The sequence below is a fragment of the Odocoileus virginianus genome, chromosome 9 (genome assembly GCF_023699985.2).
Source record: "Odocoileus virginianus isolate 20LAN1187 ecotype Illinois chromosome 9, Ovbor_1.2, whole genome shotgun sequence".
NCBI lineage: Eukaryota > Metazoa > Chordata > Mammalia > Artiodactyla > Cervidae > Odocoileus > Odocoileus virginianus.
This window is the reverse complement of record NC_069682.1, coordinates 25,306,241-25,412,012: the sequence shown is the minus strand read 5'-3', so window position 1 is coordinate 25,412,012 and position 105,772 is coordinate 25,306,241. Positions and strand designations below refer to the sequence as shown.

The window sequence follows — 105,772 nt, the reverse complement described above, 5'->3', positions numbered from 1 at the left end:
ATTCCATTCTTTTCCTCTATTTCTTTGCAATGATCATGGAGGAAGGCTTTCTTATCTCTCCTTGCTATTCTTTGAAACTCTGCATTCAGAGTTTGGAAGGATCAGCTCTGTAGAATAAAATACGTGGAACGATGCAGTTAAGTATGTGAGTTTTGTTTTGGTTCTATTTCCGCGTGGGAGATCAGCCCCTGTTGGTTAGTCTTCCTCTGGATGTGACAGAGCCCATCTTTGGCCTCTTGCAAAAAACAAAGAACTCTGACAGGAAACCACCTCACCCAGAGGCCAGGCTGGAGAATCTGCGCGCCACGCCCCGGCCAACTCGGGAGGCGGGGCTACCCAGCCCCGCCTCCTCGTCGAGCCACGTCCGCCCCAAGCCCCTCCCTCTAAGCGGAGGCGGGGCCCCCCATCAGAGTTAAGTGCCTCCAGGCCTAGCGCCGGGTATTGCCCTTCTGCCATGGATCGAGACCGAGCTTCCGCTCGCTTGCGCGTCTTGCTGCGACACCTCAGTTGCCGCTCGGCGGGGACCGTTGTATCCTTTGGGATCGCGGGGTTTGAGCCGGAAGTGTGGCGGCTTTCAGGGCGCATTGTACAACCTGCCCGCTGGCTCTTCCTGGCTCCGCAGCACCTGTCCTCGTGATGGTCACATCTCTTTCGGGCGCGGGGGGGCCAGGTCAGGTGCGTCCCGAAGGCCCAAGAGGGGACTTGTCCGCCTGGTGGGTCTGGGGCTGCTGGCTCCAGCTCCTGGAGTGGCGTCGCTGCAGCCTTCCGGGCCCTCTGTTCCCCGGCTTTGGGAGGGGAGGGTGCGAAGTCCAAGCAGGCCTGCTCTCTGCTGCCCTGTCACTTTCTGCACTGGACCGCGCCTGATCACAGGGCTGCCCAGAGACAGAGACGAGACCTGGGGCGTAGAGCCACGTGGAGGAGCAGAGGGGTCCTCTCGGGGTGGAGCTGCCCCCCAGCTCTTCCTTCTCCAGGCGAGTCCGGTGAAGCTTACAGTTTCCTGGAGAAGCGCTGGGCGTCCTGTGTCCGCTCCTGATAGGCCTTCTGAAATTAATCCCAGGGCAATCTGTGCGCCACCGGTGTTGGATCCAGAGAGATGTCACTGTGTGACTCAGAAATCAACTTGCTTTACAGAATTGTTTTTGCGTGTTCAGTGATCTCATTCAGGGCGCACAACACGGGCTGGGATTTCTTTTTTTTTTTACCCGTAAGTGACTGCATTCGACTCTGCTCTGCTATATTTAGATTCTGAAATCTCTCCTAAAACGATTATACTATTTCTTTTACTTCCATTGTTGTTCTCCCAACTGTGTTCCAAGCCTTGACGTATTCGAATCGTTATAAATTTAAAATCTCCCCCCACAAACTGGGAAAGGGAACCCAAGTGACTATGTAATCTCACTTTACAGGTGAGAAAACATTTGAGGTTAGGAGAAACTAACATTCCTGAGCAAGGTCATTTAACGGAATCAGTGGTTGTCAAAGCGCGGTCCCCAGAGCAGCCCCAGCAGGACTACCTAGGTAGTTGCTACAAATCCAGGTAGTCAGGCTCCTCTTAGACCTGTGGTATCAAATGCCTGGGGGCGGGAATAGCAACCTGCTTTCACTTGGTGTGATACTATTAATAGTTCAGTTTTGAAAAGTGCCAACATATGGGCCTAGATATAACTAGAAGTAGATTAAGGTTTCCCGGTTCCAGTCTGTTACTATTTTTAAATTTTAATTGTGGGTTTTTTTTTCTTTTTTGCGGGGGTGGTGGGGGGTGAGGTTGTGGGAGGAGGGCGGGCATGCTCACAGCACCTAGGCTTTTAGTTCCCCGACCAGTGATCGAACCCATCTGTGCCCGCTGCAGTGGAAGCACAGAGTCCTAACCATTGGACCGACAGGAAATTTCCTAAAATTTAATATTCTGATCTCACTGGACTTAGTTATAATAGTGTCAAGGTCAGAGCTTGTTTTTTTCATCTCTATTTCCTAGAACAGCACTGTCCAATACAAGCTCCTGTGATGGAGGAAAAATGTTTTTTGCCGGCACTGTTCAGTATGGTAGCTACATGTGGCTATGAGCACTTGAAATGTGACAGTCAGCTTAAGGAACTGAAGTTTTCATTTTAATTCACTTCAATTTACATAGCCAGAAGTGGTGAGTGTCTCTGCCTAAATTTTCAGTGAATATGTGTGTGGTTTAGGCTTAAAGAAACTACTAGAAATTATGTGGCTATTTCCTCCCAACCTTAATGATTCCTTGAAGAAATAAGGAATAATTTTTGAAGTATCAGTGCAGTGTTTAAATGTACATAAACACAAAGAAGAAAATCTATATGACTCATAATTTGACTTCTCACAGATTATTATTTGTAAACACTTTGGTCTGTTTTTTTTCCTATGTATTTACATAACTGCATAATTACATGTTCAGGACCACGCTGTACTGTACAGATTTTTGAATCCATTTGTTTCCATGTTTACTAGCTTTGTATAGTAAACATAGTAAATGATTATTAGCTTTGTAAACATTTCCACATACTAAGAAAACTCTCCAAGAACAACAATAACTAAAATAAAAACCATAATACAGGAGTGGGAGAGAGGAGAAAAGGACTGGAAAGCTGATGTCTGGACTGTCCTGGCCGCCACATTTTGTTGAGAATAGCTGACAAAGAGGTTAACTCTCTCCCTCGGGTAAACAGACAGAAGCTAGTAATTCTGACTCCTGGGCCCCCTCTCTCCTTGACTTTTTTTCATTTTCCACACTGGAGGCTTGTGGGATCTTAATTTCCTGACCAAGGCCTGAACCCAGGCCCTGGGCAGTGAAAGGCCCAGGTCCTAACCACTGGACTGCCAGGGAAGTCCCATCTTCTTGACTGTTATATTGTCCCCACATATACAGACATCATTCAAAAAGGATCACATGTTTATGTGAAGTGTCATTCAGAAAGTAGCTCTTTCAGCTCAAGAAACAATGAAAAAAATGACCAAAACAGATGAGATCCTAGGTCAGTCATCTGGTGATGACTGGAGAGAAAACTAGAAGGAACTTTTAGATGTTTTAAGATATTTAAGAATGATACTCTACTATGTGGATCATATTTTTCTTGGAGTCATTGTTTATTTCATGAACTTTTTTTTTTCTTTTGAGAAACCACAGGTTGGTCAGAGGCGTGTGAAAGGCTGTATGCTGCGTGCAGATCTTAAATCAAAGGCAACTAATGTTTCTTTAATCCACTCATTTTCCAAGTATTTTCCAGCCTTGATACAACTGGAAGATGCAATTCAGTTCTATCAGAGTGATTTTGAAAACGTTTTATTTTATATTGGAGTCTGTGGATTAACAATTTTGATAGTCTCAGGTAGACCAGCAGAGGGACTCAGCAATACATATACATGTATCCATCCTCCCACAAACTGCCTCCCATCCAGGCTGCCACATAACATTGAATAGAGTTCCCTGTGCTATACAGTAGGACTTTTTTGATTATCCATTTTAAATATAGCAGTATGAACGTGTCAATCCCAAGCCAGAGTGATTTTTTTAACTGAGGGCAGCATCTTGTAGCTTGAACTCTAGTAGGGGTTTGAAAAAGTTCTCTGGGTGAATCTGATACTCATCATACCCACTTCATCTGAGAAATACTGCTTTACAGAGAGGTACTCCATGAAACTAACAAGTTCTTATTCTTGAGCCAGAGTTGGCAAGCATTTTTTATAAAGGTGTTCTTTTTTTTTTTTTTTACTGACCAGCCAAACTGTTTCTAATATTTTGGACTAACTCCCACTAAGAAAAAAACTTTTGAATAGAACATGATTCTCCTCATTTATTGGATAGAATAAAATAAAAAATTTCCATTTTTATTCACTCAGTAGTTTGGTGGAAGGAATATCCAGGGGGAATAAAATAGATAGGAAGTATGAATACAATGTTGGTCAAGTCTCAGCTCAGCTGTTTTCTGTTGGGTGACCTTGGAGCAGTAACTGAACCCTGACCCCAGCCTAGGGTTTCTGCTCTGTGCAGTTGGAATAATAAAGCTCTTGGCTTCCAGGCACCTCTTTAGGCTATTGTGAAATGAGATGATCTAAGCAATAGTGCTTCGGAGCGTTTGTGTGTAGTCAGTGTGCCTGATGACTGTGTAGGGCTGGTCTTCCCTTGTGAAAACCAATCCAGGGTGGGTTGATTCTAGAAGGGTGATGCCCAGACTTCACTTGATTTGCCTTAAGTCACATCCTAGATAGCTCGCCACACTTCGGGGGTTGGTTCTCTTGCCAGTTTCCATCCTCAACAATTCCAGTAAGTAGATATAATTTTAATTCTTAACCATACAATGTATATAAAGGTGTTTTCTTCCTCAGTGATAACTCAGTTATAAAATACATATTGGCTGATAAGATTTATTATACAAATCCTCTGAATCCAGGACTTGTTCTCATTAGAACAATTATGGAAAATTTTGAAGACACTTTTTGTATGTATTTTAAAATTTAGAAAGAAGGGAAAATGTCACAAAGTGCATGTTTATTTTGCAAAATTAAGGCATGGTATATCTCATTTAAATAGCCAGTTTTTTGGTCACTCTGATATCTCAGCTACCATCTTTGGTTTATCTTAAAGTCATCTTTGAAGTGGAAGACATTGATCTCCATGGAATATTCTCATAGAGTCACAGTTCCAAACTAGAGGAATGGACAGGGGGATTTGAGTTTGTGTGTGTGCAGTACACTTATTATGATTTTGTTACTTTGATTTCCTCCGTTAATGCACAAACCAGACAATTAAAAACATAAAATATATTATTTGTTTCCTTTCTGAAATACCATACATATTTGTTACAGATATATTTTAACATCACAGAAATAGGGTAAATTTAAGAAATCATTCATAATGCCATTACATAAAGGCAATAAATGTTTCACTGTGAAACATTTTTGTTTTGGCTTTATTTCTTTATAGTCTTCTTGTTTTAAACAAATAGTGTCTTGGTTTTACATCACTGTCATCACATTTTAATTTAATAAGCACTGTCCTTGCTATTATATGTTCTTCATTTTTAATGTCGAGTCATATTCCATTGAAAGGATATAATGTAGTCAGTTAATTATTCTTTCATTTCTTGGTGACAGTAATTAATATTTTGGATTTAAAACTTAAAATTTGTTCAGATTATTTGTTTAAAGTTCTAGAAATAAACTTGGTGAGTGGAAGAGTACAAACATTTCTGAGGTTCTTGATAAATATTGTTAGGTTATGATTTTTAAACTAGACTTATTTGAGATTTTTTTTTCCCTTCAGGTATACTCGGGAGAATAATGTTCTAAGCCTAGAACAGAGAAAATTCTATGAAGAAAATGGATTTCTTGTCATTAAAAATTTGGTGTCTGATGCTGATATTCAACGCTTTAGGTGCAGTAACACTCTGATATCTAAGAGGAATGTGTATTCTGTGTGTGCAGTGGGACTTTGGGGAGGATTATCTTGTGTGTGTTCAGATATTTTTCAGGGATCAGGTTTGTTAGGAAGCGGCTTGTTAGAACCTGGGTTTGAGCCAGAGTGGCTTTAATCTCAGCCTCTTCAGTTAATGTTGCAGGTGTAGGGCAATTTCCTTAACTTTTCCATGCCTGTTTCTATGTCTGCAGAATGGGGAAAATAACAGTACTTATGTCCTAGAATGGCCTTTAGGACTAAACAGGTAAAGTAGAGACAGAGTTCTTTGAACAGGGCCTGGTGCATGGTGATGCTAGGGAAGTGTTTGCTAGTTTGTTCTGATGAAACCAAATCACAAATATTTCCCCACTGGTCCACTAAGCTACGGACTATTCTAATTCTGGTGGCGAATTTCAACTCCACAGTTAGGAGGCAGGCACTTCTGAGTTGGCCATTTTCTCCTTCCTGTCATCAGAACTATTCGACATAGGATTGAGGGCCACTTAGTGCAGAGAAACCACTCCCAAGTCTTCTAGTCTTTCCACAGAACAAGTGAAAGGCCGGGCAGGTGCTTAGCGCCTTCGGTACTGACATCATTTACCAATGAATTTTCTAGGAATGAGTTTGAAAGAATCTGCAGAGAGGAGGTGAAACCATTTGGATTGTCGGTGATGAGAGATGTCACCATCCCAAAATCAGAATATGTGCCAAGCGAGAAAGTGGTTTCCAAGGTCCAGGATTTCCAAGAAGATGAGGAACTCTTCAGATACTGCACCCTCCCTGAGGTTCAAGATCTTTCTGTGATTTCTTTCTCTTTAAACTAATAGCCCATCTGCATGTCTGCCTCTGAAATCTTTATAGCTTTTTTCCCCCATTTTATGTTGCCGTTTTCTACTGGGCTTCCCAGGTGGCGCTAGTGTTAAAGAACCCCCCTCTACTGCAGGAGTTTTTAGAGACATGGGTTCGATCCCTGGTTTGAGGTAATCCCCTAGAGAAGGAAATAGCAGCCCACTCCAGTATTCTTGCCTGGAGAAGCTCCTGGACAGAGGAGCCTGGAAGCTACAGTTCATGGAGTTGCAAAGAATCAGATCTTGCTGTTTTCTACTGGGGCCCTATAGCAGTGGTTCTTAATCAGAGGCAGACATTTGGCAATGTCTGGAGTCATGTTTGCTTGTCAGGCAGGAGGGTGGTGGGTTTTAATGGGTAGAGATCCGGATGCTGCTACTGGGTCCAGGGATGCTATAATGCACAGAATAGCCTGTTGCAGCAAACAAAGAATGATGAGCCCAAAATGTCAGTAGTGCCAAGACTGAGAAATCCTCCTAATTTTGCTATTTTTGCTGGAGAAGAGCAGGAATTCTGTGTAAGGAGAGAGCATTCTCACACTCCCTACAGGCATGAGCATTCTCACACTCCCTACAGGCATGAGCATTCTCACACTCCCTACAGGCATGTCCACGGGGAATAAAGTGCTGAGGCTTACCTATTGCAGATAGTTTCAATTTGTTTTATGAATCTGGTCAGCAGAGGTGTCTGTTTTTAAATTTAAAGTAGGTTTCTTAAAAATTATTCTTTAAGAGTAGTTCATAGTTACAAAAATATCTAGTGTGGAATGACATGAGTGAAAAGTAAATTCTCGTACCCTCAGCACCATTCACTGTTCAATTTACATATTCATCTAGAATCGTTTCAGGTATAATCAAGCATGTTTGTATAACCCCACGTTTTGTGTAACAGGAAGCATCCTGGTTGTCACCTTGTTTTTCCCACTGGTAGTACATATGAGACATCTTTCCATTGGTGTCTATGGATCTACTTTATACTTTGTAAACTATTGCATAGTATTCCCTTGCATGAATGTGTTGGTTTCTTTTTTTATTATTTCTTTCTCATTTATTTATTTTTGCTCGTGCTGTGTCTTCGTTGTTGTGCGTGGGCTACTCTCTAGTTGAGGTGCATGGGCCTCTCATTTCAGTGGCTTCTCTTGCTGCGGCTCGCAGGCTCCAGAGCTGGCGCTCGGCAGCTGTGCTGCGTGGCCTTAGGTGCTCCTTGCGTGTGGAACCTTCCTGGAGCAGAGATCAAATCCATGTCCCCTGCACTGGCAGCGGGGTTCTTATCCACTGTAGCATAAGGAAGTCCTGTACTATGGTTTCTGACCGTTCATTTAGAATGGTTTAAAAGGACACTTTGCACAAAATACTTATTAGAACTTATACCCCAAGTGCTGTTAGAAAGTCTGATTCATGAAGACTGCACAGCTGAGGCACCTGGGAGGTCTGGCCTCTTGAGCTGGGGACGAGAAGGGATGTGGCCCCTCTGAACCCCGCATTCTTCCCAACCTCTTGTCCTGTTTTGGAAATGAAAATTGTGAGGGTGGATCTTGATAAAAGCTGGAAATTATCGGCAACATGTGGTAGAATGTCTTGTCAGGATGTTCCTTTGTCTGTAACTTGCAAACATGTGTCTGGTGGTTCATGCAATGATTTTTTAGGAGGTAGATATTCTTCTAATAGCTAGGTATTTATTTTAATATGTATTGGAAAAATGAACCAGCACCTCAAACCCGTGATTTCAAGAATAGTATTCATCAGGATAAGACTAAGATAAGACATACGGAGAATATCCGCTAAATATATTGGGAAGTTCTTCAAAGCAGAACAGAAAATCTGAGGATGGCTCTTCAATGATGACCGTTGAGAAAATCACAGCCTAGGAGAGATAAATTGGAAGACTGGGATTGACACGTACACACACTGTATATAAAACAGACAACTAATAATGATTACTGTATAGCAGAGGGAACTCTACTCAAAACTCAGTAATGGCCTGTATGGGAGAAGAATCTTAGTGTATATGTGTAACACTTTCATTTCACTATACACCTGAAACGAATACATTATAATTCAACTATACCCCACTCAAAATTAAAAAAAAAAGTAAAAAACAACACTTTTTCCATGTTTGGAATACCCCCAAAATGACAAAAACAAACTTTTTATTAAAAAAAACAAGCATTAGGCTGGACTTCTGGGATTTTTGTAACATTTCAAGTGTTTTATACTCAAATTGCCTACATTCCTTATGCAGAAGAGATTATATAAGTGAAAGCCATAGAATGTGCTTCATTTTTTGGAGTCAGACAGCAGTAGAGGTTGAATATGGATGTGAATTTGAGCAAACTCTGAGAGACAGTGAAAGACAGGGAAGCCTGGTGTGCTGCAGTCTGTGGGGTCTCAAAGAGTCAGACAGGACTTAGTGACTGAACAACATCATCGTCTTTTTCTTTCAATTGGCCCTGCCAATTTGGGCATCTTTTTCATTGGAGGTTTAATTCCTGCCCTTCGTAGCTGGTGTCTCAGAAAAACTCATGTCTCTCTTGTAGAAGAAGCACTTAGATTTTCAGTTGGTTCCAAAAAGCCTGTTTGAGAGTGTTTCCGATGATTTCCAGTTACTCACTCTTGCGTGGTTTGTTTGCAAGTCTGTGAAGTATTGGTTGACTGATTTAAACGATGCCAACTGGGTTCTAGTATTGATAGATGTACTCTGTGCCGCATGCTTGTGCATCTGATTTCCCTCCTTTTTCCTTAGATTCTGAAGTATGTGGAGTGCTTCACCGGACCCAATATTATGGCCATGCATACGATGCTGATAAACAAACCTCCAGATTCTGGTAAAGAGCTCTTATTGGTAAAGGGAAAGAAAAGCAAACAAAGAAAGAAGAAAAAAAGAAAGAAAGAAAAATAGCAAAGTGCACAACTGCTAAATTTTTACATAAATGAATATATATACTTTCACTTAAGGCTCAAAGTAGCTTACACCATAACAACACTGAAGTATAATAGTGATGTCGATATTAATTATGGGGTTATTGCTGGGACTGTAGACAAGCGGCTTCTGAAAGATGCAGTTTAATAAAACACGACTGTCTCTCTACCCCCCAGACTCCTGATATTCAACACCTCTAAGCTTTGTTACCCACTCTCACCGATGCATGAGAGTGTGGACTTTGCCTTCCTGATCTGAAGACAGTATTATTAGTAACAAATTTAAAACTGATTTATCACATACCATAATGATTCTTAAAAGTCCCTGTACTTGGTAAAATGTAGCTTCTAAGCCCTCCCTGCTAGAGAGACTGATTCAGAAAATAGAACCTAGGAATCTGCATTTTATTAAGCGTACTCAGAGATGCTAATGCAGATGGCTCTTGGGCCACACTGAGAAACTCAGCTGCATCAGTGGTAGGAAATCAGCCATTAGAGACCTTTGATCCGGTTCGACTTTGTCTCTGTCCTGATGGCCAAGGGAGGTTTATGCACTAAGCCTGGAGCCTAACATCAGCAGGCCTTTCCCTCCCTGGGGGTCCTGCCTGGAGAAATCCCCTGGCCTGGGGGAACCACGTTCAGAGGGCAATTCTAGGGGAGACTGTGAACGTGGGCGTAGTATCTCTGGTTCTCCACAGTGATTGTACACCAAATAGCTCTAGTTTGGTGGGGAAACCTCTGAGAGTCCTACTATTTATATCTTTAGTTAACTAATGAACACTTTTTAAATATCAGCCACTTAGTTTATCAGACAGCCTCAGATTTGACCACTCTCTTTAACTAGTCAACCTTTTTGGGGAATACCCTCCAATATGTTGGCCACCTGCTGGGAAGAACTGACTCATTAGAAAAGACCCTGACGCTGGGAAAGATTGAAGGCAGGAAGAGAAGGGGACAACAGAGGACGAGATGGTTGAATGGCATCACCGACTCGATGGCATGAGTTTGACCAAGCTCTGGGAGTTGGTGATGGACAGGGAAGCCTGGCGTGCTGCAGTCCATGGGGTCGCAAAGAGTCAGACTCAACTGAGCGACTGAACTGACTTGGAGCATGCTAAACTCTGTGCCCAAACCAGAGTTAGGGAGGAATAAAGCACAATGGAGATGACGACATATGCACAGATTTCTAGAAAATAGTGTAAGTATTCCTCAGTTACCAGAAACCCAGAAAGAATTACAGACAGGATCCAGAGGCACTGTGCTGATTCAGTCTTCTAATTTGGAGAAAGCAATAGGCCCCCACTCCAGTACTCTCTCCTGGAAAATCCCATGGCCGGAGGAGCCTGGTAGGCTGCAGTCCGTGGGGTTGCTAAGAGTCAGACACGACTGAGCGACTTCACTTTCATGCATTGGAGAACGAAATGCAGCCAACTCCAGTGTTCTTGCCTGGAGAATGCTAGGGACGGGGGAGCCCAGTGGGCTGCCATCTGTGGGGTCGCACAGAGTTGGACACGACTGAAGCGACTTAGCAGCAGCAGCAGCAGTAGTCTTCTAATTTGGTGCTCATCTGTAGAGGCTGATTTTCTTCAGCATTGTCTCTTCTGTTTGGCTTTTGTGAGGATAGTTCATTATTCTGGCTCTTCAGGCATTAGAGAAGAATTCTGGGACTCGAGTTCATTTTAACAACAGATTCTGTTTCAGGCAAGAAGACGTCCCGTCATCCCTTGCACCAGGATCTGCACTATTTCCCGTTCAGGCCCAGCAATAGCATCGTTTGTGCCTGGACAGCCATGGAGGACATTGACCGGAACAACGGCTGTCTGGTTGTGCTGCCGGGGACACACAAAGGCCCCTTGAAACCCCATGATTATCCCCAGTGGGAGGTAAGTCTGCTAGGTGGCTGAGTCTTGATCAGAGCCTTTTGTTGTTTTGATTTCACATCAGTATACATAAAGAGCTTTGCCTATAAGATGACATTTCCTTTCTTAGCAAAACATTGTTCTAGAATTTAGAATGAGGAGCAGGGAAAATTCCAGGATGTCTGATCAAATGATCACCTTTATTCTTTCAACAAGTACTTGAAGGCCAACCAAAGAGGTGGACTTTGGTGGTGCTATAAAAGATCTGAGATTACAAAGCCTAAATGCAGAGGTCAGGCACAAACCCGGTAGCAGCAGATGTGTGAGCCAAGTGAGTCGTACACACTGACTGGCAGCTCTCAGTAAAGAGGAGGATCGTCTGCTTCCACCTGGAGAGTCCAGCAGAGAGAGGCTCTGGGGAGGCCTGAGCAGCATTCCACTATGAGGCTGTTCCATGGTTTATCAATTCAGTTGGTGATGCTGGAGAACTGGGCAATGCTTTGGGGCCCATGAGTGAGGAGATCAAATCATTTCTTCAAGAACCTGGCACAGAATGTATTGCAGGAGTAGGAGTCCAGCGACAGAGAAACCGGAGAGGACACCCATAGCGTTTTAGATGTAAGGCAATAAGCTCTCAGAATCGCGTAATAATGAACAAGGTCGGAAGAGCACCTTTTGTTAAGACAAAAAGAGTACACATGTTTCTGTGAGATGTAAAGAATATGGCTTTCAGGACTTCTGTGTCAAATAGTTGGAATTCTTGAACTGAGGATTAGTGCTAGGTGAAAATACCTTGAGTCTAGATTCTGCTATAAACTCTGAAATCCTTCAGTTAAGTTGTGGTTTAGGAAAGGTTGTTGCAAGCAACAAAAGTGGGATCTCAGTGACTCAAGCTGAAGGGAGGGCCACAGGGACATGCAGCATCCGTGGGCAGGCTGCCAGCGCTGGAGGGTGAGGAGGAAAGAGGAAGCCCTTCTTCAGTGGGAAGAGTTGGGCTGCAGCACCTGGAGTGGTCAGGTGAACCTTGACTATGTCCAGTCGCTTCAGTCATCTGCTCAGATTCAAAGTAGAAGCAATGGGAGGTCAGACAAGCTTATCTTGCTCACACATGCACATTGGGCAGGAGGCAAAGACTCAACACAGTGCAATAGGGAAGTAGTCATTCCCAAAAGAATTTGAAGTTGGACTAGTCTTAGGAAAGGAAATGGGATGCTGTCCTCCAAAGACCCATAAAAGATTGCAAACGTTGTTACTCTTCATTTCAGTTTGTTTCATAAAGATATAACTATTACCTAATGTAATAACTAACTTTGAAAATATTTTTAAAATAGTTAGAAAATAGTTTGAGGGACTTCCGTGGTGGTCCAGTGGTTAAGAATCTGCCTTGCAATGCAGGGGACACACGTTCAGTCACTGGTTGGGGAGCTAAGATCCCACATGCTGCAGAACAACTAAGCCCATGTGCCAAAACTGGAGAAGCATGGGCTGCAACTGAAAGATCCTGAATGGCACAATGAAGATGCCACGTGCCACAACAAAGACCTGATGCAGCCAAATACATTAGTTAAATAAATAAATATATTTTTTTAAAAAAGAAAATAGTTTGAAAACAAAGAATGAGTTTTGTTTTTTTCTTTTTGTGCAGTGACTGACCTGGAAAAACAGGGAGTAGAAAATATTTTAAAAGCTAATGTTTTTTAATTTACTATTCTTTCTTTACTCTGGATGTTACCTACGTGGTTTCTGGGCTGGGAAAGACCGAGCATTTTCTCTCTGCGAGTTGGGAGGTTAGTTAACTTCTTAGAGATATTCCTAAGTAATAGAGGAGTGATTGATGCAAGTTCCAGGTGAGGAGAAGAGCATGCTGGGAAAGAATGAGCATGGGTTCACCAGGAAAGGTGGTTTCCTGCATTTCCACAAAATCAAAGCTGATCTGGGTCTTCAGTTATCATTCAGTAATGAACAGTAGGTAGACATTCCAACTTTTTCATCAGGTCTAAAAAATTCATGATTTTAACATCAACACATGGCTTTCTAAAAGCAGTCAACTGAGAAGGTTTGGTATATGGAAGTGTTTTTTTTAATCTTATTTATTTATCTCTTCCTCTTGAAAGAACTTAGAGAAGCTTTGCTTTCCCTGGTGAATCATTGATAAGAGTTTTAATTCTCGGCTTCGTCACTTTTGGACTTGCCTTCTCTCGTGTTTTTAGGGAGGAGTCAACATCATGTTCCACGGGATCCAGGACTATGACAAAAACAACGGCCGGGTGCACTTGGTGATGGAGAAGGGAGACACCGTTTTCTTTCACCCTTTGCTCATCCATGGATCTGGTCGGAACAAAACTCAAGGATTCCGGAAGGTACACGTTCACATCACAGCACCGTTTGAAGATGAATGCATGAGGAAGAAAATTGTCCCGATACATGAAAAGTTAAAGGATTTGTAACTTTTAACTCAGCTGCCCTTTAGTCCGGTGCATTTTCCAGGATATATTTTTGTTTCCCTCGTCCTTTGTTGCTTATGGCAGTAAGAAGCCAGATGACCTTAGGATGCCATCACTAGTGAACATCATGGAATTGCTCCAGACAGAGAGCTTAGTAACTTGGCAACTGACAGCATGTTTTCAGAGGAAAAGACAAAGGCAGACATACATATCAAATAATAAGATTTGAATGTATACAGGTCATAGAAGGGGAACGTCTGTAATATTATTGCTATTGGTTAAAATATTATTGATTGGAAAGGAAGGTGTGAATTGGCCACCCGGAATTCAGATAGGGCCATATTTTTCACTCCTTAGCCTCAGAGTGTTTTCAGCTTTATGAGATCAGTGCTTACATTAACAACTGACAGAATTTCTCATAAATTCCCAGATTTCTTGCTTCTCTAAAATTCATCAGCTTGATGATACGCTGGGCTCACATTTCCCTAGGATGACATGGCTGTTGATACTAAATATTAGTGTCTTCTTTGCAGCTGAGTGAAGCTTTCCAGTTTATCGCAACAGCCCTCTTGTCTCCCTGTGTTTGAGGGTTAGTTGTCAGATTTCATCCTCCATTCATTCAGATATCCACCAGGCTCAACAGGACTGACATGAGCATGAGGCAAGAAGGCAGTTCCCTCAGAGGCTCAAAAAAACTCAGTATGCAGTTAAATAAAATCTTAATGCCTTGGTTAAAAGAAATGAAAAATTAATGCCCAAAAGTCCATGGGTGAGCACAATGCCAAAATTAAGAGAAAATTCAGACCCTCTAAAACCATGATACCCAGAACTGTGACAAAGGAGGGTACAGGCAGTTCACTGGAAATAGTGTGTTTTAATATACTAACGTGGTGGTTTTTCAATATTTTTGCCTGCTTTAAAGTTTGGGAAAATATAACCATGAAAAATGCATAACAGCGTACATGTAGGAATGTACATTTCTTCTCTTTTGCCTCAGGCTCCAATGTGGTATAGAATAGTACTAGGGTTTCCATGGGAAATAAAGTTTGTGACTCAACTGCCTAGAAATCTGTAAGAAGTAGGAAGATCTTCTGATGGGTGCAGTCATCCTAAGATAAGTTGTGATAAGGAAGGTGAGTTTCAACTATCGCCTTGCAAGTTAGATCTGTTTATAAGTCCTTTGAGACTGGGGAGAATCAAGTAACTTCCATCTTAGCTTCAAAAGGAAACAAGATGAGTATTTTATGTGAATGCAATCAGACTGGAATTGCGCTTTGGATTGGAGAGGGGTGTCTGTGTATTATTTTCCCTTGCAAGGTCTTTTCAGTTTTTCTTCCCCTATCACCTGTGACCATTGAAATACCAACTCATTACAACCTTCAGTAACTTCTGTAACTGAGAAGGTGATGAGAAACCCTGCAATACATTCCTTAGTAGGACTTGGCAATATCCACTCATTCCAAAAATCAAATGCTAAAAAGTTAAAGACTTCTTCCTTACATAATTCTGTTCCCTGCCCCTTATATACTTTTGGATCATAATAATTTCCACAGGCAATTTCCTGCCATTTCGCGGATGCCAACTGTCACTACATAGATGTGGAGGGCACCAGTCAAGAGAACATTGAAAAGGAAGTTGTCAGCGTGGCCAAGAAAAAGTATGGATTTAAAGAAATCACTCTGAAGGTATGTTTGTATGAAATTACAAGGAAAAGATCTGGGTTTTTTCCTTCAGATGTTTAATAGTGTCATACCTGATTCATTTTGAAGGTATAAAGTGCTTAGGTTTACAGCTCCTTTTGGAAACCTTGCTGAGACCGTCTAAGAATGACAGTGGGTTTTGTTTGTACTGCTTGCTTGCCCAGTGTGGTGCACCTGTATTCTGTAAATCTTCGGGCAGGCCATCGTGTTCCAGAATGGACAGGTAGGAGAGGAAATAGCAGATTCAGAGATGAGGAAATGGAAGACAAAGCAACTGTCTGAACTCATAGCTCTAAAAGGTTTTGGCTGTCAATCACAGGCCTCCTTTATTCATAAAGAAAGCAATTCTCAATCAAGAATTTATTAGGGTCAGTTTGCACTGGGTTTTTAAGGAGAGCCGGCATATAGTAGAGATGGTAGACAACTGATGTTTTTCATAGTGGTGTTAAGACAGTATTTCATATGCCCGCCTAATTAATCCACCTCACCATAGATTATTTTTTTTTTAAAGTTTTACTTTGCATTGGGTTATATAACCAATTGACAATGTTGTTATAGTGAGATTGTTTGTTTTTTACTGGTGAACATTCCATGCTGTTGCTGATCAATAACAAATTATCAGTCAAGGCAACTAAATAAACTTAATCTGTATTGTAGATGATTATGTTTGGGGCTCTGAAGCAAGAAGTTGAACTTGTTAGATAATTGTAAATGCATCATCTATTCTCAGGGTGACATGACCCCCAAGTAGACTGAATGTAATGACAGCGCAGGGCCTCCCAGTACTTTGAAGAGCCTCGCATGCCACCAGCAGCCTTCTGAAACAACTTCCCACCTCAGGAGTCTTCCTCCACCCTTGAGCCATTTTCTGTCTAGAATCTCTGAATGAATCCCCATATCTGAAGATGCTCTGGCCTCACATTCACACCTCCTGGATGGTTTGTCCTTCCTTTGTCCAGTAATAAATAGGTTAATTTAATTAGATTTAATTAGATTTAATTTTTCCAGTTGGGTCTTCCATCCAACACCCTGATATTTAAGCCAGGAAAAAAACACATATATTCTGTTTGAGGTCGGTCAGGTTTCTAATAATCAGTTCCTCTATTTCTTTTCATGACTGTCTTAGCTATAGTTTATCGACTTTACTTAGAACAACAACACTAACTTTGCTATGGAGTTCTTTGCGGGCACAAAAGCAAGTCCCTGTCCCTTTTCTTCACCAACACTCAATGGAGCAGTTGAGATAGCTCCACGATGTTAATGAGAACATGAAGAGTTCAAGAGACTGGCCTCAGTTACTTAAGTGACCAAGATTTCAGAGGAGGTCCAATTCCAAAATCATTCTGTAGCATACTTTGCTGTTTGCAGAAAAATAAGCAAAAAAGTTTGAATTGTCTTATTAGGAACTAAGAAGAAAAAACCAATCCAGTAGCCTAGGACATCATTTGCAGGAGCAGATCACTCAGAACGGGGCAGGCAAACATCACCAAAGACAGCGGGACCTTAGGTATTAAACTGCTTTGTGAGCAAACATAACAGCCAGTCCGAACACCTGTAATCAACACAAGTGCCAAGTAAAGCATGATGACAGTGTGAGGACTCACTGTCTTGGCTTATGAAACATGATTTTAGATATTAGCAGGTAAATTAATTGGAGTCTCAGAATGTGGTTTTTATTTACTACCTTATGACTATTGTGGAGGGCTGTCTTTATTCCCCCCTATTTAACGATGACTCGATGCCAGAAATCTTTGTCTTGTGGTGAACAGGTAAATCCAAGTTCCCAGAAACTCATTGTGTTTGGTATTATTTGCAGGATGTTTGGACATTTCGAGGGCGTGTCGTGAAAGGACAAAGAATCAACCTTTGAAATAGCCCTTCGCTCAAACTCTTGTCAAGAAAACCAAGGTGCAACAAGATGTCAGAGGAAAATCTTTTCTCAATGAGATGATCTAATCGCTTCTAATCCATGTTAACAAAATCCAAGTGCACGGATGCAGTTCTTAATTGCATATGGGTAATAATGCAGTATGGTGGGATGCCTTTAATGGATATAAGATAGTAAAAGTGAAATATTACTGTTTTAAGGAAAACTTGGGGTTGCAACTAACAAAGGTGATGCATATAAAGAAGTGTGTTAAATCAGTTTCTTTCATTCAGTTAACTCTTTACCCAAGCAAGGTTTAATGCTCTGAAACAGAGAACCCACCACCTCCCAATTTTGTGTTGTGTGAGATTTCTTTTCAAGTCTGGAACAATGAATATTAGAGGTGCAGTTAGTGAAGGGCCTAAGAAGGGTATCAGGTTGTAAAATAAGGGTGGAAACTCACATTCTAACACAGGATTCCTTCCATGGCCTCTCTAGGCCACCACTCTCCTTAACAAAACAGGCTGGATCTTTCCAAGTCTTTTTCTCTAAAGAAAGCAGACCAGGGTTAACTTTCTCTGTCAATTCATATTCAGCATGGCAGCTGAAAACATTCAGCATTTATGAATGAAACCTAACCTCTTTCAAGGTTCAGGAAAGCGTTTAAAATAGTTTTGGTTTGGATATCAAGTGACATGAGCTACAGAGATTTATTTTAATAGAACATTGCATTTCTCCATCAGCTGAGGGCAGCAAGGAGTCATAATTCTTATTTTTATAAATTCTAGTTGAAGCTTTAATAAGAAAAACATAATAAGGAAGAGTCCCTTTCTTTAAGTAAAGCATGTGTTTTCCTAAGTGTCGATTCACTGTTTCTGTCACTTTCTCTGTAAGGACACCCAGTTTAAGCTCAGGTTCAGGTGGAAACTTGGGAAACATGAGAATCCCTGACATGCTCTCAGTACTATGGAATAACTGGAAATAAATGTGTATGTGGAAAGTCAGCATAAACAGCATGTATGGGGCACTGTTTGCAAGATTCAAACTAAGTTTAAAATACATTTGAAAGCTTCAAGAGGAAAATCAGACAGCAGAATGTGTCATCTTCTTGGTGCAATTTTGAGTGAACTGCAGCTAGTCAGTCAGGAAACATTTCCCGTCTTTTCTGTGTCCCTTGTTTCAACTAGTTCATCTAACAAATACCCAAGCATCTGTTACTGAATGAGGTTCTTTTTGCACTAGTTTCTAGAAATGTTTTTCAAGAGGAAATGCTCTGACCAGAGATTTGCAGCAAAGAGAAGAGACAGAACAGTCTCAGGTGTGCCTCCTCCAAGGAGTGGGGGAGTGCTCCATGTGGAAGCCCGTGGAAGCCCATGGGAAAGGGGACCGGGAGAGTGCAGTCAGGTATCATCTTGATCGTTGTGCGCAGGTGTGAGTAAGCCTTGGGCCTCTGAAAGTTCAGAAGTAGAGATGCGTGGCAGAGACTGGGGCTTCCCAAGGTAGCTCAGCTGGTAAAGAATCCACTGCAATGAAAGAGGCTTTGGTTACTCTGCTGAGTCAGGAAGTTTCCCTGGAGAAGGTGGAAGGTTGTTGCTGAACTGTGAAAGACTCTGGGATTCTTGTCTCCCGAAGAAGAATTCAATCCAGGGCCAGAGATGAGGCTTGATTTCTCATAGTTTTTGTGTAATAAAATTTTATTAAAAAGAGATAGAGATAGATAGAGAAAGAGATAGAGAAAGCTTCTGACATAGATATCAGAAGGGGGCAGAAAGAGTACCCCCTGCTAGTCTTTAGCTGGATGTTGTACAGCTACTAGCAGTCTGCTAATTAAAGAAAGGAAATGTCTCAAAACCCAGAGAATGTGTTGAGTCATCTCAGAGGTGAGTCATCCTGGGTCATAAAATGATTGACATGAATCTTGAAGAAAGACAGATTTCCATACAAATATATAGTTTCATTAACATAAATAGCATATTAAAAAGCAGAGACATTACTCTGCCAACAAAGCTCTGTCTAGTCAAGGCTATGGTTTTTCCAGTAGTCATGTATGGGTGTGAGAGTTGGACTATAAAGAAAGCTGAGAGCCGAAGAATTGATGCTTTTGACCTCTGGTGTTGGAGAAGACTTGAGAGTCCCTTGGACTAGAAGGAGATCAAACCAGTCAATCCTAAAGGAGATCAGTCCTGGGTGTTCATTGGAAGGACTGATGTTGAAGCTGAAACTCCAATACTTTGGCCACCTAATTCGAAGAGCTGATTCATTTGAAAAGACCCTGATGCTGGGAAAGATTGAAGGTGGGAGGAGAAGGGGACGACAGAGGGTGAGATGGTTGGATGGCATCACTCACTCAATGGACATGAGTTTGAGTAAACTCTGAGAGTTTGTGATGGACAAGGAGGCTTGGCCTGCTGCAGTTCATGAGGTTGCAAATAGTTGGACACTACTGAACTGAACTGAACATAGATTAGGAGAACAATATATGAGTGTAACATACTGGCTTGTTAAGTCAGTGCTGAGCCTTAAGTCAAAATGGACTTGAAGACAGAGTCTAGGGTAAATGCATAGTACATTAACATAGCTTAAGACAAATGTTTCCATAAGGAAAATGCATTGGTTAGCTCAAGGTTTGAGAAAGTTCAGGTGGAACTAGGTGTCATTATGGCAACACAGAATTTTAAGAGAAACCTCTTTTTAAATTTGTATAGAGAAGGGGAAAAAATATAACACTAGTTTGTTTCCTCCTGCCGCTTAAGGGAGAGAGGAAAAAAAAGTCTGACACTTGCAGCCTATTTCCTCTGTTTGGAGACCCCTGGCCTTCCCACCTGTTACCCTCTCAAAGGGATAGGCTACCCACTCTGGTATTCTTGGGCTCCCTGATGGCTCAGGTGATAAAGAAATGGCCTGCAATGTGGGAGAGGCCTGGGTTCGATCCTGGGTTGGGAAGATCCCCTGGAGGAGGGCATGGCAACCCATTCCAGTATTAGTCCATGGGGTCGCAAAGAGTCGGACACAACAGAGCAACTAAGCACAGTGGAGACCGAGTGGGGTGGGGTTCAGCCCTGTGGTGTCAGAAGTTCATCCAGCAGACACTGGCACATTCCCAGATGGAAGGTCAATGGTCCTGTTATAGCCACGCATTCTGGGACACAGACTCACTCAGAAGGACAATGCAGATAGTGGAGTTCATGCAGTTTATTACACCTGTGGGCCCAAGGCAGAGTTTCCTCTTAGCCAAGGAGCCCGACCGACTTTTGTGGAAACATCATATACTTTAAGTGTACTGCTCAAGCCCACATCCCCAGAGTCCTTAAACCTAGCCTGGAAAGTGTTAAAGGGAGATACAGCCAGGTTACAGCCATGATTCATCATCAGAAGGTCAGCTGGTTATACACTGTAGCCTACACCCGGGGGGCCGTAAAGATTACAAAGGTGACCAACTACATAGGGGATTATCACCTTCTTTTTGGCAAAGGGAAATCTTGGTATGGAGTCTGGTGTTTATTAGTCTGGGAGGCCAGTTTGACCGTAGATATGTTATCCCCATGACTACCAGGCACATGGTCCAAAGTTCACTGAAAGTGCAAGATGTTGTTTCCTTCTTTTTCAAGATGGAGTCAGCTCAGACTGTTCCTTTCCTCCCTCATTCCCCCTTCTTGATGCTCTCAACTTCCAGTGTGAGCATCACTCATTGGGATGTACTGCATTTTAGGTTTCCTGGTATATATATATATATGGGTAAATGAAGTTAGCCTCTGTGATACAAAGTTGATAACACACCAACACAGTAGAGAATACAAGGTCCACTTAACAGAATCAACAGAACAGCTTTAACAATGGTTAATATAGTTTTTCACCAATCCCCCTTTACCCATGATAGAAGAGAAGTCCAAAAAGGCAGATTATCATCAGACATAGCTTTTACCTGACCTTTCATGTCATCTAGGGTAGCTGATATATTGCCAGATAAATCAGGAATATATACACAACATTCAACTTTAATTATACCGCAGGTCCCTCTTTGTGCTGAAACTATGGTTAGTCTCAAGATGATACCGGCAAGTCTTTGTAGCAGCAGTTGATTGTAGAGGTTCATCTCTTCCTCTTCTTTCAGATGATCTTGGTTTCACAGGGATCAGTGGGGGCCTTTTGTGTAGTCCACTCAGTGTCCTCCAGGTTTGCATGGTATGCTGTCTTCACCCTTGTGTGGTGCATCCAGGGAGTGACACCGGCAACTTGACAGCCATAGGCGTGGTTAGAACAACAGATAAGTGTACGGACCCTTCCAACCTGGGGCCAAGGAGTCGTGTTTCCAGTCCTTGACCCACACCTGATCACCAGGCACAAATTCATGAATCTGTTCCCCAAGGGGGAACGGCACTGTTTTTTGTACAGACTTAGTTACCTGATTTATTACCTTACCCAGTTGTTCCATCTGCTGTGAAATCTCATCCCCCGTTACCTGGGGCAAATTTGTTGACACCTGTTTTATTATGGGTGGGGCCTCCCATACACAATTTCATACGGAGAATAGCCATGGGACCGTGGGGTCATCCTGAGTCTGAGCAGAGCCATCGGAAGCAAGTCCATGCAGGAGCAGTCATTCTCTATGATCCACTTGCAAAGTGTCTCTTAAGTTTCCGGTTGGTTTGTTCCACCATCCCAGAACTCTGGGGCCTACATGCTATATGTAATTTCCACTTGATATTTAGAGCTTTACATACCTGTTGAATTAAATCAGCTACAAAGGCAGTGCTGTTGTCTGATTCTATACTGGTTGTGAACCCAAATCTGGGAATTATTTCTCGAAGCAGACAGTGAGCCCCTTCATTTGCTTTTTCAGTTCGGGTGGGGAAGCCCTCCACCCATCCTGAGAGTGTACATAACCTGACCAGTAAATAATGATAGTGTCAGCAGGGCTTCGTCTCGGTAAAGTCCACTTCTAAATGTTCAAAGGGTATAGTGCCTTTTACCTGTATTCCTGGAGGTTTTGGTTTATATCCAGGGGAAGCATTGACCTGTGAGCAAGCAGAACAGTCCAAGGATTCCATTCTACATAGGGAGGAAAGTCCTGGAATTAACAACTATTTTCGAATTAATTCTTCCATTTTGTCATGTTCCAAGTGAGTTGTCTGGTGAACCTGAGATACCCGAGTGGGAACTAACGCCTCGGGTACCAGTAACCTGCCATCTGGCAGTTCCCACCAACCTTTTTCATTTTTGGTGGCCCTTTCTGCTTCACCCAGCTGGTCTTGGGCTAGATTATACTGTGAGAAGTCAAACATTAACTCAGACATTTTTGAGAGTACAAAGGTTCTGATAGATCCTCCACCAGCAGCCCCAAATTTCTCGGCTGCATGTTTTGCCGCTTTATCTCCTAGTCAGTTTCCTGGTGCTTGTGGGGTATCTTCCTTTTGGTGACTCCGACAGTGCATCACTGCTACCTTTTCAGGTTCCCATACAGCATCTAATCCAGTCAAGATTTCTTCTTTGTTTTTAATGTCCTTTCCGTTGACTGTCGGAAGACCTCTCTCTTTATATAAAGCCCCATGAACATGTCAAGTAGCAAAAGCATACCTGGAGTCTGTAAATGTTTGTCTTCTTACCTTTTGACAGCTAGAGGGTCCGGATTAGAGCATATAGTTCGGCCCATTGAGCAGACCAGTGTGATGGCAGACAGCTAGCCTCAAGGATGGATTCTTCCATAACTACTGCGTATCCCAACAGTCATTGTCCTTCTTTCACCAGGCTGGTGCCTTTGGTGTACAGGACCAAATCTGGGTCCAGGATTGGCTGGTCTCTCAAGTCAGGTCTGCTGCCATAAACTTCTTCTAGGATTTCCTTGCAATCATGTGCAGGCCCACCTTCTCTCACAGAAAGGAGAGTGGCCAGATTCAGGGCCTGACAAGGCTCAATAGTAACATGGGGTTCTCCCATAACAGTCTCTGGTATTGAGTAATCTGGGATGTCGACAGCCATTTATGGGGGTCCGCCTCGCAGGAGAGTGTTAACCTCATGCAGGACTTTCATGATCATATCTTGACCTGAAGTCAGCTTGGTTGTCTCCCAGACCAGTAAGGCAACTGCAGCAACTGCCCATAAGCATCCCGGCCACCCAGTGGCAACACTGTCCAGCCGTTTTGAGAGAGAAGCCACGGGTCTGTCCCATGTCCCCATGGTCTGGGACAACACTCCCATAGCCACCTAGTCCTTTTCAGTCACGTAAAGAGTAAATGCCTTAGCAAGGTCTAGCAGGCCCAAGGCGAGTGCTGATGTAATTGTACCAGGTTTGAGTTCTGTTACCACTGGGACTTGTTCTATAAGCCCAGGAGGTTGTCTTCCACCCAGATCTCAGGGAATTGTTGAGTTAACTCTCTCTCAACTGTTTAGCCCGTCTGGTTTCTCTTCTGGGAGCTCATACGACCTCCATTCATCTTGAGGGGTTACTGAGAGGGAGAGTAAATAGGTGGTTGAGCCCACTCAAAGACTGAATCTTTCATGGGGCGGGGGAGGTCACTTGTGCCCCTAATTTAGAGAGCAAGGCTCTTCCCAACAAAGGTACTGGGCATTCAGGGGTGTATAAAAATTCATGAGTCACTTGGTATCTCCCCACCTGACACTTTGGCTTGAGACACAAAGGCTGCATTTATCACCATCTGAGACCCAGCGGCCTTGGGATCTATTGGCGTATAAAGTCTATAGGCCTCACACAGTCTTTTGTAGAACTCAGAGGGTGATTCAATTTCCCTTTGAATCACCTTGCAGGGTTTTGCCATGTTCATAGGTTTTCGGGGTCCCCTCTTGAAGCCTTGTAAAACAGCTGCCTGCTATCTCTCCAGGTGGCCCCGCCCCTCCTCTCGGTTACAGTCCCGGTCGGGTCTCCCTCTCATCGGGGGCGGCTGGTTCTGCCCGATGTGGGTTTGCAGTGCCCTTAGGTGCCGTTTCTCTGAACCATTTTCTGGCCTCAGTTAGGATCCTCTGTCTATCCTCAGTGCTGAAAAGGGAGACTAATAGTTGGATTATGTCATCCCATGTAGGGCGGTGGGCCCGAAAAATAATCTCCAATAGCCTAATCATAGCTTGTGGCTCTCCCAAGTACAGTGGAGTGTGTCTCTGCCCGTTTAATATATCCCTAGAGGAAAATGGCTGGTAATAATAGGCTACAGGGGGCTGATGGTAGTGCCCACATGTGTCCTGAACCAAAGGCTGTTGTAGCTCTCTGAGGGGCATCTGTAGTGGGGTTCTTTCCCCTTCTTCCTTGGCAGAGCACAGCCTCTGTCTAATTCGTGTGTTTCCTTCCCCCTTCCCATCAGTACTCACCGGGAGAGGTGGATACAATCTAGGAGATCCGGCTGAGGTGGAATCCTGGGGATGTTGACCAGAGGTTTCCATCGCTGGGATCAGAACCTGCCAAAACAGTGCCTCTCTCTACGTTCTCCGGGAGAGCGGGCGGAGGAACAGCGGCTGCTGCAGCAACTGCGCCTGGCCTTGGATCGGGCATTACATTGGCCTCTGGTCCTGGTGGAGCACTGGGCGGTGGGTGCGTCATCATCCAGTATGTGGGAGTGAGCAGGTCATCCCCATCCAAATCCTGTAGAATTTCTTTTTTATCATCAGTCCATTTTTGTGCCATTAATATTTTTCCCTTTCCCTTCTGGATATAGAACCTCGTCCAAGCAGGAGGGTATTGAGCTAATCCTAGCCTTGAATCAATATACGGATATTGATCTGGGTGTCCCGGCTCTCCTGTGACCACTGCATAGACTGCTTCCACTATTTTTAAGTTCATGGTGTCCTCTGGTGGCCGTCTACTCCCAAAGGGGGCCATTCGACCTCACAGAGTATGTGGAGGCAGTTAGGCATCATCTGCACCCCATAGTCTTCTCCAAATCCCTTTTAAAAATTTTCAATCATGCACTCTGATACAGTTGTCTTAGATTCATTTCCTCCCATTTTACTTACTTTCTTGGACCCTCTTCTACTTTTCTACGAAGTTCTTGGTACCCTAGGTACTTCTGATATTTCCACTCAATGAAACACTTAAATTGCCATTCCACCTCCTTCTTAATTGGGGTGAGAAGAGCCTTACCTGCCAGATCCCAGAGGGAGAAGGGAGATCGTCGTGTCTTCATTTGCCCGTTGGCATGGCCAAACCAGAATTCCACATGGACAAAGATTGTTTCTCCCTTAACTTTTAAAGTCCGTTCTGCCTTGGTGGGCTTGATTGGGTGCGGATGAAAACAGAGAAGGGTTAAATATCCCATGTCCCAGGTTGTGTCTGGAAAAGCCAATTCGTACTCAGTTATGTATCTCCCTCCTTATAGACAATTCCGAGGGGGTCAAGAATTTCACAGCAGATGGGACACCTCCTCGGGGAGGGCAGAATACAAGCCCATAAATACCAAGTTTCATCTCCTAACAATCCCTTGCTGATTGCTTGGTAATCATTTTCCCCAAGATGCATGGACATCACCTCCTAAATGACATTCACAAATTTCCTTCCTAAGCCCTAACACGCTCATCAACGTGTGTATCAAGAAATCGATGCCACGTTCCTATTCCAATCTCCTGTGGGTCCGTGTTCCTTCTAGTCCCTCCCAGGGGGGTGATCAGGCCCCCTCTTCCACCCTGCCAGGTGGGTTCCTCCTCACCTGAGCGCTCAGTTCCCCTGCTGCCGTCCACTACCTGTTAACGTGAAAGGTCCGGGCGTTGAGAAGCAAAATCCTTCCAGAAGGTCAAGGCACCTTCCCCCATCTAGAAGATTTGAGCCGCAAGCCTTCGGAGTAGTCCCAAATGGGACTTGTCTCCTAAAAGTGAGGAGTTTCCCAGCCAGTGCCCCAAATGCTATAGCCACGCATTCCAGGAAACAAACTCACTCAGAAGGACAATGCAGATAGGGGAGTGCAGTTTATTTATTTATTTTATTTATTTTTTAAAGATAATATATTTTTATTTGCTCAGAATGCTTGTTTCTAAAGGTCACTGAAATTAAAAATGGTTTGCTTTCTAATGAAGTTGTTACCATCCAGAACTCCATTAAGTTTACAACAAATTAAGAATTTACAATAAATAGGGACCTGTATAGTCTCAGCAGATATTGGAGTAATAAGGTACACACTATACAGTGACACATATTTTTTATCAGAGCATAGTCTCCTGAATAGACACAGAAATGCAGAAGTAACAGTGTTGTTTTCACTTTTATCTATGTTCAAATATAATATTTTAGTTCCTAGAATTCAAAATTCAAAATTCTTCACTCAGATTTAGTTTTTTTTTTCCTTCCAATTAAAGTCTGGAGAGCTTCTCTATAAAATTTTACACTTTATAACTTTTCCTTTGAAATATGAGAAAAGCATGGGATCTCCTGAGTTAAATGCAGCTTATACATCATTTAAAAATTATTTTAAAAAAATATCACAAGTGAACCACCACATATATCCATAATAAACATCCTTGCTATTCATGGTTCTTTAAGCAATAGTCAAGTATATTTGTGCTTGTATGTTTACATTACTTTAGAGTCTATTTTTAGCTTACCATAAAACTGTATCTATAAAGCCTTTTCACATATTTAATAAATGAAGCAAAACAGTCATTATGAAAATATAAACTAGGTTTACAGCCTTTTCATCTTTCATGTTTTCATGCATTTCCTGTCAACCATAAAATTTCCTTTTCTTTAGGGATGCTGTTAAGTTGTTGTCTTTGTAATATCAACACTGCTGCTTTCTTAGCTGGCCATTCAGCTTCTGTGAACACATGGTATTCTCTCTGTGCATCAGTTGTACCAGTGGAATCTGATAATGTTGGTATTCATCATTTCCAGCTATTTCAACTGCAGGACCACCTTATTAGCTGCTTCCAAGGAATTTATTAGATTCTGCAGCTCTTCTTTACTCATTTCAACAGAATATGGCTTGACTTCACCATTTTTTTTTTTTAACATCTATATGAAGGCTTAAAAGTGGCATTTGTAATGAAGCAATCTTGTCACTAGAAAGTGCAAGCTTTAACTGCCAATCAAAATCTCTGTAGTTGTGCAGAGGAAATATCAACTATTTCTTCCAACAGAGTCTGCTTGATTTCATCTTTCCTACTTTTTAAGCATTTCATGATAGCTTCTTGATGAGATGAATTTAACTGATTCAACTGTTGAGCTATCTCTTCATCAGATAAATTTTTACCAACTACAGCTTTGAAAAAGGTGGTAATGTCTTCTAGAACATGCATCCATTCTGTTGAATCCCAAACACTGTGATAATCCTGGTAGAGAGGATAAGTCCGGCCACAAATGCCATCAATTATTTTGTGAAGAAGCTGCAAGCCCCGCTCTGCGGGAAGCTTGGGAGTGCAGTTTATTATACTGGTGGGCCCAAGGCAGAGTCTTCTCTCAGCCAAGGACCCCAACCAGTTTTTGTGAAAAACCTTATATACCCAAGATATATGTGCCCAAACCCACCTCCCCAAATTCCCTGAAATGAGTCTGAACAAAGGACAAGAAAAATGCAATGAAAGGTAACCTGTGATTCATATGCCTTAAGCCTAGGTAGTTAACAGTGGACAATTATCAAAGGCCTGTGATTATACCCCAATAAGCATAATAGAAGGTATGATTCTATTCAGTTACACAGATAATTCAGGTATTCTTTTAGGTGATGGAGAGTCTAGGTACCCGAGCCCTGAGGGTCTTCCTTCCAGGGGCCTGGTTTGCCAGTTTGTAATTTCTATAGCTACTGGGCATATAGCTCAAAGTCCACAGTCTGGCCCCAAGAGGAGTCCCACTTTCAAGATGGAGCCTGTCCTGTCTGTTTCTTCCTTCACCCTTAGAAATGTCTTTATCCTGTTTTCCTTAAATTGTTTCCATAAGAGAAGACCATGCTCTTCATGGGATAGAGGCAGAAAATGTAATTCAGAGCTAAAGGGATGGAAATAAGTAGTGTGTGGTTTCTTTTTTCTTGTTACCTTCCTCCCTACACCAGTACCTTCATCACAAAATGCCAGAGATCAGTAGTTCTCAACAGGATGGGGGGGGGGGGGGTGGTTATATGTCAAAGTTACCTAGAGAGGCTTTTCCTTGGGTTTATGGCTCACCCAGGATGAGCTCATCTCTAGGTCCTTAACAAGATCACATCTATGTGGACAAAGAATGTCACCTGCCATATCAGTAACCAAAGGGTGTTGCGGCCACCTAGTCAGCAGTCGCCCCCTTACCATGCAGGCTGAGGGGACTCAGGGTTGAGAAGAAAACAGGATACTGGCCCTAGGTAGTTTAGGTGCATATCAAAATGTTAGGGGAAGCACACTGACTGAAACCCCCCACCCTGGCCAGTCACCATTGTAACCATTTGCATGAGTTGTTTTACGGCAGGAGGCCTGGTAAGGAACTCGGAACTAATAAGCCACCACCAACGGGAAGAGTTCAGGAAAGGTCAAAAGGAGACACCACAGGTCCAACCACCTCCCAGAATCCTTTTCTCTGGCATCTATCTTGGCTGAATAAAGCATGTACCACCAGGAAGGACTCTGAGTCAGAATGACTGGCTAAAAAGCCCAGAAACTAATCCTATCACCATAAAACCCAAGACTGCGAGCCACATGGCAGAGCTGTTCTCCTGGGTTCCCTTACCCTCCTGCTCTCCACCTGGGTGCCCCTTTCCAATAAAGTCTCTTGCTTTGTCAGCACATGGGTCTCGTCGGACAATTCATTTCCGAGTGTTAGACAAGAGCCTAGCTTCCGGCCCTGGAAAGGCCCCCCCTCCCTGCAACAAAAGGAATGATTTTAATGAGCCCAGACTCTTGGATCTTCCTAAACAAAAGAAAAGCGCTAATTCAGTAACTTGAGATGTCTCACTTTTCCTTAATAAATAGTAATCTTTTAATATTCCACTACCTAGGGGTTTTGTTTTATCTGTTGTCCCCAAAACTATATATTCTGGCTTCTCCTCTATGTCTTCAGAGCTATCTTCAGAGCTAGCTTCAGTTTCTCAGAGCTATCTTAGAACTGCCTCCCTGGGCTCAAGTCCTCAGCAAGTCCACTGTATAAAACTTAATTCTCCACTTTTAGGTTGTGCTTTTTTTTTTTGCATTTTTTTCTTTTTTTTTTTAATCGACATCCTCAAAGGTCCTTTGTCCAAACAAGGTCACATTTACCCTTTCAGGTGCTAGGACATGGACATATCTTTTGGAGGGGTGGCTTTTGTGAGAGAAGATCAGAAATTCTGTCCTGAGGCGTCTGTTAGAAATCCTAGCAAAGATGTGAAGTAGGGTATGTAGGGTCTGGAATTTCTTGGAGAGCCTAGGCCAGAGATAGAAGTGTGGGGATCACCATGTTACAGAGCAAACTTAATGTCATGATGCTCGAGGAGATTACTGGGGGAACTAGAGTTTAAATGATTCTAAGAAATGTCTAAGCCATGATGTAGGTATAATTTTAAATTTGCTGAAGAACTAGATTCTTTTACCTAGTTTTACCATTCTTTTACCATTCTTTTACCATTGATGATGGTGTTGACCCTTTAAATTCTATATACAAGTGGTATCAAGTAGCCTATATCCTCTGTGACTAGCTTATTACACTTAGCATAATGCTCTGAAGATTTATTCCATGTTGTCCCATATGACAGGTTTACTTCTTTACTAAGGCTGAATAATTTTCCATTGTATATACACACTCCATCTTCTCTACCCATTCATTCACTGGTGGACATTTACACTTGATAGGTACGGAAAAGAGAATCTGCATCTCTCTGAAACTTTCTGAGAAAAAGTCCTGCCAGAATGTGTGTGTGTGCTTAGTCATTCAGTCGTGTCCTACTCTTTGTGGTCCAATGGAGTGTAGCCCCCCAGGCTCCTCTGTCCATGGGGATATTCTCATATATATGAGGACATGCACACACACATATATATGTATATACACAAGGGACTGTTACTTAGCCATAAGAAAGAAAGAAATACTGCCATTTGCAGCAACATGGATGGTTCTAGAGAAATCCACTTGGTTTTCACAAATTAGACAAAGAAAGACAAATCTATGATATCATTTACATGTGGAATCTAAAAGACGATACAAGTGAACTTACAAAACAGAAAGACTTGACGATATAGAAAACAAACGTATGGTTACTACAGGGGGAGGGAGGATAAATTAGGAGCATGGGATTAACCGATACACATACTGTATATAAATAGGCAGAAATAAGTACTGTAGAGCACAGAGAATTACTGAAATACTCAGTATCTTCTAATTACCTATAAGGAAAAGAATCTGAGAAAGACTATATACACATAAATGTTCATGCATAACTGAATCACTTTATTGTACACCTGAAACTTACACAATACAACTATACTTCAATAAAAAAAACAACAAGAAAGAAAAGCGTTGGGTAGACACAAACCGAATTGACCCATTTATTTTTCCCTCCTCCCCACAGTCCCCACATTTCACCAGAGAAGGGCAGTATGAGACACCCATTTGACCATTACCATGCCTGCAGGGAAGATCCCCTGGAGGTGGGCATAGCAACCCACTCCAGCGTTCCTGCCTGGAGAATGTCCCCGTGGACAGAGGAGCCTGGCGGGCTACATGGGGTCGCAAAGAGTCAGACACGACCGACCAACTAAGCACACACGCAGAATCCGGCAGGGCTTTTTCTCAGAACGTTTCAGAGATGCAGATTCTCTTTTCTGTACCTATCGAAAGCCAGACACTTCATTTCAAACTACGATAAACATAAGTGTACCCCTTGAAAACGCTGGATGATCCAGTTGACAAATACAGGATCAGGCTCCAGCTGTGTGATGAGAAGTTTGAGGGGAATCAGATTAAGAGCTGATAAGGATAGGCCCACGGTCCTTCTGTTAAGTAAAAGAATCGAGGAGTCTTGGTAAGGAGGAATCATGGGAAAAGAATAAAGAACTCAGGTGGAAGCCCAAGGACAGCCCTTTCTTCTTTCTGCCTCTGAGAAAACAGGCAGCAACTAGTAACTGAGTCCTGCTTCTCTCCTTGACTATGGCAGTTTCACCACATTATATAAAGGCATCATTAAGAAATGAAAACAGGTTTATGATGTGAGGCATTCTGATAGTAACTCTTTCAGATAAAGAAACAAAAAGTGAGAGGGAAAAACCCAATGACATGGTAAGTCAGCTATCTGTAGATATGAGATGGGGAAGAGATCTTATGAAAAGAATTTCTAGTTCTTACAGCCAAATGGTAATCACTATGTAAACAGTACCTCAAACAATTAAAATAGAACTACCATATGATTCAGCAACCCCAGTTCTAGGTATTTATCTAAATGACTTGAAATCCAGGATCTTGAAGAAATACCTACACCCCCATGTTCACTGCCACAGTATTACGATAGCCAAGGTACAGAAACAACCCAAGTGTCCATCAGTGGATGAATGAGTGAAGACAGGTTATGTATACACATGGAATGTTAATCAGCCTTAGTAAAGAAGTAACCCTGGCGTATGGGACAACATGGAATAAATCTTGAGAGCATTATGCTGAGTGAAATAAGCTAATCATAGAAGGACATATGCTACTTGACTACTTGTATGTAGAATTTAAAGGGTCAACACCATGACCCATACTCTTCCCCAAACTGACTGAATTGAAAAAAAAGAATCCAGTTCTTCAGCAAATTTAAAATTACATCATATACCATCGCTTAGACATTTCATAGAAATCATTTATTTCCTAAACAACTTTAAAAACATTAACGAAACTGTTTCTAATATTTCAGACTGGATTCCTGCTAAATTAAAGGGGACTTTTGGAAAGCACATGTTACTTCCAGCGCTGAACATCACGAATTTTCATTCCTGCAGCAGATGAGTGGAAGGATCAGTTCAGTTCAATTCAGTCCCTAGGTCATTTCCTCCACTTTGAAACCCCATGGACTTCAGCACACCAGGCTTCCTTGTCCATCACCAGCTCCCAGAGCTTGCTCAAACTCATATCCATCGAGTCAGTGATGCCATCCAACCATCTAATCCTCTGTCACCTGCTACTCCTCCCATCTTCATTCTTGCCCAATATTAGGGTCTTTTCCAATGAGTCAGCTCTTCCCATCAGGTGGCCAAAGTAGCGCAGTTTCAGCTTCAGCATCAGTCCTTCCAATGAATATTCAGGACTGATTTCCTTTAGGATTGACTGGTTTGACCTCCTTGCAGTTCAAGGGACTCTCAAGAGTCTTCTCCAACACCACAGTTCAAAAGCATCAATTCTAAAAACAAACAAACAAACAAACAAACACAAGAGCATCAATTCTTCAGCACTGAGTTTCTTTATGGTCCAACTCTCACATTCGTACATGACTACTGGAAAAACCATAGCTTTGACTAGACGGACCTTTCTCAACAAAGTAATGTCTCTGCTTTTTAATATGTTGTCTAGGTTGGTCACAGCTTTTCTGGCAAGCAGCAAGCGTCTTTTAATTTCATGGCTGCAGTCACCATCTGCAGTGATTTTGGAGCCCCCTCCAAAAAAGTCTCCCACTGTTTCTATTGTTTCCCCATCTATTTGCCATGACGTGATGGGACTGGATGCCATAATCCGAGGTTCCTGAATGTTGAGCTTTAACCGACTTTTACACCCTCTTCTTTCATTTTCATCCAGAGACTCTTTAGTTCTTCACTCTCCCCCATAAGGGTCGTGTCATCTGCATATCTGCCGTTATTGATATTTCTCCCAGAAATCTTGATTTCAGCATGTGCTTCATCAAGCTGGATATTTTGCATGATGTACTCTGCTTATACATTAAATAAGCAGGGTGACAATATACAGCCTTGATGCATTCCATTCCTGATTTGGAACCAGTCTGTTGTTCCATGTCCAGTTCTGTTTCTTCCTGACCTGAATACAGATTTCTCAGGAGGCAGATAAGGTGGTCTGGTATTCGCATCTCTTTTAGAATTTTCCACAGTTTGCTGTGATCCACACAGTCAAAGGCTTTGGCATAGTCAATAAAGCAGAAGTTGATGTTTTTCTGGAAGTCTCTTGCTTTTCTGATGATCCAACAGATGTTGGCAATTTGATATTTGGTTTCTCTGCCTTTTCTAAATCCAGTGTGAACATATGGATATTCACCATTCACGTACTTTTGCAGTCTGGCTTGGGAATTTTGAGCATGACTTTAATAGCATGTGAGATGAGTGTATCTGTGTAGTAATTTGAACATCTTTTGGTAAAGCCTTTCTTTGGCTTGGAATGAAAACTGACCTTCGCCAGCCCTGTGGCCACTGTTGAGTTTTCCAAATTTGCTGGCATACTGAGTGCAGCACTTTCACAGCATCATCTTTTAGGATTTGAAATACCTCAACTAGAATTGCATTCTCCACTAGCTTTGTTTGTAGTGATGCTTCTAAGGCCCACCTGACTTCGCATTCCAGGATGTCTGGCTCTAGGTGAGTGACCACACCATCGTGATTATCTGGGTGGTGAAGATCTTTTTTTGTATAGTTCTTCTGTGTATTCTTGCCACCTCTTCTTAATATCTTCTGCTTCTGTTAGGTCCATACCAGTTCTGTCCTTTATTGTGCACATCTTTGCATGAAATGTTTCCTTGACATCTCGAATTTTTTTGAAGAGCCCTCTAGACTTCCACATTCCATTCTTTTCCTCTATTTCTTTGCAATGATCATGGAGGAAGGCTTTCTTATCTCGTCTTGCTATTCTTTGGAACTCTGCATTCAGAGTTTGGAAGGATCAGCTCTGTAGAATAAAATACGTGGAACGATGCAGTTAAGTATGTGAGTTTTGTTTTGGTTCTATTTCCGCGTGAGAGATTAGTCCCTGTTGGTTAGTCTTCCTCTGGATGTGACAGAGCCCATCTCTGGACTCTTGCAAAAACGAAGAGCTCTGACAGGAAACCACCTCACCCAGAGGACAGGCTGGAGAATCTGCGCGCAACGCCCCGGCCAACTCGGGAGGCGGGGCTACTCAAGCTAATAAAAATAAATGGAAAAAAAAACCTACAGGCTCAGAGAAAATACCAAGCTCAAATGATTCTACTGGTGAATTTATCATCCATTTAAAGAAGAAACAATATGAATCTTATGTACACTCTTTGAGAAAATAGAGGAGCAGAGAGAATATTTCCTAATTCATTTTAGGAGACCAGCATTACCTTGATACTAAAACCAGTAAAAGATATTACAAGCAAAGTACAGACAAATACCTTGAACATAGATGCAAAAATCCTAAACAAAATATGATTTCATATTTTGTATCCAGCAATAAATAATAAGGATAATTCAGTATAACTAACTAGGATTTACCCCCAGGAATACAAGATTGGTTTAACATTTGACAGTCAATATAATTCATCACAATAACAGAATAAAAGAAAAATCATATGATTATCTCAATAGATGTAGTAAAAGCACTTCACAAAATTTAACAAGCTTCTTTCACAAAAGAAAACAAGCTTCTTAACAAGCTTCAAACAAGCTTCTCAAAAGAGAAGCCCATGCACTGCAATGAGAGAAAGCCCATATGCAGTAACAAAGACCCAATGGGGCAAACATAATTTTTTTAAAAAGTTAAAAAAGACATAAAATATTTGGGGATAAATCTACAACATGGCCTCTACACTGAAAACATAAAAAACATTGCTGAGACAAATTAAGGAAGATCAAAATAAATGGAGAGAGAGGTCATGCCCAAAGACCTAATATTGTTAAAATTGCAGTTCTCCCCAAATTAATCTCCTTCAAGTGTTTCTATAATGTATACTGAAATTCAGAAGAACCTAGAACAGCAGATGGAAGACCAAAGTTGGAGAACTTACACTATGTAAATTTAAGACACTGTAAAAGCTACAGAAATCAAGGCACTGTGGTGCCATAACTGACATAAGGGGAAACAAACAGATCAATGGAACAGAATAATCCCACAGGCATAAGGTTACTGAGTTTTGACAAAAGCATCAAAGCAATCCTATGGGGAAAGAAAATATTTTCATCAAATGGTGCTGGAACAACTGGGTGTTTGTAAGGAAAAGAAATGAATGTTGACTTCTATCTCATACTACACACTAAAATAAGTCAGACGAATATAAATATCATGTGATATTACTTGCATGTGAAATTTAAAAAAATTATACAAATAAACTTATTTACAAAACAGAAATAGACTCACAAACTTCAAAAACAAACTTATGGTTACCAGAGAGGAAAGGCTGTTGTTTAGTCATTCCGTCGCATCTGACTCTTTTGCAACCCTATGGACTGTAGCCCGCCAGAAAGGAGGAGGGGATAAATTGGGAATTTGGGGTTATCAGATACACACTACTATATATAAAATAGATAAACAACAAGGACCTACTGTATAGCACAGGCAACTATTTAAATATCTTGTAATATCTTATAATGGAAAAGAATCTGAAAAAAAATATATACATATAACTGAATCGCTATGTTATACATCTGAAACACTATGTTATGAATCTGAAAAAAAAATACATATATACATAGAACTGAATCACTATGTTATACATCTGAAACACTGTAAATCAACTATACATCAATAAAATAAATAAAGCAACTAAAATTTAAAAATTCAAGATGGATCATAGATATAAACATAAACCTTGTATAAGAAAATTGAGAAGACCTCTGAAACCCTGAAGTAGGTAAAGAGCTGCTGGAACACAGAAAGCAGAAACAATGGAAAAAACCACTAGTCATACTTTATTAAAATTAAAAATTACTGCTCACTGAAACACACAATTAGGAAAACGAGCAGGGAAGCCACAGATCTGGAGAAAATATTTAATGACAAAGTATCTTTAAAATTTAATTAAAATTTATATCTGACATAATAGTATGTTGAGAATATAGAAAATCTGTAATAAGAAGAGAAACCAATAAAAAATGGGCAAAAGACTTAAACAAAAACTTTACAAAGGATAGCCATTAAGAACATGAAAAAGTGCTCAATATCATTAGTTATCAGGGAAATGCAAACTAAAACTACAATGTATAGGATTTCATTAAAGCCCATTTGACTGGCTAAATTAAAAACACTACCACCATCAGACGTTGAGAAGGTGTAGAACAACTGGAACTCTATACACTGCTGGTTCCTCACACTCTAGGTTTTGAGTCATAAAGGTGACATTTAAACTTCACCTCCCACTCTGTTCTATTCTTTAACTTGTCCGGGACCCCAGTAAGAAGAAGGGGTCCCCAACAACTCTCTCATCTCTCAACTGGTGACAATTCTCACACGGCTGCCTTGGGTGACACTGAGAATTAAGTGTGGCATTGCAGGTCCTGGGACATAATAGACAATCAATCATACATAATCTCCCTTCTCACTTTCCCGCTGTCTATGCTTAGAAAGTTCTATCCCCACTTCTTTTATGCCACACAACAGCCCATCTCTGCATGTCTCAGGCCCCAGAGATTTCCAGAATTATGAGAGCTTTGAAGATCAGCATCCTTCCGGCCTAGCTCTCTGGGGGTTGCTTTTCTCTTTGCTTTGATAAGACCAATAACCCCAGTTTGGAGTTCCTCCCCTGCCCTCTGTTGAAGGCATCTCTGTGTTCATCCTTCAAAATACCACATCTTTCTTTACACCAGGGCTTTCTTAGAAGCTTCTCAGCCTACACTGACTGCTCTCTTTTCTAGACAATTTGAACTGTACCAATGCCTTTGGTGCTCCCAGCTTATTGTCATTAAAAAAAAAACACAAAAAACCAAAACCTGCTTCTGGGGAATTCCCTGGTGGTATAGGAGTTAGGACTCTGTGCTTCCACTGCAGGAGGCATGGGTTTGATCCCTGGTTGGGAAACTAAGATCCCGAAAGCTGATTTACAATATTGTGTCAGTTTTAGGTGGGCAGCAAAGTGGTTCAGTTATACACATATCCATTCTTTTTCAGATTCTTTTCCCATTGAGGTTATCATAAAATATTGAGTAGAGTTACCTATGTCATACAGTAGGTCCTTGTTGATTATTTTATATGCAGTAGTGTATATATGTTAATCCCAAATTATGCCTAATTTATTCTTAATCCTAATTTACCCCTCCCCCTGACCTTTCCCCTTTGGTAACCATAAATTTGTTTTAGAAGTCTGTGAGTCCATTTTGTAAATAAATTATTTTTATTCATTTGTATCACCTTTTTTGGACTGTATATTATTTGAGTGCAGTACCTTGTAATTATTATGTAATACTTATTATATTACCTTGGAATTAGATTCTTGACAAATGAAATTCTACCTATAGACTCTCTTGTTATTAAATAACCATGTCAGGTCCTCCCGAAATAGGCCATGGGATGTTAAAGGGTGCTCCGTGAATAAAGATGGCATGGTCAATTAAATCTGGGGAATGCTAAACAAAAACAGACTTTCCAGCTGCAGGACTCATCAGAATCTTTAATATACTCCTGTGTTTTGTGAATATGGTGTGAAAAATGAGGATAGAATCTACATGCATGTGTGCATGCTAAGTCGCTTCAGTTATATCTTGACTCTTTGTGACCCTGTGATCTATAGACCATCAGGCTCCTCTGTCCATGGGCTTCTCTAGGCAAGAATACTGGCACAGGTAGTCATTCCCTTTTTCAGGGGATCTTGTTGACCCAGGGATTGGACCTGCATCCCTATGTCTCCTGCATCGGCAGGTGGGTTCTTTACCACTAGTGCCACCAGAGTCTACACAGTACTTTCCAAATTCAATCCTGGAAGACTTTCATCTTGGAGCATTGTGTAGTACAGGGTGTCCAAACTCTGGGCCTTCTCTGGTGGCTCAGACAATAAAGAATCTGCCTGCAATGTGGAAGACCCAGTTTCAATCCCTGGGGGGGAGAGATCCTCTGGAGAAGGGAATGGTTGGAATGGTTACCCACTCCAGTATTCTTGCCTGGAGAATTCCATGAACAGAGGAATCTGGCGAGCTACACTCTGTGGGGTCGCAAAGAGTCGGACACGACTGAAGCACTAAAGCCCTGACTTTGGGAAACCTACACCCTACTTTATCCTCAGTGCTGGGCTGTCCCTGGAAGTGAACAGGATTATGCTCTCTCCCTCCAATGAGACGCATTTTGGCATCTTGTAAGAGGAAGAGGGTTAGGGATCGTGCCTGCCATTTTCCAGTCCTTTTGGTCCCCCAGGCCTACTATGTAGGACTTTGCCTAGCAGAGTCCCCACTACTACCCCAACAGGCTTGCCTGCAAAGTTGTCCCCACATGCTGGGCAAGATGGGACCTGTGTGCCTGTTTTCCTTTAACAAGGCTCAGCCCTGGCCCAGGTTTCCTGAGGTGACTTAGTTTCTCTGCCTTGCTGCACTGTCCATACTGTGGAGAAGTCAGAATATAAGTCATATATTCACAGGATTCCTGGACGGCTAGGGACCCCAGCCAGCTTGGCCCACACTTCTTATCCCACAGACCTCATTTATAGACTCTTCCGTGGGCCTTGCCAATGCATCGTTTCCTTTCCATTGCCCCAGAGAGCCAATCCTGAAACCAGAAAGCAGCTTCGTATTTCATCTCCAGAGAGAGCACCTTTGTTCAGAGAAATGGACAAGTTTCCAGGCATCAGGACAGGCCCAGGTTATCAACGATACCTCTGCCCTGGCAAAGGTATGTTAGACCCCGCCTTCCAGGCACTCCTTAGCTACCCAAGAGGCCTGATAAGCATGGCACAAAGAGTAAGCATCTGCTAATCTCCACAAAGTGCTCAGTCAGTTCAGTTGCTCAGTCATGTCTGACTCGTTGAGACCCCATGGACTGCAGCATGCCAGGCTTCCCTGTCCATCACCATTTCCTGGAGCTTGCTCAAACTCATGTCCATCGAGTCGGTGATGCCTTCCAACCATCTCATCTTCTGTCATCCCCTTTTCTTCTTGCCTTCAATCTTTCCCAGCATCAGGGTCTTTTCCAGTGAGTCAGTTCTTCACATCAGGTAGCCAAAGTATTGGAGCTTCAGCTCCAGCATCAGTCCTTCCAATGAATAGTCAGGACTGGTCTCCTTTAGGATTGACTGGTTTGATCTCCTTGCAGTCCAAGGGACTCTCAAGAGCCTTCTCCAGCACCACAGGTCAAAAGCATCAATTCTTCGGTGCTTGACACACTGGAATAATCACAGGCTGGGAAGGTTTTGGAGGACAGCCAGCCAGGGGTTGGGGTGGCTGAAGAGCGGCTCATAGACAGAGCGGAGCTGGATGTAGAAGCACTGCTAGTTTTTTACTTTTTTGCCTGTGAAGGAGTCCAGAAATTCCGAGGGGACTCCAGAAGTTCAGTTTCTCTCCCTCTCTACATCACAGGTCCTGTGGTCAGTAGTACAACCTGCCCTGGTTCCATGGTGGAGGTTAGTCTTGGGACTATGACCTGGTAAGATTAGGGTCTGTGCTGGAACCTGGCCCTGGGGAGTTGGGTGCAAGTCAAGAGGTGGAGGTAAGTCTTCAGGCCCTAAAGTAGTAGTAATCGCTAAGCTGTTGTCATCATGTAGAGCCAAAAACCCTTGGAGGTGAGCTTCTCACCTTCTGGGGTCATCTTCAGGACAGGGTCGTCAAGTCACCCTGACTGGGAGGATTTTAAAATCCCTGATGGGTCAACTTCTGAGCAGTGAAGGTTAGGGGTGTGGTGTGCCACTAACCCAGGCAGGAAGATGCCACTCTCAAAGCCTGAAAGTGGGCTTTCAATCTCATGGGTCAAAAGGCAAGCGGCCGCAGAGGAAGGTGGGAGCCAGTGAGTCTGGGTCGGAAGGTTCAGGCTCACGGGGTTAGGGCTGAGGTGATCAGTGACACAGCGCCCTCTGGAGGTGAAGCTCCATGCTCTGCTCTAGTTGCTTCCATGGGTGGTAGAGCAAAGGTCCTTCACTCTGTGAAGGGGACAGATGAGCCCTGGGTGACTCTGTCTGGGGTCTAAGCTATGACAAATCTTAGCGATCAGATGTTGCTGGTTCCATGGACAAGAAGCCCAAGGGATGCTGGGTCGGGATCTGCCCAAGACCCCCCCTCACTGACCTGAAATACGCCTCCCTCCACCACCTCCTCTCTCCCCCTCTCCCCTGCCCCCTCCCACAAGACCTGCCAAAGTGACTAATTTTCATAACAGTGAAGATCTACCCATTCAAGGTGACTGATCTTCTTGTAGAAAAAGGGGGCTGACTCACCCTTCCTTTATATCACTAACTTATTTTAAGTTAGTGATGAAGAGTAGCAAACTAGGAGAATCTGTTATGTTGAAACAACTTAACGGTAGAGCATCTGGCTTCCTACAATGTGTGGCTTCTTGTCAACAACTCAGCTATCACCATGTTCTCCCATCTTTCATAACATTTCCAATAGGTATATACGCTTCTCTCATACATACACCACGATATATGCCCTGTTGTTTTTATTTAGACTGTTTCCAGATTTGCAATACGTGAACCGTGAACTTCCAGATGTTCAAGCTGGTTTTAGAAAAGGCAGAGGAACCAGAGATCAAACTGTCAACATCCGATGGATCATCGAAAAAGCAAGAGAGTTCCAGAAAAACATCTATTTCTGCTTTATTGACTATGCCAAAGCCTTTGACCGTGTGTATCACAGTAAACTGTGGGAAATTCTGAAAGAGATGGGACTACCCGACCACCTGACCTGCCTCTTGAGAAACCTATGTGCAGGTCAGGAAGCAACAGTTAGAACTGGACATGGAATAACAGATTGGTTCCAAATAGGGAAAGGAGTATGTCAAGGCCGCATATTGTCACCCTGCTCATTTAACTTATTTGCAGAGTACATCATGAGAAACACTGGGCTGGATGAAGCACAAAGCTGGAATCAAGATTGCTGGCAGAAGTATCAGTAACCTCAGATATGCAGATGACACCATCCTTATGGCACAAAGTGAAGAGGAACTAAACAGCCTCTTGATGAAAGTGAAAGAGGAGAGTGAAAAAGTTGGCTTAAAGCTCAACATTCAGAAAACTAAGATCATGGCATCTGGTCCCATCACTTCATGGGAAATAGATGGTGAAGCAGCAGAAACAGTGTCAGACTTTATTTTTTGGGGCTCCAAAATCACTGTAGATGGTGACTGCAGCCATGAAATTAAAAGACGCTTACTCTTTGGAAGGAAAGTTATGACCAACCTAGATAGCATGTTGAAAATCAGAGACAATGCTTTGTCAACTGAGGTCCGTCTAGTCAAGGCTATGGTTTTTCCAGTGGTCATGTATGGATGTGAGAGCTGGACTGTGAAGAAAGCTGAGCACCGAAAAATTGGTGCTTCTGAACTGTGGTGTTGGAGAAGACTCTTGAGAGTCCCTTGGACTGCAAGGAGATCCAACCAGTCCATCCTAAAGGAGGTCAGTCCTGGGTGTTCATTGGAAGGACTGAAGCTGAAGCTGAAACTCCAATACTTTGGCCACCTCCTGCGAAGAGCTGACTCATTGGAAAAGACCCTGATGCTGGGAGGGATTGCGGGCAGGAGGAGAAGGGGACGACAGAGGATGAGATGGCTGGATGGCATCACCGACTCGATGGGCATGAGTTTGAGTAAACTCCGGGAGTTGGTGATGGACAGGGAGGCCTGGCATGCTGCGATTCATGGGGTCACAAAGAGTCGGATACAACTGAGCGACTGAACTGAACTGAACTGAAACAGAGATGCTTTAAATCTCCGTGCACATGAGTCTTTGTAATAAGTATGAGATTTTTGGTGGGAAGCAGTGACAGATTTTATTTTCTTGGGCTCCAAAATCATTGCAGATGGTGACTACAGCCATGAAATTAAAAGATGCTTGCTCCTTGGAAAGAAAGCTATGACAAACCTAGACAGCATATTGAAAAGCAAAGACATCACTTTATTGACTAAGGTCCATATAGTCAAAGCTATGGTTTTTCCAGGAGTCATATATGGATGTGAGAGTTGGATCATAAAGAAGGCCGAGTGCCAAAGGATTGATGTCTTTGAATTGTGGTTCTGGAGAAGACTCGAGAGTCCCCTGGACTGCAAGGAGATCAAACCAGTCAATCCTAAAGGAAATCAGTCCTGAACATTCATTGGAAGGACTGATGTTGAAGTTGAAGCTCCCATACTTTGGCCACCTGATATGAAGAGCTGACTCACTGGAAAAGACTCTGATGTTGGGAAAGACTGAAGACAAAAGGAGAAGAGGGCAACAGAGGATGAGATGGCTAGAAAGCATCACCGATTCAATGGACATGAATCTGAGCAAACTCCGGGAGATAGTAAAGGACAGGGAATCCTGGTGTGCTACAGTCCATGGGGTTGCAAAGAGTTGGACATGACTTAGCAACTGAACGACAAGGATAGATAGTACTCTGGTATGTGAAACATAAGAGAGGTGGCAGGAGGAAAGGTGGAAAAAAGTATAAGGTAATTTTGGAGGATTCCTGAGTAACAAGAAATACCTGAATTTGGAGGGATATTAAATATGTTTAGCTGGCACAGGAGAGACACTGACCAATCAGAATCAAGGCCAGCAGTGAGAACAGAGCAGGATTCCCTCTGGGGCCAAGCATCAGCCTTTTGAATAATGGATTATAGAAAGTGGGGTTCCTGGGAGAAAGCCTGGGGTACCTGAGGCAACAGAGGGTGGTAGATGGCTGAGGAAAGTGGCTACTGAAGAACTGATAAGGAAGTATTTGGATATTTTAGTAACTTGGTTTAGCCATAACAGTGTGTGCTGCTGAATATCAACTCAGATATTCATGGCAGTACTTCATGTAGCTGTAGAATACCTTATGCCCTTTCAAAACTTTTCTCAGCTCATGTATCATGTGTGCTGGTGGTGACGGTGGAAGATAAATGTTTCTCAGCTTCCTTGTATTGTGTGTGGGGAAAGTAAGACACAGAGATGGATTTATAACTTCCTCTACAGCCTCAGAGTAGTTGCTCCTCACACTGGGAATATGCCATGAGCCTAGTGATGCTGACTGCTGTGAATAGAGACATATCCTGAAGACTTAATTTCACCAACAGACTTCTAGACACCGTTTTCAGAGTGACTGATAATATTTCTATGGCATCTGAGGGAAAGCACTATAAGGAAACTCTGTGACACTCCAGCCAGGGGCTTAGAGAACTGAATGTCTTTCACAGGAAAATAAGAAGCCTGAAATGTTATAGAAATGTTGTCCTGACTCACAAAGTCCTCATTTTCCAAACTCACATATGTCAACATAGTCAGATCTAGAGGGACTCCAAATGAGCTGAAATGTCTTTTTTTCCCCCCAAATGGTCAGTCCCATAGCCACCAAGAAGCCTTCACTTTCACATCTATGGTGTTTCCTTCTTACTGAGCGGGTAGCAGGAAAGGTGTCCATTTAAACATTCTGTGGGGCTCCTAAAGGGGCCGAGCTCTGAGATCTCTTGGTCCCAAGGGTCATGAGTCCCCTTTATGGTACAGTCCTTAACCCACCTTTGCCACATGGAGGGGAGGTGCTCAGGGGCCTAATCAGTCCATTGACAATGACGTGCAATGAAAGAACATAATATATTCTTAGTATTTTGTATAGACTTTTATATATTCAGTTCAGGGTAACACTTACAGTTACATGGCATCTAGTGACCTTATCCTCATGGACCCACTCCCTGAGGATCATTTCCACTTATATGAATGATGCCCTCATTCCCGGGTGGATCAAGTGACATGTGGAGTCAGTGCCCTTGTCAAAGTTAAAACTGGTACCTTCTTATGAATAGCCCATTGAAATGAGCTCAGAAATGCTTCCTCTTAAGGCCTTCACTCCAGAGCACTTTACTGATTAACGTTTATCGAGATATTTATGAAGCATCAATTTGGAGCCAGAGACTATCTCAGGTATGAACAAGGTAGAAACTTCTCCAGAAGACCTTATAGCACTGAACAAGATAGACTAGTAAATGAACATTTTAGCTAAAAGTGAGTTTCTCAGAAGTTAAACATGGAGCTACTCCATGATCCCCAAATTCTACACCGAGGTATCCATCCAACAGAAATGAAAACATCCCCACACAAAAATGTGCACAAGAATGTTCACAGCAGCATCACTTATAACAGCCAAAAGGGAGAAATAACTCCCATGTCCATCAACTGATGAGTGGATAAATAAAATGTGGTAAATCTATACAACAGGATTAAGGATTCAGCAATAAGAAGGAATGAAGTACTAACGCATGTTACAACCTAAATGAGCCTTGAACACAGTATTTAAAGTGAAAGAAGTCAGTCAGAAAAGGCCATGTAGGGGATGATTCCTTTTAGATGAAATATCCAGAATAGGCAAATCCAGAGTCAGAAAGCAGATTAGTGGTTGACCTAGAGGGGATGGAGAAAATAAATGGGGATTGACTGCTAATGGGTATAGAATTTCTTTTAGAGGGTGATGAAAGTGTTCTAAAATTGACTTAGAATATACTAAACCTTTATTCATAAAATTATTATTTTAGTTTAGTATATTCACAAAATTAGGATTTTGGGGGAAATGGGAAGAACACTGGATTCAGCATCAGAAGACCTGGTTTGGATCCACAAATCACTGGACTTGATTTGTCCAATGACACATTCTTCAAACTTTTTCTGTTTTCTCCATCTTACCAAATGATCTTAGCATCCTTTCACCCAGTTAGTCAAACTAAAAACTCACAAGCAACCTGAAAAGCACACCTCCCAATCTGTCACTTCCTGAGCTAATCAGTCATCCAGTCTTACTGATTCTATTCCTTTGATCTCTTAAAATATCTGTCCTCTCCATTGCTGAGCCTTCTGCCACTCGCTGACATCATCTCTCACCTGGACTACCGCAACAGCCTTCTCTAAGTCTCTCCACTTTAATCCCTCTCACCCTCCATGTCATGGGTGTGATCTTCCTAAAACAAAATCCTCGTGTCCCTTCCCTGCTCAAAACCATTCAATGGTCCACTATTGAGTCATGAGAACAAACACATATATAATCTGTGTGGGCCAGGCACTGTCCTAAGAACTGTGGATGCGTTATTGCCAACTCTCACATCAATCTATGTGCCAGAGCAGGGAATCAGGCAGAGAGAGGTAAAATCACCTGCCCAAGGCCATGCTGGGAATGAACTGGGGGACTGACCCTGGGACATGCGCTTACAGATGTCATGCTAGTCTCCCAAGGATGGAGGCCAGACCTCTTCCACCATGACCTAGGCCCTGGCTGTCCCTAGCTGTTCATGTGCTCTCCTGCTCTCCTATTACTCGCTGACTGAAGTTTCTCAAAAGGGCTTTACTTCTCTGGGCCCTTTGTCAGTACCTTCCATCTAAGTGGGCTCCGGAAGTCTTTCAAGCCTCATCTTAGTCATCATTGCCTTTCTAGTCTTCCTGACTCTCTCTACCCACCCCTACCCCATGATCCTTAAACATGAGGTCCTGAAGCTGTTTTCATATTGGGTAACATATGTACATATGTACATGTCTTTTTCTGTGCCAGGTCTTCACTGAGGCGTGTGGGGGTTTCTTTAGTTGCAGTGTATAGGTTCAGTAGTTGCAGCATGTAGGCTTAGTTGCCCCACGGCATGTGAGATCTTGGTTCCCCCATCAGGTACTGAACCGGCATCCCCTACACTGAAAGGCAGATTCTCAACCACTGGACCACCAGGGTTCTTATACATAAGTTTTTTCTAACAGCTTTTTTGAGATATTACTCACATACCATGCCATTCATCCATGTAAAGTGTACAACTCAATGGGTTTTCGCATATTCATAAAATTATAGTTGCACTAAGAACCATGCTTCTGCCTTGAGGTGGGTTGCCTGTTATACTCCTGGGGTATGATGTCACAAGGTCACCTCCGCAGCACAGCCAGGCGCGGTGAGCAGCCCCGGAGGCAGGGGAGCTGAAGGCAGAAAATGAAAGGGCACGGCAAGCATAGATGCCAGTGGCTCTAGAGTGAGAGAACGTTCTGGAGCAACTGAGATGTAACACTTGGAGGCCAGTTGTGACTAGATCATTCTGTAGAGCACAGCAGCATAGCCGACAAAAACCTCAGGCCACCAGCCTAGGTATGTAGGAAATGTAATCTTCTTCTTCCAGAATGAGCTTACATCCCACTCCAAGCCTCCATTCTCCATTCTAGACCTCCTGCCCTTTTCTCCCAGGATAGTCTAGAGAGGACTTCCTAGGGCTTGAGATTTCTCCCTAAGCCCTTCTGCGTGGCCAGTGAATGCACAGCATCTGATCTTGGGTGGAAGGTACTTAGGACACGTAGGGCAGATTTACTAAAAGCTGGTGAGTGTGAGACTAGCACAGGTGCCTGGCTTAGAGTAGGTGTTTGGTAAACATTCGTGCTTGACATGAATGGAGCTAAAAAAGCAGCAAGAACAACTAGGGTATCAAGGATGTCGATTGTATTTCACACACCCATTTTCTCATCTACGAGGCCCATCAACATCACTGTCTTGTGGCCCTTCCTTCCTTGAAGTGACAACCATTTAACCTGACAGATAAAACCTTGCAGATATGTTTTCATGGGCATTGCCCCTCTTGGAGTGACCGTGCAGAGCCCACCTGTGCCTGGTTAAGCAGGCCAGCCAGTGTCGAAGGGGAGCCCTCTGTGTGCTCCCAGACACCAAGAAAACAATTCATTCGTTTTGTTTGCTCTGCCTTGGCTATTTTTTGTTGTTGTTGTTGTTGCTATTAACGTTCTTTTCCTGCCAATGGTCCAAGTGGGATGCTACTACATATGTCTAATGAAATGGGAGCTTTGTGTGGGTGGGTCTAGTGATAGTCACCATTAGGACAATTCTAACCAATACCCAAAGGTGACTCTTTGGACAGTTCAGAATAAATGACAGTGTTAAGAATAGTGCTCCTCAGGGACTGGAGGCTGATGGCCTCAGAGGGCTTGGATTCCATCTGCATTCCCAATCCTGGGAATGTACTTTCTCACCTACACAGGGTGTGCCTTTGAGAAGTCCACCCACATTGCACTCCCCAACTCCTCCGCGGAAGGCTGACTGCCTCTTTTCCTTGAAGTCTTGAAAGGGGTCTGTGCTTCTCTTAAAAGTCAGCATCAGCTGGGGACATGTTAAGCTGGGGGCCACCAGGACAGCCCACATGTCCATGTGAGCGTCACCCTGGGGGGGGGGGCGGTCTTCCAGCTTTTACGGTCCCTCCTAGCCTGACAGCTGAATCAAATCCCCCCACTGAGCCTCCTTCCCTCCCTCCTGGATACTTCAGCTCCAGGACTAGAGCCCCCACCTCCTCTGAAGCAGATGCCAGGAGCCTTTGAAACTTGCCCTTGATCTTTGGAATCCTGACTCAGAGGCTGGGTGTTCCAGCAGCAACTGCTAGGGTGCAGATCTTGGAAAGGCCACTTCTGAATTGTCCCGGCTCGGGCCCCAGTGACAAGCTCTGCTTCTGTGAGGTTTGCAAGGTGCCAAAAACATCTCCAGTGCTCTGGTAGGAGCAGCCAATGGAAGCCACGGCTGGGACCCCTCCCACACCCCCTCAGTGGCATCCCTGCCTCCTGCCTCTCTCCCTCCCTCCCTCCTGGCCTGCCTGACACAGAAGTGAGGACCTGGCAACCTCAAGGTCTGCAGAATCCTCTTTGGTCCCCAGACAGCCTCAGCCTTTCCAAAGATGGCCTGGAGACAGCTGTTTCTGATCTGTCTTGCAGCCATTGCACTCCTGTCCAGTAAGTATGGGGAGGTTGCAGGATGGACCTGGTGTTAGGTGAGGCGATTTAGGTGGCCCAGGTAAACAGGGTGCCTCTTGTTAAGATGGCTGTACTTGTGTGTGCATGTGTCACATAATGCAGCACAGGGAAAAAGCTTGTCTGACAGTTTCCTGGGGAGACTGACGGCGGCTGGTACTTGTATTCAGGGCTCCAGGGCAAGTCACAGGGCCTGGGAAGGACCGCCCTGGCCTGTCTGGGGGTGAGGACTTCCCTTGGGGTGCTGCAGCCCTCACGCTGTGCTCTCGTCCCACAGTGCTGCGGGAGGGGGCCGCTGTGTCAGTGGGCATGAGGCAGGTGGCAGGACAAGAGGCACAGGATGGTGAGTACCGGGGCCGCCCGAGGGTGCGGGGTGGATGGGTTGGCTCCTGAGGTAGCCTTGGTGAGCCCGTGTGACCGGCCTCTCTCCTCGGGTTTCAGACGTGGAAGAGATTTTCATGCAGGAATCAGATGCCTTGAATTTCCTCAAGAAGCGCAGCAAGCGATCCCCTAGATCCCAAGACGAGGTCAATGGTAAGATGCTGCGGCCTGCCTTCTGCTCTTGCTCCTTCCTGTTCCTTCTCTCTCCCATAGTCAGCTGGGCTGCGGGGATGGCCAGGGACCGAGGACTCAACTCAGGTCCTCGGGTGTCAAAGTAACTGTAGCTCTGAATCAGAAGTTACACCATGTTTCTTTGACTGTAGGTCAGTCTTGATTGGCTATGCTGTCAGGGTAAGGAACAAAGAGGGACAGGGCCACATGAATGCACTGAAGCTGATGAACTGCACCTCAATTTCTGAAAGTTACAAATGTTAAGAGGGAGAACTTCCCTGGTGGTTCAGTGGTTAAGACTTTGCACTTTCACTGAGAGGACACGGGTCAATCTGCAGTTGGGGAACTAAGATCCCACATGCACGTGGAGCAGCCAAAAAACAAAAAAAAAGTTATGGGGGAAATCTATGTTCTGGTGGAGTGCGGACACAGCAGCTCAGCGTGTGCTTTCTGGATAATTTGTGGTGTACCTTTACAGGCAAGAAAGCAGGACTGCAGGCAGGAAGAGGCACGTGGGACAGGGAACTGGAAATGTGGGTTTGGTGACAGCTTTGCTGCTAAGTGGCCTTGACGACTTCCTCTCCCTGGGCTCAAGTTCCCTTATTTATAAGCCCCTTATTTAAAGAGCGGTGTTCAGCCAGCAGTGTTTTTAAGTCTTCACTTCCAATGCAGTTGGGAGACTTTTGAGCTTGGAAGGATGTTTCCTCAGCCTAAAGTTGGCCTTGGTATCCCCTGCCTGCAATGACCCTCATTTCCATGACCTGCCGACCCTTGAAAGCATTTGAGTTTTCTGTCCTTGAACTAGATTCTTCTAAGGACTCAGCTCTGACAGTCGCTGAGTCCAAGGCTTGAGTCGTCATTTCTGTGTGTCTGAATAAACTCTTTGTGCCTCTCAGCACACTCAGCAAGGTAACTCGCTCAGTGAAAATAACAGGACTGTTTTCAAATGATGGGCAAGAAGTGAGATGAAAATGCTTGGAGATAAAATTAGCTTTTATTTATTTATTTTTTAATTGGAGAAGTACAACCCACACTGGGAGTATCTCCAGGCCTCACACAATTTGGGATTTAAAGGTTAGCAAATGTCAAGAAACCCTGAAAAGACTGTGATGGAGCTTGGGCAGTTCTTGATGGAAATGAGAGAAGCAACCTTCTGGCAGGCTCCCAGTGGGGAATGGGTGTGAATTTAGGAGGCGAATAGTTTCCATCCTTTAAGGGGATTCAGAACGAGGTGCATGATTAAGCCAGAGATCTGTCACCCGGGTTGGAAGCTCAGGGTTTCAGGCATGGGTGTCCAGGACAACCTGGTGAACACCTCGGATGCACCTGAGTTCATCTGCTGTCACCCTGTCAGCTCTGGCACTGGGCAGGAGAACAATGCCCACTTATGTCTCAGGTTCAGTAAAGGAAGGCGACACTTTGATAAACAAACTTGGAAGCAAAAAACAGGCATCTCCTATCTCTAAGCTTCTGGGTAAAGATGCAGGTTACTTTACAGTGAAAGGAACTAATCAGAGGAAAGGCATGTTCCTGAGGAGGGATGTATCCTAGGTACACAGTCCATGGTATAAAAACAGCATCCAGCATCTTGTCTTATTCACTGCTGAGTCAGAGATCCAATTTGTGGCTCTCGTAGTTCCAAGATACTTCTTTTGATGAGGCTTTCACTGGAAAGCTCCATAGGCAGGAAGGCCACGAGTAGGGCAGGAGAGCTAGCAGTCCCTCAGAGTGCCTCACACAAGTATGGTGTGATTTCCTCATGTCACAGTGGGGAGACTGAGGTGCTGTTGAAAGAATTTCCTCCAGACAATCACAGTTCTCACACTGAAGAGGTCAATGTAAAGATGACAACACCATCCACCTTCAGGCCCTGTGGTGATTTCCACCATAGCAGCCACAATGTTGGGTGCAATTTATTTTCCTATCTTTTCCTTAAGCGGACTACAGACTTCTTAGGCAGAGGGACAGGATCTTTCTTACTTGCTTTTTTAATCCCAGTGCTTAGCATATATTCTGGCCATGACAGGTGCTCAAAGTTGCAGAATGGATATTCAAGTGTTAGTATAAAGTTGGATTATTCCCTCATGGAATCCATTATTTCTATCATCTGAGAGAACTAGTTTCTGGGAGGGCCAGGAAGCTTGGCTACACCACTCAATTTTATGACTAGAGCTAAATGGCTTCACCTTTTGGGGTCTCGGTCCTCTAAAGTCACAAAATGAGGTGGTTGGCTGGGATGCTCTCCTGGGTCCCTCAGGTTTTAAAGTCTATGTGAAGGGTGAACCACTGCAGTGAGGCCCCGCACTTCCCCCTCACAAACAGCCTCATCGGCACCTAAGTTTCTTATGCAGAATGACTGGTGCCCCCCTCAATGCATGTGGCTGCCCCTATTCTTGGGGGCAACTCTCGCCTTCCCCTCCCCCAGTGGAGAACAGGCAGAAGCTGCGGGCAGACGAGCTGCGCAGAGAGTATCATGAAGAGCAAAGGAACGAGTTTGAGAACTTCGTGGAGGAGCAAAACGACGGTAAGAGCTCATCAGCCGGTGACTTTTGGGAATTGGAAGCTTGTGGGAAAACCATGTGATCTGCCTATACTTTTCCTTAAATTTTATTTATTTATGTACCAAGTTTGCATTAGAGGAGGAAGATAAGAGCAGCTCTACTTTCAATTCATGTCTATGGGAGTCTCAAAAAAATAAAATAAAAAGGGGAGAAAGTCACAAAAGTAGCTACAGAACCTGAGAAGGCATGGAAGAGGCCAGAACACGGAGGGTACCCACTGGTTGGGGACTGTGGGGCTGGGGAGTTTTTGGTTGATGGTGTTTTCTCCTCCTACTTGGGAGTGCTCTGTCTCAGTACCTACACTTGTGCCATCATTCCCAGGGTTGGGTTGGGGGGATTTCAAGCTCACTTTCAAGTGGCTTGGATTTACATCAACGTCATGGCTCTAGAACTGCCCATCCTGGAAAACCTGGGACTTCACTTCCCTAGTCACTATTATCAGCATTTTGTGACTGGTGGAAGCAAACCCAACAAATGAACTCAGTTCTGTACCCTCCCCACTCCAACTTGAACATCTACAGCCCCCGGGATGGCTCCCCTCACTCAGAGCATTGGACCCCTGCAAGGTCCTATGTGGTTTGCAAACCCATCCAGTTGCTGTGAGTGTCTTATTTGGAAAGCCTTGGCCTTTGCCTGTGTCTCTCTCACTAGGCAGTCTGCACACCTCATCCCCACCCTCTGCTCCTGGGAGATGGCTCCAGCCTCGCCTTGGGAATGCTGGTTTCAGCAGGGCTTCTGGGTGTGGGCATGGGTGGATGGACACTCTACCTTCGAACCACAGCCTTCCACACTGAGGGGATTCGACTTTGTATTCATTGACTACTCTCACGTGTCACTCATGGCCAGAAACCCACAGAACATGTACAGGGTTCAGACCAGGCAGGCCAACGTGTGTGTTTATTACTTTTTTGCTCTTTCTTGAAACTTCAAGATTGAAATGCTTCTGAGTAAGTTCTTGGATGCAGATGAACATAGGCATTAAGACCCCAGTTAAGGTGACCTTTGTTAGAGAAAGTGTGATTTCATTTCTAAAGTCACCAACCTCCTCACTTGCTCGCTCTGGTGCATTTGAGAGGTGAGGTGCCCTTAGAGCATCTCTTAGTGGAAAGGACACCATCACCAGGTCCCAGAGGGCTGCAGGCCACACTGACTGTCTTGCAGGTGACACCTGCCTGAGCGCTGCAGACAGGTGTTGGGCAGGATCCTGGCAAATCGATCGTCCCAGAAAAAGCTAAGACTGTTGTAACTCGGAGGCAAATATTTCTGTTACAAATTTGTTTAACTTGGTAGACAGCTTGGGGCAAGGCATTTAAAAAATGAGAATGTGGCCTCTAAAATTCTTTCAGTGTTTTTTTTTAAACTCATAGTATCAATAACAGCACTTTATTTTGTGCATTTTTAAATGTTTCAGGTCGAAGTCCCTGGCCCCTGGATGGAAAATGTTCACTGTTTTCCTTCCACAATGAATCAGGATGAGGGGTGAGGCACCTGAGGGATGCTAGGTTCTCCAGCAAAGCTAGAGGAGACTGAAGCTTAGGCCTCGGGTGCTGCCCACAGATGAAAAGGCTGCAGGACACAGGCCTTTGGGGGATGTGGTGACAGCAGCTATTGTCATGGGTTGAGCACTTGTCCTGCCAGACTCTGTACTGAACTACATAATCCTATGGCCAGTTCTTTGGTCTTACAATTTCCAGTTTACAGTTTCAAAAACCCAGTCTTTGAAAGAATATGTGAATGTCCAAGGTGACATAGGTAGTAAGGAATTTAAACGCAGGGGTGTTTGACAGCGAAGCCCATGTTTTTGTAAACGAAGGATGATCAAATGCATCATAGAGCTTGCTATTAGCTTCTATTAACTTTCTATCTTCCCATCATTCTCCCCAAATACTCAAAAAAAAATTGTGGTAAAATATACAGAATATTAAATTTGTCACCTTCACTTATTTTTTTTAAAGTGTACAATTCAGTGGCGTTTAGTACATTCACAACCACCACCATTATTTATTTCCAAAACACTTTCATCACCTCAAATTTTGCACCCATCATGCATTAATTCCCCTATCCCCACAGCCTCTGGAAACCTCTAATATAATCTCTGTCCATACAAATTTGCCTATACTACATACTTCACAGAAGACAAATCACACAATATCTTTCTTTTTGTGTCTGGTGTGTTTCACCTAGCACGTTCCAAGGTTCATTCATGTTACAGCAGATATTAAAACCACATTCCTTTTCATGGCTGAATACACACAGACATATCTAGACATTACAGTCTATCTTCCCACATTTCATCTTTTTCACCTATTCCCACATGGTAATTCTGTTTAACTTTTTGAGGATGCTTTTTAAACACTGATGGCCTTGGGATGTCTGCTCATGGTTCAGTGGTACCTCACAGTGGCTAACAAGGACAGGGAAGTCCATGCAGTTGCAAAGAGTCCGACACAACTTACCAACTGAACAACAACAGTGGCTAACAGGCAGTCCTGAACTGGCATCAGAAGCCTAATTCCATAGCTTCACAAATGTGTTATTTGGATTCTTACCAGTTGAGCCACAACGGAAGCCCTATTCAGAAACACATCTCATCAAGGACAGAAAATTGAGATTTCTTACTCATTAAAAACTCCCTTCTGTTCTTTCTAGCTTTTTACTATGAAACATTTCAAAGATATGGAAAAATATGTATTATAACAAACCCTCATATAACCATCACCCAGAATCAGCAGTTATTAAGATTTCCCTGCACTTGCTTGGTCCAGCCCTTTTCCCAATTAGTTGTAACAACGTAACTTTATTCTTTTATTTTTTTTTAATTTTTTTTATTAGTTGGAGGCTAATTACTTTACAATATTGTAGTGGGTTTTGTCATACATTGACATGAATCAGCCATGGATTTACATGTGTTCCCCATCCCGATCCCCCCTCTCACCTCCCTCTCCGCCCGATCCCTCTGGGTCTTCCCAGTGCACCAGCCCCGAGCACTTGTCTCATGCATCCAACCTGGGCTGGTGATCTGTTTCACCCTAGATAATATACATGTTTCGATGCTGTTCTCTTGAAACATCCCACCCTCGCCTTCTCCCACAGAGTCCAAAAGTCTGTTCTGTACATCTGTGTCTCTTTTTCTGTTTTGCATATAGGGTTATCATTACCATCTTTCTAAATTCCATATATATGTGTTAGTATGCTGTAATGGTCTTTATCTTTCTGGCTTACTTCACTCTGTATAATGGGCTCCAGTTTCATCCATCTCATTAGAACTGATTCAAATGAATTCTTCTTAATGGCTGAGTAATATTCCATGGTGTATATGTACCACAGCTTCCTTATCCATTCGTCTGCTGATGGGCATCTAGGTTGCTTCCATGTCCTAGCTATGATAAACATGGTGTTGGGAAAACTGGTCAACCACTTGTAAAAGAATGAAACTAGAACACTTTCTAACACCATACACAAAAATAAACTCAAAATGGATTAAAGATCTAAATGTAAGACCAGAAACTATAATACTCCTAGAGGAGAACATAGGCAAAACACTCTCCGACATAAATCACAGCAGGATCCTCTATGACCCACATCCCAGAATATTAGAAACAAAAGCAAAAATAAACAAATGGGACCTAATGAAACTTAAAAGCTTTTGCACAACAAAGGAAACTATAAGCAAGGTGAAAAGATAGCCCTCAGATTGGGAGAAAATAATAGCAAACGAAGCAACAGACAAAGGATTAATCTCAAAAATATACAAGCAACTCCTCCAGCTCAACTCCAGAAAAATAAATGACCCAATCAAAAAATGGGCCAAAGAACTAAACAGACATTTCTCCAAGGAAGACATACAGATGGCTAAAAAACACGTAACTTTACTTTTAAAGCTAAGAAACAGAGGGAAAACCTCACTCATAAGCCCATCACTTGAAATTGACAGTGACTTCCTTTCATGAGTTTTTCAACAGTATGCTTTTGCAATCTATTTTTCTGCCGCTATGATTTTGTATTCTGTCTTAGTTGGTGAGTCTCTGGGCCAGTTTTTGCATGCGACTATCCCGAATTTGCTGGCTGAGCAGGAACGTGCAATGAACGGAATGTAGGATCCTGGTTTCTGCTCTCCTGGCAACTAGCACTAGGCCAGATCTGTAAAAGGGAGGCTTTAGATTCAGCATCCTTTTAGGCGTTTCCAGCTGAGACATTCTGTCTGTCACTCATGTACACAGGCACAATGGTTCATGTCACGGGGGTAGAGTGGATACTTTGGGGGGACTTGATGGCTGTGCCCAGATCCAAGCCCTCCATCCTCACATGAGGACTTCATCTCTTGTCCCCAGAACAGGAAGAGAGAAGCCGGGAGGCCATCGAGCAGTGGCGCCAATGGCATTACGATGGCCTATACCCATCCTATCTCTACAACCGCCACCACATCTGACCTCAGTTTGAGGGACACAGAAGATGGAGCCTGAGACATCCACCCACCCCCGGTAGTTGGGCACCTCTCCCGCACACAAACAGGCCCCTTCACAGGGCCTCAGTCGCCTAGGGCCTTCTGTTCTCACGGAAGGAAATGTCCAGGCTTGCGCTTCTTGGCAGATGATTTTCTGAGGTGAGCAAAGGCCTGTGGGGCCTCCTGGTGTCACTAGAGTTTCCCTGTTGCTTCCCCATTGCTCCCACAGAGACTCCTGGTCCACAGAAAAATGAGAAATCACAGTAAAGAAAAGATCATGTATCTGCTTACAGCTTATGAATAAAAACGCTGAATCCACACTGTATTGTCTTCTCGAATCTCATGCTGAGCGGTGCCAACTTGTCCCTCCCAAATGACAGTGGGGCTCACAGACTTTGGTGTCAGGAAGCTTGGACTCGGGAGCATGTCTCACTATTTCATCAGCCTGTCTCAGTAGTTATGTGACTGAAAGGGACCTGTAAATGCAACTGTTTGGGGAAAAACCATTCTCTGAGCCCAGGTGCTTCTCATGTCTCTGAAAAGTCTTAAGGTTCAATGGTGGTTTCTTAATGGCATTAATCAAAAGCCAGGGTTACAGTGAGGCCAGCTATAAACAAAAGTAGCCAGCAGATAAGGTTCAGTTGTAGTATTACTACTTTTTCTTCATAGTTTGTTAGAGCTTCCGTTAACAGCGTGCCAGAAACTGGGAGACTTAAAAACAGTGAACATTTATTCTCTCACAGTTCTGGAGGCTGGATGTCTGAAATCAAGGTGTTGGCAGGGCCACACTCCCTCCAAAGGCTCCAGGGGAGATCCTCCCTTGCCTCTTCTAATTTCTGGGGGCTCAGTTGTCCCCTGGCTTGTGGCAGCATCGCTCCAGTCACTCCTTGCACCGTCACGTGGCCTTTAGTCCCCATGTCTCTACACACTCCTCCCTGTGTCTATTATAAGGACACCAGTCATTAAGGGTGTCTACTACCTCAATAACTTAATTACATCTGTAAAGACCCTATTTCTAAATAAGGTCAATATTCACAGGTCTCGGGTTAGGTTTCTGTATATCTTTTCCTGGGAAACAACTCAGCCCATAGCAAGGCCCTCTCTTGTTCCAAGGGCTCTGCCTTCCTGCCACAGACTAAGCACGAGGTTACTTCCAGCCTTGCTCCCAATTGTCTTCAAGGATTCCACACTAAGAATGCAGAAAACTCAAGAACAATGTTAAGTGGGCACCTCTGCGGGATCAGAGGATCATCTTTCTTCTCAGAGATGAAGAAAAAACACCCACTCCTGGCCATCTCCCAGTCTCCTCCCCTGGGTCTTCTGCTTCCCCCTTGACTTGGGTCTCCAGCTGGTGAGTCCAACCTACTTTGGAAGTGGGTTTCCAGGGCAGTATAGGGCTACTTTTTTTTTTTTTTTGAGGAAAAGCCCTGGAGGTGGAGCAATTAGTTAGATCTAGACACTTTGCAATGAATACAAGGTAACTTTTTTAAAGACTAGGATAGAAGTCTTAAAAATACTCTAGTGATCAAGCAATTATGCACATTCCAAACTGCCTCATGTCATCATTTTATCTCCTCACACAAACTCCAAGCAGGAGCTGAACTAGCCTTGAGAAGGTAGGAAGGGTATTGGGCAAACTCTACCACTAAATGGTATTACCTGGGCAGGTGGAAGAGGGGAGCCACTCTCTTCTTAGGAGTCCTGAAATTCATTTTTGGGGCACAAGTGAAGACCCAACACAACAGAAGTCAAAGCTGTGCCCAATTTATTAAGACATGACACAATTGTGTTTACCTATCCACAGCTGAGGCTTACAGTATTTTGATTATGCTCTTTTGGGGATCACTGAGAAGTCTGCTCTAATGTTATGCAAGTCTTAGATTGTGTGTATGTAAACTGAACCTAAACTGAACCAAAAGGAAATCAGTGAAACCCAACCTGCTCAATCCACATATTCCCAATGGCCACCCACCTGCCTCTGGGCATGTTTTCAACAGACAGGCTCTTTAGGAAACCCCCTGCTTCCCACAGTGCTCACTGCAAGTACCAGGCACTTCAAATTAGAAGCTGAAAGCAGAGGAAAAAACTGGCAAGAAGCAAAAATTGCAGATGCTTCAGTACTTCATTAGTTTTTTATTATCTCACAAGACTGAAATTATTTGGAAAGAATGAGTATTTCTAAGTTTTCGAACATAAAGCTAAACAGACCAAAATGGAATTCTGCTGTCTGTCCTCCACCTCTGCAGGCTCTGGTTTACACTGGAGAATCAGTCAGCTTGAGGGGGGCAAGGGTCAGAGATGGTCCTGTCTGAACTACAGGGGAGACTCACTTGTGCATCCCACCTACTTCCTATTCCACCCTGCAAAGTAGCACAACAGGGAGGCTTGGCAAATGGGCAAGGTAGACCACCTGTGCTCTCCACGGCAAGGCACTCATGCACTCAGCACCACACAGATCAGAAATTCTTGCTAACAGGCATGCAGGAGCCACAATGCCTCTCCTCAGCTTGGTTACCCAGGAAAGGTGGGTTACCTGAGAGACGAGATTGTCATGGGGCAGGTGCAAGCTCTGCTGACAGCCAGCTCAGGTCCCGAGCCAGGGTTGCTGGCTGCTGGGCCTATGCTCTACCCACACAAAATGCCCTCTCGGTTGGCCAAAAGTCAGATGCAATGCCAGCAGATTCAGTCCTTGACCTTTAGGTTGGTAACCCCAAGTTACGAGGGTGTGTGTCTTCACATGCCCACATATGCTACAGAGAAAAGGCAAAGCACTGCTCTCTCAGCTCAGCCAGGGAACAAGAGGAGCCACAGACTGGCTCATATGGTGACACTCACTCAGCCACTGCCTTCTGGCAGGAGCCAGCAATCAGGTGCATGGCAGCCAATGAGATCTGACTCAAGGCCATACCCTGCAGCCACCTGGCTCAAAAACTGCTTCGTGCATAGGAGGGAATGCTGGAGTCATATAGATGTTAAATACCAAAAACAGTCTGGGTGAGTGGCCAGATCAAAATAACAAAATGGCCAGTCCTTGCCTCTTCAATGACTACGTTTGGCACGTTAACGCGAGATAAAGACCTCTGGCAGAAAAAATTCTATTACCTAGTTCTACCCCCACCCTTAACAAGGGCCCCATTGTATCTCAGGGTTTTAGAATTTCTTCACTCAAAGCCAACTGCAGCCATTTCTCGGGCAGGGAGAAGGATGCCAAAGCAAACAGGACTGGAATCTGGGCAGCAGAATTTCATAGGAATTACACTAATGGAGAATCCATATTTTCAGCAACTGGCCTTATCAAAAGGGTGGCCTGTGGGACACTCTTTTAACTAACTCTTCTCTGTTCTTTCCTTACTATTCCCTAGTCCTTCAGCGGTTCCAGGAAAGAGACTGAAAAACTTTCTTAAAGGATGAACTCATTGTCTTTTCACACAATTTTGTATGTTGACATTTTCTTCATCATCATCTCTCTTCTTTTAGAGTGCATGTGCTCCAAGGAGATTTTGCAACTCATTATCTTGTGCCTTTGTTTATTTAGATTTTTGGAAGGAAGTGGTAATCTTCCTGAGACCCAGAATGATTTTAAAAATTAACAACAACAACAACAACAACAACAAACACACACACACACACACACACAACCACCCCCCCCCCCCCGACAAAACCTGACATGTGCTTTTTATCAGTTTGATTTCATTGGGAAAATTCATTTCTAATTTCTTTTCAACCAATCCTTTGGCAAGATTTTCATAATTTAAGAGTTAAGGGATCTGTCCAAAAGCAAACTGGTTACGTATTAATAGTCTAGTTCACAACTAGATTTTTGGTATACTCTGTGATCTTACAATGTATGGGGCACTTTAAAAAAGTTCTGTCCACTTTCCATATTATTTTGATTTTTCAAATAGGAACCTATTTATACAAGGCCAATAGACAGATATGCTTTGTATTTCTGTATACTAGCATGTATGCAAAATAACTGGAATTTAAAATGGAAAAAACACCATTTATGACACCATAAAACTATTTAAAAATAGATATGTATACTGAAACCAGTAAACACTGCTGAGAAAATTAAAGAAGACTCAGATAAATGAAGAGACATATTCACACATGAAAAATCTTAAAATTATAGATTATACACAATCCTAATAAAATTTTGGGGTAGAAATTGATAAGCTGATTCACAAATTCACACCAAAATGCAAAGGACCTAGAATTGCCAAAACGAATTTTAAAAAGAATAAGTTGGAGGACTAATACTACCTGATTCCAACACTTACACAGCTACAGTAACTAAGACAGTGGTACTAGCATAAGGAATGACATGAAGATTAATTTAACAGAAATAAGTCCAGAAGTAGACCCGAATGGTCAACTGATTTTCTGACAAAGAAGTGAAAATAATACAATGAAAAAATTACAGCATCTTCACTGAGTGGTACTGTAACAATTGAATGTTCATTTGGAAAACAATGACCCATAATCCTTAACTCACAGCTTAAACAGAAATTAATGTGAAATGGATCATAGACCTAATGAAAAGTGAAAGTCACTCAGCTGTGTCCAACTCTTTGCGACCCCATGGACTATACAGTCCATGGAATTCTCCAGGCCAGGATATTGGAGTGGGTAGCCTTTCCCTTCTCCAGGGGATCTTCACAGCCCGGGGATCAAACTTAGGTATCCCACATTGTGGGTAGATTCTTTACCAGCTTAGCCACAAGGGAAGCCCAAGAATACTGGAGTGGGTAGCCTATCCTTTTCTCCAGCGGATCTTCCTGACCCAGGTATTGAACCGGGGTCTCCTGCATTGCAGGCGGATTCTTTACAAACTGAGCTATGAGAGAAGACCTTATAGTAAAGCTAAAACCAGGTAACACATATCTGCAAAAAGCACTTGCATCTAGAACACAGAAAGAATTTTCATCTTGACCTAGTAAGAAAGTAAACAGATACGTCACCAAAAAGATATACAAATGGCCAACTGCAAAGGAAAAGACGTCATGAGGGAAATGCAAATTAAAGCCACAATAAGATACACCCATCAGAATGGCTAAAATTGAAAAGGCTGACAATACCAAGTACTGGTGAGGATGTGGAGCAAATGGGACCCTCATGCATCATTAATAGGCATGTAAAATCATACTGCTTTGGAAAATATATTAGTGGTTTCTTATAGAGGTAAACATACACTTTCCAGAAATCCCACTCCTATTTACTGATACCTAAAAGAAACAAAAATATATCCACAGAAAGACTTGTATCTGAATATTGTTATTTATTCATAACAGCCCCAAATTAGAAACAATTCAATCCAAATTATCTATCAATAGGTGAATAATGACATACAGTAACATAATAAATGACATAAGTGACATATCCGTACTATGAAATATTAAACAGTAAAAAATGAACTATGGACACAGGCAACAACATGGCTTTATTTCAAAATACGCGATGTATAAGGGTGTGTTGTTTTGACTCCATTTATATGAAACTCTAGGAAACACAGACCTAAACAGCTCAGTGATGGATGTGACCAGGGCATGTGGCCTGACTAGGAAGTGGCAAAGGCAACATTTTGGGGTGATGACAATACCCTCTATCATGCCTTTGGTGGTGGTTATGTGGGTGAATAAATTTGCCAAAATTTACCAAACAATATACTTAATATGTGTGCTCTTTGCTGTGTGAAATTTAGCCCTTAATAAAGTTGACTTAAAAAAAACACCAATAGCGAAGTCTCTGCTTAAGCAACATTATCACAGACTTAGTTGCAATCCATGTTTCAAATCACTTAATTTTCTAATCTGCAAAATGAGAACAATTCTGGTCTGGCCCTGTTTTGGGAAATATTACACAGTTGTTCCTCATTATTTGTGGATTCTGTGTTTTTCCAAAATCACCTAATAACTAAATTTTACTTCTAATTCCAAAAACAGTACCTGTGGTGTTTTTTGTGTGGTCACTACGGACATGCACATGTGCAGACTAATAAGAAACTTGAGTTGCTCCTAGCTGAGGTCAAAGCAACATTTTTGCTAATTTCAGCTCTGATACTGTAAAAAAATGTCCTTTTCATGCCACGTTTGTCACACTCTTGTGCTTCTGATGTTGAAAATGGCTCCCAAGTGGAATGCTGAAGTATGATCTAGTGTTCCTGAGGGCAAGAAGGATGGGAGGCATGGATCATCCAGAGAAAACACATGTGCTGAGATCAGTTTCATTTGGTCAGGAGTCACAGGGCTGTTGACTGCGAGTTCCACGTTAATGAGTCAACAATATATATTAAATAAGGTGTCTTTAAACAAACATATATAATATAAAGTTATTTATTGGGCCAGTGAACAAAACGTGACTAGAGGCTCACAGAAACCTAACCTGTATTTCCTCTAGGAGCAGTGATTGTGTATCTGCTAGCTCAGTTGGTAGCTTCATGAAACAATTACTATGAATAACAAAACCCCACTGTATATATATTTCTAGTCTTTCTTTCCTTTTTCAGTGAAAAGGCTTTGAGTTTTCACCACCTCAGTTACCGCTGTCTGGCTTTTCTCCAAAACGCAAGTCAATTTTATTGGCTATGTGGCCGACTGTGTAGGACAAGGCAGGTCTCATCTCCATTTGATCTGGAGAGTTCAGCTGTGTGGCGATATTCTCGGCTCTCTTTAACTTTCGAAACTTCCACAGCTTTTTCACAAACTACTGTCAAGCTATGCCCACGGATTTCTTCCACCTTTTGTATCTGTTATTTTCTTTAGATACATCGTTCTTTCTTTCCTCAATACTGACAAATACAGAATTTCATTTTTGGAGCCCATCATCCTTCTTGTGAGTGGCATTGTTTCCAAATCTCTCCCCATGGCATCCGAAGTGTCTGCTTTACCTGTAAGAGCAGAGGCTGAGATGGGCTGCTATCAGTGACAACTCGGGCAAACAGATTTACACTCCTGAATTTAAAAAATTAATGTTGTCAGACACATTTAGTCTCTTATAAACATCTAGCTTTACTTCTATCATCAACTTTTACACAAAAACTCAACTCATGCAATCACTCCCTGTCAACTTTCCTATACATCAACTTGTAATGTTTTTACAAAACATTAAAAGTTGAAAACTAGGAAATTTTAAAAGCTGAAAATTCAATGTTTTCAGTTCTCTTTGGAGACAATTCCACAGTCCTCATTCAGAAGCTTCTTATTTGCTATTCCGGATCATTGTTACCTAAATTAGTTCTGTTTTCCTTCTGTTGTTCAGAAAGGGAAAGTAGTTTAACAAAACTCAAGAGAAAGATAATCTTCTTTAAAAAGCCACTTCCTTCCTCTAAACAAAAAAAGGCACAGGGAGTTCTCTGTGGCCTACTGTTAGGATTCTAGGCTTTCATTGTTGTGGCCTGGATTCAATCCCTGGTCAGAGCACTAAGATCTTGCAAATTGTGCATGCTCAAAACAAACAAACAAAATAAACCCCCCTCGCAAAAAAAGGCATAGAAAAAAATCTATTGTGAAGATAATACTGTGATCAACCATGGAGGACATGACCATTTTTGTGTGCTTAGACCACCATGTGCTTTCCCTGTTCTGATTATACAATAAGCCCAACACTGCTTTTTTTTTTCCCCTACACTGCTATTAACACACATTGGTAAAAAGGGTAGGAGGATTAAAGAATGGTCTTGTGATGAACCATAGTTTTAATGCAAATGAGTATGCAGCCCCTCCAGCCCACCTACCCCTCTCATCCCTGAAGTCTTCAGCCCCTCCAGCCCACCTACCCCTCTCATCCCTGAAGTCTAACAAAACACACACAAACAGCATCCCCAGTGGAAGCCCCCCAAAACCTAGAGTAACTGAGAAGTAACTCGATTATATTTTTAATTATTCAAAATTTAAAAGTCAAATTTAAAAACAGGGGCATCTACATTCAGCACACCCATCCACCTTTATAAGAATGTTACTGCACAACATATACAGAAGTGAATCTGAACTTTCACAACACCCTTGGTTCAAACAAGAACATGTTTCTTATACAGGGAGGGGTCTTCAAAGAGCAACCTGCAGCTCAGTGTCCAGGTGGCTGCTCAGGTGTGACCTACTTCAGACCCATACCTGTTTTAAGTTTATGGGACAAACATATCTACTTGAAATGAGCAATCAAAAATATGAGAATTTCAAGTGTTTTTGGTTATTTTTGAGATTTAAACATTTTCTCTGTTTAAAAAACAAAACAAAACAAAAATACATTCCTCCTGGAAAGTGAAATATTCCTAAGTGTGTGACCATAAGGGAACACAAGCTTCAGACAGAAACTTCTACACACAGAGCAGACTCTGATGGAATCTAAGGCATGTGAAATTTATTCCTGGCTCTTGAAAACCTGAATCAACTATCTCCCACAACCACGTCCTTTTAAGAGTTATGTTCCTACTATAATACCATCCTGGGAGAAATATTTCTAGCTAGAGTTTAAATCTCAAAATAATAATCCTACCAACTGACTCAATTGTTTCACGGTATTCACTTGGGTCAAATGGTGTTTGGAAACTCAGGTTGCCCAAGCAGAGGACTCTCCTAAATGGAGTAGCCTACATGCTTGACCTATCGGTTCAGTTCAGTGGCTCAGTAGAGTCTGACTCTTTGTGATCCCATGGACTGCAGCACGCCAGGCTTCCCTGTCCATCACCAACTTCCAGAGCCTACTCAAACTCATGTCCATTGTGTTAGTGATGCTGCCCAACCATCTCATCCTCTGTCGTCCCCTTCTCCTCCCGCCTTCAATCTTTCCCAGCATCAAGGTCTTTTCCAATGAGTTGGTTCTTTGCATCAGGTGGTCAAAGTATTGGAGCTTCAGCATCAGTCCTTCCAATGAATATTCAGGACTGATTTCCTTTAGGATGGACTGGTTGGCTCTCCTTGCTGTCCAAGGGACTCTCAAGAGTCTTTTCCAACACCACAGTTCAAAAGCACCAATTCTTCGGCACTCAGCTTTCTTTATAGACCAACTCTCACATCCACACACGACTACTGGAAAAACCATAGCCTTGACTAGATGGAACTTTGTAATGTCTTTTTTTTTTTGACTCTTTAAAGGAAGATTTTATTTTATTTATTTATTTATTTATTTATTATTAGTTGGAGGCTAATTTACAATATTGTAGTGGTTTTTGTCATACATTGACATGAATCAGCCATGGATATACATGTATTCCCCATCCCGATCCCCCCTCCCACGTCTCTCCTTTTTAATCTACTGTCTAGGGTGGTCACAGCTTTTCTTCCAAGGAGCAGTCATCTTTTAATTTCATGGCTGTAGTCACCATCTGCAGTGATTTTGGAACCCCCCAAAAATAAAGTCTGTCACTATTTCCATTGTTTCCCCATCTATTTGCCATGAAGTGATCGGACTGGATGCCATGATCTTAAGTTTTCTGAATGCTGAGCTTTAAGCCAACTTTTTCACTCTGCCCTTTCACTTTCATGAAGAGGCTCTTTAGTTCTTCTTCACTTTCTGCCATAATGGCGGTATCATCTGTGTATCTGAGTTTATTGATATTTCTCCTGTCAATCTTGAGTCCAGCTTGTGCTTCATCCAGCCCAGCATTTTACGTGATGTACTCTGCATATGAGTTAAAAAGCAGGGTAACAATATACAGCCTTGATGTACTCCTTTCCCTACTTGGAAACAGTTTGTTGTTCCACCTCCAGTTCTGACTGTTGCTTCTTGACCTGCATACAGATTTCTCAGGAGGCAGGTCAGGTGGCCTGGTATTCCTATCTCTTTAATTTCCCACAGGTTTCTGTGATCCACACAGTCAAAGGGTTTGGCATAGTCAATAAAGCAAAAGTAGATGTTTTTCTGGAACTCTCTTGCTTTTTCGATGATCCAGCAGATGTTGGCAATTTGATTTCTGGTTCCTTCTGCCTTTTCTAAATTCAGCTTGAACATCTGGAAGTTCATGGTTCATGTACTGTTAAAGCCTGGCTTCAGAATTTTAAGCATTACTTTGCTAGCATGTGAGATGAGTGCAATTGTGCAGTAGTTTGAGCATTCTTTGGCATTGTCTTTCTTTGAGACTGGAACAGAAACTGACCTCTTCCAGTCCTGTGGCCACTGCTTGAGTTTTCCAGATTTGTTGGCATATTGAGTGCAGCACTTTTACAGCACTGAACAATTCAGAAAACATTTATTAACTTCCTTGTATTCACAATTTTTAAAATCTCTCCATCCACCCAACATTCAATGAACACCAGTAGGGTAGCACTGGGCTTGGCACCTGGAAATTGAACCACACTAAAATATACAAGCTAGCAGCTTGTATATTTGTAGATAAATATATGATATTTATATCATATGATATAATATATTGTGGATAAACAAACCCACTACAATGCTCAGCAACGCTCAAAATATAGCACTAGACTGGAGGAAGGAACAATAACTGCCCCCAGGGATAATGGGTAGGTATCACAGAGAAAAAAAACTGGGGTTGCTTGTTTTTACCTTTCATCATGATATCTTACAACACATATGACAATACAGACATGAGCACCAGTCTCCATGTACCCATGACCTAGCTTAAATGATTAGGACCTCAGCCGCTTTTGGTTCACGGAAACCCTCATATGCTGCCACTCAACCCTTTGCTTTGCTCTGAAAGCCAGTCCTCAACATTTTTATCTGTGTTTGAAGACTGACCTGGAAATGATCTTCGATGAGTAACACTCACCTCCCCATCTGTTTTTCTGCTTGCGACCCTGCCAAAGTCATATACCCTAATTCCTGCTGGTGACACCAAAACCTGGGCTGGTTCAGGGCAGAGACCTAAGACGTACGGGCCCCTCTGAGCTGGGTGCAGGGCAAGACGGAACTGACCCAATGAAACCCCATCCTGCTCACTGGGAGTGCTGACTGCATTCTTCCAGCCTTCGGTGCTCTTAAAACTGCTGTTTCTTTAGAAGCTTAATGAGCACCTAATGTTTGTATACAATGTGTTACAGTCCACCTTGGACTTCCCTCATAGCTCAGTTGCTAAAGAATCTGCCTGCAATGCAGGAAACCCCGGTTTGATTCCTGGGTAGAGGGGATCTGCTGGAGAAGGGATAGGCTACCCACTCCAGTATTCTTGGGCTTCCCTTGTGGCTCAGTTGGTAAAGAATCTGCCTGCAATGCAGGAGACCTGGGTTTGATCCCTGGGTTGGGAAGATCCCCTGGAGAAGGGAAAGGCTACCCACTCCAGTATCCTGGCCTGGAGAATGCCATGGACTGTATAGTCCATGGGGTCACAAAGACTCGGATACGACTGAGCGACCTTCACTTCATAGTCCCCAGTCCCATGTGCCCTTTGCAACCTCAGACTGTATAGGTCTTGCCCTGGGGGCTAAGGTGCCCCAGAGTTGTGTCCTGTCACCACCTTGATCTTCCCTGGGTGGGGAGCCTGGTGCATCTGAATGTCTGGGCTATCTACCTCCCATCCCTTCAGAGTTTCCTCTCAACATCCATGCAGTTAGTTACCTAACCCACAGCATGACCCTGGACTCCCTCTCCAGCACAATCTGTCTGTTCCTTTGAGGCCATCCACCACTGTCTACCTCCATCATCACCCTTCTGTCCAGGTGCCCATAACATCTCAGGTCTCTGTGCTCTTACCTGGGAAGCTCCATCTCTCTCATTAATGATGAAAGTCACTCCTACTGTGCTCCGGCACACATGCACTATCTCACAAGAGTCCATGCCAGCAAGACATCATCACCTTTATTTTGCTGATGGGGAAACTGAGGATGGGCACCTCAGCCACAATCCCAGAACTACTGAGCTGAAGGGCCCAGACTTGAGCGAAACCACAAGTCCCAGCAATCCCTGATCTAAAATTCTTAGTGTGTCTAATAAGCAATATCTGCAAGTCGGAAACTCCACAGAATTCTCCTTATGGGATGTTTCTGTTTTCCAAATGGGCTTCATGGTTTCTCTAGTTTTACAATTGTTTTGGTTAGAGGTTTCAGTTTCTTTAAGCCATATTTAAACACAACCATATTTTAAAATGATGAAATTTTAGGTATTTCCATTACAGAGCTCCACAATAATGTAAGGGCACAAAGAGCCATATAGACATGAACTGAAATGCCACCTGGGTCAGTGACTTGATTTCAAAGAACAAAGTGGAGGTAACAGCAGAATCAACAGAAGGAACCTGGGTTTTAATATTAATATAGTGAGACTATATCAAGGGTGATGGTCATAATTTTCTAAATGGCAAAATGTTATATTTAGAGTTTTGAGAGCACATTTCAAGATCATTTAGTCCAACCTTCCTCATTTTACAGACGAGGAAACTGAAGCACAGAAGTTAGGCAGGTTACCTGAGCCAAATTCCTTCTTTTGCCTCTGGCTGTCCACATAAATACCAGAACCTTACTCTGATTAAGAAGTGACATCACATACTCTATAACCCAAGAGACAGAGAAACAGAACTCTTTATCTACCTTTTGGTATCTTGATTTTCCACTTAAAGGTCATGTTAAATTTGATGTTAAACCAACGCAAAGTTGTAGGCTTAACAGTATTCGACTGTGTCAGTCGGGAACATGGGCAATTCAGAGCCAAAACTTAATGCTTTTCCAGAACCATAAGAGGCAATGTAAGCTGTAGATACCTGTTTGAGGTCAGGGCTATTTAAGGCTATTCAGAAATTTGGCATGTTCTTCTCCTCTTGGTAACAAGGTTTCTCCTCCTATCTTTGGACCTGTATTTTCCTAGAAAAACAGAAACAGTTTAATAAGAAATGGGTCAACAGTATTTGCATGGGTCACTAAAATCTATCACCTTACAGATGACATACCTTTAACATTCCGTCCCGTTCCCATTTGAAGAGGCCACAGTTACTAAAACAGAAAAGATGGGATTGACTCAGTGATGAGGTTACAGGTCCACACACACAGAGATAACAGCGCTCCTTGACTTTTGAGATCCACCTCATTTAAGCCAAAGCTCACTAAGGTAAGGTTCATATTCCAGTTTACATTCTACTGCTACTGAAAATACACACACCAGTGATCTGAGCAATGGTTTGAAGTCTGTCAAAAGCCAGATACTTCAGAAAAGGAATATCAAATGGTAGGGCTGCATAGGGCTATGCACTCTACAGATGAGGAGAGTGAGCTTGGTTTCCAGTGAAGGTCACTGGGATGACCCTCAGATTGAGAAAGCCAGCCTACAGCAACAAGAAGCCCATGGCTTGTTCCTTTCTCCTTTTCTGGAACTCAACAGTTGTGGTAAGAGAGGGTTACTCTTCCTTCGGGTTTGAACAATGCTTCCCGGTTTTCAGTAGTAAGAACAGGGAAGACAGTGATATCTTGACTTTTCCACTGAAAGGTCACTGTTTAGTTTGGGGCCAAAGCAACACAACAGGAAGAAAATCTTTTCCTGGTCCACAGATTTTTCACTCTCTTTAGTCAAAGGGCCTAGAGATTCATTCTCATTGTTTACCATGGTAGTTGAGTCCAACCCTGAGAAGTCAGGGGGATACTACGGGGAAAGCTTATTTTCTAGCAATTTTACACTGAGGAGAGAGAAACAAATGAAATACAGTGAAGTCATGGGACTGTGGCTCCCAGGTGCCTTGGATCTGAGAGGGTCTTGGGCATAGGGCCACCCCACAGGCTCATCCTTTCTCCCCATCTTCCTTAGACACCACTCTGAGCATCAGCTGCAAAGGACTTAACCCGGAGCCTCTCCATCACCTTCCCCAGCTACAGACCTGTTCAGTATCTATTGAGAGAACTTTCACAGCCTACTACCAGATCAATGATGATACTACACACAGCTCACTGTCAGACAATTATAACATGTGGGCCAACTCCAGCCTGCCACAGTTTTCATGAATTTTTTTTGAACACAGCCATGTCTATATGACTATTACCTATGACCGGCACAACAACATGTTTGAGCAGTGGTGAAACAGACCACAGGGCTGGCAAAGCCTAATATAATTACCATTTAGCCTTTTACCGAAAAAGTTTGCCCATTTCTGCTCTAGATCAAGAATTGACAAGAGAGAGACCAGAGAAAGCACAAATTCTTAACAAAGTAACAGTGCCACCTGGGGGCTGAAAAGCATCATATTCTTTCATTTGAGTTGCACTTACTGCTTATCCTTAATGATCATATTTCTCTGATACTCTATTGTTTTACACAAGCTCTTGCTCTTACAATATTTTGGAGAGAAATCAGGTATCAATATATGAGTAACTACTTTAAACAATTCTAATCTCAATTGTTAAAAAAAAAATGCACAAACCAGCTCTGACAAGGGGATGAACCAGAATGGCGTTTGGGTTCCTCCACCCCCACCCTCATTCCAAATCAGCTGTGGAGAAACTTGATATGAGAGTGAAGTTTGGGCTCCAGGAAATAAACAACAACCCAAATGAAATAAGTGAACAACAACAAAAAGTAGTGAGGATATGCTGGTGAAACATTCTCAGGAAGACTAAAAGTGATAGCGAATCTGCCTCAAATTCCAAAGAATCAACATCATACAACCCACACCACCCAGGTTCCATTTAGTCAACAAACATTTCTGATAACCTAGTGTCAGGCACTATATTTAGTATTGGGGGTACAGTTGTGAAAGGGGAAGGATCCCTTCCCTCCAGGAGCAGCTGGGGAGACCCAGGAGCTGTAAGAAGGCACAGAACAAGGCTGATTCTCTCAGGGTCAAGGACAGTCTGAAGTTTCTAGGGAATAGCATTACCTGGGAATTGCAAAAAGGTTCAGGAAGCCTATGGGACCAAGAACCCCAGGAATTCTTATACCTGCAGTGCTTCTGGGGGAGTCTGTCAAGGGAGATGGTTCTGTTTCCACAGGGACACTTGAAAAACCTCTTCACACCGTCATGCCAGTGGTAGTCATGCTGCTCGCTGACGCAGGTCTCCAGAGGCTTGAAGTGGGTGTAGGCACACTGCACAGAACCAGCACAAAGATCTTGTCAAGAGGTCTGAAGGAGAGAGGAGCCAGCTGCCATGAACGCACCCTGTTCCTCAGAACTTCCGTTCTCTTGTCACTACCAGGCAGTGACTAGTGGAGTTACCATCTTTCAGGTGCAGTGATCCCTGTGATTTCTTGACATTCCCCCTATTAATACCATTTTTTCTCATGTTTGCCCCAACTTCAGGTGTAAAATTCACAGTAATCTTCTGTGACATCAAGACAATAGCTAGGGAGAAGAAGAAAAGGACTGGAAATTTCTAAGTAGCTTTAGTTGGGCTTCCCTGGTGGCTCAGAGGTTAAAGCGTCTGCCTGCAATGCGGGAGACCTGGGTTCAATCCCTGGTTTGGGAAGATCCCCTGGAGAAGGAAATGGCAACCCACTCCAGTATTCTTGCCTGGAGAATCCCATGGATGGAGGAGCCTGGTGGGCTACAGTCCACGGGGGTCGCAAAGAGTCGGACACGACTGAGCGACTTCACTTTAGTTGGTCTACCCTGTATTCACTCTAGTCCCTGATTATAAGACTACAGGTTATAGGCATGGGGCCTATTTGGGAAGGATTATGAGCTGCTTTTTCACTTTCTCTTACAAGGCCTCTGAAAAGGATTATAAGCTTATTACTACTCCTATTTCATAGGCAGTAAAACCAAGAAAGAGCTTAAGTAATTTAATTTTGATCCTTAAAAGGACTGAACAGAACAAGAAATGATAGGTGAAGGTTGATACAGAATCAGGACAGTGCTATGTAATTTCTCATAATCACTCTGAGTCTAGATGAACAACTTTTGGCCTTAGCAGCCTCAAAGAGGGCAGAGTACAGTGGTATGCCAATTGTGTTAGGCAAAATAATCCTCTCATGATACTCACACCCTATCCCCTGGAATTCACAAGTATGTTATGTTACTGGCAAAGGGGAATTCAGGTTGCAGATGGAATGAAGGTTGCTAATCAGTTGATTTTAAGACTGGGAAATTATCCTGGATTGTCCAGGTGGGCCCAAAGGATTCACAAGAGTCCTCAAGAGTGGGAGAGAGGAAAGGAGGTTGGAGCTGAGAGGACCCCACCTCCTACTGTTGGTTCTGATGATGGAGGAAGGGGCTATGAGTCAAGGTATGTAGGCAAGCTCTAGAAGCTGGAAAATGCAAGAACATGGATTCTCCCCTAGAGCTCTAGAAAGGAACGCACCCTATTGACACCTGGATTTCACCCCAGCAAAACCCATATAAAATTCTGACCTACAGAACTGTTAGATAATACATCTGTGCTGTTCTGAGCCCCCAGTTGGTGGTCATTTGTTAAGCAGCAACAGGAAAGGAATACACCAGCTATGTCCTAATATGGCCATCTTGGCAGAGGAAAAGCTGTCCTCTAAGGGAAAGGCTTTACTGATTCCCAAGGGTCTGCACTTTCTCAAAGGAGTAGTTGGTTCAGTGCTGCCCCCCAAATATAAAGGAGAATCTAAGGTTTTAAAAGTAAAGTCAGAGAAAGTTGTAAGCTAAGCCTCTTCTTCCTCTTACACATGCTCACAATGCTGATTAGTCATGCAGGTATATTCAAAAGGAATGGGAATGCCAGGAAACATGTACAGAAAGAACTTTTCTAGGTGACATTTACGTTAGGCCCTGAGCAGAAGGGAACAAAAGTGGTTGGTCACATCTGATGCCAAATCAAATTTTTCAATGAAGGCCCCAGGGACTGGGAACTAAGGATTGAGGACATGTTAAAACTTGAGAATGAGAAGGGTGGCTTCCCTGGTGGCTCAGTGGTAAAGAATCTACCTGCAAGAGATGGGTACAATCCCTGGGCCAGGAAGATCCCACATGCCACAGAGCCACTAAGTCCATGTGCCACAACTATTGAGCCTGTGCTCTAGAGCCCACAAGCGGCAGTTACTGAATCCCGTGCTCCCCAGAGCCTGTGTTCTGCAACAAGAGAAGCCACTGTAATGAGAAACCAAAGCTGTAACTAGAGAGCAGTGCTCCCAATGGCTGCAACTACAGAAAAGCCCACATAGCAACGAAGACCCAGCACAGCCAAAAACAAACAAAAAAACCTGAGGAGGAGAGATAACACTGGGGTCCTGCCTGATTAAATGACCCCAAACCCAGGCAGGGTTTAGGCCGTGGTCACAAAACATGGCCCCACACCCCACCGAGTCTCCACACCCTGCAAGGTTACAGAGCCCACAGACAGGCCATAGGGAGAGCTGTCTCCTGCACTCACCGTCTTGCATGTCACAACTCGACATTTTACTTCCCGGGTGTTTCTCATCTTTTCTTCCATTTGTTCTTTTTTCACCAGAGGCTCAAAATAGCGTTCCTGCAGCTCAGCCTCAGCCTGGAGTGACATGACACCCAGAAGACCTTGAACCAAATCTGATATAGACTTGTTTAATAATAATCAAATCAGACCTGAAGAAACAAGCTAACTGTATGAACGCATGGCTCAATGAACTGCAACCCAAAAGATGGTAAGTAGAAATAAGCCCTTAATGGACAAATAGAAGGCATGAAAGCATCTGGTGATGTGTAAGACACTAAATACAAATTCAAACTAATGACATGATTAGCAGTGTCACGACCTCAAGTGTGCCCCAGAAGGGAATTGCTTCCATTGTTCCAACACAGACTAGTTTATGGGAGGTGCTGGATGCCTCCCCAGTGATGGCACTCCATCTGTTTGACTCTATTCTTCAGACCAAGCACTCAGCAGGAGCAATCCCTGCTTGTCTGGAACAGTGTGCAGAAGGTGGGAGGGCAGAGAGCTATTCATGACAGAATGTGGTCACAGTTCAAGTCAGCACAGCTGAACAAGGCATAAAGTGCCAGGGAACTTGGCTCTATAGTCTTTCAGGGTCTGCTTGAGCTCCTCTCCTAAGTCTCGAGTCCAGTAGAAAAATATTTAATTGTCTCCTTAGTCCTTTATTAACCAAAAGAAAGGTAGATCATTTGGCATGTTGGCAGTAAATATGGGACATTTAAAAAATCTGCTGCAACACTTTTTTTGTTATCTCAGTGACCACTACCCCGGCTACTGACAGGGACCACAAACGCTATACCTTCTGCAGTGCACCCAACAGTACCTCATACATCAAAGGATGTTTTGAATGTCCTACAGGGCATCCACGTTGATGGAAAACCTATTGTAACTTTTGAACCTAATAGCTTTATTTATATACAACCCTACAATACTTGTGCATGGTTTTAATATACACTGACTGTTCCTAAAGTGCAACCGGACAAATCTTATGGTTACGGAGGGACAACTCTGCTTTGATATCTTGTACAACACAGTAACTTGATATTTTTATACAATATAAAGTTATTATAAAATATGGACTGAAACACTTTAATGCCAAAGTCAATTTAAATAATGTTGAATGATACTCTTCAAAGCAACAAAGGCAAAGCTAAAATCTATTAGCAATATTCCTGTTCTTCAAAATAAATTGAAACAAAGATACAACTAATGTCTCAGCTGAGGTTACAGGAACAAATTCTGGGTCCCATGACAGAACACCCGAGTCAGAGGATAGCTCTGTTACCTGTGACCTTCTGGGCTCTTTCTTACCTCTTTTAAGATCCCTGTGTGCCTCGATTTTGCTTTTAGAATTGTCTGAAATTCCTCAGATTCCAGGTAGGCAAGTTGTTCTCTCCTTTTTTTCTTGGCAGGCTCCAATTCATCCTCAGCTAGAGCAGAATGAAAGTGTGAGCTGTCAGAGGAACTGCAGAGAGTCAGAGTGCCTCACCAACTCAGCTTCCCCCAGCTCTGTGTTCCCCACCATAAGACCCTTCAAACTGAATTTATCTCCCCTGGTACCAACAAAGGGAGGCTCTTAGAAGAAGCGAATTGAGAAGTACAAGCTAGAATGGAGGGAGGGGATGGCAGGTTTGATCACTAAATTATAATCTCTTTTTCACCTTAAAATAAGGGCCAATTATGAAAAGAGGTAACAACAACAAAATTCCTATCTACAAATTGAGGCTAAAGTGACAACTGTCAGCTTCAGTTTTAAAAATTAAAACAGGGCAATTTAAAATAAAGTCTGCTCCTTTAAAGCAAAGTAAATCTTTATACTAACATATAGGTGCAAAGATCCAATGAGTAATCTCAAGATTTTAAATTGTACATAATTTCATTTTAATTCAATGTGATTATAAAAAACAATCAGTTCCAGCTGCAGAAATTTTACTGAGGTACTCTCCATATAGGAAAAGTGGAAAAAAAGTAATGCCTTTTGATGTCGAGGGCTTCCCTGATAGCTCAGTTGGTAAAGAATCTGCCTGCAATGTGGGAGACCCCAATTCGATTCCTGGGTCGGAAAGATCCGCTGGAGAAGGGATAGGCTACCCACTCCAGTATTGGGCTTCCCTTGTGGCTCAGCTGGTAGAGAATCTGCCTGCAATGTGGGAGACCTGGGTTCGATCCCTGGGTTGGAAAGATCCCCTAGAGAAGGGAAAGGCTACCACTCCAATATTCTGGCCTGGAGAATTCCCTGGACTGTATAGTCCATGGGGGCGCAAAGAGTAGGATGCGACTTTCACTTTCAGTCTTCAGGCTGATTGTGTTTTGCAACGTTTCCTCTATAAGTAGTGTCTCTTTCCCACTGGACAGCTTCCCATTTGCAGTACCTTGAGGAGAAAATGTGCTGTTCTTTTCTACACGTTCCTTCACTTCCAGGACATCCTGGGGTTCCTTTAGCTTCTTAATGCTATTTGGGTCTGTTTTTGTAAGAATCTGGCCTTTTGACCTTAATTTGGTTATAGCAGCTAACTAGGAAAACAGAAAAGAGAGGGAGATAAAAATCTAAATAAGATAGGTGTCTGTAGCTCTGTATCCCTTTCCAGTGATTAACCAGTGAATTCTGGCAGTTCTCAAACATACATTAGCAAAATCTATCTTCATTTTACTTAGCATTATTAACACAATCATTAAAACTTCAAAGAAGGAAAGACAGGTCTCTAAGTTAGCAAACCAAATCTTAGTTTATTTTTTAACTTCAGATAGTCTGTAAGCCTTTAGATCCATAAAGGAACCACATAAACATTTTAGAAGTTTGTTTCAGGACAGAAAAAAGATAGAATTCCAAGTCTGTCACTTACTAGTTTATAACCTGACTTAATTGTTCAGCTTCAGTTTCTACATTTGTAAAATGAAGATGACAGATAACAACCTTATCTTTTAGGGCTGCAGTTGTAAGGATAAAACGAGATAATGCAAGCCAAGCATGTACTTGTACACAGTAAATAGTATGTATGCACAAATCACAGACACAGAATAATAGTAACATAGGTATGTAACTGCTATTATTATTACTGAAGGTGGCTTGCCTTGCAGATAGCCTTTGCTCTTCATGTGATTCTAGCTGCTAACTAGGACAGAGAAGACAGGTTCAGGTCGGGGGCTCAGTGACTCAGGAAGAGGAGAGGTTCTGACCACCCCCAACTGCCACTTCAATCAGAGCAACTTAGCTTTTAGCTGTCTACAGCCTGGGCTTCTACATAAGATTTCTTCCATGTTATCTCCTCCAGTCTGATAAGAAATAATGTGGAGACAGTGGCTAGTTTTCTTGGATTAAATTAATGGCATTGTTGGTACAAATTATCATTTAAAATTCCTTTGACTCTAATTATCATGATCAATAAATAAGTATGAGGTAACTCTTTTCTGGTCATGGGTATATTAAGTTTGAAGCACCAGGTATGTCTCACAGAATACAAATCCAAGTGGTGAAAAAAACAGATGCCAGTTACCTTTTTGGCTTCTGCTAAGGCACTCAGTTTTGGTCTTGGTGGTGGTGACTCATCAAAAAAGAGGACATCATCTCCTTCTGAGATGCCTCTTCCAAGCTTGGGCATCTGTGCGGTTGGGGTTCCTTTCATCTTGGGGAATTCAGCCCCCGTTGGTGGAGATCGACAAGGGGGCTGCTGAGAAGAGGATGGCACAGCTGGGCTCTTGCTTTCACTGGAGCTTTGCAAAAAGCTTTATAAAGAAAAAGGCAGTCACAAAGTACGCACACAAGCACAAAACACACAGGCTGGGAGACCGCAGGCAGGCCACCAGCTGATTAAGTAGTCGTCAGTAAGATAATTTTCCATCCTTGGTTATTTAGATTAGCGCATAGTAAAAACAAAACTAGCCTCACTAATTCTTCATTTAGCTGATTTTTCACTCAATAAATGCAAATTGTTTCACCAATTTAGAACTGATTACTAATTTCATCAATTGGCTTTCTAAGTGGGGTCGGTATATGGAGCATCGTCAGCTCTGAAGGTGAGCTGTGGACTATATTCTGAGCCTTCTGGTTAGCTGAGATGCTTCAGGAACTCACTGAATCTGTGTATTTTGTTTATTCTACTAGGATGAGGTAACACACACGATATATTTGGAAGTCATAAAAGAAGGGCACTATTAATATAATTCACACTGATTATTTTATATATGGGCTTTTAGTTTTAAGATGATATTTTATTTTTCTAGTATAGTTGTTTTACAATGTTGTGTTAGTTTTTGCTGTATAATATATCTCCTCCACCTTGAATCTCCCTCTCATCCCTTCATATGTGGCTTCAAGGGCTATGTAAAAACAACAAAGGTCAGAAATCATTTGTCTAAACTTCTCATTGTAGAGATGAAGAAACTGAGGCCCAAGACCCCACTGCCCATTAAGTTACAGGCTGAGGTCCAGTACCAGGTAATCCTGAGCCAGTCTTCTTTTCACTACCATATTATCCCCACTCCTGCTAAGTTCCAGGCTGAGTTTGCAAACTGCCTACCAGATGCTGCCCAAAGATAAGTTATGTCTGGCTAGGAAAACTTTGAAAAACTTTAAACCACAATGCCTTTAAACTGACAGGTATTTTCCACTCCCCACAAGGGCCACATATGTCCATGTATCTACATATACATTCATGTCATCTGTAGGCCCCTGATGAATACCACTATAGATAGCCTACCAGGACCTCAAACTAACCTGCCTGAGGCCAAATCTGTTCCCCTATTTTTCCAAAGCATCTCTTCTTGACTTGTAATAGACCTTTCCCCTCCATGGAACCACATACTCTGTAAGAGCCCAAGTCTGGGACAGCAATGGTTCAACACTGGAGTAGGTGTGAGTTTAAACTTGGCTCCACCATCTACTAGCTCTCTGGTCTTCAGTTACATTAGTCACAAAACAAGGATAATAACATTTCACGGATTATGGTAAGGATCAATGTGATGTGTGTACAGTGTAAAGCATGGTGGTCAGTGCACACTGGGTGCCTGTAGACAGTAGCTTTTACTACCATTCAGATAACTTGAGTTCAAGAGTCTTTGATTCATTTACTTTCCATACCCATTTCCACTTGATTTTGCCTCTCAAATGACACTCCATTCTCGGTGTCTCAATTTTATCACTGACCTGAACAAATGCAGAAGCCATGCACTGGCTGAGACTGTAATTAAAAAACCTAACTGGCAAAACTGAGAAATGGGTAGCAAACTGGCCAAAGTCTACTTCCCTTTTTAACAAAACTGTCTTTGTATGTCATTACTTTCTCTTTCCTACAGTGACATTAATTACTATAGCCTATAGTATCTGGTCTCAGGATTCACTAGCATCAGTCAGAAATACTTATCTTTAAATGCTTTATAACTTTAAAAGTTATGCTAAAATTATTTTTTAAAAACTTTTAAAGTTGAAAAGGTGGCCAACCACCTCAAATCCAAAGTCACATTTCTGAAATCTATTAGGACAGCCTCAGAATTCATGAGATGAGCAATCTAAACAGGGAATATTAAACCTGTGACTCCTACCGTTTCTGTATCTCTTCTGATTTCTTTTTCCGCATCTCTAACATATGCTGCTTCTGTTGCTTCAAGAGGGCTGATGCTGAGATAGACTGGAAAGCAGGTTTCTGGCTCCCCACGATCCCTAAAACACAAGCCACAGGCTGAGGAAGTTCTGAGAGGGGGCAGGGTCTCAGGTGTGGATACTAGAGCAGGTGCAGGCTGACTCTACCTGATGACTTGGCTTTGGCTAAATGATGTTTCAGGTTTCTGGCTCCAGATGTAGGCAAGTCCATCAATTCCCTGAATTCCTCAGAACAAGACAAGCTCTTCTGGGGCATTCCTGAAATATATATCAGGTTTAGAGGATTCAAAATTCAGTCTATTTTCTGTCATGTGTCTTTTTCCTTTTTAAACTCTGCTTTATAATTTTTTCATTTGTAAATGAAGTAGATGGAATGTCAAGAGAAAAGAGAATCCTTAACCTCTAATATCAGACCAGTAGGACTGCAAAGGTAAGACAAATATCTTACTTTTAAAGCATGATTAAAATACTGTTATCTGAGGGGTCATTTCACACACTATTTCTCCATTATGCACTACAGGAAAGGGTCCACACTAGACTTTGACTGCTGTTATAAACAGAGCCCCCAGGACAGAGTGGAGGTGGCATTCTCTGACCTGGATCTGTTTTAGTGAAAGACAGGAAGTTGACAATAACTGATTCTAGTGCTATACTTAGACCCAGATACATTAAGATGTTTTAAAAACCTAAGACACAGCTAAGATTAATATGCTGTTGCTTAAGATGCTGCCAATGAAGCTTGGTTCTTTTAGTTTAGGCCACATCACTCAGTATAATTTAGAGTTAGGAACTAACTGTTTTCAATCCTGAAGATTACAAATTTAAGATGGAGAAAGAAACAAAGTTACCTAGTTTTTGTTGAGTTTCCTGAAGAATCAAGTCTGTGCCCTTAACCACCAGGTTAGTCAGAGTGGTTTGAATCTTCTTTTTAGGTGCAACAGCCGCTGCACTGAAAAGGAAAATGAAAACCACTGAAAGTCAATGCTCTATAAGGTAAAGAAGACAGAAAAGTAGTTGTTATAAAATGTCAATGTTTCTCAAAGCTCCTTTTAAGTAGACTATAGTTAATACCATGGTCCTACCCATAACTGGTGCGTGCATTATGTCACAGACCTAAGATAGGCAACCTACAAACTTGCTTGAAGGCCATTCTGGAAAAGTAAATTGGCAAAAGAAATAAAAATATGCGAACACTTTGATCAAGACTAGGACTTATCAAGAAGTCTAGGATTTATGTAAGACCTATGCAAAAATTTAGGATTTTAATGGAAGCTTTGTATTGTTAAAAGTTAGAAATACTAAAAATGTTTATCCATAGGGAATTATTTAAATTATCAGAGCCATGTAAAAGAATACTATGTAGCCACTAAAAATAATGCTGTTAAGTGAATATTCCACAAAGAAAAATTCATTATTTTCATGGGAAAGAAGAACATTGCAAATTATAGGCATACTATGACTTCATTTTATACTCTTAAAAATTTATACTTATGGAAAATGTCCCCCCCAAACCATATATACCAAAACTAAGTTATCTAGATGGTGGGATTATAAATGGTTTTTATTGTCTCCTTTTGGCTAAATTGTACATACGTTTAAAAAAAACATTATGTGTATTGCCTTTTGCAATTTGCTAAAATAGACATTATTTTAAATCTTAAAAATGTTCTTGATATTACAAAATAAGATTAAGTGAGAAGTGAGAGTCCTCTAGTCCAGTGTCTCTTGGATTGAAGACAAAATCTGTTTTATTCTTGGACCAACTGTAGCGCCCTTGAGCCAAATCCCTGCCTCAAATGTATTTTAGAGAGTCAGGTGACAGGCTATCAATCACCTACTCAGGGACTCTAGGGACAGGCTGAGATTCCCAGGGGTGCTGGCTTCAGCAGTATCCCCCTCCCCTGTGAGGTTTCTCTGCATACTCATTCACTAAGTCACTGTGGGTTCTCTGAGATCTACAACTTAACACTCACAGTCACGATGGAAATGATTTCAAGGATGTCAACACTATGATGAACACTTTCAGTGGCCAATCAGTCCTGACAAAGTTGGACTATTCACATTAGAAGCCAAGAGGAAGTGTGGGCTCCCCGTTAAAGACCAGGATAGCCCGACTCAGTTTCTCCTCCTTCTAAGTGTTTTCTTCTCTTCCCAGGAATGAAGTAACCTTGTTTTGGGTCTCTTCTCCTCTGCTACATTGTTTTAGGTAGCATGTTATAAAAGATAAAACCTGTACAAACCTTTGAGGACTGGGACAAAAATGTACAACCACTGTGTTTATTGTTTTTTCCTTTCCGGCCACACAGCACAGCATGCAGAACTTCCCCAATCAGGGATGCAACTCATGCCCCCTGCAGTGGAAGCATGGAGTCATAACTACTGAACCACCAGAGAAGTCCTGGGTTTACTCTTAAATGAAGACCTCAGCCCTCAAAGAAGCTCTGAGAATGTCTTACATTGAGGCTGCATATGAGGCTGAAGAAACACCTCCATAGTAAAAACCATCCTGACACAGCCGTTCTTTCAGGCTGATGCCTTTGCGAGCAAACTTCTTTGGAATGCGGCCTCCAGAGAAGGTGGACTGCAAGTCAGCTCGCCTGGCGCTAAGCCTCTTGTACTGGGCCTGGATGTGATACTGACAGTACTCACAGTCGTTCTGTGAAGAGAAAGAGCAGCTTTATCAACATTAGGGCAACAGGCTGGGGACAATGTTAATGGACACAACTCCTTTCTCCCAGCCTCAGAGAGCTATTCTGTGGGGGAAAACCCTCCTGGCTAACTTCTGAGATCATTCTCTATCCACAGCTAAGAAGCAACTTAGAAGTTCATCCTCTAGGTAAGGGGGTGGAGTGGGGGTGATAAATTGGAAGACTGGGATTCATACACACACACTATGATATATAAAATATATAACTAGTAAGGACCTACTCTATAGTACAGGGAACTCTATTCAGTACTCTGTAATGGCCTATATGGGAAAGGAATCTAAGAAAGAGTGGGTGTAAGTATATATATAACTAATTCACTTTGTTGTATACTAACATATGAAACTAACACAACATTATAAATCAACTAGACTCAATAAAAATTAAGAAAAAAAGTTAAGGGGACTAAACTCTGAACACACTATTCAGGTACAAGAAAAAGTGGTACTTTTCACTGCCTTTGTCCTCTTTCTACAATGGAAATAAAGTCTGTTTCCAGGATGAACCTTGAAAATACGCCAAATGAAAGAAGTCAGACACAAAGGTCCCATGTTGCATGATTCCTTTCATGGCATATATCCACAGAGATAGAAAACAGATTACAGGTCATCAGGGAAATGGTTACTTAATTGCTAGGGGGTGTTTTTCAATGGGGTGATGAAAAGATTTTGAAACCTGAAGCTGGTGGTTGCACAATAAAGTGAATACACTAAATATTACTGATGTAAATGGTTAACTATACATAATGTGAATTTTACCTCAACAGAATCAGTTTCCTTTCTGTCTCTCTGGTTGACTCTCAGATAAATGCTACTCTTACAGTGAAAGGAGCAAAGAGAAACTGTGAAGTATTGCTGAACTGGGTGAAATTTAAGAGATGCTGACCATGGAGGTTTAATGGTCCAGCTCTTGTGATCTGCCAGGTACACTTCCCCTGAGACCTCTTTCCAACTGTCTCCTTCCTCCCTATTTCCTGCTCACTAGTTCGTCTGTTAGACAGCTATGAGCTAAATAAAAAGAGATGAAACCAGAACCTATTATCCAGTCCTTTCAAAGAGCTCTAAGTACCACTTCACATCCACTTGGATGGCTGTACTCAAAGACAGACAGTAACAAAGTGTTAGAGAACTAGAACCCTCACACACTGCCAGGGAGACTGTAAAAGCCACCTGGGAAACCAGTTTGGTGGTTCCTCAAAAACCTAAATGCAGATCCAGCAATTCCACTCCAGGTGTATAGTTGAGGGAACTGAAATGGACATCCACATAAAAACCTGTATATGCATGTTGACAGCAGCATTATTCATAACAGTCAGATATGAAAACCACCTAAGTGTCTATCAACCAATGGATAAACAGTGTAGTCTATCCATACAATGGAGTAGTAATCAAATACCAAAAGGAATGAAGTGCTGATAAAAGGCTTTGTAGCATGAGCATAGCACAGATGAGTCTTAAACATTAAGTACAAAGAAGCTAGATACAAAAGGCTGTACATTATACAATTCCACTGTATGAAATGTCTAGAACAGGCAAATCTATAGACAGAAAGTAGATGAGTAGTTGCCAGGACTGGAGGAGAAGGGGAATGGAGAATTACTGTTAGTGGGTATGGGTTTTTAGAAGTGGACTGAAAATGTTCTGAAATTACCTGGTGGAGATGATTGCACAACCCTGTGAATACATTAAAAATCACTAGATTGTGCACTTCAAAACTGAATGGTCTGGTATGTGCATTCTATCTCAGTACAATGTTTATTTACTTTTCAAAAAAGAGAGTTCTAATAAAAGGTAGAATAGTTATGTACTGGCTAAAATAAGGTTGCAGTGTATTTCATCATTAGTGTTTGATCTTCAGCACTAGAAAGAATTGAGGGCAAATTAAACTTCTGTCTTTCTTATACTTCCCAACCAGCTGGTAATAAAAGATCAGTTTCCTAAGAGGTTAAATCCTTCCCCTGCCCTCAGCTTTTTAAACTGGCCACTATTAACCACACATTCTACTTTCTCACTTTGATGCTTCCTATTATGCAGGAAACTCAGTTCCAAATAGGTCATTACCGGTAAAGTGCCTAAAATTTATTCCTATTAGTTACTTTCTTTAGCAAAAACCACCCCAACAAAGCTGAAACCTACCAAATTCACAATTTGTGTACATGGTTCTCCATTCTTTTTCTTTGCTTTACAGGTTCCCAGGTCAAGAGCTTCCCCCATAATTAAGATCTTTTGAGGATGATCAATAGATAAGCATATCTGTAGAAAAAGAGGTAGTAGGAATTAAAAGTAAACAAAGGTATGGCCCCTCACCAGCCAAGAACGGATATAATAATGGTTGGCATGAGTTAGGCTTTTTATCCTTTTCATAAGTGCCCTGGGATTTGAAGCCAGTGCTCTGTAAAACAGTTGTAGAAATGGGAGAGACAGAAGACATTTAGTTCTCTGTTCCCTCCTGGTCTTTACTATCAGAATCCTAATGCTCAGCCTCGAGTGATGGAGTGGGTTCCCAGTTTTCCCAGCATTCTTTGCAGCTAGTGATTGTCATGTGACTCCACTCTGGCCAATGAGACTGAAGCAGGAGTCTGCAGGGAAGATAGCCAGGAAATCTGCTTTTCTATAAAAGCAGAGTAAAGAGGCTGGCTGACTTCCTGGCTTCAATGGAGATGTGATGGCTAGGGTTTCAAAGCCATCTTGTGACCAAGAGGGAAATCTGAGAAGACTCATGAACACCAGCCCTGGTATCAGGGAATTACTACACTGCCTATGTCTGGATTTTTTATTATCCAAGAAAAACAAAAACCTCAGTGTCTACCGTTACAAAGAACTGTAGCAAAGCTTTTCTGTTACTTGTGCCCAAACACCTTCCAAACCAATAAATGAAGATTTGTTGCTATTCTCTCAAGAAAGCAATGAATGCCAACAACTTTGTCGCTCACTCCTGATATAATAATAATGTGTCTATAACAGCAGCAGTAGCCGCTTGTTAACTCCTGTGGAGGAACTGTTAGTGTTCACACTGTACCTAGGTTTGCAATTTACTAGAGAATCAGTAGGTAGTAACCCAAACTCTAATGCTGCTTAAGACAGTGAAAAGTCATTTTGAAAATGAAAATTCGTAAGTTGCAGCTATGACTGTACTAACAAACAGAACAAACCCTCCTCAACTATAAACCCTTCCCTTCCTGATGCTATCAAGGATATTTATAGGAGATGGAAGGGAACCTGAGCCCAAGAACTGAAAAATAAATTCCAGGAAGCTTGGAACAAATTTGAAAAAATATAATGAAATAAGTTGTCATAAAATACTCTAGTGTAGTCTGAAATTCATAATACTGGAAGGTAAGAAACGAATGACAAATAAAAAGCCAGTAAAATGGGGTCAAAATAATACAAAAGCTTGACTTATTACCTGGAGGTAGACCAGCATAAAGGTTTTTGATAGAACTCAGCTAAGTTATAAAGACCACAAAAAAACCAAACCCACCCCTGGAAACAGTCTTACCTCCTCCGAACCATCCTTGGGCTTCATGGGGTTTGCATTGAGCAGCCCTATGACAGAACCCTGCTCAGTCTTCCAGAGTTCTCTGTGAACCTCTCCAAACAGGAACAGTGACACGCATCGTGTCAGGTCACGAAGATCATTCAGTCGCCAGATGCTAAATGTTTTCCCCTGGAGCAAATCATTTATGCTTATCTTTAATAAATCTTGAACAATGGGTTACAATGTCTTCATTTACAGTCCAAGTATTCTACTGTGGAAAATATCTAAGCATGACCCAGTCTGAATAGGTTATCATCAGAATGTCTGTTAATTATAAATTAATCCTTTCTCAAGGCTTTGGTATGCCTCTTCTCATTTTAGAAATGAAGGTGAAGAAAGGCAAGCCTCAGAAAGAAATAGCTTTCTTGTTAACTGTGTTTCTTCAAACTTGTTATTAGCAGACACAAACTATTACATAAAATCTTTAGACAATAAGGACTAGTACTGTAAAGCATAGGGAACTATATTCAATATTCTGTAATAAATCATAATGGAAAAGAACATGAAACATATCTACATAGGTATAACTGAATCACTTTGCTGTACACCTAAAACACAACACTGTAAACCAACTAACCTTCAATAAAAAATTTACTGATGTATATTTAATAAATATTATTATCATTGTTATTTTAATATTAATAAGGAAATTTCAGTTCAGTGCTTCTAAATCTTTCCTTAGCTTAGAAGAAAAACAGTGTCATTTAAAGAAAACTGGTTGTATTTAACTCTAAAATTTTGGAAATACTATGACATATCAAGAAACTCAAAATGCTAGCCACATATAATAGGAACAACTTCCATGTTTATAGATTTTTTTAAAAAAGCAATTCACACAATACTGAATCAAGCTACTTCACAGAGGCAGCCCAGAGTGGGTATGGCTACAGGTCCAGTATTATAATTATTCTTCTAAGGATTTATACAATGCCATTCTTAGAGAAGTTCAGATAAATTTCACACCGATTATTTCAATGTCATTATAGCCAGTGGTGATGCAATTATGAACTTAATCACATGAAAACCAGCCTTGTTCACAGTTACTGAGACAGAACAGGGATAGAGCAGGACTCAGAATCTGAAACTCAATCTCTGGTGTCAGAGCTCATAAAAAAATTTAAGGTTAGCCAAGATCAAAACTGGAGGATGAAATTAGTTTTGAACAAGATAATCTGCAGTATTTTAGAGACAGCCTTTCAGATAATCAAAAGACAATTCCTTCATTTTACAGATAAGGAAATGGCGGTCCTCAAAGAAAGAGTAAGGGCCACCTAATGCCACAAGTCTCCTGATAAATGGAGAATGAGGCTTAGAATCCAGCTTTTCTGACTTGGCCACAGAATAATTTTTGTTATACCTCAGTCAACTGTGATTTTAAAACTTATCAGACCTCTTGTAGTATTTGTCAAATAAAATGTACCATCCTGTACTGGCACAGGTCAGCAATATCAGGACTTCTGTGACTGACATCTTACATCTAGTAAGGCTCTCCAAATTGTCTTTGAGGACGTGCTCCCCTTCCACAAGGGGGATTATTCAGAGTCGTAGAGCATCCACAGGCATCACCAAACAACAAGTAAAATGAGTAAGAATGATGTGTACAATAAAAAGCTCAAGAAACCTGTCCAACAAGACCTTCTTTAGGTAGGGCCTTCCCCCTCTGGTACCAACCAGGTGATGGTGTGGCAATTTGAGAACTTACTGCAATGACTACAAACACGGATGGGCTCTGGGTAACAAATCAAGAACATGAATCTCTGCCAATCTGTGATGAAACAGCTGATTAATAAAATAGCTTACACTGTTAGAACTCTGTGGAGTGATTTTCTTCAATATAACCCCAAACGTCACCCAGTCTATTTCTTCCAGCTTCTCAATTGCCATCTTTTCCTTGAGCTGAGACAGTCTGATAAGTTTTCGGCCGATCATTTTCTTGTTCATTTCTGTGGAGGATACTCGAGGCTTTCTGTGTCAAGACACCAGCGATTGGTAGATTATTACTCTAAGAGATAACCTGGCACTGTAGCAAATTGGTTAGAAGAGATATTATGGACAGAAATCTCTAAAGCACCTGTTCTCAGGGAGGCTTAGTACAAAGCACATATTTTTTCAGCAGGTAAAATTTCCCTGGTGGTTCGGTGGTTAAGACTTTGTGTTTCCACTGCAGGAGGCACGAGTTTCACCCTTATTGGGAACTAAGACCCCCATGCTACACAGTACGGCCCCTTCCTCAAAAGGAGATAATTTTAAAGACCAGGTTTGCTTTTTCACGGATATAGAACTGGGACTTATGTAGAAAGTAAAGATCACAAATTATTTCAGTTCTTATGAAAGCTAATATAATATTATTTTAAAAAATAATCTCTCAATTTTAATACAAAATCATGAATTGCTTAGGTAAATTAAGATATTTCAATTTCATCAATTCTGTGAGAATTTCATCAGTTCCACTATTTCTAATTAGATTTTTTAAAAGCCAACCTTTTCACATAATTAAAAAAATTGACTCAAGCTTCAATTAATATACTCTTGTTTCTAATGACTGGTTAAAACTCATAAATTTGCAAATTGTTTGTCTCTAGTTGAACATTAAAATCTGTTTCATGTTGGATCATATAACATATTCTAGGACGAGAGAAAGCAGTCAAGAGAAAACAAGCTTTTTGACTCTTTCAGAAGTTTTCTAGAACAGAAACTCCAAGGGCTAACTCAACAATAAAAAATATTCAGGAGGGAAACACTGACATAAGTGGAAAATCCTTTCCTTGTTTGATTTCTGAGTTAACAGGTTACTATGAAGCTATGATCCTACAGAGCATCTTCAGGTTCTGAGGTTTAGGTAGAACAATCATGAGAGAGACTCAAACATCTCTGCAACCCCCCAAATTTGTAGGCCCCACAGAAGCTTTGGCTTCTAGTTTCAACTTCATCTACTTCCATTTAATTCAAACGTATAGCAATACTTGCATCAACAACACCTTTATTATCTCCAGGGTGTTTCCACTGGGAAAGGCAGTATTATCTCAGGAGGGCCACATTTACATTGAAAAAGCAGCCTAAAGTTCCCTCAGTGAGTTTTTACTATATTCCATTCCTCAGACTGTGTCTCAAATGTAATTAAAATATTGATCCCCCCCCAATTTTGAAGAGTATGGAGTTATTACAATAAACTTCTACTGCATGTCAGTAGTCACTTATTCTTCCGTTGCTCAATAACATACAATTTAAAAGCTTAGCAGTTTTAGTTTAGGTTGACAAGGTTCAGGTGTTCTAGAGCGGTTGCCCTTGGCTACTCAGACAGTATTAAAGGCAATCTGGTTTCAGTAAGGATGTTCTCTCTGCCCAGGGCTTCAAGAGCAGTCATAACAGAGGTGCAAAGCAGTAGACACAGAAGATTTAGAAGTCCAGGTTTTCCCTGAACTGATCCTGGGATGTATTTCTATTTTTATTTTTTACAAATTGGAGGATAATTACTTTACAATGTTGTGTTAGTTTCTGCTATACAATGTGAATCAGCTCTAAGTGTATATATACATCCTTTCTTTCGAGCCTCTCTCCCACTCCCCATTATATTTTGCCTGAATACCTTAATTTCTCCACATAACAATACAAAAGAGCAGACTTATTTCTAGTAACATTAATTATAAGATACTACTATCCTAGTTAAACTGTATATTCCTTTAGGTATTTAAGAATAGTCTCTACCACTGTTCCTACTAGTTTCTGGTTAAATACAGTACTTATTATTTATTGATTTCACTTTTAAGAACATGTATCTTTTATTCTCTACACAAACAAGAGAAAACCTTCCTTATTCACATGTAAACACACTGAGTCAAACAGTGCCAAAGGCCTCGTATGGTCAAGTACAAGAGCTATACGTTTCATGTGACTCAGTGGTACGAACACACTAACTCTGGAAGGCTCAGTCCCTAGGAAGGAGGAAGAGGCATCTTGTGGGGCCTACGAGCAGAGTGAAAGAGAGGGCTGTCAAAATTACTGACCTGAGCCTCAGGCCAGAGAAGGCTTCCACGGAGACTTCCTGAGCCATTTCCCCAGAGCTCCTGGGTGTCCCTGCGCTCTGATCCCTAGTCATCCCGCCAGGCTTGTTCCCAGGAGTTGTTCGGAGTGGTTGGGAGAGTATACTTCTCATCTTCAAAGATGAACACTGGGGCTCTAGAAAATATAAAAATTAAAAAGAAAAACCACACTGATAATTAAACATTTTTTATTGGAATTGTTTCTTTTTTAATCAACACATGTCAAATCTTGAGAGAGTAACAGAAGCCCACAGGATCATTTCTGTACTACCCTCAAACTTCTGCGGTGTAGTCCAGAACTTCCTGTGTATGGAAATGTTTTATACCACTGTTGTCCATGTAGTGGCCACTGGCAGACACTGACCACCTGAAACTGACCAGTGTCTCTAAGGAAATTAATGCCTAATTTGTAAGCTAATTAGCTACCAGTGGCTAGTGGCTGCATCAGTTCTACTCTAAAATAGTTTCTCTGTGCAATTTCTTGAATATTCACCATATATAGAGCACTGTGGTAGATTTCATAAGGGAGTAAGAGCCCTCCTTCTGAAATCAGTAATTAGTGGAGATTTGTGCACAGGTCAAATTCTACCTGAAAGACATCCAAAGTTAGCTTCCCTTTGTTTTCTTGTTTCATTTCAATTCATTTCATTTTACTTGTGTGTGTGTGTGTGTGGGGAGGGGTGGCAGGAGTGTTAAGGGACCCAGGATATTCAGATATGGTTCTTCTCATATTTTATAAGCATTTGATAATGTTCCTGAGGGTCAGAAAGCTTGGGTAGTCTCCTTAATAAGTATAACTCTCTCTCAAATAAGATTGGTGTTTACTTTCAAAGTGACTTTGGATCACTGCTCCCAAGGCAGGGGCCAGGGTAACGCTAGACTTTTTAGAATCGTGAGAAACCATGCCCTTATCTCAACACCTCAAAATTCAACTTTGGACACTGCCTAATAAAATACCTTAGTAATATCAGAGGTCCTAAGGGAATAAACACTATTAGTAAGTGGATACATGGACTATACCAACTGTTGTCAAATAAATATGAACACACAGATGCTACAGACATTCTGTATTGCTGTGTCATATGCCAATGATAGTCAAAAAGGGCCTTTTTGAACATGTGTGATCAATAAAGTGCTGCTTACTCTAAGCCAAGTTATCTCCAGGTCATTTTCTTTTAGATCTTCCTAAGAGTAATTGCTTTAGGCAAAAAGATAGTACAACAAAACCAATACACAGAGCTTATAAATCCTTTACATTTTGTGTGTATATATGTATGTGCTGAAATAGGATTTTATTTGAGTACCCCTCTATCTTCCCAGCAAAGACGACTTTTCATAAGAATGAACCCTCTGGTTTCAAATAAAACTTGACCATTTTATTAAAGAGATCACTGTGCCTCAGTCTCACAGCCTGAAGAGTAAATCTCTAGCTTTTAGCATAAGAACTCAACCCAGTGGTTATATTTCACTATAATTCAACTACAGGACTATAGAACCAAAAAAATATTAAATCCACTAAGCATTTAAATACTTATTCTCTACCCAAGTATTTTCTAAGCACTTTGAGATGTACACAAAGATTATGAAATATAGAATGTGGTCCCCATTTCCAGGAAACTTACTTTTCTCAGTGGGCAGGTAAGACAGACCAACACACATACCCATACATAACAGTGCCAAAATACACTGTAAACAGAGCCCAGGCAGTGAGAAGCTAGGGGCCATGAGTACTACACCTGCAGATGAGACCTTTGGTGTCCGAGCCACTCGCTTGGGTTTTGGTAGAGTAGGGATGTCAAGCTCCGCAGCAAAGCACAATGACTCCTGAATTTTCTGAACATTCTTCTCCTTAAGAGGGGGACGTGGAGACTTTTCTACTTGATTAAAAGAAATTAGTAAAGAAAATTGAGAAAGGGGTTCAAAAACTGTTTTACCAGGAGTTGGATGCAGAAGTAATGTTATGATTTCTTTGTAACAGAAATGCATACTATCCCGAGAATTAGTTTGATTACCTGGGGTTTTACGTGAAAGAGTTGGACTTGCAGGCTGTTTAATTGTCGCTAGTTTCAGCTGTTCTTGTAAGGACTTCATTTGCTCTTGCAACTTACTTAATTCATCTAGGGGAAAAAATATACTGATTTAAAAACCAGACCAGATGAAATATCATACATAATGAAAGTGCTGAAATGATTTTTAATGTCTATCCATCACCTCCAAAACTTGAGACCCACAACAGAATCACAGAGAACTCACAATTAACTTTTGCACTTTAAATAGTTCCCCTTTAGAGAAGTAAACATGGTATTTCCAGTAAACAAATCTCTAATACCAAAGCTGATAATGAATTTGCACTGCTGACAGTTAGATACATGTCCATGGTTGACAAGTTCTTAAGAGTCAAGACATGATTATGGCCCCTAAGCAAGGATGACATGCAAATTTGTGAAGCTTTCCATATTTAAACCACAAAACAAATAAGATACAGGGATATAATGTACAGCACAGAGAATAAGCCAATATTCAGTAATAACTTTAAATGGAGTATAATCTATAAAAATATCAAATCATTATGCTATACACCTCAAACTAATAAAACTGTAAATGAACTATATTTCAATTAAAAATACATATGTAAGTTAAAAAAATACATATCAGAGAGATGTCAGGAATAAGAAAATGGCACTCCTCCCTGCAGAAGGAAATGGCAACCTACTTCAATATTTCTGCCTGGGAAATCCCATGGACACAGGAGCCTGGTGGGCTATAGTCCACGGGATCTCAAAAGAGTTGGACACTATAGCAACCAAACAACAACTTCATAAAACTTACTAATATGTATAAACATTTTCTAGTTGATGTTTATAAGTATCTGGATCTTCTGTTGGGATTAAAATAGAAATTCTGTAGCCAAAAATCTACCTGGAATCCTAATCATACAGATTAGCATGAATGACCTGGGAGAAGTCACTTACATGCTCCAATGCTCCTGAAACAATGAACTAAAAAACTTGCCATACTGCTTTTTTGTGAGATGATAAAAACAGGAAAAAAAATCTGCAACACTAACAAAAAACAAAAAACAAAAAACAAAAAAAAAAAGGAAAGAAAGAAAAAGCCACTCCTAGATGGATCTGTTCAGAAATGGTCTTCTGCTCAAACAGAATATGTAGTGGCTTTGCAGTCTTGTCCCTTGGCTCCCTTTGCTAAACCCCAAAGTATTATTTTTCTGTAATAAGTGTGAGAAATGTTAGAACCATTTTGCAAAGGCTCAATTATAGCTGGCTGACCCTGATATCAGGGGGACTGCTGTGCCCTCAAATGTTGGCTTTAAATGCTTGCTCCACTAACTTCTACAATTTTTTTTTGCAAAGTCATTTATCTCTACCCCTGACTCAGCAGCTATTTTGAAGAAAGCTGTCAGATGGGTAGTCTTCATCTGGTCTATCATAAAGAAATTAGAGAAAGCAAGTGGTTAGGGCACCTTGCAACTCCTGATTAGTTTTCCCTTGACTGGGAGCAGGAGCAGGGATGACCCTCTCTTTGGTTGATTGTGATGTAGGAGCTTCTTCCTCGTCTGTTAAATCTCCCATGTCTCCAAAGAGAGTGGCCAAATTCTCCTTTTGGTTTTCAGCCTTTTCCACTTCTCCCTCATCAGTCTCCTCTGTGTAAGATTCACCATCACCATCAGCGTCAAAGAGCTCATCAAATGAGTCAGGTTCACCATCTTCCTGGGTCAAGGGCTGACTCTCTTCTGAATTACAATCCAAGGCCGACTCATTCTCCTCCAGCAATGCAGTCAGCAGAGACAAATCATCTTCCTCCCCTATGGGAAAAAGAAGAAAAAGGAAAGAAAGGAAGCCTATCTGTGAAAAACAGCCACTGACAAGCAGAGTTAAAACATTCAACATTCATAATGCAGTTAAAATGACTGCAGATTTACTATTTTGCCTGGTACCTGTAACTATTGTTCTTGTTTCTACCTTTCTTCTCCCCAAGTGCTTCTTGGAACTAGGCTAAGAAAGTAGGGGCCAGCATCTACTTAGTTATCTCAGTGGGCCAGCCACTGGGCTAGATCTCTTTATCTACGCTACTTAAGCTAATCAGATGACTTCCTGCATATGAAATTCAATCCACAATGGAATAATTGAAAATCTTGCCAAGTATATATTTAGTTCCTAGATGTATATATTCCCCCACTTTTTAATTGTTTGAGCAATTTTTAAAAACTACAGAAAGTTACAAAGCATTACATTAAATGTACTCATATCCCATCAACCAGAATTAGCTATTAACTTTTTATTAGAGAAGGAAAGGGCAAACATGCCAGTATTCTTGCCTGGAGAATCCCATGGACAGAGGAGCCTGGTGGGCAACAGTCCATAGCGTCGCAAAGAGTCAGACATGACTGAAGTGACTTAACACATACACAACCTTTTATCATGTTTGCTTTTGGCTTTTACGTTAGAAGTTTATTATGTCAAATCTTATCCCAACTCCTTACCACAGCCACCAGGCCCCAGTATAATCACTGTCATAATTTTGATGTATCACACAAGGCCATTCTCCATACTTTTTACATAAATACATATTTATTAACATATCTGGCAACTATTTACAAGGCATTTACATTGCACTGGGTATTATAAGTCATCTAGAGATTATTTAAAGTGTACAGGATATGTGTAGCTTGTATGCAAAAAAATATATGCCATTTTATTAACATATCAGGGACTTGAGCATCTGGATTTTGGTATCCATGCAGGGTCCTGGAATACGTGCCCTGTGGATACCAGGGACGACTGTATTAATTGATTTTAATCCTCAGAGCAAAATAGATAGGAAGACAGATGTTTGGTGACTTGTCACAGGTCAAACTGTCAAGAGCAGGAATTTGAACCCAGGCAGCCTCACTTCAGAGTTCACCTTTGACACTGAAATACGTTGAAGTAGTCTTAGTCTAGCTCTGACAAATTCTTATACTACTTCTAAATTTTGTTCATTTTGCAGGGATATGTGCAAAATATTTACCTAGTAAACAGTGAAGAGGGATCAGCCCTGGTTCTCTCATAACAAGATGGATTCAAGACCAAGAGTGTGGAGGCACTAGGCAGCCTTTCTCATCCAAGGTTCCCAGTGGTGTGGGCACAGGCCTCTTCCAGGCTGTGCACTTTATAACAGCTTGGAATGGGAGAGAGAGGAGGGCCTCTTGGCTCCGTTTTAGGTATGCAGTTATCTCACTTGGAGCCTGGGTAGCCAAGTAGCCTCTTCTCTCTTGCTACACCCTGCAGTCTTGGAGTCATTGCTAACTAAGCAATTCAGATTAATTATTATGTAATCTCTGACTTTAAGCTTTAGGTTCTTTCATCAGATTCTAGACCCTGAGTTGGCCACTGGCTCATTTCCTTCTGAGGTCAAGGAGCATAGAGTGGTAAAAAAGGTACTGGTTTGCTGATCTAGAGGTGTCTATCCTAACCCAGGCTCCTGTGCTGACCTGTTTCATCATGTGATCCTGAACAGACCCTTCATTTCTCTAGATTTCAGCCCCCATCTTTTCAGTGAGGGAATGTATCATGTATCCTTAATGCTTGTGCTTTAAATGCCTCTGATTTTATAAAGGAATCATGCTCAAATTGTGGGGAGGTAAAAATGAGCAAATAAAAGAAACAGATAATTCAAGAAAGAAGAAATCCAACTGGCCAGTAAACAAACCAACAGTTCTCTACCCCTAGTAATCCTGGTAGTAATCCCTACCACCTCACCAACATCTAAGGCATCATCCAAGATTTTTTAACTAATCTGATGGATGATTTTAAAAGGTAGCTATAAGATCTTAGAGCAGTGCCTGGCACATAGTAAGTATATGCCAACCATCATTACTATAAAAGACAACCAATGTTGTTAGGAGCAGAAAGTGCACCTGGTTAAAACAAATAACACTCACTGACTGAAGTGAGATTTCTATTGAACTACTCAGACAATGCTTGAGGGTAAGGTAACTATTTTCATTATTTTATAAGTGATATAAGTAACAACTGAAGAAGGAAATGGCAACCCACTCCAGTATTCTTGCCTCAGAAATCCCATGAAAAGAGAGCTTGGCAGGCTACAGTCTATGGGGCAGCAAAAAGAGCTGAACACGACTTGGTGACTGAGAGAGACAGAGAGAAAAGTAACAACAAGCCCATGGACAAAAGATTGATTTTTCACGAAACAAAGGGAAATTGAGAAAACTGCCAGGACTCACCATCCATGCTGTCAAGTGAACAATGATGATGGAAAACTGAGGGAGTATCAGGTGACCAGGAGATGGCAGCAATGCAGAACCTTGGCTGTGTGGAATCAACGTAGGAAAAATCACTCTCAATTGTTCTCTCTCACATTACATATCCAACAAATCCAGCATCCTACAAATTGTAGGAGCGTAAGCTCAGAATTAATCCAGGCTCTGGCCATTTCTAACCCCAGCCAACCAACTTTCCCTCCTTGTATGGATGCAGTCCCTGTGTCTTGTCTCCAAGTTACTGTTAGGCAAATTTCGTTGAGGTACAGAGTTGTTTTGTGTGATACTAGATTACACAGGTGAGACAAACTGTGAACATGCATTATGAAGCTCAGAGGAATAGCTGGCATAGCTAAGTAGGATAACTTTATATTATCCTGTGCACTTTCCTTTTTTCATTTAAAATCATTTTTAAAACTATAAGAAAAAAGTGTAAATTTTCTAGGCTACTGTTTAACTTATAAGTGCTCTATAATATATATGATCTTGGTAAGTTCGATGTCAAGGATTAATTAAGGTGCTTTCTTTTCATTTATTCACCAGACATTCCCACAATCCATCATGTGTCTGGCACTGTGCTGTCAACTGGGGAACCTGAAAGACTGTAAGGTTCCTGAGGGTTGGATAGGGGCAAACTGTCTTGGTCATTTCTATAACCAACCCACCTCTGACCCTACCCACCCCCCCCCCCCCCCCAATCATCTAGGACCATCTGACAAATGCTAAGGGTTCTTTCTTCAATATATTGCTAATATCTTCTGCACTGTGCTCAGTTGTGTCTGACTTCTTGTGACCCCATGGACTGCAGCCCACCAGGCTCCTCTATCCATGGGATTCTCCAGGCAAGAATACTGGAATGGGTTGCCATGACCTTCTCCAGGGGATCTTACCCACCCCGGGATCAAACCCACGTCTCCAGCACGGGCAGGTGGATTCTGTTACCAGTGAGCCATCTGGGAAGACTCTAACCTAAGGAGTCAGGTGGGAAAATCATGAGAGTACTGATGTCTTAAGGAGCGCTGGTCCTGGTGGAAGATGGAATGGAGGGAGTGAAGGTTGAAAGGAGTGCAAGGACGTGGGAGAAACCTGAGAGGCATAGGATCACATCCCATGGGAGCCTTGTTCAGTATCTGGAACTCAGTGTATACCTCAGAGTCCCCTACTGGGGAAAGATTAATTTCAACACCGTTCCCTGATTGCCAGTACAGACCTCCTGCTCAGTCACTCAGTGGTTTTCAACTCTTTCAGCCGAAAATCTTTGACTTCTCTCCAAAAACTTTTCATCCCAAAACCTAGTCCAAGTTACCATCAATCTTTTGCCTGGAATACTGTATTAGATTCTCTGTCCCCCTGAAATTTATCCTCTGTCCTGCTGAAATTTACCCTCTGTGTAAACACTACAGTAATCTTTTCTTTCTTCAGCAATATCTGCAATCTTTTAAGAACATAAGTCAGATTGCAATATTTCCTTAATAAAATTCTAATTAGTTTTCCATTGCCCTTAGAACAAAATTTACAAAGCCTACTTGCTTTCCTGCCTACTCTCACTTCCTCTTTTTTCTACAACCACTCCACCCAACCCCAACCCCGCAATAATGCTTCATCCAGACTAGCCTGCTTTGAACTTCTTGAACACACAAGTGCTTTCAGGCCTCTTTGGAAAGCTCTCCCCTATCTCCTTTTCTTTCCTCAGTCTCTGCTTAACTACCAGTTTTTCTAAGCCTTTCCAGACCACTCTATCTGACCAGGCCCCTGGAACCCTCTCACCTCATCGCTTTCACAACTTTATCGCACATTCCACTGTGGTGTACCTGTCTGTTATCTGTTCCCTGGTGGCTCAGACAGTAACGCGCCCGCCTACCATGCGGACGACCAGGGTTCAATCCCTGGGTCGGGATGATCTCCTGGAGAAGAAAATGGCAACCCACTCCAGTACTCTTGCTTGAAAAATCCCATGGATGGAGGAACCTGGTAGGCTACAGTCCATGGGGTCGCAAAGAATCGAACACGACTGAGAGACTTCACTTTCACTTTTTCACCCACTTTAAACTGGATAACACGAAAGTAGATGTGATGGGAGCCTTGCACCCCTATTAGCAAATCATAAACTTAAGCATAAATTTATAAAAGAGAAAGTCCAAACGGCATGTATTTACTTTTAAAGAGAAAAAAAAGTGGACCCTTACACAGCTTGGACGGCCGAACGCCTGGCCCCTCTCGGCGCCTTTCAGAACTACCCGCCATTTCCCAGCTCCGAAACCGTCCACGGCTCCGCACCCAAGGCCCTGCCTGCCGCCCGGCCCCGCGTCAGCCCGGCGATCGGCCCAAGCCACCTGCACGTTCGCCTAGTTCGTCTCACCCTCCTGAGCGCCCCCGAGCTCCGCGCCTCTAGCCCTCAGAGCTCGTTAAACCCTCACAGAGACGCCTTCGGAAGCCCCTCAACCTACCCCTCAACACTCGCAGACTCGCTTCTTACCCGGCTCCTCACCCGTTTACTCCGTACAGCCGGACCCGCCAAAATTCCAACTCCTCTCCGCCCCAGCGTCTGACGTCAGACGCACGCCTTCTCGTGTCTGTACTGATTGGCTACTTCAGAGCTCCGGGCGGAAACGACCTCAAGGGGGCGGGGAGAAGGGGACCCTGGCGTTTAGCAATCAGATCGGCTCACGTGACCGGCGCCGTCTTTGTTGGGGGCAGGGGAACTTCCGGTCGGTGAAGTCCTAGGCTCCTCCGGTTAAGTGTTCCAGCGTAAGGAGGTAGATGTGTCTTTTTGTGGTCAGTTCCTGACACTTTCCGGGACTGACTGTCATCCGATTCTGAGCCTCGTTTTCTCTTCCTGTGAGGTGGAGGGTAACTCTTGATGCCGACAAGCCTACACATTGAGGCTCAGACCGCGGAACTCATTGTAAACTTTCCCCCTACCCTCACAGATTGCCGGTGGCTGCGTTGCCTGTATACAGATGTGGTTGATTATTTCATTTAGTTGATTATTTACAATCTTGTGTTCAGTTGAGATAATTGGACTAAAAGAAAATTCTGGTCCACTTTTACCTCTATCTTATCTTGGGGAAGTAATATCATCATCATCTGTAAAATGAGAAGGAAATACTAGGTGATATTCTTTAACATAGTAGAAACCACTGTTTCTAGAGGAGTCCGTGGTCCTTAGACTGGGAATTGCGTCAGAGTTGGGAGTAACTGTTTTCTGCTTCTTCCCATCAAAATGTCAGCATCTGAAGACAAGGGACTGTTCTTCTTCGTGGGCCTATCTCTCCCTCTCTCTCCTCTTGCTTGTACCTGGCACACAGGAAATATTTACAGAGAGAAGATGTCGAGAGCATTGCCTCCTTAGCGAATCACTTAGCTTTGGAGGGCTCATTCCCCCCCCCCCCCCACCCCGTCTCTAGAGTGCTGATGAAAGCAATACCTGGGTTAGAGGGTTTCAGGAAGGATCAAATGAGAATTTCCAGTACATTTTTACACTCTGGTTATCAGTCATAGTCACTTAGTGCCTTTGATGTGCATGGGCGGGCAAAGACGTCTAATTTGGGAGATGTGATGTATGCATAAAAGACAAATTACATAACGTGACTAGGGGGCACCAATTTTGCTGAAGAGGCGGTGAAAGAGGTGAGGTGAAAACATTTTTTTTTAAGTTGATAAATCAAACTGTGTGGCAGATGATGAATACCAAGTCAAGAACTTTATTCTGTAAGTGTTAAAAAGACCATGTTTGAGCAGGTGGGGGAGGAAGGTACAAGAGCTAGATAGGGGAAGGTGTGGCTAAGTGCTTAGGCTCTGGAGTTAAGAGGGTGTGATTTTTAACTGCCACATACTAACTATGCAACCTTGGCTAAATTAGTTAACCTCTCTGAGCCCTAACTTACCCACCTGCAAAACAGGGACAGTCATAATTGTTTCACAGGGAATTCATGAGAAAAACTTAAAAATATGCAGTGTGTGCCCAGCACATGTAAGTAAACATTAAATGTGTATTTTTTATTCTTACTACTTTATCAGGCAATGCTTAGGATGATTAAGCTAACAAAGATAGGTGCTCAGGAATTGGATATACCAGAAACTGGAGGCAAAGAAGGTCCATAGGAGATTGTGAGAGTCTCAGACTGTGAGAGCTGAAGGGAAGAGAAGAATGGGAAACATGTTTGAAGGAAGAGAAGAATGGGAAACATGTTATGAAGGAAACTTAACCTGCTTTGATAACTGACCAAAGGAAAGTTGTCTTTGGCAGGAAGAAGAGGATGATTGCTACATTGGCAATAGCTGGGAGACCAGCAGAATTATAGAGGCAGAACTTGCTTTGCACAGCGTAGACATGGTGAGTTCAGCCTGAGGTGATGGCGTGGAGATTTCAGCACTACCTTTAGGTTTGTGACCCAAGCCAAGAGGACATATCAGGGCTTCAAGTGTAGGTTTAGTGAGTGCAGTTGAATTCTCTAAGGTAGAGATTTTAGAAACAGAGTATCTTAGAGTATGTTTCTGGGGGTTAACACGCCAGACGACAGGCCCAGTAGAAAGCAATGCTATTCAAAATCAGATCTTCTAGGAATAATGGCCAGTTTCCATAGCATCTCTATCACCTGCCTGTAGGCGTCCGCCTTCATGTCTTATGCTTAATGGTACAGAATTCTCTAGAGTCTTATCCCAAACTTGAATTTGTCCAGCTATCTGGACAAAACTCTTTACTGAAAAAAATATCCTTCCTCAGAGGCAACACTCTACTGAGAGATGAACGACCCCTCTGAGAAAGCGGAAAACCCAACCTCTAGTTTTCCTAATAGAATATTCTATCTGTTGCCCAAATAAATGTCTGTTACTTTTCAAACAATCTAGAGGTTACTTTAAGCAACAGGGTATGTTCTCCATCTCTACTGATGTTTTACAAGAGAGGCTAATAAACTCCAGCCTTGCTGGTTTTAATTAATTCATAAGAACATTCAACACATTTCTTCCTTGGTTTTTGCTGAGTTAAATACAATATATACTTTATGTATGTGGAATAAATGTTACCCATGATTATGGATCCATAGATTTAAAGGACAAAATTGCTACATAAACAGTGAGAGTTCCTGGGCAAGTATTTTTTTTTTTGTACTACATATTTTTGAATTACTTAGCTAGAAAAAAAGAACACCTACGGTATTCAGTGATGACTAGTATCTTCACAATGAGAACATAATGTTCCTTCAATAATTTTTAAAATGACAAACTCTGGAAGTCAAAAGATACCAAAGAGGATATAACATTATTTCTACTTTTTGCCTTTCATAGCAAAGCAGCTTTGGTACCTTTCCTTCTTTCATGGAAACATTTGAATACTGGTTCATATACTTGATTCCTGTTACATTTAAACGCTGCAACTGGCTGTTATGTCAGCTTTCTTCCATTGAATTAATGATAGCATAATGAATCTGATATCTCATTAAAACCAATTCCAACTGAGTCCTTTCATTATGGGTCAGATGAAATTGTTAGCCAGTTTTTACCAGAATCTTGAGTGTATGATGTACACAATGTATTTTATGTGTATTCATATTAAATAATCATATATAGTTCAAAGGGTTTTTCATTTTTAAGAAAATAATATACTTATTTTTTTAGAGATACTTTAGGATTACAGAAAAATTGAGTGGAGAGAATAGAGTTCCCACATAGCCCCTTCCACAAACAATTTTATTATTAACATACTACCTTAGTATCAGACTTTTTGTTACAAGTGATGAGCCAATAGACACATTATTATTACTAAAGTCTATAGTTACCCTGAATATTCATTGGAAGGACTGATGCTGAAGCTCCAATACTTTGGCCACCTGATGTGAAGAGCTGACTCACTGGAAAGGACCCTCATGCTGGGCAAGATTGAAGGCAGGAAGAGGAGGGGGCGGCAGAGGATGAGATGGTTAGATAGTATCACCAACTTGATGGACATGAATTTGAGCAAATTCTGGGAGATAATGGAGGACAGAGAAGCCTGGTGTGCTACAGTCCACGGGGTTGCAAAGAGCCGGACATGACTTAGCAAATGAACAATGACGACATATTTTACATTAAGATTCCCTCTTTATGTTACACATTTGATAGGTTTTGACAGAGGTATCCACCATCAGTATTATCCAGAATAGTTTTATTGCCCTAAACATCATCTGGGCTCTTACTATTCATTCCTCCTTCCACCTAACCCCTGGTAACCACTGATTTTGTTTGTTTGTTTGTTTGTTTACTATCCTTACAGTTTTGCTTTTTCCAGAGTGTTACACAGCTCAAAGCATACAGTATGTAGTCTTTTTCAGATTAGTTTCTTTCACTTGACAATATGCATTTAAGGTTCCTCCATGTGCTTTCTGTGATTAGATACTAGCTTATTTCTTTTTATTAATACCACTGAATAATTCTATCATATGGATATACTCCACAGTTTGACTACCCATTTACCTTTTGAAGGACATCTTGGTTGCTTCCAAGTTTTGGCAGTTATGAGTAAAACTATTATGAACATTCAGGTGCAAGTTTTGTGTGGATGTAAGTTTTCAGTTCATCTGGGTAAATAGCAAGGATTGCGTGCTTAGTTTTGCAACAATTGCTGAACTGTCTTCCAAAGTACCATTCAGCAGTTCCACTAGCAATGAATTCCTGTTGTTCCACACACTCCCCAGGTGAATTTGGTGGTATTGTTTTGAATTTGCAGCCATTCTAATAAGTATGTGATGCTATCTTGCTCGAATTTCCAATCCCCTAATGACATATGGGCTTCCCTGATGTCTCAGTGGTAAAGAATCTGCTTGCAATGCATGAGACCCGGGTTCAACCCCTGGGTCCGGAAGATCCCCTGGAGAAGGGCACAGCAACCCACTCCAGTATTCGTGCCTGGGAAATCCCATGGACAGAGATGCCTGCGGGGCTACAATCCATGGGGTCGCAGAGTCGGACACAACTGAGCTACTAACACTCACTTTCAATGACATAAGATGTTTGGCATCCTTTCAGTATTTGCCAACTGTACATCTTTGGTGAGGTATGCATTATCTTTCTGCCCTTTAAAAAATTGGGCTGTTTCCTTAATGTTGCATTTTAAGAGTCCTTTGGATATTTTCATACCAGTCTTTTTTCAGATATATGTTTTGTAAAGATTTATTCCTGGTCTGTGGCTTGAGTTAGTTTTTGTGAAAGGTGTAAGGTCTGGGTCTAGAATCTTTTTCTTGCATTTGGATACTGTGTCAGCATTTCAGCGTTTGTTGAAAATACTATCTTTTCTCCATGGAATTGCTTTTGCTTCTTTATCAAAGACTAGTGGACTCTCTGGGTCTATTTCTGGGCTCTCTACTCTGTTCCATTCATGTATTTATCTGCTCTTTCACCAGTACCACACTGGTTTTTACTGTAGTTTTACAGTAAGTCTTGAAGTTACTGTCGTCCTCCAACTGTTCTCACTCAGTGCTGTGTTGGCTATTCTGCATCTTTTTAATGTGTATGTGTCTTTATATTCAAAGTGGGTTTCTTGTATACACCATATAGGTGAGTCTTGTTTTTTTATTCACTCTTAAAGCTTCTTTTTTAATTGGTGTATTTAGACCAATGATGTTTAAATTGATTCTTGGTAATTGGATTAATATCTATCTCATTTTTACTGTTTTCTATTCATTGCCCTTGTTCTTGGTTTCTTCAGTCTATTTCTGACTTTTCTGGTTTTAATGCAGCATTTAAGTTACTCCATTTTCTCTCTTCTCTTCAGTTCAGGTCAGTCGCTCAGTTGCGTCTGACTCTTTGCGACCCCATGGACTGCAGCACACCAGGCTTCCCTGTCCTTCACCAACTCCCGGAGCTCACTCAAACTCATGTCCATAGAGTCAGTGATGCCATCCAACCATCTCATCCTCTGTCATCCCCTTCTCCTCCTGCCCTCAATCTTTCCCAGCATCAGGGTCTTTTCCAATGAGTCAGCTCCTCACATCAGGTGGCCAAAGTATTAGAACCTCAGCTTCAGCATCAGTCCTTCCAATGAATGTTCAGGACTGATCTCCTTTAGGATGGATTGGGTGCATCTCCTTGCAGTCCGAGGGACTCTCAAGAGTCTTCTCCAACACCACAGTTCAAAAGCATCAGTTCTTCGGTGCTCAGCTTTCTTTATATTCCAACTCTCACATCCATACATGACTACTAGAAAAACCATAGCCTTGACTAGATGGACCTTTGTTGAAAAAGTAATGTCTCTGCTTTTTAATATGCTGTCTAGGTTGGCCATAACTTTTCTTCCAAGGAGCAAGCATCTTTTAATTTCATGGCTGCAGTCACCATCTGCAGTGATTTTAGAGCCCCCCAAATAAAGTCTGCCAGTTTCCATTGTTTCCCCATCTATTTACCATTAAGTGATAGGACCAGATGCCATGATCTTAGTTTTCTGAATGTTGAGTTTTAAGCCAACTTTTTCACTCTTGTTTTTCACTTCCTTCAAGAGGCTCTTTAGTTCCTCTTCACTTTCTGCCATAAGGGTGGTGTCATCTGCATATCTGAGGTTATTGATATTTCTCCTGGCAATCTTGATTCCAGCTTGGGCTTCATCCAGTCCAGCATTTCATGTGATGTACTCTGCATATAAATTAAATAAGCAGGATGACAATATACAGCCTTGATGTACTCCTTTTCCTATTTGGAAACAGTCTGTTGTTCCATGTCCAGTTCTAACTGTTGCTTCCTGACCTCCATATAGGCTTCTCAAAAGGCGGGTCAGGTGGTCTGGTATTCCCATCTCTTTCAGAATTTTCCACAGTTTGTTGTGATCCACACAGTCAAAGGCTTTGGTGTACTCAATAAAGCAGAAGTCGATGTGTTTCTAGAACTCTCTTGCTTTTTCAATGATCCAATGAATGTTGGCAATTTGGTCTCTGGTGCCTTTTCTGAATCCAGCTTGAACATCTGGAAGTTCATGGTTCATGTACTGTTGAAGCATGGCTTCAGAATTTTAAGCATTACTCTGCTAGCGTGTGAGATGAGTGAACTGTGTAGCGGTTTGAACATTCTTTGGCATTGCCTTTCTTTGGGATTGGAATGAAAACTGACCTCTTCTAATCCTGTGGCCACTGCTGAGTTTTCCAAATTTGCTGGCAGATTGAGTGCAGCACTTTCACAGCATCATCTTTTAGGATTTGAAATAGCTCAACTGGAATTCCATCACCTCCACTAGCTTTGTTGGTAGTGATGCTTCCTAAGGCCCACTTGACTTCACTATTTGGACTTTATACAACCCCATGGACAGTTCATGGTATTCTTCAGGCCAAAATACTGGAGTGGGTAGCCTTTCCCTTCTCCAGGGGATCTTCCCAACCCAGGGATTGAACCTAGGTGCCCTGCATTGCAGGCGAATTCTTTACCAGCTGAGCCACAACGGAAGCCCTCTCTTCTCTTAGCATATCGATTATACTTCTTTTTTAAAACTTTTTTTTTTTTGCAAGGGGGAGGGTGCCCTAAAGTTTGCAATATACATTGACTACTAATCCAAGTTCACTTTCAAAGAATACTATACCATGTCATGGGTAGGGAAAATACCTTGTAACAGAGTATCCCCAATTCTTCATTCCCTCCCTTAAAATATTGTCATTTATTTCATTTATCCATTAAATAATCACCAAATACATGTAGCTGTTGTTACTCTGAAGAAACCATTGTCTGTTAATTAAGAATAAGAAAAATAAATGACTTTATCTTCATGCATTCTTTCTCTTGGGGCTTCCCAGGTGGTCAGTGGTAAAGAATCAGCCTGCCAATGCAGGAGACATGGGTTCAATCTCTGGGTTGGGAAGATCCCTTGGATAAGGGAAGGGCAATCCACTCCAGTATTCTTGCCTGGGGAATGCCATGGACAGAGGAGCCTGGTGGGCTACAGTCCATAGGGTCACAAAGAGACGCAACTTAGCAACTAAAACAACATTGTCTAATGCTCTTTTTTTCTTTATGCAGATCTGAGTTTCTGATCTATATAATTTTCCTTTTCTTTGACGAACTTAACATTTCTTCCAAAGCTGGTCTACTGGCAACAGATGCCATCTGCCTACTTCTCTTTCACTTTTGAAAGATGATTTCAATACACACAGAATTCTAGATTGGTGGTTTTTCACACTCTGCTTTCTTGTTGATTGTATGGTTGCTGAAGAGGTCTCACGTATCTCTTATCCTTGCTCCTCTACAGGTAAGATTTTTTCCCTTCTGGCTTCTTTCAAAAAAATTTTGTTTGCTTTTGAATTTCTGCCTTTTGCACATGATATACTTAGGTGAAGATTTCTGGGGCATTTATCTCAAGTCATGTTCTCCGAGTTTCTTATATCTGTGGTTTGTGCCTGTCATTAATTTTTGAAAATTCTCAGCCATTATTACTTCAGACATTCCTCTGTCCCCTTCTCTCCTACCTGGTATTTTCATTGTACATTTGTTATGCTTTTTATAACTATCTCACAGTTCTTGGATATTGTTTTTTTAAAATTTTTTTTTCTATTTGCTTTTCAGTTTTGGAAGTTTCTCATGACATTTCTTCAAGCTCACTGAGTCTTTCCTCAGCCACGGTCAGTTTTCTGATAAGCCCATCGTAGGCATTCTTCATTTCTGTTACAGGATTTTTCATTTCTAGTATTTCCTTTTGACTTTTTCTTAAGCATTTCCATCTCTCTGCTTACATTACCCCTCTGTTCCTGCATATTGTAATTTTCTTCCATTAGAGCCTATAGGATATTAATTGCAGTTGCTTTAAATTCCCATGCTTGTATCATTATGTCTGAGTTTGGTTATGATGCCTTCTCTATCTTTACAAACTGTGTGGGTTTTTTTGTCTTTTACTATGCTTTGTAATTTTTTGTTGAACACTGAACATGATGTACTAGGTAAGAAAGAACTATGGTACACAGGCCTTTAGTTTGAGCTTGTTTGTTTATCTCGTGAGCAGTTGGGCCATGTTTATTGTTTGCTGCAGCTCTAAGTGGCATATGCTAAAATTTCCTCTGATGTCCTTGCTTTTGTCTCCATTGTTGTCTCTGGGTTTCCTTACAGACTTCTTAAGAGAAAGTTGAAGATTGTGCAGTTCTTTCCATTGTAACCCATTGTTGTTATACAGGAGCCCTGTTGATATG

At 42.1% G+C, this 105,772-nt stretch overlaps 3 protein-coding genes and 1 pseudogene across 8 annotated transcripts; 2 read left to right on the top strand and 2 right to left on the bottom strand.

The window, feature by feature from the left end:
• The first annotated feature begins 399 nt into the window (after positions 1-399).
• Positions 400-17,399, top strand: PHYH (phytanoyl-CoA 2-hydroxylase). Its single transcript, XM_020881274.2, has 9 exons — positions 400-529; positions 4,224-4,282; positions 5,282-5,392; positions 6,030-6,198; positions 9,002-9,083; positions 10,879-11,060; positions 13,247-13,396; positions 15,034-15,165; positions 16,997-17,399. Exons 1-9 carry the CDS (start codon positions 455-457, stop codon positions 17,048-17,050), a joined length of 1,014 nt encoding a protein of 337 aa, XP_020736933.1. The 5' UTR covers positions 400-454; the 3' UTR covers positions 17,051-17,399.
• An 8,910-nt stretch (positions 17,400-26,309) lies between these two features.
• LOC110129764 (COMM domain-containing protein 8 pseudogene) lies at positions 26,310-47,092 on the bottom strand (annotated as a pseudogene).
• A 369-nt stretch (positions 47,093-47,461) lies between these two features.
• UCMA (upper zone of growth plate and cartilage matrix associated) lies at positions 47,462-55,520 on the top strand. The gene is made up of 5 exons (XM_020881348.2): positions 47,462-47,664; positions 47,960-48,025; positions 48,124-48,216; positions 50,660-50,758; positions 55,127-55,520. The coding sequence occupies exons 1-5, from the start codon at positions 47,610-47,612 to the stop codon at positions 55,222-55,224; spliced, it is 411 nt and encodes a 136-aa protein (XP_020737007.1). The 5' UTR covers positions 47,462-47,609; the 3' UTR covers positions 55,225-55,520.
• Positions 53,922-97,189, bottom strand: MCM10 (minichromosome maintenance 10 replication initiation factor). Of its 6 annotated transcripts, none has more exons than XM_070472077.1 (21): positions 97,088-97,189; positions 94,605-94,689; positions 91,842-92,183; positions 90,373-90,477; positions 90,097-90,237; positions 88,325-88,496; positions 86,121-86,286; positions 84,282-84,449; positions 82,919-83,035; positions 80,535-80,734; positions 78,927-79,027; positions 78,226-78,336; positions 78,021-78,138; positions 75,977-76,205; positions 74,855-74,996; positions 73,794-73,912; positions 72,447-72,560; positions 70,050-70,195; positions 68,075-68,117; positions 67,889-67,988; positions 53,922-54,175 (listed from the first exon to the last, which is right to left on the bottom strand). In XM_070472077.1, the coding sequence occupies exons 2-20, from the start codon at positions 94,609-94,611 to the stop codon at positions 67,905-67,907; spliced, it is 2,625 nt and encodes an 874-aa protein (XP_070328178.1). In that variant the 5' UTR covers positions 94,612-94,689; positions 97,088-97,189; the 3' UTR covers positions 53,922-54,175; positions 67,889-67,904. The 6 variants fall into 6 exon arrangements, with proteins under 6 accessions (XP_070328178.1, XP_020737016.2, XP_020737014.2 ...); XM_020881357.2 differs by lacking the exon at positions 53,922-54,175 and adding an exon at positions 60,498-62,140; XM_020881355.2 differs by lacking the exon at positions 53,922-54,175 and adding an exon at positions 60,498-62,125.
• Between the last annotated feature and the right edge of the window lie 8,583 nt (positions 97,190-105,772).

Coding starts and splice junctions, on each gene's coding strand:
- PHYH (XM_020881274.2), top strand. CDS start 455: ATGGATCGAGACCGAGCTTCCGCTCGCTTGCGCGTCTTGCTGCGACAC. Junction 6,199..9,001: donor GATACTGCACCCTCCCTGAG/GTTCAAGATCTT, acceptor CTTTTTCCTTAG/ATTCTGAAGTATGTGGAGTG. Junction 11,061..13,246: donor ATGATTATCCCCAGTGGGAG/GTAAGTCTGCTA, acceptor TCGTGTTTTTAG/GGAGGAGTCAACATCATGTT.
- UCMA (XM_020881348.2), top strand. CDS start 47,610: ATGGCCTGGAGACAGCTGTTTCTGATCTGTCTTGCAGCCATTGCACTC. Junction 47,665..47,959: donor AGCCATTGCACTCCTGTCCA/GTAAGTATGGGG, acceptor CTCGTCCCACAG/TGCTGCGGGAGGGGGCCGCT. Junction 48,026..48,123: donor AGGACAAGAGGCACAGGATG/GTGAGTACCGGG, acceptor CTCGGGTTTCAG/ACGTGGAAGAGATTTTCATG.
- MCM10 (XM_070472077.1), bottom strand. Junction 88,497..90,096: donor ACCAAAGGTCTCATCTGCAG/GTGTAGTACTCA, acceptor TATATTTTCTAG/AGCCCCAGTGTTCATCTTTG. Junction 68,118..70,049: donor CTCCCCCAGAAGCACTGCAG/GTATAAGAATTC, acceptor TTTCTGTTTTAG/TAACTGTGGCCTCTTCAAAT.